A 144,179-nucleotide genomic window follows, 5' to 3' on the forward strand; every position below is an offset into this window, starting at 1 on the left:
AAATCTCACTGTGCTGAAACCAGAAACTCAGATAAAGACCTACCTTGCTGCCCTTCCCTGATGATTTTATCACCCATAAAGCAGAAACTACTGCTGCTCTGGACTCATCCCCATTAGCAAAGGGATGCTTGTGGAGGTGAGGAAGATGATGGGGGACATGACTAAATATTTTAGAGTTGAAAATAGTTGAAATACAGAAGACTGAACAGAGTCGAATATGTTATCTGGGCTTTTAGTATGCATTTTTTCCCCAAATCAAAGCGATGTCTCCCAATAAATGGCATCATTTTATGGACAGAGACTTTAAAAGGGAACATAGCTCAAAGGAGACAGGGGAGTCTGAACACTGTAATTCTGATCATATATTCATGAATAATCTCCCTGGGGATAAAGGTAGGCACATCTGAAGAAGCTTTTGTGGCTGCCAAGGGGGCTCTCTGATAAGCTCATATTCAAAAGGACTCAGAGGAGGACTGGCAGACGCAAGGCAGAACGATAGATGGCACTGGCCAGGCAGTGGCACCATGAGCCCCAGAAGGGAGGAGCAGAGACCCACACGACACTCAGCTGCGTGTGCCATCACGTGAGCGCGCTTTGCTCTCGAGGGCCTTGGAGTGGACGTTCCATACCCCAACTTCTCTCCCTATCCAAAGGGAGGAGCTGAGAAGGAGGGCGTCCCGATGGGACCAGCCCATAATGAGACCAAGACATAAAGCTGATTTCAGGCAAAAGAAATCAGAAAGAAGAGGTGAGGGTGAAAGTGGGTGGCACAGGTAAGCACACTGGACACCCCGTGGCAGGTGTGCGGCGGGAGGTCCTGGCGCTGAGCAGCAGCGGGGGCCCTGGCCTGGGAAGTCTCTAGCTCTAGTGCTATCAATCGTTTCTATTCACTTGTGAACTGTAGAATGAGAATAATTACATTCCGACTAAGAGGGCAGAACAAATGAAACAAATAAAGACTAGCGCCCAGAGAATAGAAGAGAGAGCGCATCAAGTGTTCATAACAAGCACATTTCTGTGTTTAGAGCTGCAACCAACAGCAGGATAAAAGGCCCTGTCTCGCCGCTCTTACGGAAGCAGAGAGTTGCCGGGAGTTCCAGGCTGATGGGTGAACGGTGTCTGAGGCTTCAAAAGAGATAGGACGGAAAAGCATTAATTTAGTCAGTGAGCATAATGCTGGTCTCTAGCGAAAATATAGAGTAGGTTTTTAGACTGAGGAGCCTGTGAATACACTGTGAGGGAAGCCGATAGTAAGGCTCAATGCAAGTTTTTAAAGAACATCCAGATATTTAAAATGCAGCACACATCACAAAATGGGCTTGGCCATGGCTGTGGTCTCAGGGAAGATTTGCCTTGGGATGCTTCTGTTTCCAAACTTCCCCTGGTAGGAACATTCAGTTCCTTGCATGATGCTAGAGGATGGCTTTCAATTTTTTTCTTTCTTTCTTTCTCTCTTTCTTTCTTTGTAGGATGGGGAAGCTATCTTTGGCTACCTAACTGTACCAGGTCAAATTAAAGCCTCCTCAGATATGGGAGAGAATTTAAAAAAAAAAAAGAAGACACAGAGACTTCCTTTCGGTAGGAACCATCTTCCAGTAATTTGCCAAAATGAGGAACACACAGGGAAAGAGGAGGGGACCCCGGTGTGTGTTCTCTAGGCCTTTTAGAAAACATGGAGTTGCCAGGGATTTAGCTCAGGACATAAGCGCCTGCCTGGCAAGCATGAGGTCTTGAGTTCGATCCCAGTACCAAAAGACAGACAGACAGAGAGAGAGAGAGAGAGAGAGAGAGAGAGAGAGAGAGAGATACAGAGAGAACACGGGGTTATTCTTTTGGCACACACATGCACATCTACAAAAAAGGTGATACTGTAGACATCAAGGGAATGGGCACCTTGCGGAAGGAATGCCACACAAATGTTACCATGGCAAAACAGGAAGAGTCTACAATGTTACCCAGCTATGTTGTAAACAAGCAATTTGAGGGCAACATACTTGCCAAGGGGATTAATGTGGGTATTGGACATACCAAACACTCAAAGAGTCAACTTCCTGAGATGTGTCAAGAAAAATGACCCCCCCCAAAAAAAAGGAAGCAGAAGGAAAGGTTCCTGGCTTCAGCTAAAGCGCCAGCCCACCTCGCCCAGAGAAGCGCACTGTGTGAGGACCACTGGGAAGGAGCCTGCGCTGTTTGAACCTGCTCCCTGTGGATTCATGACACACGCTGGGGTGCAGCTTGCTTTTCAGTGCCTAACTGGCGGCTAAGTGTTCTAGGTCCTACCTAAAAATAAAAAATCATCCTGTCTTACAAGCATGGTTTTCTTATTCTCAAAAAAAAAAAAAAAAAAAAAATTTGGAGTAGATTTTCATTCTACCTAGTTAATTGTCAGGTTTTTACTCTTCATTATTTTTCTTGCTGAAAAACATTGCTGAGGTATTGTGCAGATGTATATCCAAATGGCCAAATATTTACAAAACATTTATATTGGTTTGAAGGTCTGCAAATCACCATGGGGAAAAGATGTATCAAAATAAAATGGTCACTTTGGTTAAATAAATGAAAGTCCATTTCAGTTAAATGAAGTATTTAAAGCATCAACAAAGTACAGAATTTCAAAAGAAGATGATAGGAAATTAACAATGGTTGTTTTATTGCATATTGTTGTCTTCAAACTAGTTGCTCAGATTACCAGATATAAGCAAGCAAAATTGATGAAACAATATAAGCACTGTTCCTTTCAATGAACTAATAGAATGAAGAGTACAATGATCCGGCTATATTATATAGATTAGCTGTCTTGTATATATAGTCCCCTTTCTTTGTTTCTCCTTTCCCCCATCCCAGTTGTTCTTTCCTTTTAAGTTGTTTCCTTCCCTTTCAAAATCTGTATTGCACCATTTGGATCTTCTTTATTGTTTCAGTTTGTTATAATAGGCAGACTATACGATACTTACACATGTGGGCCTGATTCATTTCACTTATGAGTATGGTCTCTAGTTGCATCCATTTACATAGCTATAAAAGCCTCCTGTTTATCCTTCTTTATAGCTGAGTAGCACTTCATTGTATAAAAATACCAATCTTTTTCATCTGTTTCACAGTTGATGGGCATTTAGGTTGTTACCAAGATCTGGCTATTACAAATTGTGCTGCTATAAACATAGGTACACATGTATCCGTATGGTATGATGTATTCAATTCTTCTGGAAAAAATACCCAGAAGGGGAACAGCTGGGTTGAATTGGACCTCTAACCCCAGTTTTTTGAGGAATCTCCACACTGATTTCTGTAGTGGTTGCACCTGTCTGCCTTCCCACCAACAGTGGAGAAAGGTTCCTTTTCCCCCACGGCCCCACCAGCATTTGTTATTGCTTGATTTCTCGGTAATAGTCATTCTTTCTGACGTTGGAATCTCAAGGTTGTTTTAATTTGCATCTTTTGAGTAACCAGTGATGTTGAACATTTTTTCATAAATTTATTTGTTGTATCTAATTCTTCATCTAAAAAGTGTCTTTCAGAAGGGGAATAGCTAGGTCAAGTGAGATCTCCAATCCTTGTTTTTAAGGAATCTCTACACTGACTTCCACAGTATTTGCTCCAGGCTGCATTCCCACCAATAGTGAGAAGTGCTCCTTTTGCCCATGGCACCTCCAGCATTTGTTACTGGTGAATTTTTGATGATGGCCATTCCTTCAGGGGTGAGATGGTTTTGGCGCCTGGCCCCCATGTATTCTCAGCTCTTTGCTGCCCAGTGCTCCATATCTAAAAGCTCATACAACAGCAGTCGCTGCTTCAAAAACGGCAAGGGAAAGAGTCATGTACATGTAATCACTCCTAGAAGGCGGTCACAGGTCCTGCCAACACTGAAGAACAGAGAACCACGCGTGGACGTAGGCAGTGGGATCGCAGGGGCCACAGTAGTCTATCCACTGCATTACTCTGTTCTCTCAAGTCACCCTGCTTTGGGATGACCCATCACATGCCCAGCAACTCTTAAACACGATGAGAACTTGATCCAATGGTTTCATTGGAATCGTGGCTGTCAAAGACGCTGAAACACTTCACTAAGAGTTTGTTCCATCAGATCACAAGACCCTCAAGGGCAACAAACTTTTAGTTGATACCAACATTGATGAAACATTAATCACAAATTTCCTGTTGTCATATATAGAATCCACCAAAGCTGAATGCACACTTCAGGAAAAGAAAAACTTGCATAAATATTTCAGTAACATATAAATTACATTATATAGATATATTTAGTATTTTCTGATATACAATTAGGGTTCCCTATATGAGAGTAATACTAGTTACTGAAAAAAACATCAAACTATTTTTCTTTTTCTAAAGTGTGTACATTTTCTTGGCAGACTCTATATATGATGTGAACTCATGACAAGTCAGTTTTAAATACCCTCACTTACACAAGAGTTCATAGTTCTGCTGTTATTTTTCAAGGAAGTGGGATTAGAACAAATTCATCCAATTACACAAATTTACTATTTATTATATACTATCTGTAAATCAGGTAGCAAATAAAGAGACATGGACTCTGAGCAGAAGGGATCCTCATTGCTCTTTTAAGAAAAGAGGATTCATGGACACAGAACCTTTGACGATATATTTTTGAAGAATGTGAGCTGACTCTGATTCTTGCTTTTCCTTCCAGACATGTATAAACTGTCTGCTTATGACTTAAGGCTGCCGGCCTCTCCAGCATCACCTTCTTCAGCTCCCCGTTCTCCTGACCATCCCTTGCAGCCACTCTCCTGGGGCCTCCTCCACCCCCAGCGATCTTCACTGCTTTGGTCTCTCTTCACGGGCAGTGCCTCCCAAGACATCACATGTACCCACAAAAGGAGCTTTCTCGAGTTCAGTTTCCTGACCTCTTCTTGTAGTGCCACAAACCCGTCAACCACAGGATTTCTTAAGCTTTGCTGTGTATCAGAATGCCAGAGAACTTATTAAAAATTACAAGAAGTTACTTTTTTTTTTTGAGTCAGGGTCTCTCTATGCAGTTTAGGCTGGACTTGAGCTCACTTGGTAGCCTAAGCTGGTCTCAAATTTGCAACACTCCTCCTGCCTTAGCCTCCCAAGTGCTGGGAGTACAGGTGTGTGCCACCATGCCTGGCAAGAAGTTGCATCTCTAACAAGATGACAAGCCATGAAGCTGGTTCAAGGACCACATTTTGAGAATCGTCGGTCTGTCACATTATCTTATTTTGTTTTGCTTATTGCTTACATCATTTATTTATTTGTTTATTTATTAGATGTTGTCACATGTTAGTGAAAAGTGCCCAGCAGACTGGCATATAGTTTTATTAGATGGGTGAACATATAACAAATGAGTTGAACTGTGGGAGGAAATTCTGGAATGCATATCTGCTTTTGGAACTAAATTGGAAGATCTATTAATATGTGCATTTTCTCAAATAGATGTTTAATATTTTCTCAGAAAATATATACTTTATGCTTTAAATTTCAGTAATTAAAAATATAACTTTATGACTCTACTCACAAAAAACACCAGGTTTGCATAATGCTTATGTAAGGGCTGAGAACAAGTATTATATTAAATAGTTTAATTTTGTAAATAGCATGAAAGGGTGAACTTGTTTCAGTGAAAATCTTAAGCCTAGTATATTTTTAAACTAAAAAGGACAGATTTTAATTTTACCTAGAAAAACATATTTTTCTCTTATTTTGTCCATTTTCTCTTTCCTTGTCTCACAAGAGTATCAAGAATTAATGTTTTTGTACCAACTGTAGATTAACTACGTATCCATCTTTACATCCCTGGAGTGTTTCTGTGATTTTCTTTCATTATATTATAACTGTGACACTTTTGTTAACATACATTCAAGACCAATTACCAGCGACACCTGTGGATACCACATGCAGAATGGAAATCTTTTCAAATGAGCAGTCTGATTAAATAGATTTGGTGTACGCTAACTATAAGGTACATGGCTTCCACAAAGGAGGAAATTCACAATACCAAACATATATACATATATCCTGAATCTTGAAATTGACTTTCACCAAAGGGTGTAAAGGATGGTTTTGTACATACGTATCATCAAATGAAGTGGAATTTAGGATTTATCCCTGTTCCCCCACCCCTGTTACAACCCTGGCTACCCAGATACAGCTCATGTCAGTGACCCCAGTTGACTTTGGTGATCAGAAGAACCTGCCATCTTACAGGCCTCATCTCCATCTTGGGCTGAGGATGTGTTGCCTTTGGGCAAAATGCAAATATTTGTGCTTCAATCAAGGCAGTTTCAGCATGGAGCCAAAGCTGGTAGCTTTCTCCATTTTGGAATGAGTAGTTTTTGATTGACTAAATTTTAAGTGGAATGGCAAACTCACAAGTCTTATGGTTAGAAATGATCCTACAGGTTATTGTTTTTAAATCCTCTCTTTTATGAGATAAGAATATTGACATATAGATAAGTAAAGTTATTTTTGCAAGGTCACACAAGAAGTCAGCAGCAGAAATAAGCTCATAACTCCTATAGCCAACGTGTTCTTTGTCTCTGACATATTTTTCTCCCATCGTTTCATGCTCCATTTATTCTAAGATGATGTAGAGAAAACCTTCCTTTTGAAATTAGCTGCCATCAAGTGAGATGAGAAACTATATCTAATATTTCCAAGATTTCATATTGCAATTAAAACTACACAAGAGCTTGTTATGGACTGAATTGTGTCCTCCTAAAATTCATAAGCTGTTAAAAACGTAATTAAAGTTAAATGAGATCATACAAGGACTCCTACTTTAATAAGACTGTGCCCTTACTTACAAGAAGATGTAGAGACATAGGGATACACACACAGTGAGAAAAGCAGTCACTCGAAGATCAAGGTGAGTGATCTCAGGAGGACAAAACCAGCCAACAGCTTGATCTTGGACTTCTGACCTCCAGATTATGGGAAAATGAGTTTCTGTGGATTAAAGACACAGAATTAGTGGCAGCCTTAGCAGGTGAATACAGAACTAAGTCAAGATCTGGTATTCTACCTATAGAGAGTTTTAAAAGGAGCTCAAGTTTTTCCTTGTTTTTCTTACTAAATACTAGAAATGAAGCCAGCACATTTTGCTCATAGTAGGATTATGCCCTTAGAGCTCCCAAATACTGTTTTTAAATAAGAAACAGGACTCTGTATGGCTGCAGTCATTAACACGGGTTGCTGCCCCCACGATGGAATGCCAAGACTCAGCAGTTCATTTTTGCATCCATCTCTTCTTCTGTAAGCCTTTTCTTTTTTCTCATCTTCATCCTAAATTTGTTATTAAAGTTCCAGTTTTATTTTGGGGGGAAAAAAAGGCAGAGCCAAGTACATACCGAAAGATAAAGTTTTTCCAAAGAGAAGTTGCAGGAATGGGTAAAAATGGGTGTGTATAATTCTACCCCAAGTCTGGTCTGGAAGACGATCACCAGTTTTAGCAACCTGGTGTGCAGAATATTGGATTTGTAACATTACCCCTTTATACCCACATCACCATGAGCACAGCTCGGACCTTAATTCCATGAGTGATTCACCAGAATGAGTGTGGTGGGAGAAGGTTTGGAGATGGGGCCCCCGCAAGCTGTAACCTTCCTTCTTGGCAGTGAGAAAAAAAGAAACATCTCAAGGCCTGGGGCTGCTTTGAGTTAGAGTCCCGGTGTGATCCTGGCTCCGCGTGTCCCACCCAGCCATGTCTAGCTCTCTGCCTTGGCTTGGATGTTGCTCTGCCTGCCTGTCCCACATGACTCACCCAGCCTTACGCCGCAGGCCTTCTGGGCACCAGTGCCAATCCCTGGGCTCACCCCCGCTGTTCCCCTTCAGAAACACTCTCCCTTCTTATCTTTTTCTTTTTAAGAGTAGGAAAACTTATTGGGGAACAGGAGGGGCTCCCGAAAGACAGGAGGGATCCTGAAAGGGTTACCAACAAGCCCACTTCTCAAAGGGAGTTTTATAAAGCAAAATCATAAGGTGGGTACAACATGTACCAAAAATATGATTACCCAGTAAGGTTGCAAATATTGTCCCTTAGCTAATATTGATCCAATGGTAGCAAGGGCATATGGGTGACATCATTAACCCTGGTCCCTAATCTATAGTCTTAGTCTTATCTTTAGTTTTAGTCTTAGTGGGTAGAAAAGGATGACACGCTCCTAAGGACACAATGGAAAATCTCACAAGGGCAGCACCAATAATCTCAGATTTCTGTTTATCCCTGTCTTCTTATCTAATTTTTTAAAGCCTGCCAACTCTGAGGAACACATGCAGACAAGCATATTGATATGATTTTCCCACTTTAGCAATTTTCCATCATTACATTATTAGCATCTTATTAATTACTCTTTGACCCACAAATGTTCTGCTTTTTACCTCTGCAGTGCTAGAGAGTGTAGAAGCAGTCCTCACAGCTTTTGGATGTAGACAGATACGGGTTGAAACTGTGAGCTAAGTGACCTAGGAAGGTTCCTTAACCTTCCATAATCTTAATGACTTTATCTGTAAACAAGCATCATAGTAATAACTGTCTGAGTCCTCTGATAATTTAATGAAACAATATATAGGATGTGCTTCTTTCATGTCTACTCATTTTTCCTACAGTTTAAGTAGTCTGGACTGTTATATAGAATTTTTTCAATTTAGAAAATACTTTTCTTATGTGTTCTACCATTAATAATCTCTCTTCTTTGTGGGATGATGCTAAGACCCTCTGAGAACAAGATTTTAATGTGTTTCATGCTAGAATAGCTCAAGGCATATAGGAAATACTGTCCTAATCTGGGTAGGTTCATATACCAGGTAAAAGAGGAAAGGTCAGGGCCAGGGGTATAGCTCAGAGGCATAAACACCTGCCTGGTAAGCTCAAGGTCCTGAGTTTGATTCCCGGTACCAAAAGAGAGAGAGAGAGAGAGAGAGAGAGAGAGAGAGAGAGAGAGAGAGAGAGAGAGAGAACAGAATCAGGACAGTTAATTGACTACAAGTCTAGCTTTTTGTGGGGTCTGCATTTCTCCATGCATATTATGTACAAAGTCACCATTAGGTCCAGGGTCAATATTCCAACAGGTCTGATCTAGTGGGCACAAATCAGAAATGAAAGAATGCCATTCAGAGTCATCTGGACCACAACACACTTCCCAGGAACTAACCTCCTTTAAACAAAGTGCTAGAAAGAGGAGAATTAACTATCAGATTCCTCAAAAGGCCCCAGAAAATTTAGGAAGACAGCCATGTGGGCTCCAGGCAGGGGCTCTGTGATGCAGGACAGAATCCTGTTTTCAAGAAAATAGAAGTGGCAGTTTGGGCCAAGGTGATAAAGACCAGAAAAGGCTGGACTTGAGTGGCCAGATGTGTGTCCAGTCTCTGGGAGGCAAACCAGACAGGAGATCCATGGTAACAAGGCTAATTTCAGCTCCCACCAGCTGGTCACGAGGGCCCTGTTCTTTTGCTTCTGTTTATGTCCCTCTGAAAGCAGTTGACCAACTGGTAACCTTGGCGTGAAGCTGACTCAGGAAGGACCAGACTTCCTTCTCCCTTACCTTTTGTTCTATTTCTGCATGTGAGATAGCCCTGGCTCTGCATATCTACTTCTCATCTGTGGATCATTTATTCCGATTGTCATTTGAAGCTTAGCCCTTCGAATGTGAGCCCATTCACACGTGATCCTTGACCCTGCAGATGTGAGCTTCACTCAAAGCAATGCCTACTCCTTTCAGAAAAGGAGCCTGCAGTGTTTGATTCTAACCCTGGCCAAAGTGCCTCTCCCTCTCAGTTAGAGCCAGCCCTCTGAGCAGGCCAAGGCTTGTCCTGCTCTTGGTTGGCCCAGAGACTGGATGGGAGGTAGTTATATTAGTGACTCCAGCTGAGAGAGCCAGGTCACAAGTGACAGACACATAAAGAGCCTTCTTGATTCATTTGCTGGCAAAAATCATGAACTGAGAAACATTCTGCCCTTGAGAATGAGGGGATTTAATTTCTAACTTCAAGCTCTTGCCTTGGCTGGCTTCCTTAGGAACCAAAATAAGCCATCTGCTTGAGTTGCTGTGCCCACCTGCTTGCTGGAGGACACATCTGTCAGCTCTCCCATCTGGCCCAGTCTCACAGAATAGGACTAAAGATGCCCATGGTTCTTCCCAGCATCTCCTGAAAGGATCAAAAGATTCCACTATCTAGAAATATATTTCCTGTCTTATTCCTTAGTCACTTCTGGAATACTTTTCAACATTTTAATAGGCCTAGTTTTCTACTGCTATAAAGTACAGACAATCTCCTTAACATCTCGCTGTAATAAAAAAAAAAAAAAGCTCTTCAAGGGACCTTGAGCCTAAAGTGAGTCGAATACCAGGAGATCCAATACAAATGTGGGATACGCACCCTCAAGAGCAAAAGAATTTAAAAATGATGTCTCCACACTGTAACATTAAAAGTACTGCTCCCCTGTAGCTTTGTACTGTAAATAGCTACTTTTGCACCTCCCAGAATACTGGCTACACTACCGTTTCATAAAGACACTTCTAAATAAAGTCCAGGAATTTAAAACAGTTCAGTTGGAACAGGACAAGAAAAGGGAGATGACTCTTTAGCGCAAAACCTTCACTGATTCCCCATTATACAGAGCATCCCATCAGAATGTCTGCCCCAAGCACACCATATTCTTATCAGTGTCCCCCGAGGGAACTGTGTGGCCTTATCTCTGTCCACTCCCCTCTCAGTGATTCAGCATCTACTGGACTTGGCAAAATATGCCACACCCTCCCCTAGTCCCCTGGGCATAATTGCACATTCAAGTGTAGTTATTTATTTCTTGGTAAGGAGACCTTCACATGGTTATATGAAATAAACTTCTCTTTGAAACCTGGAACTGCTTAAGAAAGAAGCAATTCTTTGGCGCAGGGAACATTCTAAGATGTTCTGCATTGAGAAAATGTCTTGTCCTGGGGCAAACAGGTGATGTGAAACGCTCATGAAATCCTATAAAAATACTTTTAGTTTTCATGGAGGAATCTCTATGAACATCTCTTTTCAGAACTCTCACAAAGCTACTTCTTCTTAGCACCAACTTCCTCATCTTCTGTTTCTACTCCAAGCTCCAGACTTAAATTAAACTAAAACTCTTGAGTTTTGATGATTCATGCAATCTGTGCTTCCAGGAGTCTGATTTCCTTTTTCTTGGGGTGCAGCCATGAGTACATGTGAATGTGTGTGCGTGCATGTGTGTGCATCTGTGTGTGTGCGTGTTTGAGTGACTGATGGCTATGTTTTCAGACATTTGGCCGGACACTTCTGACCTATATTGCCTGCTGTTACTAATCCTAGGACCTACCCTAATTCTTGGAGTTCTTACCCCATTTTTCATTGTAGGATGACAAGTATTTTGACTGTAATCTATTAATTGAATAATTGAAGAAACTTGTTTCCCTCCAGCGTGAGCATATTGTTTGCACACAGTGTCATCCCAGGCCCTCCAGCTAGGGAAGGCCTGCCAGATATGTTTATTAAACCCCCTGTGCTTGGAAAGAACACAGAAAACTGTCATCCAGAGCCATACAAAAGTGCCTATCTCAGTTGGAGATCTCGCTGTTATGAATAAAGGAAGAGTTTGCGGTACAGTTTTGAGATGTAAAGCGAAAAAGCTTCCCCGTGGTGCAAATGTGTTGTAACCCTCAGGCGAGAAAAAAATATTGAATTGTTGCTGGCTGCACAATGTAATTATTGAGTTAGCAGCGGCTACGTTTCTAAGCTTCTTAAGGTAAAAATCACATTCATTTGGCCTTCTCCAAAGTGCATTCCAGGTTGTTAAATGGAACCGGCAAAACCCTTTTCCTTAATGAACCTGGCCAGTGGACAGTCACTTGCCCGTAAATCAAGCCTTGGAGGCGTTGGCCGTGAAGGAGGAGATGCCTACCGTGGAGGCTGCTTTGTTTGCTCATGGCCACGCTGCCTTGGGCCATGTTGCAGGCATTTGCCCGGGTGGTAACCGAGGGGGAGGCTGGATAGAAACCACAGTGCAGTGCTCAGAAACCAAGTGAGTCAGCCTTGGCCTCTTGCTTTAGGACAGAGCCAGTCATGATGTTCACCCTGGGATGAAGGACAGGAGGCTGTGTGTTTTCCAAGATGCTATCTTCTACACAAACAAAACACCGGGCTTCTGGAAAAATGGTGGCTTTTGTCTCTGCCATCTGATTCCTTGGGGCTCAGTTCACTTCTCAGTGTTGCTGCAGGCCCTGCTGCCAGGCAGGGAAGGAAGCCAATGGTTCTGCCAACCAAGCGCAGATTTCGGGTCAGCCTGCAGTGGTCAGATATCATTGTATCTTATGCTAGAAACTTAATTCCATCAGGGAGTCCTTCTTGAAATGTCCATGGTGGGAAGCATCTGTGTTTTGCTGGTGCCACCCCAGCTACCAGAAGCTGGTGGGTTTCTTTGGTGTGGTTTGCCTCTTAGGTACTGAGAGGATGGCTTTCAAAGATCAAAGTCCTTTGCTACTGAGTGGGATGTGCTCAACCAAGAGAGTAGGGGGTAAAAAGGTAAGACTGAGGCCTCCTTGAGCCATCGATGAACCGATACGGAGAGGACTGAGAGGAGGAGGTAGGGTGGTGCAGTAGGAAGAGCAGACACAGGCCACACTACACCAGATGGATGGATGTTCCTTAGACCTGCAGACACAGGCAAGTCACTGCCAGAGAGTCTCAACTTCAACACATCGTAAACTGAGTTTTCAAAAGCCCGCTAGGTAAGAATTATACATAATATCTGTAAAAACGACTAGCATCATGTGGAAAACAGCAGAATGAATACATTTACCTCTTGTTTTTTTTTTAGGTTAATTTTTAAAATCCTATATTACCCCAAAAGACTAAATCTAGTTTGCAAAGATATTTGATTTGTAATGAGGGTTCACAGGCATGTGTTTGTACACAAACATGTGAAACACAGAGGCTCTCCCTCAGTTTGGAGTGATTAGGGTCCTGTTTTTACAGTTCCTCTGGCAGTTTTCTTATATGTAACCTAAGCCTCCATCTGTTGGAGGACTATTCAAGAAAATTCTGAGCCTCAAAGCCAAGTATGAATCTCATGCTATGTTCCAGAGCCTTCTGTGAGCTTTGGTGCAAAGTTGCTCACTTGTTCTCCTGTATAATCTTATAACTGAAAAGAAAAAAAAAAAAAAGAATTTACCAAAAAGTTTTTAAAAGTTCATTCAAGTTACAAACACTGGAGAACTTCTGGGAGAACATGGCGGACAGATACAGATAGCAGCAGCTACGGAGGCTCTCTGAAAGACCCAGCTTAGAATTCAGGAATGGTGCAGAGTAAGGAATCATAAGCAAGTAGAGATTTGCCCTGCTGACCCAAGAATGAACTGGGCTGAGAGAAACCAACTGGGAATGCAATCCTGGTGCTATAACAGGAACAGAAAAGCCTCAGCATGGAAGCTGGAGCCCGCGCCATTGGAAACCACGATTTGGGTTTCCTGCCGCTGCTGCTGCGTCTACATTGGCTTGGCAGGGAGAGAGACACGCGAAAGCTCTGAGAACAGGAATTGGTGAACGGAGTTGAAAGCAGGACGGGTGGGGAGCTGTGCATTGACTTGTGGTGAGTGAGAGAAACTGGGACTCTTCCACGGTTTAGGAGCCTCCAACAGAGGACATTCTGGGACCAGGCAGACTTGCGGGAACAGGGCGCTGCAGTGACTTCAGTCACATATCCCCGTCTCAAGCGGGATTGGTGAGCAGTGCCTAGGCTATGTGATGCTGCTGGCTGAGACCCAGTAAGCTAGCACAGCCAAGGTCCCAGCTCCTGAAGGTGACCTAGAGGGGTAGGCCCTGCATAGGCTGCCTGGTCTGCAACTTCCTGGTGTGCTGCGGTGGGTGGGAACACCCAGCTGGCGCAATTCAATCAGACTATAGCTGACAGGGAAGGAAGCTGGGCCTCCTATATGCTTGCATATATAAGGAACAAAGAATATGGGAAGAGGCAGCAACAAGAAAAGGTCCTCGGCCCCCAATCCTGAGAAAGAGGCAATAGCAGACACAGCACCAATAGATATAAAGCACTATCTCCAGAGCCTCATAGACAAGTTCAGGAATGAAGTTATTAATGACCTGAAGCTAGACATAAGCAAAATAGTTAGAGAAAGGCTAAGCACCACCCAAGAAAAAAACAGATGGTGGAATGGAAGAACAGAAAAACAGGGAAGAATTGTTTGATGGAGAAAATAGAGAAATCATAGAATACATGAAGCAGGTTCAAAGGGATTACCAGGAAACTAAAAACTCTATCAAAAACTAGCATAACAGCTTGAAAGAAACAAAGGACAGATTATCTGAACTGGAGGGCAGATTTGTAATATGGGAGAATGAAATGAAAAACTTCTTAAAAGTAACAAAGAAACAAACAGCAATAATACAAAGACTAGAAGATGATAAGAGGATCTATAACTTAAGAATTAAGAACATAAAAGAAGAAGTAGGGACACAAACAAATGAACTACAAAAGCTACTCACAGAAATAATCCAGGAGAATTTTCCTAATTTAGCAAAAGGTAAAGATACTCAGTTGTATCTCAGTTGTTTCCTGAAGCATACAGGACCCCAACCACCTACAACCCAAACAGAGCAACACCCAGGCATATAATAATTAAAATTCCAGAAATCCAATACAAGAACAGAATATTAAAAGCTGTCAGAGACAAGAAACAGATCACTTACAAGGGAACACCCAACAGAATTACAGCAGATTTCTCGGCACAAACCATTAAATCACGAAGAGCGTGGGGGGAAATAATTCAAGCTTTGAAAGGTAATAATCTCCAGCCAAGATTGATATATCCTACACAACTATCCCTGGAAATTGATGGAAAAACAAGGTGCTTCCAGGATAAAGAGGATCTAGGGGAATATGCAACCATCAATTCAACTCTACAGAGAATACTGCGGGATATTCTAAAAAAGAAAAATACGAAGAATCCAGAAATAGTGGCAGAGAGGCCACAATGAATGGAGCAGAAAACAAAATGAAGAAGACAAACTGACAACCTATGACAGAAAAAGAGCTCAACAGAAATGAGACAGAGAAGATTGGATGATAGGAACAGCTATTTTGGAGAAAATGACATCTTAATAGGTAATACTGATTTAGTATCTTCTTGTTTTGAAGTCTCATCAAGCTTTTGTTCTTCTGTCTCTATTGGTCTAAACAGGTTGTATCTTATTGGATTTTATTATATATGATAGTATAAGCAAAAACTTTCATAGACAAGGAGATTATACAGAAACCATTGTTCATTTTCTGTTAGTTGATTCTAAATACACTGTAATACTGTCATTCTCTTAAATGGTTTTACATTGTTTTGATATATTTGATGCTACAGTATATGAAGCTATACTCAAAGATTTCAAGGAAAGAGACAATATGGTAACTACTTTTATGTTGGGATTATCTTGTGGTGAAACACTATTTTGCTTAAATGGTTACATTTTGATCTGCACTGTTTTGCTGTTATGCCCTCTTTTATCTCAATCTCCATTTTATTATTTACTTTTTTATTTTTATCCTTTTAATGAAGGGAAAAATAAAAAATAGCAGGATATATTATAGTAACCTACTTTGACTTTCCATTATCTTGATTTAAAGCCCTGTATTGCTCTCACCATCTTGTTTTGACTGATGTTCCTCTATTCTGTTTTGCTTGATAGTACCAGGTTCGAAAGTTTAGGCAACAGCTGTGAAGATAGTGCGATTCATTATGACGCCCATTCTGGTTGACTATTATCTACTTTTGAAGACCTATAATGTCTCCAATGTTTTGGTTTTGTTGGTTTTGTTCTTTACTGTTTTGTTCAATTTTATTATAACTGATGATTATAGGCAATTCTATTAGAGATAGTGGGAGGCATTATGGTAACCATTGTTGATCACCTTGTATTTTGTTTTTACATTATCTATTATGTGCACCCTTTTGATTTGACTGACTCTGTTCTGTTATGTCACATTTGGTTCTACTCTCTTCCAAAAAAGTAAAAAGAACTGTGGGAGCAACAAAACCCAAAATGTGTAATTGTCATTGTACAAAAGAGAGGAAAAGAAAGTGCTCTAAACAATATAACTGCATGTATTTTTAAGTGTGTAAGATAGACAATGAAATTACTTGATTTTGTTGGATCATTGAACAGAACTGTTTGCAGTCTCACTGTTGGAATGTCCACTTTATAAGCTTTAATTTTGTAACTTGAACAATTATTTCTAAGATGACAATATGTAATCCATTAACTAGTGATTTACTACTGTTTATTTTTTTCTGTGCATCTGTATAACTTGTACCCTTTCTCTGCTTTTTTTCTTTTTCTCCTTAAATAAAATTTTTTTAAAAAGTTACCAACACTGTTATTGGGCTAGACGTTCAGTGAGTTTATTGGAGAAGTGTCCATATATTCAGGACTTTTTGGGAACAGGAGAAAGGAACTATCTAAAGTTCTAAGAGATCATGGGAAAACGAGCAAGAATGGCAAAGGAACAGGGCTTTCATTTGTGAAGCTAATTTTTCCAGGACTCCAGAAAGTTAAACTTCTTCTTAAAAGGGAGAAAGAAGCTTTCTAGGACTGTTTGTGGTTTCAGAGTTTCAGTACTATTCAATACATTTTTAGAAGGCAGTGCTTTAAGTAACATTAGCTGATTTTTCAGCACGTGGCAGACCATCTGGTGATGCCACCTACTTATTGAACTCACTAGCCCTGCAGGGAGGTAGAGGAGTATCCCCTTCTACATTACAGACAAACAGAGCTTCAGAAAGGTGACAACTTTCATATAGCTCCTCATGCCTGATTCCAAATTATTCTCTAATCCCTATACCATATCGGCTCTGCTAGAGCACAGAGGAGAGTATTTCTTCCCCCATCTCTGGCTCTGAGCTTCCCAACATGCTTTGCAGCACAGACTGTAACAATAGTCCACCTTCAAGGAAACAAAAGCTGGGATAAGCGTGTTATGCACCATGGTATTATTTGCATAGCCAAATAAAGCTATCTTGCTACAGATGTAACCTTCGATAATTTATTGATGTAAAAGTGGCCTCAGGTACCAGGTTTTTGGCAGCTGTTACACTGTCAGAGTACACTGTAGAACATGCTCCATGAATATTTTATGTGGAGAAGAAATGGAAAAACAAACCTTTTAATATATCAGTTCCCAGCCCTGATCTTCATTACTGAAATATGAATCGAACCCCATCTTTGAATTTGATCAACCAAAACTGTGCAAAGCGGGAGCTCCCTAAATTGGATTTCACTGGTGACTCGATTTGAGCCCTAATGTTTGTAGAGCCCATCAGCTGCTTATGTCAGCCCGTACTGTACTGATGGGTTAGTGACCTCGGTGATACAGTGGAAGCTACAGACTTAACTGTCAAAAGGATTGGCTTGGCCCTTTATCCTTCAGTGGCGGAAAATAGAGCCCATTCAGTAGGTTCATTGTATAGGGATTTGTTGGAGTTTTATTTATGCAGATTTAGAAGCAGTTGGAAATCATCAACATCCAATACGCCCTCTGTCCAATATTTCTCTTCTATTGTTAGGTTATTAAAATATCAGTTGGGGGTTGGGTGAGTCTGTCCTTTTCAGCAGCAAATACTTTTTTTTTTTAAAAATCCAAAGGGCATTTTTAAATTTTGTATTTTTTGGTATCCAGCGTACTTCTGAGTAGTGGATTTTTGATCTGGAGTCCATGCTCAACACAGACAACCAGCCCTCTGCTTCTACGGGGCTTACCTTTTCATCACTCGAAGACCAGGGCTTGCATGATTTGGACTCACTGAGGACCATAGAATGATATCAGTTCAAAAGTACCGGAAACCTGTGGAGCACTTTGCAAAATACTGCAGGATTTTGGGGGCTTTCTATAGAACCACAAAGAAGTATTGCTGAGTACTTTGCAATGTGAATTCCTGCAATTTGCAGGAATTTACCACACTTTTCAGGTGATCATACTAGGTAAGTGCTTCGTTTTTATCTCAATTGGTTTGATTTTGTGCTTTACTATATTTTTGCATTGAGGTTTTCAGGTTCACTCGGGCAGTTTACAGTTTCCACCTGTCTTTAATCCCATCTCCTCTGATGGCACCTGACTCAGCCTATCTATACCTTTAATTGATGCTCTCTTCAACTCCGCATGCCAAGTTACCCTTCCTCGATCTGACTGAGGCACAGGCAGTTTAATCAATGTACTAGTTACTTTACTTATTTTAAGTAAATGCCATTCGGGCTTAGTAAACACCATTAAGGGAAACATGGGTGGTTTAAAATAAGGTAAGTGATTCATATTTTTTCAAATGCGCATTCAAACACAGCTAAATAGTGAAATACTCATATGACCCTTTGAAAACTTATTTTTAGGAAAAGCATGTTTTTCATTTTCAGAACCATGCAATTGAACAAGAGTCCTTGAAAACCACCAACTGAAAGATAATATTCTTGTTGGGAGTTGTTAAATCTTCTGGTCATATTCTAAGTTTCTAAATTTAGGATGCTTGTGATAACCTCCATCATACAATATATACTATACTTAAAATGTATTTCTTAAAGGTTTAATTAATAGTGTATTTAACATTTGGGAACTAGAGCTCAATAGTTTTTATTTTTAAAAAACATGTAAGTGTAAAGCATGCCAAGCAAGTGTTGGATTTTATGGATAAACCTAAGAACTTTAGTTAAACCACCAGAGCTACTTCACTTGTAGCCCAACATGAATGTAGATGTTTGTAGATCTCACTTCCATTTTTAAGCTAGGTAAACCTTGGGGATGCCGCTGCTCCATCACAAGGAAAAGTGATAAATTTGTGTCTTACTCTTTTTGTGTCTTATGGCTAGCCAGAACTGGGTCAGAATTAAACTCAAATCTTCTGAATCTTAGTCCAGAGTTCTTTCTATTCCTGTATCTCTTTTGAATGCTGTAACTGAGTCTACCAAACACAAATATCTGCTTTACTCAGTTTTAGAAGAGAACAAAAACACACCTTCTCTCCTCCCATTTGGTGAACTGTTTGTAGCACAGACTTCAGTATCTGGCAGATCGCGAAAAACAAAGCCTCAAGTCATCACAAAAGATCATGAACACGGATATGGAAGCCACATGTACTGGATTTTTTTTTCTAGGGGATCGCAATTTTAAACATTCTTTTATCTTTTTCCCATAAACTTGTTAATACAGGTCCCAATTTTCATAGCCCAGAAATATGATTATTTAGCTTTATGATCTCTTTAACTGCAAGAGTCCTTACTGAATTTAAATGGCTGCTTGATTCCAAAATAATCAATACTCAAATGTGGCAATATCCACCCCCACTGTTATTCAAAATGTGAACGAAGGCCCTGAGAAACTGTCCTTTAAATGTTGATATAATCGTAATATTAATTACCATATACTGAATGCCTAGGCAGGGGCTGACTAGGTGCTTTACATACATTACATTCTAATCCCCTAGTTGGTCATTCAAAATCTACGTTATTATCCTTATTCTAAAGATAAGGATAAGCAACTTGCCCAAGGCCACACAGCTAGTAAGTCCTAGGGCCAAGGAAGGCTTGGATCCAAGCCTGTGTGTTTCTGAAGCCCTTTTCATTTCTGCCTGTAGATAAAGTAATGAAAGCACAAAAATGTACTGAGCAAGACACTGAGTCCACATTATTAGTAAAACACATGATGGCTTTGAAATAACAGCTCCAAGAAAGGTTCCACAAGAAAGGCAGTTGGGATGAAATCTAACAATTTGATTTCCTGCGTGGTTTTGCCTCAAATTCCATGGTTTTGCCTTTCACACTCTATGTCTTACACCCTTTGGCCCGACCAAGACAGAACTGGCTTATTTGGGTTATTCAGTCTGTTCCCCCTTATTCCAGTGTAGATAGAGTTTGATGCAGAGGCAAAGTCTGAGAATTCCGACAGCATCTGATGACAAAGAGAGGACAGCCAATCACCCCCTGTTGGGCAGTCGTTCATAGAAGGACTGCAGCTGGGCCCCTGCTGGCCATGTGTCAGCATATCTCCTGGGGTGCCCTGGACTCCGGGCTCCTATGCGGTGATTCAGTCCAGAGCACAGGGCTTCTCACCAGTGCTGAATCAGATTTCATGCTCCTGACAAGAGTCCTGTGCCTTCACTCCATACCCCAGCAGCGATGAGGTCACCTGCGTTTCCCTGGTCCTTCCTCCACACCTGGGCACACACTTTAGCTTCCTAACTTGCCCTTCCCCTCAGTCTACTCCATTAGCACTCAGCTTAGCTATTGTCTCCTCTGGACTTCATGGCTTCCCATGTGTCCCTTTAGTAACCCAGTGCCAGCTTTCTTGCCATGGTTGTGCTAACTGTTAAATGTCTGAAATGACATTTGAACTTTTCTTCATCTCCAAAAAGACTAAGATCACTGAAGGCAGGAATGAGGAGGTAATGTTGCATCTATTTGAGAACGAGGTCTCTAGAGTCGGACAAAATTCGTTCTCAATTTTGGCTTGGGGATTTACTTAGTTATCTTGGGGAAGGTTAACCTCGGAGCAACTCTGAGCTTCAGGAATTATCAAGACTGGGATAATAAAGAAAACCATCTTGTCTAGTGGTTCTGAAGATTAGCTGCATTAATGAACATATAATATTTAGCACTTGGTAAATAATAAATGGGCAATAAAATTTACAAATATTCTATCCACTGGTTGTAGCACATTTCCTACTGTAGTGCCTGCTTAATAAATACATTTGGAATGCAGATTATCGCAGAGAGCTATAAAGAATAGAGCAATAGACCACATTCAATATGTAGTCCACATCCATGTTTTACAGTGGTCTCAGGTCTCAGGACTTTTTTCTGTGCTACCATGTATACTTAATAATTCTTATATTAGTGTCAAATCCTAACGTAAGTAACTTCAACAGCTCCCCACTTCGTTTTCTGTAAATTAGCAGAAGGGAGAAGAACAAAACATAGAGAAGCCATAACTGGATGTCAGACCCAAAGTCTGTCCAAGGAACTGAGAACATAGCGAGCGCTCCTGCTCACACATATCAGCCAGGATGCAAGCACCAGGACACTGGGAACTGTAATTTTTATTTATGTGTCACGGCTAGTACACTGTAGACGTCTAGTGAATAATCCACACTCAGTAGATATTTGCCAAATGAAGTAGTAGACGCATCTGAAGCTTTTGATAAGCCCAGTTTCACTAGGACAGCCTTCCTAATTTGCCAGTTTGGCCTCGTGTGAGTAACACCAGAAATGACACAGAAAGCCCATCTTCTTGCAAAGTTTACATTTGTTTTTGCTTCACTTCTAAAGGATCCCTCTTGTTATAGTATTTTCAAGATTTAGTAAACACTTTCACATCATCCATGCTGTGCATGACTTACAGACTTTGGTGTATGTCTCTGTTCTCATTCTGGTTACGTTAATTCCCGCCCATACTCACTGGGCTCCTCCTGTGTCCCCCAATGCCAGGAGATGTGTGATGAGCCCGGAGCTGCAGCCATCCTCTGGGTCAGTGAGAATTTTCCTTTGGACCCGAAGCGGAGTCAGATCCACCCTCCAAATACAACAGTGTAGGATTTTGGGTCAGGGTCCGCCTAGTATCTGATACCAATCACTGATTTGGAGTGACTGGGTTAGTACCGGTCCCTTGATGCTTCTCTGTCCCCTTCTTGTCTTCCCCCTTCTCCCCGAAAGCCCTGGCCAAGCCACTGCTCCAAGCTGTAATTGCTGCCCCCAAACCCCTGCCAGGGGAGGTGCTTGATCCTCACAGCCTCTCCACAGCGTGAGGCCAATCTGAATGGTTGCTCAGCCACTGTTTTATGCTTTTCTGACAGACAGGGTTTGAGGTCCTGCTCTATTTCCTCCTGATGCACTAGATTTGGAGTCAAGACTTGGGCTCCAGACCTGATCTTACTGCATTCTTGCTGCAAGGCCTGAAGCACTGCATTCAAACTCAATGTGTTTTTCTTTTTTAACCTGAAAAAATGAGGCTAAAGTCCATATTATATGTTTTCTGTGTGTGTCAAAGAACACTGCATATTAGAACACCTTACAAACACCCATGAACCCAAAACTTAAGTTAGTAACAGTAAAGGACCAAAACTGTAAGGTTAATTAGAGGATTTACATTGAATACACTGACCTGGTACAATCTTTCAGAAATCCAAATGCTTGGGTCATCAGAGTTTAAACTCCTCCATCTCACAGAGGCCTTAGCTTAATGATGAGCATTTGTTTAAAGATGAATACAGCAGTCTATGAAAAAGCAGTGTCACTTTCTTGAAGGCAACAAAGTGTATTTTTTTCCTACGGGCTTAGATTTAGCAATGAAAAAAATATTAAAGAAAGAGACCTTAACCAACAGTTTTATTGGCTTGCTCTGGTTGTGATATAGCTGAATTGGGAAAAATAAGTAGTGTTCTCTTTCAACAATTCATTCTGTAAATGACAATGCACTTCAGCCAACAGACACTTACTGAATGTTTGCTTGATGGGCATTGTACTGTTTATCTAGTTATAGTTTTCCAGTTATCAAATTAAGACTTTTGTATTTATTAATTCAGAAACATTAAATTGTCAGTCTATAAAGCCAAAATACAAAATTAAAACACAACCTCGAACACAGAAATGTAGTAACAACATGATTCCCGTATTCAAGGCACAAATCATTTAGTTGGGGAGATAGACAGGTAAACAGCTCACTATAATAGATGCCAAATAAAACAAAAGATAAATAACTTTAAAGCCACACGTTATGCTGTGTAGTAAGGAGTGATTGTGATTTTAGAGCGTTTGGGAGATGCCAATGAACAACCTGAACAGGGATCCCTGTTTTAATCCTCTGTGCTCTGATCTTATCTCTTAGTGGCTCTGATCTTATCTCTAAGGAAGAACAGGGTTCTGTCTTAGACCAGGTGAGAGGAGAGGCCTTGGCTGATCGGGGTTTGCACAAGGATGTGCACGGTGAAGAACTGGGGGCAACAGGGGTAGCGGCTGGAGATGTGGTGTTGGTTTGAGGTTAATTGGTTCCCATGACACTCCAATGAGGGGTGGACTTTATTCCATGAGTGACGAGGCCACCGAGAGGGTTGCAGGAAGAACTATGACACAATGCAAGCGACGGCAGCTGCAGAGTTAATTCGAAGATCGGGTCTAAGATTACTTTTTTAAAAAGTCAGTGTTGTGAAATCATGAGGAACTCAGGATGTCACATCTGAAGAACCTGATCAGAGAGGCAAAAGGACCACAGTTTGTGGTCCCCAGATGGATGAACCTGATTGGTAGACCAGATTGGTGATCACTGTGTCAGCATTTCATCCAGTGCATGCCTCAACTGTATGGAGCCCTACATTGTGCTTTAATAAATTGTGCATAATAAAAACCCATCCATTTCAATGGCTTCATATTTAAATTAAATAATATTTAGATCAGATAATTGACAGTATAGTCGTAAAAGGTAATGAGCATATAGAAGAATAATGGCAATAATGGTACAGTGTAATTTTATCTATAGGTTTTTACCTACAAAGTCAGGAATGTGTTTTCCTATTTACCAACTGTAGTTTCTATCCTTTGAATTCAAATTCAAGCCCCACTGGCTTCAAGAAGCCTCAAGATTGCCAAAAAGCAGAGTGACCCTGCCTGCCCTCTGGGTTTCTAGAACAAAGCTCTGGGTTTTAAATTTAGTGGGAGCCACAGCTATTCTGAGGCAGAGAGAAGGAGTCCTGTAAGTTACCATTAGTGCATGGCTCCAGCAAAGCTGTGGGCCAATGGCTCATGCTCAGGAGCATCTCGTGTGAGATCGGACCATCCTCAGGAAGGTCAGGGAGCGCACCCACGTTGAGGTCAGCAGCCCCTGGAGGGAACTTGACAGGTACAGCCATACGGGTGAGAAGACACTGCAACACTGTTTTTCTAGGGCAAAGGGGAGGTTGCCAAAGGTGTTGATAACAGTCATTTTCAAATGCTTTGATCGAATTCAGTATGACATAGCAATAGTGGTTATTAGCATAACAGATCAAAGGGACAGAAGAAAGGTGTGCTGGTTCTGCCAGCTGCCAATTTGTGATCTTGAGGAAATCTCCTTAACCTCAGTTATCCCATCTGTGAAATGGAAATGATGATGCGGCCCTCACAAAGTTGTGAGGAGTCCAGTGGAATCGCCCATGTATAGCATTGAGGGTGGGCCCACTACAGAGTAAATTCCAAATCATTTACTAAATACTGGTTATAGAAAAGCATTGAAAGGGCCAGGGGTTTAGCTCAGCGGTATAAGCACCTGCCGTGGCAAGTGCAGGTCATGAGTTCGATTCCTGGTACCGGAAAATAAAAAAGTGTTGAAAAATAGTTCAAAGCTGTGCAAATCAAACCATCACCATTCTTAAATGTGGCAACTATTTAAAGTACACATATGAGTAACTTATATTTGGGAAGTGTAGCTAGAGCTAAAATTACTACAGTCTGTAGTACCTGACAATGGTCTCACTGAATGCATTTCTTTACAATACCGTTGGTCTATTTTCAAATCTTTAATTCCTCTTTTTATATTAAGGATGTCATAGGTCATAACTACTCTAAGAATTAGGGAGTTTGTGCATATGAGGACCCCTGCTGATAGTCCCGGCACTCAGGAGGCTGGAACAGGGGACAGTGAGTCCCAGGCCAGCCTGGGCTACACAGCAAGACCTGACTCAAAACACAAACACACAAACACACAAAACGGTACAATTGAAAGGAAGTTTCTCCCCCTAATGTACAATAGCCGTGTTTTAAAACCCCAGGTGACAAGGTGCTCTCACTCACTGCTTAGTTCTCAGGGACATCAGGGCAGAGACCTGCAGCCCCAAGCCCCAAGCACCTGCAGCTGTCAGCCCTGAGCGCCTCTTCTCCTGTAGCCACGTCACCTACAGTCTCTTCTTGTGGGCCTCACTCTCAGGCAGGCTGGGCTCCCTTTCAGGGTTTGTCTATTGCTTCATATGAGAAATGGAAATGGAGAAGGAAGTGGGTACATTGGGTCTGGGGAGGGTGAGGCGGGAGATAAGAGGCATCAACCAGGGAACTGCGCTAAAGCACGCACTCTCTGCTAAATGGCCATGAGGAAGACTTCAGGGGAAACTGACCTGGCCACAGGGAGATAGAGAAAAGAGACTCACTAGCCCTGTTACCAGCCCATGAAATCGACTTCTCTGACATCCCCAGGGTTCTTTCTCTGACGTGTATGGTTCTGAGTACATTGTGATCTCTGGTGTGTAGAGAAGAATTAATGGGACAGATATTTAAACCCTCTACCTGTTGGGTGTTGAAGAAATATGAATCTTTTACATAGCTGGCCATGCACCTAGAGACAGAAAAATATTTTTTAAATAATCTGAACTCAAAATAAATTCAGTTAAGCATTCTTTCCCTCCCTGCATCTGACCAAATTCAAACATCATGCAGGTAATTTTTTAAATATGAAAACACATCCTACAGTCAATTTAGGAGCACTTCTAACACATAGCTCATGATAGTTTTACTGGCTAGCTCTTAAAGTTGGATTTAGCCCACAATTATTTGGATTTAGATGTTGAAAAGGATACACTTGGTCAAGGTGGGCAATTTGAGAAGCATGGTCCTTTGTTTCACCTCCCCATTTGCAATTCCTGAAGAAAAGGCCCCAGTCAGAAATTTCAAAGCCAGCTCTGATGCTGAAGAATCCTTGCAGAAGGCCTCTGTAGCCTTCATGAAAATATTTCAAGAGTAACTAGAGAATGCATGAGAGTATTCAGGTGTTGTGTGACATACACTTTCAATCCTTCCATCTCCAAATGAGAGCACCATAATATGCAGAAGTTAAGTGCATTAAAAAGATCAGAGTCCTTTAAGGCAGGCATTGGCAGCACTAGGTAAGTATTATTCAAGAAATTCCCCTCCAAGAAGTGAATGAGGGACCCTGAGGCTGAGGCTTCATATTTGCAAATGAGACTGCAAGAAGAAGTTGACCTGCTCAGGTAACTTTACCAAGTTCTAAGTTGTGAGGAGACTACCCAGTACCCCAGGCTCTTGCAAAATGCTTGTGAAAGCACACTCACCTCTTGTGTGGCACTGGCATTGGCAGGGAAGTCAAGGAACTACTTCCTATCTGCCCGAGCTGCAAATGGGGAAATCAGAGCTTACTGCAAGCCTGATGGAGCTTTCTGTAAAAAAAGCCAACAGACACAGCTCGGTCAGCCCACTCCGATAGTAAAATGCCACCAAGACTGCCATGGCATCAGTAGAAGCCATGCTGCTGAGATACAAGTCAAAGAAAGACAATAATGATAACAACAGCACCTTATTCCAGGGTTACAGATCAGTCACACCTGAGCTTGTATTTGCTTTTGTTTTTCGAACCACTCTGGGAAGAAGCATCTACTATTTATTATTTCCTTTTTATAGACATGGAAACCAGGATTTGGTTGCCCAATGTCACTGCTAATCACAGAAGAAGCTACAATTTGAACTCAATATGACAACATAATGACCTGTGTGGACACAGTGTTTCCCCCTGATGCCCATGGGTCTTCATTGCCTTGTAGGATTCACCTGGCCCAGGGGGTGCTCCCCAACACCGGACTTTAAAGGGATCCCTAATATTTTACTGGCAACCCACTCCATTTCTGTGGGACATACTTCAAGGGCAGTATAACCTGTTATCCTTTACCTTTCTCCTTATGTGCTATTTTTAAAAAATATTTTATATTTTTATATCTCCTAAAGCTATTTTTTCTATCATGTCGAGGACCGAACCCAGGGCCTTGCATGAGGTAGGCAAGTGAGTTACACACTCTGCCAGCCTAGAATTTTTTTCTTGTATGTCCAGAACTAAGGATGTCTTGGATTTTAAGTTAAGGTGTGGTACTAACATGTCTGTGATAAATAATGACCTGTGTGAGTCAGGAGTCTACCTCTCTCCAACTCCTGCATCCAGACAACTGTGGTTCATGGCTGGTGGGCAGCTCTGGCATCCCCAAAACCTGCTCCTAAAGTCGCCCCAGGTGTCACCACTTCCCAGGCAGCAGGAAGGAAAGTGCACAGCAAGTCAGTTCATCCTTAAGAACAAGACCCAACAGTGGCACGATGGCTATGGCGGTAGCTATTGTCACTTGGGCTTCCATGCAGCCAGCCTCATGGGCAAGCCTCTCTGCCTGCCTAAAACATAGTCTTTGTTACTAAACAGAAAAGCAGGAGTGGACACCAAGGACAGGGAACAGCTCTGCCGTGGTCTGATTCTGACTGTTAACCAAGACAATGGCAGTATTAAATACCAAGTCACAAATGTGCTACTTCTAAGCAGTGAGCGTGATGCCAAGAATCTTTAAATAACAAGCAAACTAAATTAAAACAATCAACAAATCAATTTTGCCTTGTGGGCTCCTGGGACACTTAGACCCTCTTATTGGCAAAATTTTTGCCTCCAGCTAGTTGGCTAGATTTTGCCAATTAATAAAAATAAAGCTATTAAGGCAAGTTGTTTAGAAAGAGCTGAAAGATATTACAATTGTCTCCCAACTTTGAATAAATATTACATTAATATTAATATTAATATACATGCCATGAAGTTAAAGTTTGTTTGGAACCCCTTCAATCCCATATTTTAACAGACAAGGAAGCTGAAGTTTAGAATAAAGAACAAAAGTAGAGAAAATTAATGGGAAAGTATATTGCAAAAGGGTTATATTTGCCATAGTGCTTGGTCAATATAAACTGAGTGAGTAGATGAAGGTTTGGATACTGAATAAACATGACAGGTGGAATAGGAAGCCATAGAGAACGTTGTAAGTAAAAAACAAATTGTCATTGATGGGTAAGCAGATGAATGTAAGATTTCAGAATCACACGGTAGTCATTACATTTTCAGAGATTTATCTTTTAAATGGGCCATGCTGCAATGGGGCACTTCTGTGTCATTTTCCCTGGGAATTGTTTGGACGTTACCTATAAACACTTCAGGATGAGAGCGTGCAGTTTCCCTCAGCTGAAGCTCTGCTTATTCCAGAATCCAATCAGGTCAGGTCACATACCTTGAAAACCATGAGCAGAGTCTTCAAAAGAAGCCTAGCACAACTCTTTGAAAATGCATTTTTCCTATTATTAAGACAGGGCACTGTCTTGCTGAGCTGTTTTTCCCTCTACCTCGGTAAGTGTTTCATGAGTCACCTGTGCTCAGCCTGACAGCGGAGCAGTGCAGAAGGTCACAGCCTTCTTCCTGGCTCGAAAAACCTGCACATTCCTGGAACAAGGGGTATTGTTTCATTGGAAGAAAGCTAATTAGGCTAATGGGTACATTAATTAGCTCTGTAGTCTTCTATACACAATAAATAAAGCAGATAAGAACGGGTAACAAGGAGAAAGAAGTCAAAACACATAATGAAAGCCTTAGAAAGTTGAGTTTCCACACACAAAACTATCTGAAGGAAACCAGAGAGAAAAATTAATTTGCTTCTTTGGTGCTTAGAGCGCTGATCCCCAACCTTGGTTTTGTGACACTCCAGGCTGTCCCCAATTATCTCAACGAATGTCATGAAATGTTCCAAAGAATTCTCAAGATGAAATTAGTTTCATTTCATTTAAAAATAGATGGCTAGTGGCTCTTCCTGGGGGAAAGGGATCAAATGAGAAGCGACTGGCTGCCACCAGCCCACAAAGGTGGTGAGGCACCAAGTTAGCATGGAGGAGAGCGGCATCGCCATCTTGGAATCAAAATCTTAAATGCTCATCTGGGTATTTTTATCCCCCAATCCCTTGGCATTTCTCTTTAAAGCATAAAATAATGATGGTGACATTTTTGAAATCCTTATTTCACAAACTGACCATGGGGAGGGCAGTGGGATGGATTGGAAAGAATGGAAGGTTGGGAGCCAAGTGGTCTTGCCATGGAAACTGGCTTACAGAAGGATCTTAGTTGCTTCCTGCTCTCAGGAGGAATAACAGTAACTATGAACTCCTGCTGGTGTTGTGCCTGTAAAACCCGTAACACCATGGCCGCCTTGTGGTATCAGCTGCGATGGGCGCCCCTTTCTTAAAGCCTGTTCACCTTTGAAGCAGAAGAGCTGCATGTTGGTGGCCCTGTGTGGCGATGCCAGCCCCAAGCTTGGAGGATGGGCCTGTCAGCCAGCCTGGAAGAGCTGCGGAGATCCCAGCTTGCCTTTTCAACAACAGAGCCTGGTCTGGGGAGGTATGACTTTGGCTGAGCGGTTATCCATTCACTTCCTGTTTGTGCATCTGGGTTGGCAGCCTGTCCATGCCTCATGTATATTATTTCTACCTCACTTTACAGAAAACATAGAAAAGCATCTGAAGTCAGCACGCTCTGGTCATACTCTGAGATTAAGACAGTAGCAGAGGATGGATGAGTTGTGATTTTTTTCTCAAGCAGGAAAGCTTCAGAGCCTGAGTGCTTCAGGAAGGACCTTCAAGGTCAAAGTTATTCTACTCCTTGCCTTAAGAAATGTGGAAACTGAGTCTAGGAGGGATGAGTTGCTTTCGGAACCCTCCTCCTCCCTAAAAGCAGGTCAGGTACCACATTTTTCAAGTCAGCCACCTTGTTCTCCCTTGCCTCGTAGAATATACAAGATTCAACTTTAGGGGAAGAATTGGATTTCACCAACCTTAACAGGTTTCCCTGCTTCACTTTTCACCGAGACAGATCTCAACTCTCATTCCATTTTCAAATGGAGAAATTGGGGTCCTGGGGAGTAATGTCTACTAACAACACAAAACTTTTAAGGAAATGGATTTTGTTTTCAAGTGACCCTTGAAGTCATAGTAGTGGAGAGTTATAATGAAACATGAGCAGGAAGATCAATCATAAAGAAAAGCCCAAAATTAAGAGATGATTGAGCCAGTAAATAGAGGTAGTAAGTTCCACACAGCCTTTTCCTGACCATGCCAAGAAGGGTCCTTGGGAGCCTTTTGGAAGGACATAGAAACCCAAGTTCACAGCAGAGACTGTCTGTGGTACTAATTAACACTGCTAATAAATTGTGTTTAGCACAAATTTCATGATTCTGTCTCATGCTATTTGTTGTTCAATATGTTTTAGAATTATGTTAGTACATAAATATTTGCTCCTCTGCCCCTCTGGTGGAATCATGAACTCTCAGGACTACAAAGAGTCATTTAGGGCAAACCATTTGGTACAAAATTCCCTTCCCTAGCACATTCCAGCCAGAAAGCCTCAGCCTGACCACAGTGAATTCACAGTCACTGTCAGTGAGAAAGGAAGCACAAAAACAGAGCTGGGTAAAACAGCAGGCGTGTGCACCCTAGAAATGTGTTTAGCTAAGTCAAGGTCTCCTGAATAATAATAGCAATAACACTCTCACTTCACGTGTGCACCCTAGGTCACACGCTTGAGTCCTTTCCTCCCAGATGCAGTTTCACGGCAGACAAGAGGCCGCGAGCACAGCGGAGTTTTAGCTGTGTTCAGCACAAATACAGCAGTGTGGGCAAAATAAACAACAGAATAACAACGGAGAGTGCAAACAAGCAGCAGACCTGCAGATTTCTGAGTAAAATGCCCCAGGTATGGGAGTGCCTGAGAGGTTAAAAGGTCACATGTCAGCCACCTTTGTCCCCTCCCCTTAAAAGGGAATTGTGACAGGTGTTAGCATAAACTTTTCAAGGAAGGAGCTGTAGCCTTCAAAATGCAGCCAAGCCTCCCAAAGTGCTAAAATGGAAGATCTGCTTGAATCCAACAGTTTACTAATCGCCAGTCCCAAGTGCGATCCAGTAATATGACTCTCGCCCTGCTGAGGACCTAGGAGTCTGATGCCGTGCCATGTGTGGCTGAAAGGGACACTAACACTAGATGATAGTGGGGTGCTCTGGTCTGTCCTTTGAGTCTCTTGAACCCTGAGAATTAAACAATATTTAATTTATTCCTCAGCATTCTACTTATGTTTGAATTTTTAGCAGCACCTTTGGGAACAGTGTAGCAGTGTTTCTGAATCCTGTTTGCAGCATTCACGACATGGCTGTCATGAGAATCAGTGACTCCAAATTTTTTCTCTTTCTTAGGTACAAGGTGCTCACATATCAATAGAAGTAAAAAATTACTTCTGATTTCAGAGATCGAGTTAAAAAGTCACATACTCAGAATTATATTATTTTTCCTAATGACCCACACTCCTTCAGACCCACTATATAATTTAATGTTACCTTGTTTCCATGTGTATTTAGAAAAGAAAGCAGGTGTGGATTTAAGGGCTGTTTTGCCATGACATTTAATGTCTTTGAATCTGTAAAATGGACTTAAGAACACCCAGCTTGGCAGCTAACGCAGTCTGAATTGTGTGGAGCCCCCAGAGAAACAGGTACAGATGTTCGGTAAGGGGTAACTGCTATGGAGCCTCCCTGAGGCTTCAGTGCTTCTGAGACTTGCCCAGGGTTAACTATCTAGACAACACCACGCATAACTTCTTACTCTAAAAATACACTCACAGAGAACTTTTCTAATGCTCTTGCTATTACCACTTTACGGTTTTAATCATGTGACATGCTTGTCATCCACATGGTAAAACATGGGAAGCAATAACCCACGTTAGAGAATTCAGAACCACCAATAATACCGGCTGTTCTGAGAGGTTTTAATATAAAGAAACTTGTTGGTCCTTCCTTGTGAATCTTCCTTGTTTGATTGCCCACTTCCTGTTACCCACTTAGGAACCCAGACAAAGAGGTTAGGGCAGTGTGTGTTCATCTGCCACAAGGTCAGGAAGGATGGAGGACCCAGACAGGGTGACATCAAAGCCACTGTTTTCCACCACCTACCCATTCCATTGTGCCCGGATGTCCTGTACAGGGGTTGAGGTTGAATCTCATTGTCTCTTTGGGGATCATTTTTGCTCTGTGGTTTAATAAATTTCAATAAAAGTGCATTTTACTAGCACTTTGTAAATTTCAGTACAGCAGGGAAAATTGCCTTATTTAGTGTTACTGAGTTATCTGGAAAACAATGTTAGAAACTAATATTTTACAGAAGACTGACATTAAGAGTCGGTTGTACTTCCCTCAAGAGCTTAATAATTTTGACGAATAAAAAATGGAGAGGACATAAAAAAAAACATTCTAGAAACTAAACAACGTGTGACAGAGAACTCCTTTCCCTGTCTAATAACCTAAAAAGACCATCATAAATCACCAACAAATGTCCATACAAGTATCTGTCAGAGAGGAGCGTTCCAGGTAATAATGTTGATTTGCTGTGTTCAGGGAAAACAGAATTTCCTGGCAACAGAACCCCATGCAAGTTTCTCATATAAAAGCTGGCAAATGCTGAAATAAAAAATATAAAGTTAAAAAAATTGCTAAAGTTAAAAATGCAGAGAAATGGCAATTTTGAGTGTGACACAGTATGTGCATTAAAAACTAACACACACCAATCTTTAATGGCACCACTGGGTTTCTGTGTTTACTTTGTTGTCACATTTTGTGGCTGCGATGAATTTTTTTTAACGATCCCAACACGCTCAGAAATAATCATACTTTACATACTTTATCTTTGGTGATACTTAAACCACAAGCCTTAAGATGATAAAAACTACATAACGGGTAAACAGTGCCATGCCTGAGCAGCGGTAACTTAGGGATTCCAGTTGTGGCTTTGGGAAGGTTGTTAGGAAAAGAAATCCCCCCTGGAAATTACTGAGCTCTGAAAGGCTGAGGGGCCGGGTAGTGGGTGCTATTGGCTTTTTATAAGTAATCATTGTATTGTTGCATAAGTAGATAAACCTATAGCTTGCAATGGTGCTAAATAAAGTCCTCGGCAATGGAGAGGGGAAACTTCATTTTTTATTTTCCTTAGGGAGCATTTTATATGTTGCTCTTCCAGCCCTCATGCATGTGCAAGTACACACACACACACACACACACACACACACACACACACACACACAGAGTGTCTTGTCCTTAGTCCTGTTGGTGCTGCCTGTGAGCTTCAAAGATACTCTGATACCCTACAGGATGTATGAAATAGAAGACAACATTTTTACTAAGAGTTTACATCTGTAACAACGTAAAGGTAGGCACTCCAGGTGTCCTCCACAGCTAGGAACAGAGGGCTGCAGTGAAGCAAAGAGATTCCAGAGTCTGAACCGGAAGAGAAGGAGCAGCCTCTGAGCCCCTATTCTAAGTCCATGGGCGAGGTAAACTTGGCAATCCCTTTCTCTCTCAATCCCTTTCTCTCTCCGCATCTGTTCTGTATACATCAATGGGGCCTCAGGCTGGATAATCTCTCAGAGTCCTTGTCCACATCTAAGAGTCTAAGATCCCAGTATTTGCTTTATCCTTTGTATTTTATTGGCTATCTCCTGTAATTTGCAAAAATGGTATCTTAAATGCCTAGAAACCAAAAATTGGGATTATATCTAACTTATAACCGCTTTGAGTGATTTTTTTTTCTCTCATTTTTATTAATTAAAGGTTCAGAAGGCTTGGAATGTAGCTCAGTGGTAGAGTGCTTAGGTAGCCTGAGTAAAATCCTGGGAAAAAAAATAATAGTTAAAGATTATCTTCAAAAATAAAAGAAGATAAAAAATGCTTTTAGATTTCCCTTTTTTAAGAAATCAGAAATGGGTAGTGTTATTTTGGCTCCACTTCATTTATTTACTTATTATTCTAAAATGTAGGGTTTTTTCCCCAAATTTCGTGAGGAGTCCTCTTGTACCATAGAGACTTTTTTTCACAAGTGATTGTAACTGTAGTTTTTAGTAGCATGCATTGAAGGTTAGAAACTGCTTCTGTGAAGGGTCACACTCCCTCAACTCCTGCTTTGGTGGAGGGAAACATGGGCCTCGTGGTGCCCTCTGACCAGGGCAAACTGAAGCTCAGAGGCTCTGGGAATTGGCTAAGGCTGCTGCAACTGGACCTGAACACATACATTCAGCTAGTGCTGGCTCCTTCGCAATGTTCATGTGACCAAACTAAACTCACATCAAATATCACCCTGCATCAGTGTTAAGCCAAGAAGTTTATTTCATTTTTAAATTAAAGCTTAGAGTCCCAGAACTTTTAAAAAAATGGTTCAAGAACTAGCCACTGTCCAAGTTCAAAGTATGGGATGCTAATTTAGAGGATGGGAATGTCTTTGGATGAATAATGTAGAACATGAAAAATAATTCACAGGAGAAAGGAGAAGCCAGGTGTGGTGGTATGTGACTGCAGTCTCAGCTACTTGGGCAGCTGAGGCAGGAGGGTCACAAGTTTGAGGACAGCCTGGGCAGTGGGTGATTTAGAGAGATCCTATTTCAAAATAAAATTACTAAGGATGGAAGTATCCAAGTGGAATAGCATTTGCCTAGCGTATGTGAGGTCCTGCTTCTAATTTCCAACACGGAGTGTGGGGTGGAGTGAGGGAAAGAGAGAGAGGAACAAAATAATTTTCTTTCAAATTCTGAAACCATCGTCTCTTGATTGAAGAATTTGGGTCCACACCTGAGAAGGAATAGACCAGAGCTCTAACACTATGCAGGCCTGAGTCAGAACCCTGGTTCTGCTTCCTGGCTCTTCCATATGCGTGAGACACCCCCTTAGGGCCTGCTGTGTTATATATAAAGTAGAGTTAATAAAATATTACCTTCCAAGATGCTTGTAAGCATTAGAAATAGTTACATAAGTCACCCCTTACGTAGTGTTAGACAGAGCAAATGATTCATCAACAGTGACTATTGCTCACAGAATTCATTTGTTTCTAATTATTATTAGGCCTATTGTGGAGTGCATTGTACTATTTGATGTATGAAATATAATGTAAAGGTATGCAGAGACTTAGCCATGGGAGGAGGAATTTAGATAATCTATATAATCTCTTGCAACCCTGAGTCCCTATTATTACAATTTATATTTTTAAATTTGTTGCACCTACTAAAGACCCTGTTTATGGCGGTGAAATCTATGTTATCGACTTCCTCCATGTGATTTGTTACCTGCATATGTGTGTGCTGCGATAACTTTTAAAATAGAACTGTATACATACATAAAGGAAAATGCCGGGCTTTGTTACAAATACTGCTTGAGGAGCAGGGCATGCCAGTAGACAAATATAACAATAGCAATAATAGCAGCAATCATTTTTAAAACATCTACTCTATTTCAGGCATCACAGGTAAAGATCTGGAGAGTCGGCTGTACTGTGTCATTCCAGAGATGAGTGAGGCACTATTTAATATGCCTGTACTGCAAAAAGGGCCTCGAGAGACTGCAAAATTTTATAAGCAGCAGGTATAGCATGACAGTTATGGCCTGATTTGCATAAGAGGACTTCATCTGTCATTAGTCTTAAGTGACTATGGGCAAGTTGCTGTCTTTATGACCCTCAAGTTCCTCAACTATAAAAAAAATAAGCCACAAAACTCTCCTTCCATGTTCAGCATTCTGTGCTCCTGATGCGGTATTCAGCTATTTGAACAACTCACCCAAGCCAGTTACATTGTTAGAAATGTATAGAATCCTGTAGGTGCGTACAATTCGTTTAATTCTTTTTTGTTTCCTGGAAATACCATTAATATCTATTGGTTAGCCAAAAATAAGCTAGAGCATCACAAATTCGCATGGATACTGGAATTGAGTTGTAAGGGTTTCCTAATTAAGTTTTAGGGATTAAAACTGAGCTGTTGAATCAACTCCATCCATGTCCTCCTGATGTTTATATAGGTTTATAGAACAGCACAGCTAAAGGATGGTATAGCACCACTCTGCACTAATTTCCTACAACCATATTTTCACAAATTTCAGACTCATAGGAATAAAGTACTGAGCATCAGAGATCAAATTATTACACAGTTAAAATGTCTAGATGAGGTTTTTGAACCCTCCACTCAATCCCTTTCCTCCTTCTGAACCGGTTCCCAGGGAGAATAGCATATCAAGGAAAAATCAAGATATTAGATCGATATAAGAAGTGGGGGGCAGCACCAGGCGACAGGGGTAGAAATGTCTTTCTAAATGTGACAGACATGAAAGAAAGTGAAGAAAAGTTAAAAATTACCATAGGGCAGGCAGGACACCTGCTACAGAACCCTCCGCTGCCACTCACAGCTGGAAAGAAATATGAAAGAGATGCAAACAACTGTCCTAGAAGCATGAAATCATTCTTTTGTCTTTTTTTTTTTATGAACAATTACAGTATGCAAAAATTAGGGGGGATCTCAAAGTATTAGGATGAGAATTTCAGCAGGCTCTGCATATAAATAGCAGAGGCATGGAAGTGTGCCTCTTTGAAAACAAGATGTGTTTGGGAGCCCCCATGCATTGAAGAAAGTGGTAATTAATGCATAGCGAATGACTTTGAATGAAGGCTGAATAGAGGCATAACAATAGGTAGGGTTTTTTCCTTTTCTTTTTCTTTCTCTTTTTTTTCCTTCTCTTTTTCTTTTTCTTTTTTTTTTTTTTTTCCCTCTTCTTTTTTAGGTTAAAGCATTGAAGAAAGAAAGCTGTTAAAAGATGGCCACTGCGAGGCTACCACTTCAATGTCTATCGTGTGTGGCTTTCCTTTCGGGGGCTGTGGCTGGAGTTTGTTTTGTATTGCTCTCCCATCACAATGGTGTTAATTTGCACCAATTTCATTTTTGTGCGTGCTCCTCAATGTTTTCCCTTTCTGCTGGATTTTTAAAAAAATATTATTTTGGCAGGACCTGGTCCTTTGATGATCCTTTTGAGCAAATGGTTTGCCCAAAGTTCAGATGAAGCTACCTCCGTCTTCTTTTTCATTTACAACATCAAGAGGATTACAGAGAATAACTTTGTTGCCCAACATCAATGATATATCTTCAGGCTACTAGAAAGGTAGTTCTCAGAAAGTGTGTCTTCTAATAGTTTAGGACCTCCACAGGCTTCAGATAAAACAAGTATTAAATACAGAAAGCTCACAAGGATACCAAGGAAGGTTAAACTCACGCAACCTCCTTCATCTCAAACACCTGAAATATATCTTTTTTTTTTTTTTAACTGTCGAAGTGTGATGAGGGTGAAGACAGCAGTAAGATCTTATATAACAGAAGACAGAAAGAGACAGAGGGAGGCACGTGGAGAGACATACACATACAAAAACAACCTGACCAAAAGACCAGGACATTTTAATGGGCCCAGAGCTAAATATATGTGTAAATTCAGAGCTAGAGGATAGACAAAATGCTCACAGTATTTTTTTTTTTTTTTCACTGACAGAAATCATCTAACACAACCCCAAATTTTTAGGAATTCTCACAATCCTAACAGCTAGGAATGTGCAGATAAATTCCCACAGGGCCAGGCAGGGCGGTGTGTCTCCTGGGTTCCTTTAAGCATTGTAGATTTGGTTGGACTTTCAAGTGTAAACCACATACCAGCTCCTTCCAAAACTGTCATTCCCTCTGCCTCTTCCCCTTGAACTAATTCCTCCCAGCTTCTGTTCACAGTTTTGTAAACAGTCCCAGGAGTCCTTAAGAATGCCCTGGGATTCCAGTCCCAGTGGATTGGAATAACCAAGTGGATTGGCCATAATCTCAGTGCATGTAATTGTACTTTTTGTTCTGTTTTCTTTTTGAGACAAGGCCTCACTAAGTGTTTAGGCTGGCCTTGAACTCACAACATAGCCCAATCTGGAACGCAATGATGATCCTCCTGCCTCAGCCTCCTGCTAGGATTAGATGTGTGTTATACCACACCCAACTATAATTGTATTCTTTTCCATTGAATCAGTTTTATTAACTATATAACTAAATATAATTCTCATTTTACAGCTTTGTATGGCTTCTCATAAAAATAAACACAAACCCAGAACAATTTCTTGGTGCATTTATGAGCAGAGAAGGATTCTCGGCTGTCTTTAAAAGGAATTACATATTTCAAACACCCCTAAAAATCCTCTATCTAAAGATGTTCTTTTTACCTTGTCAGATCATCTAAAATTCAAGTATGGAAAGTGAATTCCTTTTCTGTTTGGGTCCTTAAAGTCTCCAGGTTAAAGCTGAGATTTGAGCTGGGAATTTCTGATCTCTAGGGATGCAGAAGGGTCCCAGAGAGGGAGAGCAAGTTGCTGGGAATCGAGGTGCACAGGGCCCAAAGGCACCTGGACATCACTGTGCCCCCTTCCCATTGCATCTTTCCTCCCGCAGCTCCTGTGGCCTCTTTAAGGCGGCCACTGTCCCCCCTGCCTGGGCAGGTCCCAGAGTTCTCACTCAGCATGAGGGTGACTTCCCTCTTCCCCTCCCACTGTCACCAAGTAATCAGCAAAGATCTGTGGCTCTCTAACAGGGCATTTGGGAACCTCTGCAATTTGTAACCTGCCTCTTTGACCTGAGGTCTGCTGCTGCTCTCCCTCCACTTCAGTGTCACTGGAGTGAGTTCCCGATTCCCTGTGCAGGCCCACGCATACTCACTGTTTCTGTGATGCGTCCTCCTCCCCTCTCCCCGTTTAGAGACTCAGTATGCCCGAAACCAAATACCCTTCTCATTTGAAAATTATTCAAAAGGACATGGCCCTGTTTTGATGAGGTGCAGTTAAATGAGGTAGCTTCTCAGTCCCAGGGGTAAGTAGAGATGGCCACAGACCCTGCCTGCCCAGAGCCTGGTCATTTCCAGCAAAAGCCTGAAAATGTTATTGACTGTGTGACACAGTTACATTTCTAGTACATTTTCCCTAACGATGTAGAAATGACCCTTGGCAAGAAATATATTCATCGTAGCATTGTATACAAAGGTAACCAGCTCACAGCAACCCAAAGGGAGGCTTAGTTAAGCTAATCATAATCCAAAAATAGAATAATCTGTAGTCATTACAAGTAATTTTATAGACAGGTGTTTGTAATGCAATATTTTTGATGTCATTGAGTAACAGAAAAGGTTTCCAAATAGTATAGGTGGCATGGTAATCTGTAGTAGCTCTCTGTCATCTAGGGAAAAAACCAAAAAGAAATACATCCCATTGTTCTTACAGTCTATCTCAGAAATTTTGGACAACATTTGTTTTCTGTCTATGGAAATGTAAGCATGGCTATCAAAGCATGGAAAGGCAGGGAGGGGACCTTAAAAGGCACATTACTCCCTGAAGGAAACCGGTATGGTTCCAGCCCTATGACGTCCCAGAAAAGACAAACTGATAGAAAAAATAAATCAGTTGTTGCCTAAAGTCCAGGGGAGGGAATGAGGGATGAACAGAGAGCACAGATGATGAAGCTATTGCATGTGGCAGTAGCATGATGATGTTACACGTTTACTAAACGTCGTTGAACTATCCAAGACAAAGGCTCCCATGAAAACCATCGACTTTGGTTACTTACAATGGATCAATCCTGATCATCAGTTGTTACAAAGGCACACACTAACGTGAGATGCTAATCACAGGAGAATCCAGGGTTACAGCAGGAGGGAACTTTAGGAGGACTATGCTTTCTGCTCAATCCTCTGTATAACTGAAAATCTTTTTTAAACATAAGGTGTACAAATTTGGTGAAAAATAAACATGGTATACTTTTATAAGAAGGAACGCATTTGAGAAAGGATTCTCCATGTTCCTTCGGAGCTCAGTTAAAGGACGCAAGCTTCTACCCACTGCTCCTCCTGTGTCTCCCAAACTCCCAAACCACACACCCGCTCTGCAGCAGCTCTGCTGCTGTAGGACATGCACAATCCCCTGCTCAGCGTCAGGGACAGCACCGTTGCAAGGGCAGCGGCTACACCACGTTCTTGTCCCCTGACAGCCAGAACCCCTGTCGTAGTAAACACTAGGGAGAGGCCGAGGCACGGTTATGTGCCCACAAACAAACACAGAACAGGCCTGGGGATTTAGCTCAGCGGCATAAACACCTGCCTTGTAAGCAGGCATTCGTGAGTTCAATCCCCGGTACCGATAAAAAGTGAAAGACAGGAGGAAAAAAAAAAAAAAAAAACAGAGCAAGGTGAAAATGAAAACATACATGTAACAAATGTTATGTCTGCTCACTTAAGTTTTGAAAATATTAGTTGAGCCTCAGAAAGCAACTGTTTCTGCAGGCTTCATGATCATTTGGGCCATTTAAGGAAAAAAATGATACCCTTATATTTGACCTTTCTCATGCTATTTCCATAGTTAGCATCAACTGCAATGTTCGTGCCTGAAGGTGTGAACAATCAACAAGATCTTACCAAATATAAGTTATTTTTATTATTACTATGATCTTGTTATAATTGTCATAAGCAACTTTTTTCTCATTTTCCTCTAGATATAGGATGTAGTACTTTCAATATACATGAATGTGATAAAATAATTTAAACATTGTAGAATTACCTTAACTGAAACACACCAGATGTGGAAGGTTAAATATCTCATGGTTTCTTATATCAGAAATTTCAAAAACAAATAACTTGAAGAGCTATCTAAAAGGGAACTGAGAGGAAACAGAGGTAGATTTTGTGGATACGGAAGGGGACCTGGGCTGGGGAGTCAGAAGTCACTGGGGAGGCGTGGGGCAAGGAGAAACAATTACAAAACAGTACGTGTATGGGCCAGTTCCCCAAGACAATTGTAATTATTACACACAGCACACATACCAATAAAAAAATAAAAAGTTACAAAATGCGAGCAAATACATTTTATTCCCGTGTTTTAAGAAGATTACACCTGTAGTCTTCATTTAGTTTTTGGACTCCAGAGGTGTTGTATAAATACTTTGCAGCCCACTCATCTCACTTGTAGAAGTTGTAAAGTACACGAGCTTTCTCAGAAGGAGTAGCAGTGGAAATTACAACAAAAGAAACAACTTTCTGTGGTGGTTTGTGAAAAGGAATATGTACTATACACCGGAGTTCTTAACTCACTTCCTTTCAAGAAGAAAAGACATTTTATTGAATGCATTCTTTCTTTGGTCCTTTCCATCACAATTAATGTCTACTCTTAAACACAAGGTGGACAGCTTTGGCTGTAAGCATGGGCCAGCATTTGGGGCTCGTTTCATTATTTCGCTTCTAGAAGCACTTGAAGTCTCTGGTGTCTTACCTCTACTGAGACCTGGCATTTCTTTGTGTTGGAGAGGCAATTTAATCCATTTTTACTGTCTGCAAACAGACTTTCAAACAAAACCTCCAACTCTTTGAATGTGCCCCAAGGATTCCACCAAACCTATAATCCTCCACTCTCTTCTGGGGCTGTGGAGGGTGGTAACAGGAACAGAGCTGGCACCAACTAGGGAGCCTCATTAGTGTTTGTGATTTAGAGTTTTGTTACCTATCTGTTCTGTGGCCATTTCAAAGTTGGAGAAATAACTATCCTCGCATCTCAGCGCACCCCTCCCCCTAACTCCACGAATCCATGCCACCTGGGGTGATCTGGAGAACCCTCTCCACACAGGGAGGAAGCCACTACATATACCTTCTCTCAGAGAGGTGGGGGGCCTGATCTCAAACAGGCGAGCGCTCTGCAAGCCTGCCCCACCACGGCTCTCACCTGACGCTGCGCAGGTAAGTTCCTCTCATCTGGATCCAGAACAATGATGCTGTAGTTCTCTGTGCTGACTTCTCCCAATCATTAAGCGGTGGGCAGCAGGAAGCCAGCCTCACCATGGACGTCATAGAAAGTTCCAGATGGCGCAACCACCTTTGGGCGCAGAACGGTGAGGCAAAGCATGTATAGTGGCGAACCGACAGGAGAGATAAAGGAAAAATAATTACCCTAGTGCCCTTTCTGTAAGGGCAATTTCGTCTAATGATTGGGAAGATGGTAGATGCAAAACATCATCTTTTAAAAACGAGATTTGTAGAGCTCAAGAACTCTGAACAGCAGGTAATACATGGAAGCCATGTGCCTGGCAAATGAGCTCAGCCAACCCTCACAACCGCCCATTGTGATTCCACTTTAGAGACAGAACTTCAGAAAGATTAAGTAGCGTCAACAGCTCTGCTCCAAACAGGCCTGTCTGATTCCAAAATATTTGCTCTTAATTTAGTACAGGCCGACTTCTCTTAGGAGCTGGCGAGGGTTTGCTCTGAATGCTGAGATCTCATACACCTTGCTCTTTGCTGCTGAACTTGTGATTACTTGGATTTCCAAATGTAAGCAAAATATCAAAAGTGCCTAAAATGTAAATATTTAATATGTAGGATGGAATTTGGTCCTTTGAGTTCATGGGAACAGTATGTCAAAGGCAAATTTGAATTTCTATAATTTGGGACAAAAATGTCTCCATTTAAAAAAAAAAGTGTAGCAAAAGCATTGCCCAAATAAATCCTTTCAGCCTAAATGCAGTTTTCGGGAAAAATGAATTTTTTGGGAAAAATTTTTTTGGAAAAAACATAGGACTCTAACCCTTATTAATGCTTAGGATTAGTGCTCAGACTCTTATTAGTGCTTAGGATTAGTTGACTGATAGTGATCTTTTTACCATTACCATCTTTAGCATGTGGGTGTTCCCAGAAAACCAGGACAGTGGAAGTCTCCAGAAGAAAAAGACTCATGGGCAGAGCAGGGATTGCTCTAGTGTGTTGATACTGGTGCTCCCACTGTCGAGTATACAGACAGGGACTTCTCTCTCTCAACTCTACTTAGGCATAGCAATGTGAGAATGCAATGCACCGCTTGCCTACATTTTTCGTTTTGTGTATTTATCCACCAATGGGAAGGGCCCTAGGGTAAATCCATGTGTTGACCCAAAAACATGTTTTTCACAATCAAGAGAGGGACACTTGGGACCCTGAATGAGTGTGGTAAGGCTAGTGTGAACTATGCTTTACTTTTTGTCCATCAAATCTATAAAATAATCTATAAAATAAGAGCTAGGTGTGTTGCAAAGATACTGGGAGGGCTGGAGACATAAGTATGGAGACCACTCCACTATCATTCGTGACTCAAAGCCGAGGACCCATCCGTGCGTCCTTGAAGGTTCATGTAAGTAGAAGTAACTCATGCCAAGTTCTAGTCTAGTGAGTCACTTGCCTAAAATATATTTGCAAAACATTCAGATTAGCAAATTCCAATTCCTTTCGTTAGATTTTAAACTTTTTCACATTTCACATCAGCTTTTTCCAGGAAACTTCAGTTCATATAAATTGTCCACACATTTTATAACCATATATTTTTCAAGATTTCTTTGGCATAGATACCTTATTGCTATTTTTAAACTCTTTCTCATATAAGTGAATAATATTTAGTGAATATCCCAAGCATTATCCTAACCCCTTGATGTGAACTATCTTAAGGAATCTTGAATGTCATTTTACAGAGGAGGCAGCTGCAGCACGGAGGCTTAGGGAACACCTTTTGACTTTGTACCCAAGCTCATAAGATGATAAGGCAGCAGAGGTAGATCTGTACCCAAGGAGTTGAAATCCAAATCTTTATAGTAGCCACTTCATTGTGGAGCCTTCCCGGAAAAAGCAGTCAAAAAAAGAAAGAAAGAAAAGAAAAAAAGTCAAGGTAAATAAATCGAGTAATAAATGTCTTAATATATATCCAGGATAAAGATATTCTGTCCCTTAATTCTTCCTCTTTCCTTTTTGCCTTACAACTATTTTAAATGCTTTTTGGTTTTTGTTTTGGTTTTTTTTTTTTTTTTTTTTTGGTACGGGAGACCGAACTCCCAACCTCATGCTTGCCAGGCAGGGGCTTGAACCGCTTAAATACATTTTAAACCTTTGCTTTTTTTTTTTTTTTTTTAAGAGACACTTCCCTTTGTAGGGAGGCAAGAATGTGATAGAGCCACAAGATGTCAAGCCAGGAATCCAGCAGGAGCATCCACTACCTGCCAGGGACTGCCAGCTGCCTGTGTCCCAAATGGAAACTCCAGGCCTGCTCCCCCCTCTGCCTCAGCAGCAGGACGGGTTTCTAGAGAATGAACCAGTGTGGCCTGGACCACTTCCTATCTTCAGTGATACTGCTTGCTTTTTTTGAAGTCCTGAGCAGCATAATTATTTGTACATTAACCAACTTTTTATTTCTTTTGGATAGAGACTATTGTACTAAACATTTCTCAGGAAGTTTCAGTTCCAGGGATCCCCAGAAGAGACTCAACATTTGGAGTCTGTGTTGCTTTGAATCTTCCCAGCCCACCCCTTGTTTCTTTTAATATTCAGATCTTAAATTTTCCATTCTAATTTGTCTATAAGACTAAGGGACAAAAAAATGACATTACGCTTATCTCGTTACTGCAGCAGAACTGAAAATATCGGTGGCCCCTGCCTAGCACACACTCTTAAAAATATAGGTGACAGCGCCTCCTGTTTCTCTTCTAAATTATTTTTGGAATATTTAACTCACTCAAGGAGAAAAGTTAGGCCATTTCAGGGCAGGCTCCAAGGGGCAAGACCATCGGGGTGCCTTTCACTGGCAATATACTTTAATGAGGTGGCACTGAGAGAAGATGGCGCAAGGAACAAAGTCAGGTTTGTTGTGAAGCCTTCAGTAACCCTAGAAGCGGCACTGCTCAGGGGCAGAGGCTGCAGAAAGGGTAATTGCAGGGAGTCCCCACGGCACACACGCTGGACAGAAACAACTGGCCATTGACGGACCACACGATGGCAGGGAGGGCGGGCAGGGAGGAGTCCTTGCCTCTTTCCAGCAGCAATGGATATGTTTTGCCTCTAAGGGGAAAAACTAAAATAAAATAAAATAAAATAAAATAAAATAAAGGAAATGGGGGTAAGAGCAAGAGAAATCCAGGAAGGGTGGTTTCACAATCCAGAGTTGTGAAAAAAAAGGAAAAACAGTGAGTTCTCTTCCAACTCCCATGACTTACTACAAGCCACAAAAAGTTTTGACCTGGTCTAGATGTCTCTGCTGGAATATTGGAAGGTTTGTGAGTTTAGCGAAATGGTTCATTGCACAGAATGATACAGTGAAAAGACGCCCTTGGGTGTGGTGGAGGAATCCCTCGGGTGAAGGGTGGATCACAAATCCACTCAGATGTAGACAGTGCAAATCTGTCACTTAAGCCACTGCCTACAAGGTCACAGCAATCACTGACTCCGCCACCATTCTCTCTACTATGTTCTTCCCAGGGACCCTGGGAAGGGCTGCAGTGAGCCCCAAAAGTCAGATTGCATTACGGACAGATTCAGATGAAACACTGGGAGTCTAGGAGCTAAAAGATGGACAAGCGGTCTGAAGTGACCATCTTTCAGGTAGATGCCATTAGTATGCTTGATTCAAAGGAGAGAGAAGAGAAGCTGGAGGGAAGCTTTCATCAGCCCTAGCCAGGTCATTAACTGGCAACTGCGCCTGAAGAAAGCTTCTTTCTGTGCTGAGCCTTAGAGGAGGAAAAGCTGGAGTTTGTTCCAGTGGCAAGATTACTCCAGAAATAGGACAAAGCTCCAATACTTATTAGGGTTTACACAGAAATAGCCAGCGAGAGTGATTTTGATGAGCACAATCGCACATGGTTGATTTTTTTTAGAAAACAAAACCCTCTGATCTTGATTACACTGTTGGTATATATACCATCTTCCCTGTAGTTCAACCCCCCAGAGTAAATTCAGTTCATGTTTCCGATTAACTTATAAGGCCAGATTGAATTAAAAATAAACATGAAGCAACAAACATGTGATGTTGGTGCTCAGGAACTGTAATGTTTTATCATTATTCTTTAATGTGCTTGGTGCAGTGTACTTTGCCTAATAGGTTATACAAAAATACAGATTCATCCAGTTGAATCAGAGGTTGTGATCTTCCTTTTAATATCCCAGTGTCGAAGCCATGAATTCACAGTTAACCTGGTTTGCTGGTAACATTGTTGTTGGACACAGCTTGTGGGTATTTTACATCTCTCGATTTAATTAATTTCACATCGAATTTTCTGGTATCCCCATCTTCCTTGTTTTCACAGTGACTGTCTCTCATTTCTCTTTGTATCTCACTGCCGGCCTCCTCCTTGTCTCCTTTGAAATCCTTCTTCTTTCTCTTCCAAACCTTTAATTGCTTCTCCTCTTTGGTGGCCCATATTCTCTCATGAATTCCAAGTCTGTATCTTTAGCACAGATTGAGGTTGTTGTTGTTATTGTTCTTGGTTGTTGTTGTTGTGTTCAAGAAGCCTGGGAAGCAGCCTACTAGAAATCTGTGACTGAGGGAAGCAGGATAATTGGAATTCAAGCTTGCCCATCTTTCCCTGCCAAACCTCTTGTATTCCTGTCATGGTGATAAGACCCTTGGTAACTGTCAAGTCAGAGAAGAAGAAACCTCAGTGTCCCCATGATAGAGGGCCCATTAAAGGGTGAATAGGGAAAGAGGTTCCAGCTCAGAAAGTCCAGCAAACCAGTAGCTTTGCAGAGTATTACCATAAAGTAATGTATACCCAAAACTTGCCGCCCAATTTCCCTGAGCAGTTATGATTTCTTGTCATATCCTGCTCCCTCTAAGTCATTCATTATAGTCACTTATTTGACACCTACCAGTACTTTTAATAAAAGGTCATTTCAGAATGCAGCATAAAAACATCTTTTTCATAATAAAATCATGTTCTGTGATTGTCTCCTGGATTCATGTGTGTTAGCTTTCTTATAAGGGAAGGCAGGCATTTGGATTAAGTACTTGCTCAGTTAACCAGATCCTTTGTGTGGATTACTTTCCTTTTCCATTTACCTACTTATCTGTGTCTGAGATGTGGTCTTATCCAATTGTCCAGGTTGGTCTTGAATTCCTGGGCTTAAGTGATCCTCATATCTCAGCCTCCTGTACCACTACAGCAAGCTAAAAGCATCTGCTCTCATCCAGCTTCTCCTGAGGGAAAAGGCAGGCATCATTTAACCACATAAGTTTTGTTTGCTTGCTTGCTTGCTTATTTGTAGTGCTGAGGTTTGAACCCAGGACTTTGTACATGCTAGGCAAGTAAGTATGCTACCACTGAGCTATATTCTCTACGTGTATTACTGAATTTAATCTTAGCAATATTATTACTATAGCTATAGTGGTTTTGGTAGAAAGTTACCTATTGTCTTGACCAGAATGGACCCCAACAGGTCAAATCTTACTGAGGTTTCACAACACAGAGAGGGACAGGAGGGTAGTGGTTAAGAACTTCATCCAAGAGTGGAATGATGGGTTTAACTGGACTCTACCCCTGGCCAGCTGTGGACCAGGGGCAGGTCGCCCAAACACCCTACATCTTGGTTTCATCATCTGTAAGATGAGGGTGTTAATGGTACCCATATGACAGGGCTATCCTGATGATTAACTGAATCAGTATTAGAAACGTGCTCAGAAGAGACCGTGGCACCTGGAAATTGTTACAATATTTGTTAACAAAATAAATAAAATATTTCCCAAGTATCATCTCTCATCTTTGCAATAAAATAGTAAGACAAGTATTTAAGTCCATGATTTCCAGGTCAGTCTCATAAAAATATTGTCAAACTCACTTAAAGCCTCTGAATGTTGCCTCTCTGCAGATTGCACCAGGATAACAGGACAAATCTAGGTCATTAGGCAGAGTCATTAGGAGGTCATTAGGGTCATTTTTGAGGGTTCTTTTATTGTCTAGAAGTGTGAAATTTTGATATTGTGTCACCTACACCACCCAGGATATACACCAGGGATGTTGTACCCAAGATGCCACAGCCACTTCAAGACTCCTAGGAAAGAGTTCGGCATTCCACTAGTGATGTCTTCAAGGGCACCTGAGGGGTAGTGGCAGGGACCATGCGTCTCCCAGCCCTGTACCCTCCTCCTGTAGAGAAGGAAAGAGAGACTTGGAGAGAAGCAGTGCTTACATCAGTCTCACATACCAGAATCAATCAAGGGTGTGAACCAGGGCCAGTGCTGGGATGTGTGCATGCGTGCGTGCGTGCGTGCGTGCGTGTGTGTGTGTGTGTGTGTGTGCATGGTATGTGTGTGTGCCTGTGTGTTAGGTAGTGAATGAGAGTTGACATGACAGTCACATGTCTGTTTGTCAACTATTGTCAGACTTCCATGTAAGTCAGGCTTTATGAAAAGACACCTATAGTTTACATTTTGACCTAAGGTCAATATATCCAGGTATCTGCAAATTTTAAAAAGCCCAACAGCATAATTAAAAGTAGACTCACCCAGTAGGAGTTTCTGGGGTGACAGAAAAGCATAGCCACAGTTTCACCTCAGAAAGCCTTGGTGACAAGCATGGCAATGACTCACCCGAAATGCAAAGGCAAATACACAGAACGACAAGCAAGTAGCACAGGCCCAGTGCTGGCGATGAGCACCGCCAAGCAGAGCTGCACGCTTGTCTTGCAGCCTCAGAAGATGACCCGCCCTGTGGCCCTGGAACCTGGTATTTACAAAGGTCCTCCGTGCACCAAAAAGCTGCATCAAGACATGGACACCAATTCATTTCCCTCAGTGGATTTCAACACACGTCACACGCAAGCACATAGGTTTACGCCAGTATTTAAATATTAACAGTGCCGCTATCTGATAATTATGTGTCATTTTGTCTGGAAGAATTAGAGAAGACTTTCTGCTTCAGTTGCTGAAATGCCACCACTTTTCAGAGGATATCAAGTATAAATAAGTTCTATTACTCACAAGACATAGGCTTTGTTTAGCTACAAAGAAGCACAGTGACATTCTCAGTTAACTCAGAGGTTGTCAAAGAGGACACAACAGATTGTATTATCTGCAGATTACCGCTAACCAGTTTTCTGTCATTTCTTCTTAACGAGTTATCCATAATAATTGAGTGGTTTTGTTTTTTGGAACTCTATGAGGGTGTATAGGTAAAGAAATGTATAGCAGCATTAGGAACACAAAGTATGTGTTTTGTAAAAATTACCGGATATAAAGATGTTCTATTTTTATTTTGAATTCAGGACCTTCAAATAAGTATTTACGTTGTCCTGTCTCTGTGTGCCTTTTGGTTTGTAAGTCACTGCAATCCAACTAATAAGTCAATCTCAGTTGGTGGAAGTATTAATTCTATAATAGTAATAGTCACACCAAAGTTAATTGTATGAGTTTAGATAGTGATATAAATATCAAACAATCTAAAAGAAGATATTTCATTGGTGCACAATTATCTAAAGGGTTAAGATTATTTTATGATTAGAAAATGTTAATAAGAGACAAAATTATTCTGTTACCTGCATATAAAATGTTTCAAATATCTGATCCCAGGTCTCTTAAAACTGAATGCACATTTTTCTTTATTATATTTTTACATAATTATTTTTTGAACAGATAATTTTTTTAAAAAACTAAAATAATGCACCAATACAGTTGACGAACATAAAAAGCTGCTATTTACTCACTGTCCCCAATCTCATTCATTAAAAGCCAACAGGGTGAGATGTGTTCATCACCCCAAAATATTTTTCTGTGTATGCACAAACAAGTGGATTAAGTAGATACCTCATAACACCAAACAAAATTACACTGGGCACACTGTCTTGCAACTTACCTTTTCTTCTATGCAGAGGGCATTTGTATGCATCTCTCTCTTCACAGGGAGTCACTAGAAATGACCAGAAGAGATGCCCACTAGTGTCCAGCTTCCACTACAATGTATGTAATAAGCTCTTAAGGATTTTAAAAATAGAGCCAGCCTTCTAAGGCAGTGGGGAAATGAACATAAAGCTAGTCAGATGAAAAGAGATTGGGCGGACAGCTAGGCCTTCTAGGCTGGGTCTAACTAAGAAAGTGCAGTCTACACCCAGATTATAAGGCACCCTGCTCAACCCATGTGTAAACAAGCAGTGTTTACAAACAAAAGAAGGGGAAACAAAAAGACTTAATTGTTTTTTAGCTAGCTACCATATGCAAATTCTGATCACACAGTATGGTGAATGTTTAATTTTTTAAAAAATATGACCACATTAAAAGACATATTGCTATTAATTTCCTTCAAAATGTCCCTCCCCCACCCCCACTCTGCAAACACTCTTCCACATCATTCGTGCCACTTTCTGAAGTAGTTCCACAAATCCTCCTTTGCAAGTGTCTTTTTGTAGCTACCACAATGTCGTCAATTGATTGAAATGTTTACAGCAGTTTTGGTCAAATTAAAACATTATCGTGTGTACTCATCTACTCAGTCACCAAATTGACACTATGGGATTTCTGATGACCATGAAAGATAAACTTTTTTATTCAGTTCAGGACATCAAGACAGCCACAGCCACACAACTAAAGACACTCACATGAGAGGGCTTCCCAAAGTGCGTCAGAAAGTACCAAACATGACAAGCTAAGTGTGTTCAAAATGAAGTAAAATATTTTTAAGGGGATTAGTGGCAATGTGCCTTTATAACAAATTTTATATATTGTATGATCACACTATGTCCCAGACCCAGCCTGGGTCCAAGTGTGGTCCTCACCCCAATTCTGAAAGGCAGGTATCTTCAATTTGCAAGTAAATTTGGGGACTAAATAGAACACCTAGTAAAAGGCTTATCTGGGATGTGTACCTTTGTGTGGAAACAGTGTGCGATTAAGATGAATAACACACACAAAGCACTTATTCTAATACCTAACATACCTAAGAATGACTCTTCCCAGTATATAAATCTGTTTCGAAGTATTTGTGCATCTGACACACACTGCAGGAAGTAAGTTTTTCCCTCATACTTACCATCAAATATGATACTATGCTATAACCATAGTGCTCCAATCTATCTTTGCAAAATTGGGGGGTCAAATTTGATATCGTGTATACTGTGCAAAATGCTTGAATATTTTTTTTAAAGATTTCTATTGTGATTCTGTTTGTTGGCTGGTTGGGAGAATGTGAGGGTCTTTAACCTTTCAACTCACAGCTATGACAGAAGAATCTTGGATATTTAGGCTTCTTGTCATAACATCGTAATACATAATTAAACTTCCAGTGAGTCAGAAAGATGTGAGTTGAAATTCCCCTGAAATCTACAGCGAGAAAAACACTTCTGTCAGCTCCTGCTAAGCTCCCACTAAGCACTCTGCTGATCCCACAGCCATGGGGAAGTTTGCTCACTGACATGTTGGACAGGTTGGTCAGGTTCTTATGCACTGATCTGAGGAGCTCTTGACCCACAACTGTGACAGACAGTGACACTCATGAGCCAGGTCAGCTTTCTTTATGGCTCTCCCAGCCCAGAAATGCAGAGGGAGCCTGGGATCCAGGAGGCTCTCCAGAAACATCTGGTGAGTGACTGGATGAACAAGGGAGCAAATTCAGAACCAATATGGAGATTTGAGTGCCGGTCCCACTTCTGCCACAAACGGCCTTGTGTCAACAGGCAAGTGCTCACCTGTCTGTCTTTTGTTTTGTCCTCTGGGGTGTAAGCCCTTCGGGCATGGTGCTCCTTTCAGGGTTTAGGCTCCTTGCTTTTCTTTCTCCTAGCCCATGGAAAGAATGCACTCCCCGAGGATCTTCATCCTCACCTCCCGCACCAACCCAACAACATTTCCTCCAGAAGGTTCTCAAATCTGAATTTCTCTCCTTGAACTCTCTCTTTTAAAATCGACTTGTGAAGAGTATGTCAACGGTTATCATGGCTCTCCAAATCTGAATGAAAAACCTTTACCACCGATTAACCAAGCACTGTTAGCTCTAATGCAAGGGTAAACCTTTGGAGGGGATGCTAGCCCTAGCCTAATTCTGCCTGGAATTCTGCTAGTAGGAACAGTGAACCATACTCTGTCAGAATCATTAATAAATACAAATATCTTAGCAAAGACAAATGTTGAAAATTCACTCAAAATTGTAGTTGATAGCAACTTTATTTGGGTAAGTTAGCAGATAAATGTGTCCCCCCCCGCCATCCCTACCGGGAATTCAGGCTTCTTTAAAGAGAATTTTATTTGGACAGGGCTTTAGCTCAAAGCCTCAAGTGCCTAACTGGTAAGTGCGAGGGTGTGAGTTTGATTCCTGGTACAAAAAAAAAAAAAAAAAAAAAAAAAAAAGAAAAGAAAAGAAAAGAAAATTTTATTGATGGGCAGAACTCTTTAGGAAAATAGAAAAAAAATGTTTTTGAAATCTTTTCTTGTTTACTTTTTCCTTATGTCCCTGTTGAATTGTTTCCTTGGCAGTTTTAAATAAATCAGCTATCTACAGTTGCCATTCTGCTTCATAAAAAATATATCTTGAAAGTATAACTCAAATTTTTTCTCATAGCATCTACATATGACTAAGCTGTTATTTGAATCATCCTTACTAGAACAGCCTCATTTTTCTACTAAGCACACATAAATATTTTTTTAATTTAGAGAAAAAAAGCAAAACAGAAAAGGGTAGAAATAATACAGAATTTCAAAGAAAAATAACAGTAAGAAATCACGAGTTGATAAATTACATATTGTTATCTTAGAAGTAGTTGTTCAAGTTACAAAATCAAAGCATAAAAAGTGGACAGATAAACAGTGATAGGACAAACTACTCTGTTTGATGGACAAAACTTAGTAGTATGCTTATCTATCTTGCACACTTATACATACAGTTATATCCTTTAATTGTAAATAGTAAATTCTTGATTCCAATATTATTCTGCTATTATAAAATTCTTTTCTTCATATTTAAATGTCTTAGATCAAAACTGATCTGGAGACCAGATTCCATTGTTTTCCACTTCTAAAATATTGTGACATTAAGGTTTTTTTTTTTTTTTAAGAAAGTATTATGCTTAAGAGGAGAAGTAACCAAAGCTTTTTATGATTCTTATGAACAGATATAACAGAAAGAAATTCAAATAAAACACAGGGAAGTAGTCCATATTTTACGCTTGGGCATGGACCAATCTCTAGTTCTTGGTAAGACAATGGGTAAGAGAAGGTTTTACTGACAAAAACCCAAGTCCATTTATAAGAGATACGAAGAAGTCAGAGATGAACTTAGTATTCCCGCTATGACTCCTGATTTAAGGCTGTCCTAACTACCAGCCTCAACTTGGCTTCTGATTAGATACAAAACCCACCTGGTTCCATTCATGTGTTGGAGAAGATATAATCTAAATCACCCAACACTTAATCCTAGAACATCAAAGTATCTCAAGAAGTGGTTTCACAGCTGGGTGAGCAAACTTATCCAAAATATTTTTATTAATACAAATGTGAATGGCGGTTAAGTATGTATTTATCACAGGTTCAAAAATATATTCAAAAGTATCTTGACAAGGTATATTATCAGCCAAAATTTATTTAATTTCATTTATTAGGAATAATGCTAAGGTTTAATACTAGAATTTTTTAAAGAAAGACCTGTAGCAATATAACTTGAGGCAGGGTTCCAAAACTTGGAGAACCTGGTTGCCTTCAATGAGTTAACAGCGGGTCATTGTTTTCAAGAAACAAATATACACAAATTAACGTAAACTCAGTATACATTATTAGAAGTGTGGTATCCAAAATAAGGGAATTCTTACCCCTGTGAGATAGCCATTATCAAAAAGACAATAGAGAACACATACGGATGATAATGTGGATAAAAGGGAATCCTTTCCTGATGTTGTTAAGAATATAAATTAGCATATCCATTATGGAAAATAGTATGGGGGTTCCGCAAAAAATTAACAATAGGATTACCGTGTGACTTGTCCTTTGCTGTGTATGTACCCAAGAAATCAAAACCTTGCACAATATATACTGCAGCATTGTGCACAGGAGACAAGATAAGCGGACAACTAAAGTTCTGTTGATAAGTGTATAAAACACTGTGGAATTATATATATTCAGCCTTTAAAAATTAGATATTGCCATTTAAGACAGTGCAGCTAAACATTATGCTAGTGAAATAAGCCATCAACAGAAAGAAAACTACTACTCTCACTTACTTGTGAAATCTTTTTTTTGTTATTGTTAAAGCCAAATACATAGAAACAGAGAGCAAAATAGTGGTAACCAGGGAGAGAATAAGTAAGAAATGGGAAATGTCAATCAAAGGGTAAAACTGTTATGTAGAATGCAGAGGTCAAGAGATCTACTGCATAGCCCAAGGATAAGAGGAGATAACAATGTATTCTGTCCTGAAAAGCCATTAAAAGAGTAGAGTTTAGGTCTTCTTACCACCTGCACACAGGTAGACATCACTGTACACGGCGACAGATACGTTAATTTTCTTGAGTATAAAAATTATTTCACTGTATGTACATCAAAACATCATGTTGTACAAAACAAAGAAAAGAAAAAATAAAGAAGACAGTTTAATTCCTTTTCCTATTTTCATATGATTTAGAATATTGTGTTTGGATCCAGCCATTTTTAAAAATATATATATTTGTATAAAGTTAGCTGCAGTGTCCCTGTTAGGTGGGCAGCGATAGTGCTGAATGGCTTTAAATCTTGTTGTTTTGGTGGAATGGAAATAAACTGGAAACATCTAGTGAAGACCGAATTTTGTGCTTCCATTCAGAGAGGAGCCATGCAGCTAGGTCAATGGAAATATTAGCTGTACACCTTATTCTGCAAGTCTTAGACTATCCCTGGATTGTAGTGCCTGCCTCTGGACACAATTTTTTTTTTTTTTTTGTCTTTTTCTTGGTACCAGGGATCGAACTCACGACTGCCTGCTTGCAAGGCAGGCACTTATGCCGCTGAGCTAAATCCCCAGCCCTCTGGACACAATTTTTAAAAATTAAATACTTCTCTTATTATAGGCATAATATATTCTCATAGTAAAAAGGAGTCAAATAGAGTAACAAGTGTCAGATGAAATGTTAAAATATTCCCATCACCATCCCAATGGCTTAATCTAAATGCCATGAGAAAACTGTTAGAAATAATTCAACATGTATACCCCCCATATTTTCTATGCAAATGCAACATACTGGAATATTTTTTAAGCTCACATGAGATCAAGTTTTCATAGCTTGAATTTTTTTACTGAAGATATTCAACTATCTTTCAAACTATTCATACATATTACGACTCACCTTTATTAATCGTTGCATAATATTTATTCTATAATATGAATGTGCCCCAACTGAATTTCATTGAATTCTATTTTGAATATTACACTTTATATTTTATTGATAAAAATTGGTTCCAATTTTTAAATTACAAATAATGCCTCAATAAATATCCTTGACCAGCCACTGTATAATTAAGTTTCTACAAATGGTATTACTGGCTCAGAAATATAATGTGTGTAGTTTTCTTCCTATTAAACATTTGCAAACTGCTCCTTTATAATTGTGTCTTTCAAATTCCCTTTACCAACTAGATTAACATTTTTCACTACCCCATAATGTGAAAATTTATGTCTTATTATTTTAATTTTTACTTCATAGTTGATGAATAGTGTTGAGTATTGTTCTATGCTTTTATTGGCAATTGGCAATCCTTTATCCATTTGGCAGTATTTTACCCATTTTTTTCAGTTATACAACTACATTTTATATTTATCTCACTAAGTCTGAGTCTTTAGATAAGAAATGATTGGGGCTGGGGGTTTAGCTCAGCGGCATAAGCGCCTGCCTTGAAAGCAGGTGGTCGTGAGTTTGATCCCCGGTACTGATAAAAAAGAAAAAGACAAAAAAAAAAAAAAAAAAAAAAAAAAAGAAATGATCTCTTTTTGTAATAGACTTTACAAATATTATTTTTTTATTTTGTAGTTTGTCTTTTGATTTACAAAATATTTTTATATAGCAGCAATTTTACTTAAACTTAATTTCTTATATTTCTGTTTTATTTCATATTTTAATTAAAATTTTATCCAATTGACTTAATTCATGTCTTTCTTTTGTGATTCTGAGTTTCACATGATGCTTCACCATGCCAGAGCTATATTTCTTAATATTCCCCATGAAAAGTAATTTAATCATATTTCCGGCATTTAAATGTTTGGTTCATCTAGAATTTGTGTTGCAGTGGAAGTCAAACTTCACATGCCACCAAATAATTAGAGCTATATCTCAATGTCGCCTATTCATCAATCCATCTTTGTCATGCTGATTTGAAGGACTACCTCTATTATACACTAAATTCTTATGTGTATCTTACTCTATTTCTAGATTTTCTGTTAAGTGCTGGTGCGATTTCTCAAACGGCAGCCTCTCAAATTCCTCCCACACCTTCTCCACTGTTCTCTTCTGTAACATTCTCAGCCAATTAGGCGTGTTCGTGTTTTCAGAAATCAGCTACACCTCAAAAATAATGTGATCGGAGCAAATCGACATCATCCAACCAGGGAAGCTGTCGATCTCCACCAGAGTTGGGTTTTCCTTCCAGTTAAGGAAAGGAAATGTCTCTGTTCCTAGAAAGAGCCTCTCGCCACTTGCAGTCCTGATCTACATCCCCTTCTGCTTTCGCAGTTATCTTTCTTTACCTTTTCTTTATTTTTTGTTTGCCTTTAGCACGTTTTCAGTGCGTAATGGTTGCATTCACTGTGCAGAGTTGGCTCGTGTGCTTAACACATCTTGATTCTTTTTTATTTCTCCTTCCCTGTCCCTTCCATTTTCCCTCTCCTCTCCATCTCGTGGTCCCCTTTCCTATTATCTATGTTTTATTTCGCCCTTTAATTTATGTAAATTTTAGGCTCCTCATTTAAGAGAAGCCATGCAATATTTAATCTGTGTATCTGCTTTATTTCTCTTAAACTTCTGGTCTCATGGTACATTTTCCTACAAATGAATCAAATTTATCTTCTTTATGGCAGAAGAGTATTATCCTGTGCATGAACACACATTTGCTTTCCTTTATTTTGTTCTTTATTTATACTTTGCTTTTCTCATATAAAAGAAACCATTCGGTATTTAAGCATTCGGTATTTTTTCACATACTTATGGGCCCTGATTTATTTTACTTAGCATAATGTTTTCAAGGTACTTCCACTTTTCCACAAATGGTTCAAATCCATCCTTCTTTATAGTAGAACAGTATTCCCCTGTGTATAAACACCCTTTCTTTATCCACTCATTCGTTGATGGATATACAGTATAGGCCTCTTCTAAGATTTGGCTATTATAAATTGTGCTGCTATAAACATATGTAATGAGTATGTCACTGGTGTCTTTAACTCTTTGGGGGAGACATTCAAGGAATAGCTGGGTCAAATGGAATTTCTGTTTCGGTTTTTTTGCAGAATCTCTGCACTGAGTCCCACAAAAGTCGTACTAGTTTACATTTCCACCAACAAAGGAAAAGCCTCCTGTTACACCACAGCCTCGCCAGTATTTGTTATTATCTGATTTCCTGATGTTTACCATTTTTTCTGGGGTGAGATGACATCTCAGTATTGTTTTAATTTGCATTCTCTAATACCCAGTGATGTTGGATATTTTTTCATGTACTTATGGACCATTTGCATTCTTCTTCTGTGAAGTATCCATTGATTCCTAACGCCTTCATCATTAGTAACTTGAACTGTGGTTCATTTCATTAAGCGTCTAAGTTTACCTTAGTATCTCTCACCCCATCTCACTCCCCAAAGCAGCCAGCCTTGGCTATAATTCCCACACTTCTTAGATCCCATTTTACTTTTCCAGCAGAAATCTTGAATGATCCTCCCCTTCCCCATTCCATCCTCTCCTTGGCCTCCCATTAGATCATTCCCTCCACCATTCCCAGAAGAAACTTCTGGAGGGAAGCTTCTTCTATCTATGGAGGTTGCATTAGAAGGAGTCTGAGGACCCTTTGAACCCCAAGGGATTATGATTCGTATCGCTGCTGCAAGTCCCTACCAGTTTGATAATTCCAAGACATTAAACAGCCCAAACTCTCCCCAGCTAAAGACATTTGCGAGTTCTGAAATTGAGTGATCACAGATAAAGTCTAGGCTCCATTCATGCACTTCTGTCTCGTGAACTGTACCTTTTTTCACTAAAGAAATCTTTTAGACTGGCTTCTCCTGGGACCGAAATATTTTATTTTATAGAGTCATCATAAAATAGAGGGTGTTAAAATCCAATACTACTGGGTATTTTCCTTAAGAAATCAGGTGAAAAATGGAGCAGCCAACAGGTTTGCAAGATGTTACTTGTCTCTGCAAGTTACTGATTTCAGACAGGTGAAATCAAATGGGGCGAAGCTCTATTGAAGAAGTTTCTTCCAAAATTATTACTATAGACCTGAAAACCTGGATTTGTTTTTTGTTTTTATTGTTACTGCCCCCAAAACCTTAAACATTCATGGAGTCATGGAGGAAAATGAGAGAAAGAGAAAAAGAAAGAAATAACGATAGTAACCCTTGCTTGCTATTATCTTCATTTGAAAGAAATGATATTGTTTGCCAAAGGTCCAAGGCTGTGGAGCTAAACCACAATTCTAGATAGTTCAGCAAGGCTTAGCAGAAATCAGAGCGTGCTCTTCTTTGTTCCAGGGTTTTATGGAAGGGAATCATTTCACAGCTTGAATGGATTCTGCAAAGGCCTCAAGCTAGGAAGTGTAAGGTGACCTGTGGGAAGTGTATACGGGTCACTCAGATGTCTCTTCAGGCTGGTGGATTACACTTACGAGCTCTTACAGTGTGGCTGCCACTCTGACCTTCTTGTAGCTCAAGTCCTTGAGCTGAGAAAGAGAGGCTGAAGCCCCTCTCCTGTGGCAGGCACTATGTCATGTATTCATCAAGCCCAAATTCAAGGAGGAAAAAAAGACCACCCAATCCTCAAAAAACTTGTTACACATTCGAGGGTATGAAAGCCACATTTTATACAGTATGGTCTTCTCCTGGGAAAAGCACAGTGATTTAGTCACTGTCCAGCAGCCTGGAAAATCCATCAAGCTGGCTTCATAGAATTTCTGGAAGCGCATTCTGAGCTTTGGATGATATTGCCTTCAGCATATAGGCTATGGATTTTAGGCACAGTCGGGATTATTAAAAAAAAAAAAAAAAAAAAAGAAGAAGAAGAAGAATCTTCTTCAACAGTTCTTTAAGCAGAGACCAGATGCCCAACATAGCCAGAGATACAAAGTCACTCAAAACCCGAGAAACTGGCCTTTTAGGGTTGCTCAGTGCTTTTTCATTTCAGGCAAAGCCAGGCTAATGCAGACATCGCCTAAATGTCTCCTCCGGAAGAAACCCAGGTTACTCCTTCTCTGGCTTCAGCACGAGATCTTTCTGGATACTCACCTCCTTTCTTTTTTTAAGTTTTACCTCCCAACTTGAGTTTTGTGGTTCATAACATAGAGACAACGCTACTGACCTTTGAACTTGAATAGGGTAATGAGAAACGTAAATTAAAATAATTTATGTGAAGGTTCTTTAAAGAATTTTAAAGCACCATGCAAATATTATCACTGTGGTTTGAATTTAAATCTAAAACCTTTTTGTTATTAACTTGCACTTGCTGAAGACGACACAAAGGGAGGAGGTATGGTACCAATCGACTCAGTAAATTCCAGCCTTCCTCCCACTAGGACTTGTGTGTGGCGGGGGTACGTGACATACGAAAGGCAAAAAAAAAATTCGAGTATGGTTTTGGAAATTACTCTGACTGCTTAGACTTGCACAGGTGTGAGACCTGCCTGCATAAAGTTAGTAAACTTCTCAGAATCTAATTATAAAGACTGTAAGATGACAGTGTGGCACTAAGTATTTCCTAAGAAATGCTTTCAAGTTTAAAAAAAAACCCCGAATATCATGGCGCGGGGGGGGGGGGGGGGGGGGGACTGAATTCTTGCCACTATCAACATTACCGTGTTTCAAATGTGCTGGTGGAGAAACCTGCAATGGATTATCAGCAGATGACCTCATTTGCTGATTAACCACCTTCACTGGACAGGCAGAGTATTAGGTTTTATTCTGGTTTTTGTGTATAAATTATAGTTACAGAATTTTTAAAAATCGAGCTTAGGAGGACTATCAGATAATCCAGCCTATCTTCTTGTTTTGCAGAAACAAACGTGAAGACTCAGAGAGGTTAAGCAGTCTGATCCCAGACACACAGGGAAGCATGTGGGAGAGAAGTGAAAAGTCACCTCTTCCGGCTGGCAGCCCATGGCTGGGTCCACCCCATGCTACCTTAGCCCAGGGTAAGAAATATTTAATCAAGGGCTAATGACGAAAGACAATGAAGACATATTGTATTTCTTCTTCAGATTTCTTCATATATCACTGCAGCACCTAGGAACTCAGATAATTATACCGTAAGGAGACAAGTGACAGGCGAGCAAAACACCCCCTGTAATTCCTCGCCCTCCATCAAGCGCAGAGGATGTGGCAAATTGGTACCTGCAGGCTTCTGCAGGCGGGCGGGAGAGGTGCTCTGCACCTGCACAGAAGCCCTCTTGGCAGCTACCTTTGTAGGATATAAACCTAAGATTGGAGGTGACGCTGGGGATGGCGGTTTGGAGAGGGAGGGACCTTAGCCTCGGGTCTCAGTCTCAAAATGTTCTTTCCCTGGTTCCTATCCAATTCACTTGAGCCTCAAACAACTCCCCCAGCCGGGAGCAGAGCCGGATGGGGACTAGCGGGGTTGATCCTCTGTTACTTAAACTCTTCAGGTTTTCTATTATCTCATTCAGCTTTTCTCTCCATAATGAAGATCAAATTATATCCAGGATTCTGGTTTGCTGAGAAGAGAGAGTGCGAGGGATCACAGGGCCATATCATTTTACAGAAGACAATACCGGCAATTTCTGAATGAATCTGGCGGTAAGCCAGGTAATTATTTGGATCGGCAATCAGGGGTTCTCTGGGGATGGACCTTGCCACTGGGGCTGCGGAAAGAAAGGGTTGGGCTGTGGTACCACCCATCTCCGGGTAGCAAAGATCAGTGCTTCTTGCTGCTCTCTCTAGAATATTCTATTCAGTCACAATATTTTCCTAAAGTCCCAACATGCTATCAGGAAAAGAAAAAGAAAGAAAACCCCACCATATTAATTTTCACTTACAACCACTAGAAGAAAATCTGCCTTCCCCCGAAGAAGAAACAACTGAAATATTTTCTGTGTTTAAAAGTTAGGAAAGTTTTGTTTAGAAGGTGAAAAGTATGATTTTTTAAAAATCATATAGAAATTTGGCGCCAATTAGCAAAAGATCTGAGAAGTAACTAATTCAAACCAGGTGCTTGGAGAAATTGATTCACTGTTCTTTTCTGAACAGAATTTTAGCAAAGTAAGTATCTGGGTTGCCTTCTGCAGTGTTGCCCATGGACAAAAGATAAAGATGGACTCTGGTTCTATGTTAGGAAAAATTTCTTTTTTTCTTTTCTTTTCCTTTTATTTTGGTTTTCTCTGGAGACAGGGTCTTGCTAATGTAATTCAGGCTGGCCATGAATTTGCTTATGTAGCCCAGGCTGGCCTCAAACTCAGTGAGCCTCCTGCCTCAGCCTCTCAAGTGCTAGGATTATAGGTGTGTACCCCAAACCAGCTAGGAAGAATTTCTTAATTATTCACGCTGTCCAAAGTCATGACAGACTATGTGGAAGATCATCCCTACTTCAAGGTCTGTAGAGAGAAGAAGCAGAAGCTGAGATGGCCCAGTGTGCCACATGACCTGGCAATGTCACCGTAGTATTTTCAGAAATCCTTGCTTTATCACTAGGAAACATTTATCTATCTATAACTGTGGCTTTTATAATTTAAAAATCACGGATTCTTAGAAATGCATATTCAACAGCTATCCAAATACAACAAAGAAAAAAAAAAAAGAGTCCAAAAACAGTGGCTTTAAAAAAGGACATTTGTCTTTCAAAAAGTCTCACATGCATCCATTCTTTCAAGGGAACATTCTAAACCGATTCGAAGTTATGAATAACTACTGATCAGTCAGCTCCGGCCAGTGATGGCCTTGAGGTAGAGGTGCCACCCTCACCTGAAAGCCACCGCAATCACATTTCCCTCAAATGGAAATAGTTGATGAAGGCAACCAGCCCTTTTGCCGTGTTTCCGCGAAGCAGTGTAAATGTTACTAGGTCACCCAGGGACAGACAAAGAGAATTTGACAAGCAATCTGTTTGTTCTTCAGCTTATAAAACTGCTTTCAGGGCCACATTAAAATAATACGCACTCGGTCAAGAGAACGGAGGCAGCACTTGGTAACAGACAGAATAGGGGCTCTCAGACAATGGGGGGAGGCTGGTGAACTGCCCCCCGCCTCCCAGGTGGTGATGGAGAGTAGAAACTCCGCTTCAAAGGCCAAAGATACAAAGCACAAAATTGGAGTAGAGAGAAAAAGAAAGGTTAACACAGGCCACAGATGGGGAAATAGCCTTCAACGTTTTTAAGTCACATAATGCATACCTGGGAGTAAAACCAAGCAACAGAAGACTGATTTCTGCAGTGCCACAGACGGTTGCAAAGATGTACTGTTAAATTCCGTCCACCCAAAGAAACTTCTGATGTACCCAAAATACGCCCTTGTCTTCAGACTTAGAGGTTGAGCTAGGATTTAAACTTTTGTGGTGTATTAACAATGGCTGCCAGTTCAGCTGCACGCTGCCTGTCTGTCTGTCTGCCTGCCTTTGCTCTTTTCCATATGTCTTGCCCAATGTTGGTCCTTCTGCCTGGAAAGCTGTCTTCCTTTGACCTATTAACATGAATGAACTCCACCTTATCCTTCACGTTGGACCTGAATGTCTTTTTCCCTTCTGAGTGGCTTCCTTTCCTTTTCTTATTAGCACCTGTTTGTCATACAGACTAGAGATGCTCCTTTGGGGAAATTGATGCCGGAATCTAATGCATCACAGTTGTTTCCAATTTTTCCAACCTCTCTTTTCCTCTCCCCTCCTCTGATCCCCTCCCTCATCCTCAAGAGGCTACCTTCCAGTTTCCTATTACCTGTCCTGTATTTTATTCATCCTTTTTTTTTTTTTTTTTTTTTTTTTTGTATCGTAGGGTGATTCAGTGACCAATTTGTTCTTTCCTTCAGTCTCAATCTCTTTTCATCACAGGACTTGCCGCATTTTTAAAATGGTATTTCCCCCGCGTGTAAGCTTACGGTCTCGCCCCATAAGCTCCTCAGAACCAGAGACCTCCTTCTTCGTGTTTTGGTCCTGGTCTCTGAGGTTCAGCGCAGTACCTGAAGAAATGTACTTCAATAAATAAACAGGTGTCAGACTGAGATCAGATCAACGGGAAGCACCTTGTTCTTTCAGAAGAACCATCTTGAATGAGGGAACTGTGACGGTCAGAAATGGCTGCCAGGTGACTCTTCCCAGTATTTAGCAAGACTAAAAATTTACAGTTATGGTTAATAGCTACTGAATCTGTTTAACAGTTGCCTTGCCAAATAGATCATAAGCTACCTGAAGACAGGGGCATTATTGCTTCTGTTAGTGCCTTGCCCTAGCACCACACCCAGGAGAGACTCAGTGAACTAATGAATGAATCTTGTTCACCCATTAATTTTATCACCAGCTGGCTGGGTAACTTAGGTAAGTCACTTTACTTGCTAGTATTCATTCTCACATTTGAGGAAATGGGACTGTCATTGTGACCCCTTCTTAGTACAGTTTCAAGGATAAAATGATACCAGTATTCTAAAAAAAAAGTAAAAGTCTACAGCAAAGCATATGACTGTCCAAGCAATATTGTAGTCATCAGGACTGCAGATGCAGGCAATGGGACAAAAAACAGACTTGAGGTCAGGTGTGACAACAAGTTAAAGCCAGGACAGAGGAGGGCTGGAGCCTAATGCTGACTTCAAAAACTCAGATTATCGGAATCATCACCAAAGAGAGAGCTCTGCTTGCGGAGGGACTCCCTGTGTCAACCAGCAAAGACAGGGAAGGAAATTCGACATTTCAGGTAACCCCATGTTCATGTTCCTCATAGAGAGAGGCCATCCTGGCCTTTTTAGAGGGTGTCAGGAAGGCTGTTACTGAGCAAGAGAAGTCTGAGGAGTTGGTTGGATCCTTTCACTTGGCATTAGCAGTATGGTTGGTTGGATCCTTTCACTTGGCATTAGCATGAGACTGTAGTGGAAGATGCCCCAAGTACTAACTAACCTTGGCATTAACAAACTCATTTAAGTTTCTGTAATCTAGTGAATGATCAAATTCAAAGAGGAAGCTTACATTTAGGGGAAGGCATCTCTTAAAGCTATAATTATTCCATAATAATACATTTTTATCATCCAGTATGTGTTAATAGTACGGCATATGTTATCACACACAGCGGCTCTATCTATCTATTTTACATGAAGGAACCGAGATCTAGACAGGCAGGCAACTTGCCCAGGATCACACAAGTAGGGGACAGATCTGGGATTTAAATATGGAACTGCCTGGCTTTAAATATTACGCTCTCCACACAAACCTCCAGCTGTAGACGAAACCATCACCAGCTACACAACTTGCAGGGCCCAGTGTAAAATGAAAATGGACAGTGCCTTGTTCAGAATGCATGAAGAATCTTAAGACAACAACAGAATAGCACTAACCAAGCACAAGGCCTTTCTGGGATCAAGCCACAGCCCTATGCAGCTGGTCCTGCGAGCCTTGGAAGTTTTGCTTCCCTGTATGACATTGTGAAGGAATCGCGCCTCTTGAATGATGCAGCTTTGGCCAATGGTGATGAGACAGGGCACAGGACAGTGGCACGGGAAGACACAGGGGCAAGAGACATAGAAGCAAGTCATCGCAACCACACCTTCCAGGAGCCTGAACCACCGGGGACTGGCATCAGTGGGAGGGAGTCCAACGCCCTGGAAACGGTCCCTGCTCGGTCTGGAATCTCACACCATGCCCATCCACGCCCTCATTTATCCCTAAGACAGGTGTCCTGCAGAAACCCAAGTGGCAACTATGACATAAACATTCAAATATTTAAAGAGAATGAAGGGAGAAAATTCCCATGAGAAACCAAAAAGGAAATGTTCACTGGTAAAAACTCAAGTTACACGTAGGCAGAACCAGTGAAACAGGGCTTTTCCAGTCTGGTTTCAGCCACTCTCATGGCCGAGTGATGTAAAGGAAAGAAGTTGCCTCAGAAATGAATGAAACTAGTCCTGATAGACACTAGTACTGATAGACAAAATCTATGGCCAATTTTGCAATTTGGGGGGAAAATGCAATTTTGGGGGAAAAACCTTGCTGAACAAAGTCACACTGGAAAAAATCACTAATAATTCTATGACTTAGGGATAACCATTGCTAAGTTAACTTTTTGGTACCTGTGCTTTCAGACTATCATTACACGCCAGCACACACATAAATAACTACTTTTAAGTGTGATTTTTTTCAAGTATGATTTGTAACCAGAGCAATATGCCATGATTTTTTTCCTTGGTGAATATTATTCTATGTGACATTTTAATAGTTGCACAATAGCTCATTAAAAGGCTCCTACGAGTTTTTCATTTTTTTGTATTTATAGTAAACACTAACGTGAACATCTTTCGCCAACACATTATGTGTAGTTACTGTTTCTCAGGAAGCATGCCTTTGCTGTGACATATGCTGTTTTGGCTCATAGGAAAAACCAGAGAAAGCTATGAGAGTGACCTGTGCAACCCCTAGGCGGATGAGAGCTTCAGGTTCCTAACACTCCTGCAGTGCTTCACCCGCGCACCTCACATGGAACTTAAATCTTCTGCTTTCCTCTTATTTATTCTGTAACTGGATATTCCTTGAGCGGGAGGGCACGTCGGACTCCTCCCCATACACCTCAGGGCCTGTTTTGCATGAGGCTCTCTATAAATGCTTAGGCAATAGCAGAACAAGTTCCTCCAGTCCTGGAGCCCAGTGCCCCGCCAACTTCCTTCCATAATTGATGTGACATTTCCTTCACAGTTGAGAGGTTGAAGTTTGGGGATGTATCCTGAGGGGGTCAATTAGTTGCTTTGATGTATTCGCCATCAGATGATCAGAGGTGGATGTTTTGAGAAATTTAGCAGGAAAAATGGTTTAGGATTTCCTAGGTAGGCAGAGAAGAATGAAAGAGTTGAGGCTTATAGTAGAATCTGCACTGTGCAGAAGTGACTTAATGCTTTCCATTCAGAATTAATTTGATTTTTATGTTCAGAAAAGCATCACTGTCACAGAAGCATCCCCAGACTTACTTCTCCAACCTGGTTAAGGTCAGGTAAAAGTGGAGAAAACTATCTCAGGTGCGAATGGCAACCTGCCTGTTTGTAATACGGTAAAGCTGTAGTTGTGAGCATTTGCTTGGCTTATTGTACTCTTCTCAAATGGAGCTGGGCATAGCGGTGCACACATGCAATCCTCGCCTTGGGGAGGCCAGCCTGCACCACATAAGTGAGTTCAAGGCCAACCTGCACTATATAGCAAGACCCTGTCTCAAAAAAAAAATTTTTTTTAAGATTCCCTTGGGTTTTTTCCTACTTCAGCCTTGAAATATTCTCATTTGCTTTTGGCTGTTAAAGTGTTAAATCACATTCTATTTTTTAGGAGTAATAATTTCTTTAGGTGACTTTATGAGGATTCTGTCGTGATCAATTCTACAATCTCCTTCCCCCGTATCACCTTCCACTGGATACACAATGTGCGTTGGCAGGAGCCAGAGCACAAATGTGAAAGAACCCAGAAGAACCTTGCTTTGCTCATGAAACTTAGGAAGGGATGGGAGAGACAGCCATCAGGCCAGTTCCCTGCCTGATCACACTAATCCAATTCAGCTCCTTCTGGGTGACTGAGAGGGCTTGTTCACTCGGCCTTTTGTAAATCATGTTTTAAAGCTAGGCAGGTTAGCATCATTTGCCCCCCTCCCCAAAATATATATATACACACACACAACTAATCACTACAATAAAGGCATTTGTTTTAACATGTCAGAGGTCTGCACATCCATACATCTCCATTTAATGGATCTCAGGAAAATGTGGTGCCAACTACAGCTCCTACCCATGCACGGCAAACCCAAACCTGTCGACTCCCAACCCTTCCTTCTCAACAAGGGAAATGATGGCTCAGCACCAGGGCCAAAGGCCCTTAGAGCTCCCAAGTTTCCAAGTGGTGAAAGGTCAAATGATTCACGCTCACATCCCTGGGTCACCAGCACTTTACTTTCCTTAACCCTGAGCTCAAACCTACACAATGATGAGGCGTCAAAGGGCAAAAACAAGAGTGAGGAAAGGCCTAGCTTTGAGTTTGGGCTCAACTAATTTATTAGTCTCCAGTCTCTTCACCTCTGCACGTTCACAAATGGGGGAGAGCCTGACCCCCAGTATGGAGTAATAGGAACAGCATGATTGCAGTGTGAGCACCTCACAGCGAGTGGTCTGCGGCCAGACTGCCTGCGGTCTAATCTCCTGTACCTTTACAGGCTCTGTGACCTTGGGCAGGTCATTTCAGTTCCCTGGGCTTCAATTCCATCAGCTGTAAGAAAGAGAAATAAAAATAGTACCTATCTCACAGAGTCATTAAGATGGACGCCTTTAGGATAGAGAAAGTGTTTTGAATAATGTTAACTCTTACTACCATGATAAATAGTGGCTGCCAGGATAAGTCTTAATAGTGCTGGTGATAGCTGTGAGTCTGTGCCCAGTCACAGCCCCAGATCCTGGCTGCTTCTATTTAATAACTTCTAGCTGATCTAGTAGGATTTGAAGAACAGAAATTCCTTGCATCTGTCCCAAGTTGGTAATGATAGCAACATTTATGGAGAACTCACCACGTGTCAGACACAATTCTAAAAATATGTAAAAGCACTGGCTTTCTTAATTCTCACTGTAATGAGAATAGGACCAGGAGACAGGTCTTATTATTAGCTCCACTGTATAGGGAAGCCAACAGAGTTGCAGGATAGCAAATGGCTTGTTCATGAGTACATAGCTAACAAGACAACTGGCTTCGGGCTCACATATTAACTCTTAGCTGATAATACCAACTCACCCTTCTGCTCCATGCAGAATTCTGCTGGGGCTGACTTCCTTCTTCAAAAACCCAATACCTATTGCATATTATTTGAGCTTGCAAACCAGCTGTACCATGACATTTCAAGGTGCTATTTCCAAAACCACTCACAAAAATGACCAGAGGTTTTGCCAGTGAAGATCATGGTATTCTGAGAATTTAGGCAAGCTTTTCTCTCTGGCCCCTATGTTGGTATAAGAGGGCGTGCTCCTTGTTTGCATTAGTCAAAGACGGATTGTGAACTATTATCTTACCTTGTTATCTGAGCTGCTGGTGCACAAGGAAGTTTCCTTTGCTAATGGCTGAACTGCTCTTCAGATAAAGGCCTCCCCTGGATCTCCACAGCACTAATTAATCAGCTGTTAAAACAGAGGTTGATAAAGACAGGCTTACTTAAAGTTCGAATTGCCTGCAATCAGAGATAACCAGCTAGTCCCTTTTGGCAGTGAGATAGGAAAACAAGAGATTGATCAGTTATCAAAGTGAACATGGCAACTCAAATGAAAAATGTGGTTCAAAAAATGCAGCAACATTCAAATTGGGGAAAAATAAACGTAATTACTTCTCTGAACCTGCACTGGTGAAACACACACAGGTGCACGCTCACGTGCACAGAGACACACAGATAGTAAGACGCGATCCACACTGACTCTGTGGTGTGAGCTGGAGAGCAGAGCTGAGCAGGTTTATGAATGTGGTCGCATGAGAGTGTGTGACAGGTACCACCACTTCCTCTGATGGCTCCTTGCTTGGCCAACACTGAGACAAGTATGTCTATCTTGGAGGGTGACGCTGAGGAGCAAGCCCAGCGTCTCATGCACGGTAGGCAAGTGCTCTACCACTGAGCTACAACCCCAGTCCAACACTATTTTTAAACGTTAAATCGAAAGGTTGATTTTCTCAAAGGTAAAGGATATGATTTTTTTAAAAAATATTTTGAAAGGAAATTCCTTGAAAAACTGAGCATATTATAGGTGAGTGAGACTAGACTTCCTGAAGGAAAATGACATGGAGAAAATAAAGCACGTACGTTGGCTGGGGACTTAATAATAGCTTCCCAGGGACTTAGGAGTGAAGGTGTAATGGGCAGAGGTGTGGAGGTTGGGGTTGCACTCCTGAGTGTGAGGTTTAGGGAGGTACAGACAGGGAGAGTTACGGAGTGCAATGCTGTCTCCCACACCCTGCTCCCACCAAAAGGAAAACAAAACCAAAAACATGGCCTCTGATACTTAGGTTCCAAGATAAGGAATTTTAAGTTTTCATGGGGACCCAAACCTGAGCTACAAGTGAAAAAATATATAGAGCACAGGATGAAAATGAGGGAAGGGACCCAGTGATAGAGGAAAGAGAGAGGGAGAAGATGGGAGGGAAATAAAAGAATTGGGATATGTATGCACCTGTACAACTCTCCACAATGTGAACATTATGTGCAACAAATATATGCTATTAAAATCATAATAATAATAATAAGTTCTCCTGAAAAAGAAAAAATTGTAGATTACCAATTTCCTAAAAATATGAAAGATTTGAATTTTGAAATAGAGAAAAGAAATAATGTGGACATAAACTTTCCTAAGAGAAACTATTACTAATAACATTTCATGCATTAGCATTTGGAATTGTCTTGGTTTCATAAAATCAGGATTTGGAATCTGTGAACCTAGTAATAATTTAATAAAAGCTAATGATTCATGTAAACTTCAGTAAAAATCTCTCTGAGCCTCAGTTTCCTCATTTATAAAATGGCTGAGCAAACTGGGGAGGTTACCAAGCTGTATTACTTTGAACATCTCTTTGAAGACTAACGTTCTGTAATTCAAGATCTTGCCATATATCATTTGTATCCAAATCCTGTACTTTTGTTGTTAATTCTAAGCCACATCTCCAGGAGCACCCCAAAAGTGCATGAATGCTTAGGTTCTAAGAGGCAATATTAGGGGAAATTTAAAAAAAATTACATTACAAACCTGCAAGGATTACACAAACCCTCTTGACAATGTTGATCTTTCAAACCCGGTGGTAATTTATAATAATTAAGAACACTTTGACAAAATTCCACCTACTCACATATTTACATAAAGCTGGTGCAGTGGGAATTAGAGATCACTGAATTTCCATGTCAGTGATCCCATTTTGCATGCTGGAAATTGCCTTCTGCCTTCTGGGTGCTTCTGTCCTCTTCCACTTGATATGTATGTAACGGTGTCACCGCAGCCCCCAAGTGCTCGGCAGAGTAGGATTGGAATCCGTCATCACTGTTGCTGCTTTAGAATGTGACAGCTCAGGAAGTGGGTGCGTGAACGTGTGGGTTTCAAGTGTGGGAGGTTGATGAAGTGGGTTTATGTCCAGGGTCTGAGAATCAGAGCACCCAAGCTGGGAAAGCTTGGACACCCTATTCTGCTGTTCGCTGTGAGTCATACATGAAACGCGGTCCACGCCTGTCGCTGTGCTGCCAGCATGGTTCACACGGGGTTCACCTGAGCTGAAAAGCTAAAGGGGCTCAGAGAACCAGTGCATAAGTTCAGGGGAGCTGTTGTTATTGTACCTGATGATTTCTCTGCAACCTAAGAAAAAGACAATGCCAGCAAGGGAGAATGAAGAAAGCAAAATAACCCTTAATGGGTTTCCAAGAAAGCAGCTTTTGAGAAAATTTTGAGATTAATTCTCCAAGGCTGCTTATGGAGAACCTGTACAGAAGGCTCACTCTGCAAAACAAAAGTTAAGGTGTAGTGAGCTTTACAAGGGCCAGGCGTTGTGCTACAAGTTTATGCAAATGTTCCCTCTATTTTCACAAAAATCTTACCTGGGGGAGAGGTGTCCCTATTTTATAGACGAGGAAAAGGGACAAAGAGGTTAGGTCACCCAAGGTCACCTAACTAAGAAGCTGCAACCTGAATTTAAGCACAGGTGGTTGGTTCCAGAGCCTGGCCTTTGAACAACTACTCTGAAAATTAAATAGGATGCAGTAATTTTCCCCAAGTCCCTTGGCTTGTGAATGGCGGGGTGAGTAGGTGGAAACCATCTTTTTCTTGATCCTCAGGCTCCTGGCATTGCTACCCCAGCATCCTTTCTTGTCCTCAATTTCTGTTACCCAGAAGGGCAGGTGAAGGGGCCATGACACTGTTCCACCCTCTCCAGGAGCCCAGGAAGGACACGGAGATCTCACTCCAGAAGAGGAGCGAGAGAAAGGAGGGAAAAAAGTAAGTCGGGACAGGACAAGTGCAGGTCATGAAACTTGCTTCTGTCCAAAGTTCCCAGGGCCTCTACTTTCTCACCACTTCCCAGCCGGTGCCCTGCATGGCACACGGTAGGTGCTTTGTAAGTGTTATTCCCCCTCCCTTGCTTTGTCCCCTTCCCTCCTGTCTCCTTTTCTCCCTCTCCTTTCCCTTCTCCTTCAGCCTCGGGCATCAAGGATGGAATTCTCACACGAGTAGATGCTTCTAGACTTTTCTCAGATCACCAGTGTGATAGAAGGGTACCTTTTACCAGAGCAAATTTATATAGTGAAGCTAAATGATAGCTGCTCCTTTTATTGCTTTTCTTTTGGTACCTGACCAGGGATTGAACTCACAACCTAGCATTTGCCAGGCAGGTGCTTATGCCACTGAGCTAAATCCCAAGCCCTGCTGCTTTTATTCTTGCTGAACATCTAGTAGATGGCCATTGCCCTGAAGGGCTTGCAATGACCATGTCTTCCCCATCCAAGTTTAATTCCCCCTCGTATTTGCCCACCTGCCACACTCAGTTTTTGGGTGCATCATGATGTGTGGTGTGTTCAAGAAACGCCTCTGAGGCTGTTGTGATGGCTGGGAAGCACCGCCCAGAGCGTTAGCTATCTTCCCTAGACTTGTGGGATGCTCAGACACTAAAAAACAAAATGCTTTCTTCTTAAATTCAATGCATTCAATTCTACCCATTCACTAATTAAATACCAGAGAAATATGCCCTTATAAAACTCCAGACACACAAGCCATGCTTGCTGGGATTAGCTTCTGGGCCCAGATCTCTTGAAGGATTTTCTCCACGTTATTTGTTACATTTTTCTGCCGGTGCTCAACAACTGGCAATGAGCGAAGCCAAATCTTCACATGATGCCCTGAGTCATGCTGATGTCTCCTTGGTCCCAGACACCTGCTTAAACAAAAGACACGGGCGTCCCCTGGCCTTCCACATGGTTGCAGCAATGTGCTTTTCTAATTGATTTGGGGTCCAGTGAGTATGCACACACGGCTGCCCATGTCCAGTAAAATGTTTACTTGTTTTTTGGGGGAGTTTGTTCTTCTATCTAAATGCTTAACTCAGGGAAAGATAAACAAAGTACATGTTTTATGTTAAGGTAGAGAGGCAAAAAGGATTTAGAAAGGTCCTACTGAGAACAAAAGGCTTTTGTTACCAAGGTGTCTTAATATTAGTATAATGACTTCAGAGGAGGAGATAAGTTGGAAAGGTAAGATGGGCCCAGATAAGATAAGGCCAGGTGGCAACACCAATAGCAATCCAGTGTTAAGAGTACAAAAGGTGAACACACTAAACATGTTTGAATCCAAAGGGAAACTGTAAATTTACCCTGGTCTTAAATGGGCCCAATGTTATTCTAGTCTGTGCTACAGAAACTCAATAACTGACTCTCCAATCTCCAGAATGACTTGTTCTTCACAACACTGCTTAAGGCAGCATAGACGTGGAATTTCAAGCGTTGCTTACATTGTCCTCGTTTGGCAAGCAGTGCAGACAACAAGCTCACACTTCCAAAGGCAATGGACCTTGAGTAGGTCCCTTTTCCAAGTTGGGTCTAAAGAATCCATGATACATTGTAAGAGTGAAATCACTCAGGTTCCCAGTTAAGGGACTTCTGTCCCAAAATTCTACTAGTGCTTCCTCCCCTTCCAGGGAAGAAGTGCAAATAACAAGATAAAACATTCTTTGGAAGCATGCGGATACAGAGACTTCTTTACTCACCACAGTGCTCATCTTGGACAGTCATTTAATACTGGACACCTGCCCCACCTCAGAGAGTGTGCTGGACTCCACCTGGGTCCTTAATTCCTGTCCCCTGGCATAGAAACTCTAAAGCTACATAAAATGAGGCCTTAGGGATCCCAATGTGGTTAGGTTGCTATAACAAAATATCACACACTGGGTAATTTATAAGGTACTACTCACAGTGTGGGAGGCTGAGCTGTCCAAGATTTAGAATTCCAGGGGATTTCTGGTACCCATCCCTCCGAGAGGACCCTTTCTTACTGCATCCTCACATGGAGGGTGTGGGGGTGAGAGTGGGGTCTCCACTGATTGTGCGATCCGCCCCACGGATGTGGCAGGGCAGACTTGTAGGAGTTCCGTGTGGGCATGGAGGTGTGGCCTTGGATTTTATGGTCCCTCCTCCCTTCCTCTCCGGCATTCTTCCCCTGCTCTGCATCCCAGCACCCAGAAACTAAGCAGTCTTGTTCCACAGGCTCTTCTGCCATCATGGGTGTGCTCTGGGGCCAGCTGATCGGGGACTGAAACCGTGAGCAACTGGAACATTGTGTGCTTTCAGTTGTGTGAGGGATGGTGTCTCAGCAGTGAAAAAGCTGACAATGAAAGGTGAGTGTGTTTCCTTCTGCCTCCCTTTTCAGAGCGCTGATCTCATGAGCAGATCACCTCCCAGAGGCTCATATTGGAGATGAGCGCTCAGCACGTGGCTTTGAGGGAACACAAGGATTCACAGCACAGCGAGATGTTTTCCATCTCATGGGGATCACTGTCCTTCCTTAGTAATCCAGGATCTCAAAAACTGTTTGTATATATGTTTCCACTTACTGATTTTTTTTGGTTCTTTCAGATAATAGGGTAACTTTGATCCCTGTTCCACCACCTCACCTAGAAGCAGAAGTGCAAAGACACTTTTTAAGAATTGTCCCATCTCTAGGCAGCCTTCTTAACAAATACAAATATGGATAAACCATGACTCCCTTCCTCTTCTCTCCTTTCCTTTCTGTGGACACTAAGGAAATAAAAGAAAGGACTCCATCATCCTAGCAGGCTGGTGTCTGTTGACATTCTTGTTATCTTGTGTCATAACTGTATTAACTCAGTGATGGAATATACTCAATGTTTTGTGTCACTAATCTCCAAAATCTTTGAAACTGACCTTGACAGCAAATACATGTATCATTATACCTACTTTCAAATGATAAGTCAGAAGCATAGGAAGGATAAGTTAGCTTTCCTGAGTTTACACAACTCCAGAGAGGTGACGATTCAAAGGCGGAACCAAGTGCAAACAACATGGACCAAGTTTTATCCCCTAAACACGCATCATGTTACTATCTTGGTCTTAGAGATTTAAATACAAGACTCAGGCTGCTCAAGTGTTTGGGTCCAGGTGGGTCAGCTTCATTGACACCCAGGATTGAGCCACTACACTGGATCTTTTGATTTTGCTCTATGGCCTCAAAGAGCTAAGGATGAAAAGGTGGTCTGTGCTTGGCTTGATATTATTCAGCTTTCAGGTTTTTTTAAGGCGATGTTTAAAGATAGTCTTTGTTGTTGAAGTTGGAAAGTACATTATGAAGAGACGAAAAATCTATACTGATGAATCTAAGAGAGGAATCTACCATTCTTTTCCTTGTTTGATTTAACAGGATTATTAAAATTAGCTTTGATCTTAATTTCACAAATTGAAACATAAAGAAAAAGACTTCCGTCAGGCAAACTAGATGAATAGCTATTTGCCACCTGTTTTAATTATTTCTATAGTTCTCATATTTATGTATGAAATGTACAGTAAAATTATGAGAAAATTTTCTAGCTTTATTCATGAATTTTTTCCTGAAAATAAATATAACAATAAATTCCTATTTCTTTTCGAAATGAATTTTTGCAAAGATTAAAAACTTCATTACTGTGGTGTATTTTGTAAGCTAGCTTTAAAACTACTGTATAGTAATAATGCATAATGGAAAATAAAAATTCATTAGAACAGAAGAATATAAAGTGAAATATCTTTTCTCCTTCAGCCTTATTCTCCAGGTATAACAACTGCTAACAGTTTCTTCTGTGTCCTTCATGAAACTTTTATTGTATAAACATGCTTATAGAAATAAGTATAAATACATTCCCTGGCTATGCAAAATGGAGTTCCTTAAGAATATATGCAAGGATATTGTATCTGTCTACTTTCTACCTGGTGGTTTGACTTTTTTTTATTAACTTCACAGAAGTTGCACATTGACAAACTGTTCACGTCTCCTCAAAATTCACGTTGAAACTTAATTCTCAGTGTGACAGTGTTGGAGGTGATGCACTGGGGAGGTGACTAGATTGTGAAGTTGGGGCCTTCATGAATTTGAGGTCCCATACAAAAGAATCCCAGAAAGGTACTTCCGTCCCTTCTGCCGTGTGAAGCCACAGTTAAGATAGCTGTCTGTGAACCAGGAAATGGCACTCACTCAGCGTTGAATCTCCTCACACCCCGACTTGGGCTTTCAGCCTCCAGAACTGAGAAGTAAATTTCTGTCATTTATAGGCTACTGAGTTTATGATGTTTTGTCACAGCATCCCAAATTGACTAGGACAGCTTATTTGTGCATTTATTACACTGACCCCATTTTCTGGCATATATATTGTACAGACTTTTTAAAAACATGATGATAATATATAACTTTCAATTTTGTTCATATAAGAAATTATTATTATTATGTGTCAGAGTTACCAGTCTTTTTCTCTATAATTTCTAGATGCCTGACGTCATATTTATACTTTTCAGGTGGACTTTTTGTGAAGATAGATTTCTAAAGTGTGTCTTCTTATCATTGCTAAGATCATTAAAATAATATACTGTATTAGTTATTTAGTCAAATTAAGTAAGAATGGCTTTTTAAAATATTTCATGACTGCTTGTTTTCAATAAATGCAGTTTGCACTCACCTTAGGGGTAGGTACCTGCACATAGCACAGCTTGGTTCTCTTTTAATGCCCTTCCTCCTCCCCTTCCCAAACACCTCCCTCCAGCCCTCTCTGAATCCCTTTCCTCATTTTCATTCTTCTTATTTTTAGTCATAAACACCAACTAAAAAGTATGGCTTTTGTTTAATATATTTTCTTTCGTCTGAAAGATGGAGGCCATTTGGGAGAAGTGGCGCTAGCTTCCTCTCTCGGGAAATTTAACGCAGTGAGCTGCAAAATCACTCCATCACGGTGAGAGAAACACAGTGCTGGACGGGGGACCCCCGCCAGACTCACGGGTGGGAGGCAAGAGAGGAAAAGGGAGAGCAGAAAGGGTGAGTGGAGAGAAAAGAAACTAGGGAAATAATGAAGGATGAAAGGGGTTAGTCCAGTGAGGAAGGGGGTATGGGTGTGTGTGTGTGTGTGTGTGTGTGTGTGTGTGTGTGTGTGTATGTGTGTGTGAGTGTGAGTGTGTGTGTGAGTGTGTGATGGGGGTTGAAAACTAAAGGCCTCAAAGACTGAGGAAGGTGTTCTGTGAGGTCTGAAAGGAAGAAGGAAGAGGGACCAGAGACCCAGGCCCACACCTCTTCCATCTTGTTTCCGTCTAAAGAGCTTGGCAAGGAATTACCTGCCGCCATTTCCAGATGAGCAGCCCTTTTATTTATATCTTTATTTTAATTAAATCAAAGTCTTTTTACCCAAAGTTTACCCTTGGTAGCCATCTCCAAAAAGATAATGCTCATGCTTAAGATTTATTCTGCTAAGTATATTTCTGAGTTAGAAAACTTTGAGTATAGAAAAGTAAATGATTTGACAAGGGCTATTTGAAACCAGAAGAAAAATTTCCTCCATGTTCTTCTGGACCCCACTAGGCTCAGTCTTAATTTGTAAGAAGAATCACTGCAAATCAGCATTTTCATGCAAAATGGTTTTATAAAGGATTCTTAGAATAGCCTCTGATATAGAAAAATTAGGGCCAAGAAATCAACCATATGACATGCTCCATTCTTTAGAGGTTATAATTAATTTAATGTTTTATCACTTTGAGGAAGGTTTTACATTTCCCCCAAATTATCCAATTGTATATTTTAAGCAAGGAAATCTCACTACCTTTGCATTTAAAAATGACCTTACATATTTGAGGCTTGACAACACTTGGCATTACTTTTGTCACAGCAGCATAAGCTCTCTCCCTCTCTTTAAAAATGGAAATATATTCTATTCCTCCAAATCTCCCATCCTCTCCCTGTCTTCTGCTTCCCTGAGCATTTTTTGCCTGTGGCTTTTAGACACCATAAGTGTATCAATTTCTGCATTTCTCCGGGGTTCAGGATTGATGCAGCTAAGCCTTTCCACTTTACATGATTCTGAGATTCTGTTCTACTCTTGTCCTCTCTGCCCATCCAAGAATGTCTATTTCTTTGCTACTGTTACTACAAATTATGACTAGTTCCAGAACTATTTCCAACTTCTTTGTTTTGTCCTGTGTTTCCATTGTGGCACTAATTACCAGTGATATGATTAATGCACTACTTACTGGTGGCTTTGTTCCCTTTGTTTTTCAATAATGCTAATTAGTCCAATTTTGAAAAAACTACTTCCATTTCTGTTCACACACATGTCAAGTTGCAGGTTCTTTTTCCCTCCTTTGGTTTAAATTAAAGAGGAAAAATAAGAGTAGGCTAATTAGTGATACGGCTGAGAACCTCTTACCAAAGTTGCTCCTCAGGGAACATCTGGGGCTTGCAGTGTCAGAAATGGGTCTGAAGTAAGAAAGTTTCAATCACCTAAAAAGTTCTTTGGCCTTCTCTTCGTTTCTTAATTACAGTGTGTGTGGCGGGGGAGCTATGCAAGCGTCTTGGGAGACGGCTGCCTCAGATGTGGGCACTGATCACACATAAACCAGAATCCTTTCGGCTCTTTCCTGTCTCACTATCTCAGTCTTCCCACAGCGCCATCCTAGCAGGTGCTCATTAGATTTATCATTGGGAGACTCGGGTTTAAATCTGTGGCTGTTACTCGCTGTGCAGTGGGTTTATGTTCACAGTTCTTATTTTCTTTGACACATCAGTAAAACCCAACAGACCTCCCCCATTCAGTTTCTGTCAGTACTTTTTAAGGGCTTTACTAAGTCATCCTAATATATACTTAGTATACATTAGAATTTAAGTGACATCCAGCTGTCCCAAGTACCAAAGATAGAGTGACATTTTTGCCCTACCACATGGTATTTTTAACAATCCATTTCATTTCTCCACTTAAAAAAATAAACTTCTCAGCTAATTTTGTATTCATTTCTTTTACAGATTAGGATGTTTAAAAAAACTTCCCAGGATTTTAGAGTTAGTGCATAAATATCTACATTGTTATCGATGGCTTCTGATTCGATGTATAGAACTGTCAGTTCAGTAGATAATGTCAAAAATTGTTAGTAGAAGTTTTGTCGGTTCATGGCCAAGCTAGAATATGACAAGTAACAGCTGATTTCCTCTTGGATGAATCATTTTCCGTATAGCACCTCATTCAGATCATGCATGCTCTAACCTGCAATTTGTGCCCTACAGAAAGCCAAGGCAGTTTCTCCCAACAGCTCTGAAGAGGGGAGCAAGGCTGGCTGTCACCTTGTCCGCCACTACTTCACCTGTCTCCTTCTTTCTGCCCTAAGTAAAGTGGCGGCAAAGTCTGTGCATACTTCTCACTCACTCTCAGAGGCGGGTTGGAAACGCACACTACAATACTTAAATGTATCTCTTGAGATTCAAGGTTGTGCCTCCAATTTCAAAATTAACTTGCAAGTCAAATTCATTTCAACAAAAGACAAGAGCCTTGCTGAAGTCCCCACCTCTATCAAAGTGGATTAAAGTGCTAATCATTTTATTTGAAATATCGCTTTGAACTGATTAATTCATTTTGCTTTCGACTGAATTGATGGGAAGCCCCCCGAAGATTTTTAGGGAAAGAAAGAGCTGGGTGCCTTCACCTTCCCTGACCTCCAATCACACTTATTTACGATATTAAAACACAAAGCTCTGCCATAAAACAAAAGGTGAGGAAAATTATGTCAGCTGAGGGAATAGTTTCCCCTGATGAAAAGCAGACTAATAGATTTTCTTTTTCAATAAGAGGAAATTTTTATTTTGGGATGACTCTGAAGACACTGTACTCACTATAATTTTGACTTCATTACCAAGCAGTCGTTCTCTCTTCCCTCATTTTCGAGTCCTCCTTGGCTCACATTTTGGAGAATTGTGTTAACAGAAGCCGTGTCACCAAATAAATCTGGCTGATCATGATACAAGAATTCAGAGTTACACAATGGAAGTTTCATTTTTTAAAGTAAAGTAGAAAGATACTTGGAGTGTCTATGTTCTCAGTAGATTTTCTTTTCTTAATATACCTGTTAGTTACGGTGTAAGACTCTTCTACAATCTGCTCTGCATTCGCCTCAGGCTCTTTTAAATGGTTCAAACAGTTAAATACAACAAATGTTACATTATTTTACTAAAAGAAGTAAGTGAAACGCTGTTGGCCAGTGAAATGCCTTTCAAGGCATATTGAAAACCTCAGATGCTGTGGCATGAGGTGTTTTGTCAGTGTGCAGGCTCTGTTCCCATAACTCCTGTTAGTTTGCATAACTTTTTATCAGGTCTTTGACACTTAATATGTAAGATGTGTTTCATATGATTTCAAATTTTCACAATGTATTTCTTGTAAACGGGGTCCTTCCAGGCACAATTGCTAGCCTTCTTGTTCCTAAAATTTATGCATGATGACCAACACCAATAATGGCAGCCATGAATACAATGACGCTACACTTTCCCTGAGTTTCTTCATGGTGTTTGATCACTTAGTGTAAAGTAACTGAGCCCTTGGGCAATCACTAAAAGCAGCAGAGTTCCTGCTATCTGCACCACATGAACAAGGACAATGTATGTCCAATAACTGCCGTTCATTGAGCACCTACTCAATGCCAGGCACTCTGCCAAGGACTGCACACACGAGTCTCCATTACATGTTGCCTCCTATCTTCCAAGGGAAACGTTATTAGCATCCCTTTTCTCCAAAGAGTGTGCTCAGGCTCAGCAAAGCCCATCCGAGCTCACACATTGTATATGTTTGTCAGACACCGAAGCCCTTGAACGTTTCTCTTCCAATTCTGGCTGCTATCCTTTCTGGGATTTAAAGTAATTTCGATTCAGAAATGATTATTTTATTATCAGTTCAGTGAGGAGTGCTCAAACAGCTGGCCCTGAATATCTGTCAAGTACACTTTCAGAGATTTCCAGAGGACAGAAGGTAAAGATTTGAGAACATGCAAAGTTTCACTACAGGACCTTGGAATACTCTATGCATTTGTGGAACTCAGTTAAGCACAGAAGAAAAGAAAAAGGGAGTAGGAAGTAGAGCAAAGGAAAGACAGGAGAGAAGAAGGAAGGAAACTGATCAGATCAGCACCAGGTTGGACAAGTGTTTCACTTGTCTCAACTGCTTCAAGTGGCAGCCACATGCAATGCTAGATCTATCTTGAAATGTTCTGATGTGGAAAGACAGAGGACTGGTTTTTGGTAAAATCAGAACTTTTTGAAACCTTTTCTTTTCTTGAAAAATTAAAACAAACCCAAGTGGAACTATCTGAATAATTTTATCTAAATGGAACCACATACCCAACTGACTAAATTTTTCTGAGCTTTTAAAAAGATTTCCACTTTTATATAGATAATAAATTGGTTTTGTTCATATATCAAAGATGTAGAAAATAGATATTTTGGTGTATATTTGTACTCACATTCATTCATTTTAAAAATATATATGCATATATATGTAATGCTTAATAATTATTCTCAGGAACTGGTTCATAAGTCTTTTTTCCCATCTCCTACTCAATGATTGATATGTGTAAAATTGTGTGGGAACAGTTCTTAAATTTTGTCTTTTTGTTGGATTCCAAATAGTTATGGCCTCACCCTTATTGAAAGTAGGATGTATGAGCACTCAGCAGGGATCTCCACACTATTCTTTCCGTAGTTGATTTCTGTTCCCATTTTCTTGCATAGTTCTTTTCAACAAAACAACTTGTATTCCATGATAGTTCCATAAAAGCTTTCTGTGCTTCTTCCATTACATGTAGCACTTTTCGTTTTGGGAAATAGAAGATTTCACGTAAAAACTAACCTTTGCTTTTTAAAATTATCTTCGTACGTACAGAAATGTAGTTATAAAATTTTTGCCGAATTTCCATATCAGCAATTAAGACTAACAATCTTATTAGAAGTAATGAGAATCTGCAACTTACCAATGATTTATTAAAATATGGTATACACAATTAACTTTCATTGACCTTTTATTTAATGCCAAATATAGTACAAAGAATAGAAAATATTTATGAATTCACTCTATTTTAAATTAGTTTTCTTGTACCAGTTACCGCACTCTTGGGTCACCTCCTTTTCTCATATAAAGATGGGTGTTTGAAAAGTACAAAATATCTCTCATCCAACCCAGGCTAAGTAAAATTCAGGAGATAAATTACCCACTCAAAGAAAGAAATTTATTCTCAAGGAAAATCCAATGGACTTTTTATTTAGTCTATTCACATTTTCCATTAGAATTGGATCAGGAGCTCATCATATTGAGCATTCAATCCTACTTTTGTTTTTCACATCTCAAAGATTTTGGAATATATAAAAAGCTTGCTACCATTTACCTGATAGATTATCATGCATCCGCAGAAACTGATGCTTAGAAATCATTCAAAACAAGAAGTTATAAACAAGGATGCTTATTGTACTTACCTTAAGACAAAATAGATTGGGTAAAAATTATATAGGCAACATGATCACAACTATGTAAAAGAAAAATTTTAAAAAATTAGAAAGTGATATACTGAATTGTTAACAGTAATCCTTTTGGATGACAAGGTTATGAGTAATTTTTTTCTGTTTATATATTATTCAGATTTTATAATATGTGCATATTTTTTCATAATATTCTTATATCATTTAAAATGAATAGTGTGAGTTTGAGTCATATTTTCAAGTGATGGGTATAGTGTTCCTCCACTTTGCAGGAGTATTTTGAGTTCATACCAATACGAAGAGTTGGTCGATTCTTCGTTGGTAGATGTGCTGATGAGGGGATTTTGATGGGAAGAGACCAAAAGAAGGAAAATGTCTAAAACAAATAATTTGATTGAGGGAATCTTTTTTATTTTAATACAAAGTTATGATCAATTGATTCTAGTTTAGGCATCTGTCTTTGTTATTATTCTCTTGTTGCTGGGACAAAACTCCCAACACTCAAAAGAGGAAAGGTTTATTTAGCCCACTGTTTGTGGAGGTTTCAGTCTGGAATTGGCAGCAGCCAGAGCAAAAAGAAAAGAAACAAGCCTTTTCTTCTCCTGGCTAATATTGTACACGCCCCCTCCTCAGGGTTAGTGTACACACAAAATCTCCTTGCCCTCCTCTGCACAGGATGAGAATATTTACAAAGTAAGAACCTGGCTCCCTGCTGAGTCTCTCAGTTAAACTTCTAAACTTTTCAAGTTGACACAATGTATTCACCATAACAATGTCTCAGATCAGTATGGTAGAGTTTTAATAATCATTTTCAGCCATTGGCTTGTAAGCCCTTTCTCCATACCCTATCACGAGAAAGTATGTTTTCCACCTCCAACAACAGTACAACAGTCTGGAGATAGTCAACTTAAAATTCAACATAATACAGAGTGGGAAGCCCCAAACAGAGGGAGATGAATTCTCTCATCCCAAGAAGAAATTAAGGCGACTTGCCGACCATTGGAGGTCCCAATGCAGTCCGGCTGAAGCTTGCCAAGGTCCCACAGCAGCTTGCTGAGGTCCTGCCGCGACTTGCTGAGCTGTCCAAGGTTCCACTGCTTCGACATTGAATTCAGGAGTCAGCGAGCCAAAGGGAGAGCTGAGTTGGCAGGGTGCCTACATCGACCTGTGGTGAGTGATGGGAGTGGAGCCATTACAGAAATAGGGGGGCTTCAGCAGACAACATTCTGGGACTGGGCAGGACTTCCGTCAATCGCTACCTTCCTGAACGGGATTAGTGTAGGGAGCTAGGCCTGGATCACGTGACCTGGATGAGACCCAATAGGTTATTGAGGTCAAGTCCCTATAGTGGTGGTACACACTAACCACACTAACCCAGTAAAATCTCAGAAGCGTGACTGACAGTGCAGGCCACAGAACCTTGACTGATCTGGAGGGGTGGGGCCAGCATATGCTGTCCCTGTCTGCAACTCACTAGCACACTGCAGCAGGAAGGGTCATCTAGCCAGTGCACTTCAGAAGAAATGTAACCAACAAAGAAAGAAACTGGGGCCTCCTAGAAGAAGCAAAAAAGATGGGAAGAGGAAGCAACAACAAAAAGTCCCCAGGTCCCAACCCTGAGAACATTGACCCAGGACAGAAATATACAAAAGAGAACGAGAACAGCAAATATGCAATATCAGGCACAGCACCAGTGGACATAAAGAGATATATTTGGGACCTCGTAGATGAGTTCAAAAGTGAAATATTTAGCCAAATAAAGCAAGATATAAGAAAATTAATTAAAGAGATATTAAGTACCCCTCAAGCAGATGGAAGAAGGAAGGAACTCAAACAAAGGAGAAAACCATTTGATGAAGAATATAAAAAAAAATAGAATACATGAAGCAGATTCAAAGAGATCACCAGGAAATTAAATACTCTATGGAAAGATGGCAAATCAGCTTGAAAGAAACTAAGGATAGATTATCCAAACTGGAGGACAATTTTGCAAAGCGGGAGTATGAAAGGGAAAACTTTTTTTAAAATAACAAGGAAATGAGCAGTAACAATACAAAGGCTAGAAGATGACAAAAGGATCTATAACTGGAGAATAAAGAATGTGAATGAAGAAGCTGGGGTACAAACAAAGGAACTACAAAGGTTATTCACAGAAATAATTAAGGAAAACTTCACAAACATAGGAAAAGGAAACAATATTCTGATATATGAGGCATATAAAACTCCAGTCACCTACAACCAAAACAGAGCTATACTCAGGCATATAATAATCAAGATCCCAGAAATCCAATATAAGAACAGAATATTAAAAGCTGTTAGAGACAAGAAACAGATAACCTATAAAGGAAGGCCCATCAGAATAACAGCAGACTTCTCGACATAAACCATCAAGTCAAGAAGAGCATGGAGTGAAATAGTCCAAGCCCTGAAAGAAAATAACCCCCATCCCAGATTGATATACCCTACTAAACTGTCTATAGAAATTAATGGAAAAACAAGGTACTTCCAAGGCAAAGAGGAACTTAGGAAATTTGCAACCACCAATCCAAGTCTACAGAGAATACTCCAGGGCATTCGAGAGAGAGAAAAGTACTAGGATTCCAGGGACAGTGGCAGAGAGGCCTCAATGAATGGAGCAGAAAACAGAATGAAGAAGATAAGCAGACAACTGATGGCAAAATAAAGAGCATGACAGAAATGAGGCAGAGAAGATTTTATTCAAAACTGATATGATTGACAGCATCAAGTCTGAGAGTACAGGCAACTACACTGAAGATGACAAGACTCTACGATACACATTCTGGTTTGATAACTGCTGGTTTTGGAAGTTCTATACTATATACAAAGTTGTGTTTTTATTAATACTGTTATGTACTAATATATTCAATTATACTATGTCTGATGATATAGCCAGTTCTATTGGAGATAACAAGAGACAACACAGGAACCATGGTAGAACTCTTTGTACAATGGTCTTGTATGTTTATTTCGTTTCATGTGTTTATAGGAATATGTTTTGTTTTGCCTTGCTTTGTTTTGTTTCTCCCTCTAATATAGAAAGGATAGAAATACATGTTAAGACTCATGCATGTGTAGAATCTGTAAACAGTTTATGAGAACAGATCATATGACACATGATGAAATGAACAGATACAAAGAGACAGAAAAAAAAAGAGACACTAAAACACCCAGTGCTGATCCTGGAGTGTCATAATGTGAAACCCAGCAATAGTATTAGTCTTTGTTCAGAGTGATATTAGCCTGCTTGGGTTTATTCAGTGTCAACATAATTCAAGATATGGATAACTACATGTATGTTTAAGTGTATAGAATTGATAACCATATTTCTAATTTTTTGTTGGATAGTTGAACAGAACTGGTTGCAGTCTCACTGTTTGAATCCCCACTTTATATGCTCTACTTTAGTATCTTAAATAACTATTTGTAAGAAGACAGTCTGTAATCATCAACTAGTGACTTCTTACTGTTTATTTTTTCTTTGAAATTACGTATTATTTCTACCCACTTTCTGTTTTATTTAGTCTTTCTTTAAATTAAATATTTTAAAAAGGCACTACAGTACCCAGTGCTGATCACAGGGTGTCATGATGTGAAATCCAACAATACTATTATTCTTCAGAATGATTTTAACCTGCTTTAGTTTGTTTAACCTCATCATAAATGAAGATATGGATAACTACATATATGTTTAAGTGTATAGGATTGACAACCATGTTACTAAGTTTTTGTTGGACAGTTGAACGGAACTGTTTGCAGTCTCGCTGTTTGAATTCCCACTTTACATGTTCCATTTTTTTTTACCTTGAACAACTATTTGTAAAATGACAATATATAAACATCCACTAGTGATTTCTTACTGTTTATTTTTTTCTCTGAACGTATGTATTATTTCTACCTATTTTCTGATTTGCTTCATCTTTCTTTAAATAAAATTTTTAAAAAAAAAAACAGTACAATGGTCTGACTACACTACTTCACTATGCCTTTATTTTATTTTCCTGACAGTAGTTAGGAGAAAACACAGGCTGAAGAAATGAGCCACTGATTGTGACCCTCAAAAGCTTAGCTTAATTTTCCTCATCATTCAGATGAAGATAACAATATATATTTTCTAAGGCAGCCTTGTAAAGTGGCATCTATAAATCAGGCATGCTCACCCTCATGGTTTAAAGAAGAAAATAAACATACGTATGTGTGTTTGTATTTGTGCCATGCATTATAATTTTGTACGCACATGTATTGATGTGTATACACACATGTATACACATGAGGAAATACTTTGTGAATTCTCCCTGGGGCCACTGCTGGTTGTCAGATGACCACACGTGTCAAACGGCTCTGGAAGATACTGAGGGAGGAGAGAGATCACATCACACTGGGCTGACTGGGCACCTTCGCCAACCAGGCCCCTTGCCATGTTTTGTAGGGCACCATGGTTTTCACACACTCAGCTAACAGGGACTGTGCACTCCACTGTCTAGTTTCAGCTCAGGTAAAACTCAAAATGAGCAAACAGCCTAGGCGGACCCCTGTCACGAAACTTCACGTCTAAATTAATAGCATGATGCCAGTTAACTCGGAAGTGGCAGCAGTAACTCTCCTCTTCCTCTAGGAGTGGCTTTGGCATGGCCACACGGGCCCTAAGGAAAACGACAGTCTGTTTAAGCCTTGGTGCCACCATAACAAGCATGCAAATAAGATGAACTTAGAGCCAGACTTTATCTCAAACCGATGTTTAGGGTTTTCATAAAACATGAAGCAAATTCAATCACATTGTTCTCATTTAAATATCACTACTTATACTGTTCAAGCAAAATATTTGTTATAAGTGATTATAAGTAATTATTTAATACTACTTTATATTCAGAGGATTCTTTTAAAATCCCTATTATGTGAATATTTCACATATTGGGGTGGAAAATACAAATATAATGAATCCATGTGCATATTTTGGGGATATGTGTTTTAGGTCATGATACCATTGGTGTGTGTCATCCAAAAAAAAAAAAAAAAACAAAAAAAAACCAACTAGCAAGCCCTGGATTCAAGGACTGGGTATGCGAGTTTGGATGACATCCTGGAATGGCACTTGTCACCCCTGGTCCTCAACTGAATGCACTAGGGGGATGCTCCTGAGCCCGAGGCGACTGTCAGTGGGCACTAAAATACATGCTAAAATTCACCTTACTGTTTGCTAAGTTTCTTGGACAGCCCTATTCTTGGCAGGACGTTTCTGCTACCTTGGGGGAGTCACTCAGTGATCCATCTGCAGGGAGCCCCGTTTTCTGCCATTGAAGGGCGTGGAGGGACTACAGCAAGTGGAGGGGCTTGAGGCGGCTCAGACCAAACAGGTGTCTAAGATCAAATTTGGATTTTGGAAGTGGAAATAGTTCAGCATGGATGACAATCTGAGCAAGATGTGTTTCCGCGGGATGAAATAAAAACCGTTTTTTTCTGTTTGACTAAGAACATTTTTGGAAGGCAAGCAATAGCAATTTTGTCCTCCAGTGTTAGTGCTTGGTTTCAATATGGCAATAAGTAATTTGCAATCTACACTGAGGAAAGGTCTTCCCTTCCTCTGGCCCAAGGCCCCATCCTCCCAAGTGCTCTTACACTGAAGGGACGTCCATAGATAGCTAAAGGACCCCAAGAGCTATATTTCAAGTCAGGTTCTGAAATGTTATCTCATTTGAATATTTTTGTATTTGATAGGCATTTGAATTTGTGATCTGTTAAGACAATCAGCAAGCCTGCTCTTTCTTATCGCTTCCCTATTTCCCCCAACACTCTGTACACTTAACAGGACATCAATAAGCAAGCAAGCACAAGGGCAAATGCTAACTTGGGAAAGACCTTTGCTCTTAGTCTCCAGGAATCTAGTTATAGATCGGAGTGAGCAGGAAACTGGGTGAATGTTCCCTTCGTCTTTTCTCGTTTTCGGCCTTCCCTGGACTCTGCTGTCTGTCTGCTGGAATGCTAAAGAGAGAAAGTTCTTTGGCCCATACATAGTTGGTTCATTCACATCCCATATGCATTCAGCTGTGAGCCAAAAGAGGCCCTCTGTTTCCTTGGAGTTTGGGGAGGGCAACACCATTTGATCAGCACAATTATTGAACAGAGACCTGAAGGGTTGGGACCAGTGCAACTGAAGCGATGTTTTTCTTGCAGGTTTTTGAAGGGTGTGTGTTCAAAATCATAATCCATCAGCCGCCCCTGCGCCCAGCGTGGTGTCGGCAGCCCATGCAAACGCCATGAGACTGAGCACGGCCCGGCGGCTACTTTTCCACTTCTGCTTTCCTGGCCCTGTGAGAACATCCAGCCATTCACGGGAGTTGTCACTCAAGCTTAGCCTTTTAATAGGAGCCCTTAGAAGAAACGCCAGTTTGTTTTGGGAGACAGTTAATCTGACGGAAGTAAATTCAAGTTTTGGCAAAGATCTGTGGTAAGATAGAGTGAAAAGCTGCCAAATGGTATTATCAGAAGAAGAAGAAAAAAAGGCACGACCTCCCCAAGTCAAACGCCAAGCACACCTACATCAGTTTCAAGCTGTAGAAAAATAAGATATTTTTAGATGTATTCAGCTTTAGTGCTTCTTTGCCCAAGGGCTGTTTTTATTACCGCGAAAAGAGCTTGTAATCACTTTTCCATGAGGTTCTTATAATTTCATATGAAATGAGCTTTTAGAAAAACTATACTTCAAAATAAACTCGAATGGTTATTCTTCCAGCCCACCCCCATCCCAGATGCTACTTTTTCTCACCCTGCTGCTCCTCGAGGCCACGTCGACACAGACATGGCCAGGTTCTGCACCCTCTGATCCCATGTGACCTCTTGGTTGTAGTTCCCTAAATGCGATATTCCCAGTGGTTTACTGTTACACTGCCTATGCCTCAGCAAAGATTCAGAACGAACTTGTGGCATTCTCTTGACAAAGCTGAGGAGCAAGTGACTGTCCTCCATGAGACCTTGGTGGTGCTTTGATGCAGCCCTCTTAGGAAGGAGAAGGCTGAGGTCCAGGAGAGGGCAGTGATCCAAAATGGTACCAGTGGAGCATGGGTTACAGCCCAGACTTAGTCCATTTACAGATCTGGGATTTTTTTTGTTTGTTTGTTTATAGAAGAAACAAAAGTGAAAGTCTGAGGAACATCAGGGCTCCCTCATTTCCTCCTCCTGCCTCTTCCTCCACTGATAGGTCCCACGAGGCTCTATGATTTAGAATCTGTCACTCCCAGACCAAATGCTGCCCTATGCCTTGCTCAAGAATTTACTCTAATTCTGGCTAGGGAGGGAAAGAAACTGTGATAACACTTCTTCCTCAAATGAGAAAGAGCGGGGAGTCTTTAAATCCCATGTTACAGCTGAATCCACCAAATGGAGCCCACGTTCTGAAAACAGTGCTTCCTATTTACCAGGATCTGTAGTTTGAACCACATGAAACTACTCCTACTCAGCCATTTTCGACCTACAAGAACATATAGTTCCACCTACACTTTACTGAGCAGCCACCATGTGCTGGGATCTCTGTCAAGTGCCAGCCAGGAAGCCATCCCTTCAAATAGACTGTGAGCTCAAGGTTTCAGCTCCTGCCATACAGACAAGACATTTGGGGCTCAGCAGGGTGACATGATTCACAGGATAATGGGTTGACGGGAGGAAAGGTCCTGGATGGAGCCCATGACCCTTCTCTGCACAAACCTGCAGCAGCTGTCAGGCTGTCACTGCAAGCTCTCTGCCTCTGCTCCATCCCTCTCAAGTACTCACCTCTCCAGCCCTTTGATCCTAGTTCCAGGACAATAAGCATTTCACTGCTCCCAGAGAGTCATCCTGCTAGGCTCCAAATGCTACTCATCTCCCATCCCTGACCCCTAATCAAGACAGCACTGGGCAAAGGTTAGGGTCAGACCTCAAGGACCTGCCAGTCAGGGCTCTGCCCTCAGAAAACAGTATAATCAGACCCGGGAGTCCTTAACCTGGGGTTACTAACATGAATTTGAGAATTCAGGTGGTTTATGGAGCTGAATAGGAACAGTAACATTCTACTTTTCATTGAAATTTTTTTTATTTTCTTCCACCTTGAATGGAACAAAACAATTTCATTCACAACATCCATGACTTTGTCTCTCTCTTTTTTTTTTTTTTATTTTTTTTTTTATCGGTACCGGGGATCGAACTTACGGCTGCCTGCTTGCAAGGCAGGCGCTTATGCCGCTGAGCTAAATCCCCAGCCCCACATCCATGACTTTGTAACTGATAGAAACTACAGCATTTTCATAGCCTATTACAAGTTGTTGCCAACAGCTCACAATATTGTTTCCATTCATCACAACTTTCTAATCATGGCCTGCAGGGACTTTTACCATTTAATCTAGAAACAAAGAAACAATTGCTATTATGTAAGAATCTTGTTCTTTAAAAAAATATTTTAGTAATTAATTTTGACATAATTGGCGTTTATTTTTGTGTGTGGACCTGTATATTTTATTGTATAAAGTAAGAGAATTTTCCTAAGGAAAGTTTCAGGGACTTTGCTAGATGACCATAGATTTATGGCATATAAGCATAGCAGGTAAGAATTCCTGGCCGGGTGGCTAAGGAGCTAGTGAGTTAAGCCATTGGTTTTGCCTGGCTAATTTCCACAGGGGCCATTGATTGTCCTATGCCAAGAGCGACTTTCTTCCAGGGGACGTGGGGTGAGCTACAGTTCTCCCAACAGCCACATCCTGCTCTAGTTCAGTGACTATTTGGGGTGAGTTCCTTTTCCACACCCCCATAGTCTCTATTCTGTCCTCCATATCTGGATATAGCACAGAGTAAACGAGAGTGTGAGGTCTTTTGAAAAGAGAGAAGTGGGATATTTGATGCCCTCCTCTCTCCTCCATACCTTTGCATATGTTTTCTCCTGTGTTAGTTGTGCTTAGAATTAATAAGCAATGTAAGCAGGATTCAGAAGTCAGCATACAAAAATCAATAGGATTTCTGTACACCAGTAATGAACTCAATGAGAAGAAAATTACGAAAATAATACCATTTGCAGTAGCATCAAGAAAAACTGAGTACCTAGGAAGTATAAACTCTATAGCATTTTAAGTCTTATGTGTCTTGCCAAGTAATACTGTTATGGTTGATACATTGTTTCAACTTGAGAAGTTTAGAAATTTAACTAAGAGACTCAGCAGGGAGCCAGGGTTCTTACTTTGTAAACATCCTGGGCCTGTGCAAGAACAGGGTACAGAGGCGGTATAAATGCAGCAGCCTTGGGGGTGGGTAGTAACCTGCTTACAATATAAGAGAGGAGAAAAGGCTTGTTTCTTCTCTTTTTGCTCTGGTTGCTGTTTTAAAGTATTGCCCCAGTGCCATGCCTCCCTGCCTTGCAGCTAGTTGATTATGGCCTGAAATCTCCAAAAACTGTAAGCTAAATAAACCTTTCTTTCCTAAATTTTGGGTCTGGGTATTTTGTCCTAGCAAGGAGAGAAAAATAACCAAAGTTACAAAATAGCTAAAGTTATTTTGGCCTGGTGTGGTGGTGCACACTTATAATCCCAGCACTCGGAAGGATGAGGCAGAAGGGTTGCCATGAGTTTGAGGCCAGCCTGGGCCACAGAGTGAGTTCAAGGCCAGCCTGAACTACATAATGAGACGCTGTCTCAACAAATAAACAAGTTATTTTGAATAAATAGAGCCTTCTGTATTAAAAGTTCTTACCTAAATTTACTAAAGATACATTTTTGAAAATTCAACTAAGTGTTGAGTACATTTAGGCAGAAACTTTTGATACAACAGGTTTTACTTATACAGAATAACTCTTTCTTTTGTTTGTTTATTGGTCACTAGTGGAGTACTCGTTTTGCATGTTTCAAGTTCTGGGTTTGATCCTCAGCACTGGAAAGAAGAAAGGAAGAAGGAGAGAGAGAGAAAAAAAAAGAGAAGGGAAAAGTAAGAAAGAGAGACAAAGAGAGAAAAAAATTTCAAGGTGTTGACCGAAATTTCTGCCTAGAGGAAACTTAATACATAAAAACGTGGGATAGCTCAAGTGCAAAAGCATTAGCCAAACACTACTGTGAGCTTCAACAAAAGATCCACCTAAGGATGCTTCAGTCTGGAGCAGGGATGGGAGGTGTAAGGCTCCACTGCTGGAGAAGTGGGTACGGTATCACCAAGGGAAGGGGATGCTGGGGCAAGCATCTGAACAGAGCAGGAGGGATCCGTGAAATGCTAAGGTGGAGAGCAGCTCAAAGAGAAAAGCACGAAAGAGAGTCCATCCCTTCACCGCTCCAACTCTTCTGTCTATCTGCAAGCCTTTAGTAAAGGCCCATTCTGTGCTGGGCAGAGTGGAAGGCATAGAAAAACACAGACGCCAGAGATAAGTGAGATGGACCGTGCTAACTCCTAGCAGGACAGTAATGTGGAGCTGAGGCTCTAATACCTTGCAAGGACATCACTGATACAGGACCTCTGGCTTCTCAAAACCTGGTAAATGTCATTCTCAGAGCAACAATCTTCCCGAACTAACAATGCTTCCAGGCCACAGTAGCACTTTACAGCTTCTGTTCCTGGGTGACCTACAGGACAGGGAAGGCTGTGGAGCTTCATGGTTTTGCAGCCAGCTTTGGGCATAGTTTCTATGGCAGGTAGTTTTAGGGTTCTCTAAAAGAAAGGCATTTTTAAAACATCTTTGTTTTTTGTTTATGATTTTCTGTTGTCATAACAATGTTTTCATGATCCAGCTATACACCAAACATATTCTGTTAATCACTTCACTTAAAGTGCTCAGTGATTCCGTGTGAGATGGATCTTCTTCTCCAAATATCATCACGAAAGAGTGAAGAGAGAAAAAGAGAGAGATGTTAAATAGTTTGGTTGTTAAAAAAAAAAAACCTAAATATCAAATTCTGATTTGGAGGTTTTTTTCTTTTCATTTTTTTCAAACCACTTAGCTCTCTATCCCTACTTTTTCAAGTTACATTCTTTTACTGAACTTCCTGAACCTACAGTGTTGGCTGGAGATGCATTTTGCATGTTAGGTCTTTGTCGTCCCTAGGGAATCTTCCATCACTGAAATCGCTGATCAAGTCTGTCCTGAGAAGCCTGATAGGAACTCGTGTTTTACATGGATCCTTCAGAATTCAAAAGGACTAATAATAAATATGATGTGACCATTATTTTTGGCAAGCAATTTAGAGCAGCATTATCTTGACGTAATTGAATTTCCATTCATGGAAATAAGAAGAGGACTTCAGGATTTGGCACATCTTCCCTTTCATGTTTGAAGCAGGTACTGGAAAAAAAATGTTCTAAAAACTACAAAAGCACACTTATTGTTGGGAACTTGTACATGTATAGGAGCTACTGTTGGTACTTTCTTGCAGAAGGCTTTAATATTCAATTTCAGAGGCTTGCTAGCACAATCACGCCAATTGAGCAGCCATTCATCAAAGTTGTGCAAAGAATCATTGAAACCCGTAAGGCTCATGGCTTAGCTCACTGAATTGGGTGCATCCTGAGACTGTTTCACACAAGGCTATTGACCCCAGGTGTGTGTGCAGAAGGGTGTCACAGATACAGGTCTGTGCATGTGCACACATGTATATATACTTTTGTACATGTGCTGTGGGTACACGTGCCATGGAATTGCATGCTAGCAGTTCATTGATTTCTTTACTAAATGAGTATCCCTTGCTCAGAAGTCAAATAATCTTCCAATAAAGCCAGGTAAGAGGAAAGAAGTCAGAGAAATGTGAAATGCTAAGCACTAATGAAGAAGAACTACCAGTGAATATATGGCAAGTGATTAGTCACAGGAATACGGACAATAACCGTCATGTTCTCATATAAGAAGAGGCCACGTCTTTACCTGCCAGTAATGGCCACCTCCCCTAAACTCCTCATGCCCTGGACACTTCATAGACATTATCACTGTGTGTATCCTTGCAGAAATGAGAAAACAGACTTAGAGGAATCCCTTGTGGAAACACAGAAGCCAAGGGCAGAGGAGGAATCTAAACCCAGTTCTGCAGGCTGCAGAGTTCCTCCACTTCCTCCACTTCTGTCCTGCTGCTGCTTTTCACTTGCTTACCTCCTTTTGCTTCTCAAAGAAAAGTAAAACATCTTCCCTGGAATGGAGCAAGTCAATTTTTATAGTTAGTGCTATGCTTTCCCTTTCTGTGGTCTTCACCATCCAGGGTGAGACATGGCCCAAGAACATGGTGCTGAGCGAGGGACAGGGTGGCCAGTTTGGGAGGATGTGATGAACAGGCAGAAAAGGCAATCTGGAATAAGCTGACTTAGAGGAGCCTGGCAGGCCTCGACAGGGCACCCCATCTGTCAGGCCCTTTGCTGTGTCCGGGCAAGTGTGGTGGGTACTAGGCACACCTCACCCTGCGCCCTCTGCATACCTGCTTCCCCAGATCCAGAAGGCATTCAGGTCAGAACAAAGTGAGATGAAAATTTAGGTCCTTCAGAGGACTTCTAGGGCTACGATGGTAGATGGTAGACCAGTTGTCTGCCTGTGCAATACTAACCAAATCTTCTTTGAGTAGTTAGTATAATTAGAGCATTAGAAGATAGATTATTTTTTTGTCATACCTTTTCTCTTTTTCATGTATTTTTTAACTTTTATTAAACAATGGATTTCATTATAGTATTTTCATATATGCAAACTAACTGATTTATAAAATACTATTTTTAACAGTCTGATAATTTTTCAATATTAAAATTAAGAATTGGCTTTGAGGTAGAATTTATTATTTCCATTATTAAAATAAGTTGCAGTGTTATTATTTTTTTCACTGCTACAATATTGTCTTAGGTGTCTTTACTTTTAGCAGGAATATGTTGTTTTATTTTTTTTGCTTTTTTTATTTTTGGTACTGGGGATCGAACTCAGGATCTTGTGCTTGCCAAGCAGGCACTTATGTCACTGAGCCAGATCCCTGGCCCATTTGTTTTTTTTTGCTTTTTAAAAAAAGGAACAGATGATTTTTAGAGGGAGGTGCACTGATGTCCTCCGTAGTACATGATTACTGTTCAGTGCCCCAAGGCCTCAGGAAACTCAAAGCTCAGTAATCCAATGTAACACTACACATCCTAAGGTGAGAAGGCTGTGGTGTTCAGCAGAAATGCAGGACCTTCTGCCCAGCAAAATGCTGTCTGGGGTTAACAGTAGAACAGGAAGAAAGTGTTAGGGTCTCTTCCTCTGCCTCTGCCTTATTCTTCCCCAAAATCAAACCGCTAATCATTTTTTAAATAAAATCTAAATTTTAGATTACTTTAAGCTTTTAGAAAATGTGTATAGCAAGAGCTGCATGTATGCCATGCCCTATTTCCCCCAATATCCCAGTATCGATGCCTTACATTTGTGCAGGGGGGTTGCCACAGTGAATGAGCCAGCATTTTAACTAAAGCTCACACTGTATTCCCATAGTTTTTACCAACTGTCTTGTTGCTTCTCTAGAAACTCATCATGGTCACATTATATTTAATGATCCAGTTTCTTTAGGTTCTTCTTGGCCATGACAGTTTCTTAGGTGTAGGGAGCGGCTTAGAATGGCTGCTGCTGCTCTGCCCCTCCCACCTGAGGGCATTTTGTGTGTCAGCCTACATTTCCCATGATCCTCCCCTTGCCTACAATGTGCATGACGCAAGCAACTTCCCGCTTCAGCCTACATTTCCCATGATCCTGTCTGCCTACATTACCCATAATCCTCTCCTGCTTACGTCATATATCCAGATGTGAGGATGACCTATCAGATAACACTCCATGCCCTCTTCCTGCCCCATTGGCCCGCCTCCACCCTATATAAGTTGTAGCTATTTTAAAAATAAATGAGACTTGAATGGAATTCCGCCAAGTCTTGATCTCTCTTTTCTCTTGCCCTGCCCTTCATCCCAGTCCCTTCTCCAGGCAAAGGCCCACGGACTGATCCGCGTGACGGATCACTTAGAATTCCTTGTTTTTAAAGACTTTAAAAATCTTGAGGGGAGTGGGGATGTAATTCAGCTGCACAGCACCTGCCTGGCGAGTGCAGGGTCCTGAGTTCAATTCCCAGTACCAAAAACAAACAAAGTCTTGCAGTGTACTGCACAGCTCTTTAGTAGAACACTCTTTAAGAGAATCAATTTGCCTAATGTTTTTCTCATAATTAGAATGCAGTTACAGGTTTGGAGAGTGAAACCACAGAGGTAAAGTGACATTCATGTCACATAATCTCTCTCTCTCTCTCTCTCTCTCTCTCTCTCTCTAACCTAAGGAAAATGCCTAGCACGTGGCAACTACCCAGTAAATGCCAAGCGTTTCTGCTCCCGGCCACCTCAGGCTAGTTGGGTAACAGGAAATCATTCATCTCTGCAGTGTCATTGAGATGAGTCAGTTCTCTTCTAGGAAAGGCTCGGACCAAGTGGAAAGTAGGTTTGATAACAAAGTGGAACTTCAGATTTTGCTAGTGATAGCTAGGGGCCGTGGAAATGGTCCTTGGGCTGGACATTTGTCTTTCCAGGACTTTTCTTACCCTACTTTGACCTCTGCAAAAGCAATCACTAAGGCCTGTGATAACAGGCAGTCTCTTTGAGTCCAAGTTCTTGTTGGGTTTGCGCAATGGGGGCAGCAGAGTCCAGGGGCAGCAAGGCAGTGAGGGGGGATTTACTAAGAGCTGGTTCTTCTCTGCTTGCTGCCACTTGGGCTGCCCATCTCCCCGCGGAAGGCCCGTACCGGGCAGCCCTCTCCCTAGCAGTGACCTTCCCTGGGCTGCACTGCTTGCTCCTGTGCTCGTCCTCCCGGGAAAGGGTGAGACGGGGCCCTGCTGGTCACCCAGGGACCCACACTACTGCTGTTGGCTCCTATAAACCTGCACATAACCTAGTAAACCATCCATTTTTGAATGCTCATTTTGAGTCAGTCTTTTTCACCAGGGCCTTGTCTGATCCATCCTCAGTTTAAATTTAGACATAGAGGAGAGTCAAAGGGGCTTCCAGCAGGGCAGGTAGCCAAATGGCACCTGCTGAATTGTGACTGATAGCAAGATCCTTCTGTTGAAAGAATCACTATATTAGAGGCATTTGTCTACTGCGCTGTCTACCTCAGCTCTGCACAATGACCTTGGTAGACTTTTACATTTATTTTAATGACGCTGCCATCACACACAAGTAATTCTGGAAGTTTAGAACCCCAGTTTGAAAATGATCTTTAGAGACAGTTCAATGTATAGCAACTTTTCCAAACTTGATTCCTCCCCTCCCTTCTTCAGTCTGAGTTCTAAATGACATTAGATTATTTAAAAAAAATCACATCTGACTTCAAAGAGTACGGCTGTTATGGGTGATATTTTTAACCTAAGTCTATAAGCCGATGCCTCCAAAGAATAGATTTTTGAAATAAAAGAGTGAATTCTAGAAGTGTTGAGCCACGGCAGCATTTGGTATAAGCACAAAACAGACATAGGCGATAATTTTAGAAGGGGAAAGATTTTTTTTTTGAGATATAGATTGTGCTGTGATTGTTTAAAAATTTGTCAGGGCTGGGGTGTAGCTTAGTGGTAGAATACTTGCTTTCTGTACAAAATCTTGGGTTTGATCACAAGAATAAATAAAAAATCAAATATTTATTATTAGGCCATAAGATAAAGTGTTTTATAATACAGGCTTGGGGGTCTGACCGATTGGGTTTAAATTCTAACTTTATCATTTATGACCCACTTGTTAACTGTGGGTGGCCTTAAGGTTGCTTAACCTTTCTCTGCAAATATTTTCCCATCTGTAAAATGGAGACAACTATAATACCAATGCTATGAAGTACTCTGATAACTAAATAAATTACTATATGCAAGCATTTGAAACTGTTCCGGAAAGTAAGAAGGAGTGAAATGTTAGCTATTACCTTGCATGATATATTGCATCATGGAGTTTGATTAATGACCATCAATTTTTAGCAAATTTGCACTGTGATTTTTTAAACCTTATTTCTTTATATTAGCCAATGGCTCTTTATTAGATACTAACATACAAGCAAGATTTGTTCAAAATTAAAAAAGCTAAGAGATTATTTATATTTACATTGTTGCTATTGTTGTTGTTTTCAACAGCCAAAAATCACAGTGTCCCTAAAAAGTAAAAGTACTCAATACATTAAAGTTTCTAAAGACTTTAAAGAAGTAAGACAAACAGTTGACTAAATTACAAACTATTAGGGACTCAGGTCCCCCTCCAGATACTCAAACAAAGAGAGAAAAAGGAAAAGTCTTTTTCAGTAAATGACATACATAGAAATGGCTTTTCCTTTCCAATGGCTTCAGATTAATACAATGTTTTCTAATTACCCAATGATGGACATGATTTTTCAATTTCTAAGCTGCTGTGTATCCCTGGGCTATAAATAAATCAGTAAAGACATACACACATAGATAATTTTTGAGCTCTTGTCCAGTCAGATTACACTGGCTCCCACTCCTGAGTCACCCCACGAAATGGTGAAGTAAACATCTGGCCCTGCTGGGATGTGGCCGGGGTCCAGGTCTCCTGAGCTTACACCTGCAGGAACGGTGACTCACCTCTGAGTCACTGTGCAAACGTTAGCGGGGAGAAGCCAGCCGGGATCGAGGATGCGCTTGCCTGCTGCGTTTCTCCTGTTCTCCTACGATAATGACAGTAATGACACTTCCAAACAGCTCACCCCATCACAAAGTGGGAGATTACAAAATCCGTGCGGCAGCTGATTTCCTAACAGGGCGCGTTAAACAGGACATTGCATGTTTTATGGGCTGAGGTTGATTAGACTATAAGACTTAAAATATGTAGCTAAAGTGGTTGAAAAATAGGCCTTGGAAGTTCAGATCAAAGCATTACAGGGGCGTAATTAGGTAAATAAAAAGTTTAAGCCTAACTGAGCAAATAATTGCACATCCCCTGAAAAGCTGAGTTCACAGGGATTGATCAAATGTGACTCACCCAGGCACAGATGTCTTTCTAAGAATATTCCTTTTAATTTTTAAATATACATCAAAAGGAGAGAAATCTGTGTACTGACCAGCAAATACTCTTGTCTGTATAAGAAAAACCTCTTTAAGATGCTGAATATATGCACACATACGTATTTATATCCCTCATTGTTGAAAGAGGCCATTTTTCCTTTCTCTTTTCTTTGGTAAAAGGCTTTTGCTTCTTTAACACATACTAACGCAGCTCACCTAGGAAGATGCTAAAATATTTCTGGAGTCTTATCTTGTCCGTTATAATAAAGAAGTCATATGCTGGTTTGTGTTCAAAGCATGCATGTTATTATTCTAAAGAAAACCATTGGGAGAGAAGATTCATTTCTGTCTTTAGTCAAAAGACAAAAATGGATTTGCAAAGCCTGTAAGTGCCATGGTATGTGCCAAACACGCGTTATTTTATTTAATCTTCATGACAATGCTCTCAGGCAGGTTTTCTCGTACTCCTGTTTTGTATTTGAGGAAATCAAATGGCACTGATGGATTCAGTAACATGTCCAAAGTTGCCAGGCTGGGAATGGCAGACGGGCTCAACGGCCAGGTCTAATGCTGGCCTTTGCTATCCCAGAACTGACCCCACTCTTTGGTGCCCTCACTGATTCCACAGCCAATGGTACCTAGATTTTAGTCATCTTTATGAGCTGATCTTGGCTATTTCTTTAGGCGGGACCCCAGTACTATTTCTCATTTTGAAATAAGCAAGTCGAGGCAGAGAATATGGTTTTCCAGAAGCCACATATAACAAGACAGATGGGCAGGTAGACAGATATGCACTCCCGGCCACTAAAGTTTGAGTCTGTGATTTACTCACATTGGCCCGATGGTGACCAGGAAAAATGTTTTGGTGGCTATCATTCTCGGGAGCCCTTATCCACATTTCGGAATCAGCAGTTTCGTTAGGAGCACATTTATCCCCAAATGCACCCAGGAACACAAGGATCGGAATCAGAGCAGGGGAATGGAAAGTTGACGGCATCAATGCAGGCAGCAATGAACACAAGTTTTAGTTTTTCCAAGCTGTCCATGGGCTATGTTTCACAGCATCTTTGATGATATTTTTATACCTTCATTTATGGCCCCACTTTAATACTTTTTGACCTTTGTTTATCAAGCATTTCTGCAACAGAGGGTGGCGTTATATTTCAGTTCCTCTTCAGACAGCAAGCGGTGGACAAACAGGTTAGCTCAGAGGAATAGCCATGCCCCCAGGGAGTCTGAATAACCTAAATGTCAGTTGCGTGACTTTGCAAAATTTCCTGAGCACTCTGTAGCTCAGTTTCCTCGATGATAAATAAAAGTACCAGCACGCAGGGTGCTTAGTCCCTGGGCTGCTGTAACAAAACACCGCAGACTGATTGGCTTCACAACACACATCTAGTTCTCACTGTTCCCGGGCCGGACATCCAAGGCCAAGGTGCTCCCACGGGTCCCAGTGAGGGGCTCTTCTTCCAGACTTCCAGACAGTCATGTTCTTAGTCCACACAGGGAGGACAGAGAGGAACCAAGGTCTCTGGTCTCTTCTTATAGGGGCAATAATTTTATCACGAAGACTCCACCCTCAGAAGCTCATCTGACCCTAATTACCTTGCAAAAATCTCACCTTCTCATTCCATCACAGGGGTTAGGGCTTCGACATGGGAACTGTGGAGAAACACATCTAAATTTGTAACAGGTACTGTCTGTGAAGCAAATGGCAAGAACTCATAAAGGTTGGTTATCACTATTATTAATGAGACCCTAAAATGAAGGAAAAGGTGAAAGTTACATGAAAGAAGTTTTGTGGCAGATGCTGGGCTACTTCCACATAAAAGACACAAACAGAAATAAGACGAAGTTGCTTTCCTCGGGGAGCTCTGTGTCTCCTGCACCCTTTGGACTGTTCTGCAGGAGGCCCCGTCCTCCTGGAGCAGTGCTTGTTTGTCAGGGAAGGGGACAGGCTATAGGGAACCATTCACATCAGGTCTCAATCATATCTGTTGTGCAATATTTGTGCAAGATGCGGTTTAAACCTCTACATCTCAGCTGTTAGAGTTACAAGATAAGACTTTGGACAAGTCACATACCTTCATTCAACACGACTTTTTTCTCTGTGGAAATGAAAAAATACTAATTTATTTATGTACTTATTATGTATGTATTGTTTATTTACTTTTAAAATATCAACTGTACTTTACCATCGCATCAGTGAAATGCTCCTTACCTTGCATCTTTGAGTGGGACCCAATGAGGAAACTGGTGCACCGTGTCTGGGCTGCAGAATCCTTGGAGTGATGGGGTGGCATTATTAGCATCGTATGTCATATAGCATACACCAAATGCCATAGCACATACACCATACATACAATACTCAACAACTATAGCCTCAGTTGGCAGAATCACTGTGAAATTTTGTGCCAGTTCATTTTAATTGTCAACTCAACTGGCCTAAGAGTCTCCCAGAGAGGTGATTAAGTTTTGGGGCACCTTACTGAAGAGTGTATTAACACCCTGACATTCATAGCTGAATATGTCATGAAGAAGTGGGGCCCAGTTGGAGGTGGGTCCCTGGGGGTGTGCCTTTGGAGGGTGCTTACAGCTCTAGCTCTTCCCTGCTTCTCACTCACCATGAAATGAGATTTCATCCTCCGCCACACCCGTCTACCATGACGTCCTTGCCTTGGAGCCAACCTCCCATGGACTGAAGCCTCTGAAACTATAAGCCAAACAAAAACATTTCCTCCTTTAAGTTGTGGACATCAGGCATTTGTCCCCGCATGAGGAAAGCTAATTAATACAGAACCCTTCCTAAATGGAACCTGTAAAATCAGCTAGCTGTAGTTACTGCATGCGAGTGCTCAGTAAATGTTCTTTGAACAAACAAATCTAAAGCAGAGTCTCACCCTGTCAGGAGTGTGTGTGAGAACAAAGGCTCATAATATCAATACGTGTATTTGTAGTGAAGGTCAGAGCACAATAAATACTATAATATACTGGGGATGTAGCTACCATACAGGGCAAATGAGCAGGGCAAATTCTTAGAAATTGTTCTTAGGAATGCACTGGCTGAGAGTCCTTGTACGTTCCAGTGTTAACATTTAATGTGCTCTGGCTCCAAAGACGAAGCAGACAATAATGAGAAGAGTTTTTCCATAGTGCGACTTGGGTTTTCACTGATGACTTTAGAAACTATAAACATATTCAAAACAAAACCAAACACCACAAGTCTAAAGCATGGCTGGTTACTTCTCCCCTAAAGCTGTTTTCCAATTCTCTTTGTCTCCTGGAACTGCAGATTCAAAAGAAAGTTGTAAGAGTGATAGATACTCATTTTTTTTTTCTAAATTTAGAGTTAAACCTCAATGAATATTAATGGAGAAAGCAAGTCGACGTAGAACAGTATTTTTCAAAGACTGGTAGTCAGACTACCCTTCTCAGAATTAATTGAGGTCCTTGTTAAAAATGTGGATTCCAGACCGTTATCTTAACCCTATGGATTCCTGCTTTTAACAGGCTTCCCAGGGGAATGAAGGGAAGCTGCTGACAATGGAGGATATAGTTCTCTGCATTTATTTTGCCTTCAAACAACACCTGCCAATTTGAAAAGCAAACCAAACAATAAAAGCCTCGCTTAAAATGGACAAATGAGAGGGTGGGGTACCTACAAATATTTCTGATCTATGTTGTAGCAAATCCTGACATCAAAATACGGTAAACAGCCAGACGTGGTGGCACATGCCCATAATCCCAGGGTTCAGAAGGCTGAGGCAGGAAGATGACGGTGAGTTCAAAGGCAGCCTGGGCTACACAGTGAGTTCAAGGCCAGCCTGCAACACAGAGTGAGACTCTGTCTCAAAAAAAATGTACATATAGTAAAAAGCCACTTTACCAAGTTTACCAAGTACTCTATGCTTAGCAGAGTATAAGGAACCATCCAATAACTTTAAAAGAGCAAAGTGTGTGTGTGTGTGTGTGTGTGTGTGTGTGTGTGTGATAGCTAGGTAGATCAAAGTGTTACATAACCACAACAAAGAAGGATCTCAGAATCACCAGTGACATCTTTGATACATTAAAAATTTCAAAAACTTTACTTATCTTTCACACTGAGATCAATCCCCTCTGCTGGCTGCCACCCCTTGCTCTGATACACAGAGACCCATCCAACAGCTTCCTCCAAGCTCACTGGCCAGTGGTTCTTGAATGCTACAGGTTCCCAGGGCCCTTTGAATATCTGATGCAGGCCTTCAACTTTCATCCCTGAACAAGACACATGCATGCACATGCACACTGGATTTTGAGTATTGTTTTGTGGACTGGTGGAGATCTCACTCAGGTTTCCCACATCAGGAGCAGAGGCAGCGCGTGAACCAGGGAGACTCCAAACTCTGGAAAGTGGTGGTGTTTCTTTCCCATATGTGATTCAAGATACAAATTAACAGTTTAAAGAAGCTGAAGAATTAAAATTGCTTCTTTCTAGGTCTTTTTAATTGCTCGCTTCTGTCCTCCTGTTTTTTCTTTGTTTATTTTTTTCATGTTGATGTTTTATTAGCTTGGTGTGTTTCACACCTCTGCTTAGCCAGCCCTAAGTGTATATTTAAATTCCATGCAGACAATTCGACACTAATTTAGAAGGAGGCATGGCTCCCACATACTATAATCTAGGTTGCTGTGGGCTCTGAGAAAGATCTAAGACTACAGCATGGTCAGAGTTCCGGGCACAGGCCCTGCGAAGAGAGGAAATGGCCCAGCAAGCAAACAGTGCCCAAAGTGGTGCTTCCAGCTCTGCCCTGGAAGGGGCGTCTGCCAGCATGGCTCGGAGCACAGAGGACGGGCATTTGGGTAACACTGGATGCTCCCATCCTGTTCCCAGCGGAAGACCCTGCTGAACACCTACCCATGGTGAGGGTCGGGAGAGAGAATCATGTGGGAGCCAACAGGAAGCTGGGGCAATCAGAGGAAAGGAAAAGACCATTCAAGTGAGAGAGAATCCCATCCACATGACAGAAGCTCACAAGGGAACTGGATAAGGGAAGACATTGAAAGTAGGCAGGCCAGGTGACCGTGTTGTCCAGCGTACCCTAGTCATTATTATTATTGTCATCATTATTATTTGAAGTTATAGGAACTAAACCCAGGGTCTATTCTTCCTGAATTACATCTCTGGGGTTTTTTTTTGGGGGGGGGGTTGTTGTTTGTTTGCTTTTGAAACATCATCTCCCTGAATCGCCCAGCTGGGTCTAGAACTTGCAATCCTCCTGCCTCAGCCTCCTCCAAACTGTGCAGATGTGCACAGCCCATGTCGATAACAGAACACAGAGGCTCCCTTTCCAAGGAGGTTTCCATTCCCAGTGTTCAAGTTAGTTCCCCTATGAGACATTTGTTTTTAACTCTCTCACACACACTGACCCATGTCTTCTCACTCGCCACCTGCTTTCACCCAAATATCCAGAGAAGAGTTCACTGTTTATTTATTTATGCTCTGCCTGTTTCCAAAATGGATTTAAGGCAGCAGAACACAAGAGGCAAGTCAAATTTCAGTGTTAAAAATTCATCACGGTAAGAATTTTCCATATCTCTAGCCAGAGGGTTAGGCTCCCTCCGCCCATGCTGTTTAGAGTCTGGTGCTGCTTTCTGCCTATGTCATAGAGAAAAAGATCTTCCACTCCCAGCCCTGAGCTGGCTGCTTTTAAATATTTCAAGGCAGGTATCAGGGGCCATGTTTTCAGACAGAGAAGCAGCCCATGGTGACCAACCGCCAGGTCAAGTGTGTGTTACGTGCAACCCCACAGAATCATCACGACGCTTTTATTTACCCCACATTCAACAGAGGAAGGCAGTGAGGACCAAAGAAGGATTTTGTCCTAATTGCTTGAAGTCACATTGCTAGTAGGTGACAGGTGTCAAACGCAGGTCTCTAGAAACAGGGGAGGACCTGGCTGAAGGGAAAACCTCAGTGGGAGCTTCGGCTCCAGGAGAAAACCTGGTACCGATGGTCCTGGTGCTGAGATGGGTGATGCTGGCACAGGACATTTTTCCTCAATTCTGAAGTGTTCCTTCCTATCAACACATCTCAAGGGTTTTAGTCACCTTTCCAGCTAGATGAACAGGCTGTGTCTCTTGTGTAATGGGAACATCATCTTTCCCACGGGGAAGCCCTTCCCTACTTGAGACTCTCTCTGGGCCTGGGTTTGTGCATATTTTGCCTCGCAGATCATTTCCAGGAGCAATTTAACTATCTGTTTAGGAGAAAGGTAAACACGTTGTTTCCAAGCACCAGCAGTTTCCAATACCACTGCAGAAGTCAGATTATGTAATTAACACCCTCGACTCCAATATTTGTCTGCTATACTACTGTATAGTAGTTTGAAGTTTTTAGGCATAGAGGAAAATGCTAGTTGTAATTCAAAGGGAAATGGGGATTTAACCGGATCCAGGGAGGAACTAATTACTCATTTGTGTGTCTGACAGCCTACAGGTATTTCTCTACTAATCCCTGCTTCTGGGACCTGTGTCTAGAGGAATACTGAGGCCAGGGTAAAAGTCAGATACCACAATGATTCTGGGGCAGGTACTGAGAAATTTGTTGAATAATGTTCCTCTGTGTTCGGATGAATTGATACGACTTTATATTTCATCAACAGTTCTTTTGTAAGTTAGTGACTGAGCGATAGTTCTCAAACTGTTTTCAAAAACTAAAAGAGGGATTTCCACCCCACTCCCTGAAGCCTGATATGAATCTTTTGCTCATTATCTCTGCAAGGTCATCTTTATGTCAATAAAAATAGTGGTGTCTGCAACAAAAGATTTATTTTTGTTCCCAACCCTAACCAACACCAACTCAAAGTCCACTCCCTATGGCTGTGGGCCTGGATCAAAGATGATCTTTTCAAAAACAGATCCCCAAAGCCTTTAACACATAGATGGAAAACGTCGCAAACGTGGAGACAGCTGGACGGCACCTGGAGACAGGCACACAGTTACAGCTTTGATGATATTTAAGACTAATTGAGCAGTACTGATTGTGATTTTCTTATGCCACTGTTCATTTATTTGGGGAAGAGCAGAACAAAAATTGATAAATGTTTCCTAAATGGAATTGAAAAAGCACAGGTAAAGAAGAAACATGTACAATTCTTATCTAATCCTACAACTTAAAAATAACCACCATTCATATTTTGGGATATAAGCATCTAGTATTTTGAGAAATGTACAATGTGTATTTTATATAAAAATAAAATCATATCGCAAGTGACTTTTTTGTGGTTCCAGGCTTTTAACTTCACCAAACATGAGTATTTTTATATGTGATTAAAAGTTCTATTACAACTCATTTCTTACTTTATTTTATTCTGCTGTGTATAATTATTTTCAAGCAAAATTATTTCTTTTCAAGCATTTAAAACCCTAATTTTAAAGTTAACACATGCTCATTGTTAAACAGGAAAATCAGTCATACAAAGTTTAAAAGATATGTGTATATATATATATATATATATATATATATATTAGGCTTATTTATGTATCAGTAAACTATCTACAACTATATCAATTTATACTCCTAACAAGAATTTATAAAAGCATGTTTTTATAACCTTAAAGACAGTATTATCATTTAAAAATCATTATTAATTAGACTGAAAAAGAGAGCCATGAATTTATTTTATGTCTTTGATCCTTACTATTTGATTATCTCTATTTGTATTTCTCTCTATAATTCTCACATTTGTATTTTTCTCTATAAATTGCTTATTTTCTGTGTCCATTTTTCAGTGGGTTTGTAAAAGCCCTTTGTATTTAAGCTATCATCATTTTTTTCTGCCAACTGCATTAAACATGTCCCTCAGTTTGGTTCTCTGTCTTGAGTTGTGGTTATTTTGCCTTTTTTCTTTTCTTCTTTTTGAGACAACATCTCACTATGCAGTTCAGGCTGTCCTTGAGCTCACTTTATAGCCCAAGCTAGCTTCAAACTTGCAATGATCCTCCTGCCTCAGCCTCCCGAGTGCTGAGATTACAGGCATGTGCCACCACACCTGGGAATTTTGCTTATTTTAGCCTTTTATTTTCAAATAGCTTTAGATTTATGGGATGGTTACAAAGGCAGTGTAGCAAATCCTTATCCAGTTTTCCATTAACTTTTATCAAAATTAACATGAGTGCGAAACCATGAACTCACAGATTTTATTTAGAGTTCACTAGTTTTTTCACTAATACTATCTTCCTGTTCCAGAGTCCAGTACATTATACCACATTGCATTTAATTATCAAGCTGCTTCAGTTGCCTTCAATTTGTGACAGCTTTAGTCTGTCCTTAATTTTCATGACCTTGACACTTTTGAATCATACTGGTCAAGTATTTTGTAGAATGTTACATTCTACAAAATTTGCATTTGCTGAGAATTTGCATTTCTCAGCTGTAAAGTCACCGTTTGTCTCTTTCTAGGCTCAGCTATTAGACGGGAGTCCCTGTGTCCAACCCACATTTGCAGAAGGGGCGGGCTATCTTCTACCTCCCATGGGGAGGAACATTAAGGAACTGTGGCAATGTTAAAATTATTACAGTAATTAATAAATATTCAGAAGTGAAGACGAGGCTATGTAATTATCTCACATCTCATTAAAATTTCACCCATTCACTTCAGCACTCACCCCTGGGCTTCCTTTACCTACCCTACCTTTTTTTTAACTTCTAGAGGCCTCAGTATTCTCTGGTTTGTGATCTTCTTCCATTTCCAAAGTCAGCAGGGTCTGGCCAAGACCATCTCATGCTGCAATCTATTACTTTTTCCTCTTTTTGGTACCTCTCTTTCCCCCATAAGGATCCTTGTGGCTCAGATGAATAATCCAGAAAACCTACTCCATCACACGATCAGTCAATTGGCAAACTGAATTAATCTGCAAATTAATTAATCTGCAGTTAATTATCTCTTGCCGCCTAATACAAGATATTTTCCAGGAGTTAAGATGCACAGGATGTGGTCATTCCAGAGCTCCTGGCTAAGAGTATGAAGAGAAAGAATATGAAGAGAGGAGAGAGAGAGATGAGTGGAGAGACAGAATGATAGAGAACACAAATCCAGTGGCCTCAGTAGGTACAACGGCGGAATTGGTTTACAGTCAGCCACAGATATGCAGCGCTAGGCTCGCTTTGTTTGAGGAACCAAATGTGTGCAGTCTTGCAAAATCACTAGAATGATTAGGCATTCAGGGCCTCAACACTGGGGTATAAATAACCTTGAATCAAAGTTTAGGTAACTATATGATCTTTACATTTAGGGCCTACACACTTCAATTACTTCAAGAACCAAAGAAACAGTGTCATTCTGAGCTGACCATCAAAAATGGATTTTTGAAGGGAGAGCTTATAAATTTGCATACTGTCTTGTGATTAAGTATAAGCCACTCCCCAGATCTCTTGAGCCTGCGGTGTCAGACACTTGCTTCCTCTTATGGAGAGCCCAATACGCTTGGTGCATGTTCTTACTATGGTGAATACTGTAAATTCGCCTCCTGGAAAGGCTTCACCTCTGAGCACCTCCGCATGGCTTCAAGCAGAATCCAAGGGAAATGTCCAGTTATCCCGTCACAACACAAAACAACTGGGCCCTCCTTCTCTACTCCTTGTAGCGTGACTCCAGTGGCGTGACTCTCAGTGTTTGGAAAGAACAGATCTTTAGAGCTGTCTAGACTTGATTTCAAAGTCCATTTTTGGTTTTCAACAACTATAGATTTTTGAAAAATGCAATACTTTGGAGTTCCAGCTTTTGACCCGCTTGTGGGTTAGAGTGGCCACTGGCTTTGCATAAAGGTTAGTTACACTCCGCAGTTTCTCTTCTGGTTTCTTTCTGATTTCCTCATTAAGAACTTAGTGTGTGCTATGTACTTGTTGTATTTGTTATGAAAAATACAGGGTGAACACAATTATCATGATACTGGCCCTCCTTTTGCTTCCAGACCAGAGGGAAGACATACCAAAAAGCAAAGATTAAGCAATGTACCAGTGAGTTAAGAACAATAGACAGGAGTTTAGGAAAAGCAACCAAATATTTTTGTACCTCTACTAGAATTTCATTGTAGTTATAAACACACGTTTGCCAACCCTGGGTGACAGGCTCCTTGAGAATGAATTTCTCAACCACGTAAAACCCGAGCTTTATACAAACGTGTTAGGTTCAGATCTTTACGGTTGGCATTTGAATTGGTGTTACTAAATGAAACAGAGTCAGTTGATTCCCATAGAAGGACGAGACCATGGACTGTCTTGTGGCAGCCACTGCCTCCTCGGTAATCTTGGTACCTTTAGAATCTTGTCTAGAGTCAGTTAGACAGCAGCTATTCACAGCATTATTTCTTGAATAAATGAATGAACAACCTGGAAATCAAAAGTACCTCTGTCATCACTGAAACTGTTGTCTAATAACAGAAAAGAAACATACTTCATGAATGGTTGTGGCAACTGAACACTTTAAACTCATCATGAGTAAATAAAATCTTCCCCAGTCTGTCTTAAATGTGCTGTGGGTGAATAAGGTGTGAGTTTTACAATCTCATTTGCGCTATCTATGTAAAAGTTTTTTATTTAGCTTCAAAGTCTTCAACTTCACAGCAAAATTTCATTATGTCCCAGTTGAGTTCTGTTTAATGGAATTAAATTTCACCCTTTCTAATTATCTTTTGGAACAGACAATCTTTACAGAATAATTAGTAATAGAAGAACATAATGGATCATTGTCTTTATTACTGCAAAGAAATTCTAGATGCTGCTATAAATCTTAAAAAAAGATCTCATGAAATATAAAATGTATTGAATCCTTCCTCCTAAATTATGTAACATTTAAACATTGTCAACATAGCTTAAAGATGATGGGAGATAATTATTTTCTTGCTTCACTTTAAATTATTTTATGAAACTACTTTAATGATCCTATTTAAATTAATGATACATTTAATTTTCAAGATTTTTATTGGTTGAACATTCTATTATCAGACACAACTTAAAGGCATAATTTTCCTACTCATCCTGAGCTCTAGATTGCTTCCCTGAACATTTTTTTTCTGGACTCTAACCTACATTCATTGAATTACACTTCTAGAATATAATACAGGGCTAAAAATATAGCTACTACAATGTACAAATGAATACAATCTAATACAAATAATTCCACTTACCCACCTGAAAAATCATGACACCATTGGAAAAATCTTACAACAAAACACAGCTTAATGAAAAAAGAAATGTCCAAAATACCAGTGTTTTTTTAAAGCACCAATAGACAAAAAAATAAAATAAAATAATTATTTTTTCTTCCTAACTAAACGTTCAGGCAATTAAAACACCTTTATAAATGAAAGATGGAAAAAGTAGTTGAAAAATGAGTGAGGTCCTCCTTGGACTTCTAGTCTTTATAGTTTAATTTGTTGAGAATTTAAAATTACAGTAATTGCCCTTAAATAACTGACATTATTTGACACTACAACAACAGAGGAATGGAAATGACTGACAAACATACAAAAGACTTTTGTTATCTTTGTTTGTCTGCCTGAATAAATCTCAACAAGTATTTCAAAGATTTAAATTTATAGCATACTTAATGGCCATTAGATGGCCAATCCTACTGGCATTCAGCTACGTTTCACTGACACTCAACATTTTTGGTATCAACTCTTTCAGCACATCTAGTTTGTCTCAACGTCTGTCTTTAAACTAAATTATTACCTCTGCATTAAACATTTTGATCAAATATATAGAATTAAACAGAATTAACTTGAGTTAAGTGGAGCCCCCCGCCCCTTCTTTCTCTGTCTACACTGACAACTGTGTTGCTGGGGTGGGGGCTCCGGGATGGTGATTTTAAACAATATAACCGACTGTCTATGCTCCCTCTATGGAGCAAGTTAGTTGATATTTGATTTAATGATTTCTTTTTTAGCAAAACAAGTTCATCTGAGGAGTTGATACCCAAAACCGTTTATTTTGATATGGATGTCACACAGAGGTCACCCAAAAAAAAAATCTGGTCTGCCATATAATTTAGAAGAATTTAGGGTTCCAAGGGCATCAATGAAAGACAGTTTTGGGTTTTTTTCTCTATTGTTCTTATTTAAGTATTTAGTCCTTATCTTTTTCACTTTAAAATAAAACATGGTTAACTAATGAGCATGAAGTGAGGGTCTCTTTTTGAAGGGCCCATTTTACATCCTAGTGAAAATAAATGAAACAATTGAATTGCAATAATCCCTTAATTGGCAACACATTTTATGTTTTGCAAAACATTTCCTCCTACATTCTCTTAACATTTACCTGGATTGAAAAGAAGCTCAGCTTCTTTTTCTGCTTTAATTTTGATATCAGGTTCCCTGCACTCTGAAACAAGAGACAAAACTCATTCATTACATTACAATATAGGGACTTTCTGATTGGTGGTAAAATAAGGAAACATTACATATGATGTAACTAAGAGTCTTAGGGACTACAAGGAATAGTAAAACGGCAAATACGTTTGGTTTCCAGGGGGCTAGAGGGCTACATTATGAACATTAACAGGGTACAAGAGGCTTTAAATTCAATAGGAGATAGTCCACTAGAGAAGACTCTGGTAGCTTTTTCTTTTTCTTTTTTTTTACAGACCACTGTGTCCTTTAGTATAGTCTGTTATCTTAATAGAATTACAAGAACTAAGTTATTTATCAGAAAACAATGCTATTGTTTTTACTGCTACAGAGACTAAGTTTTCCTTGAGTCATCTTCTGGAACATTCATGGAGTCAATGAAAGCTCCCGCCTCTTATCTAGGTTCTAAGAACTTTCCCCCAGAGCTGTCTGTGCCATACTAGTGGTGTATTGTAATTGCCTAATTAACCAGAAGACACTCGAATTCATTCCTCTAGCCAAGTAAGGGAATTTCCTTTTTTTACTCGCTCTTGGAGCAGGTGAAAGTCCTGTAGTTTAGATCTGCTGTTATCCTGACAGTGCTACCCCTTCCCTTCCTCTCTTTCCAAATGATAAAACCTGGGAATGTATTTTCTGGGTAACTAATGAAGACTTCATCCAATTTCATTCTGAATTCTTTCAACAACTTTTAAGTGTGAAACCAGTGAAATCTTTCAACTGTTACTGATTGAAATTTTGCAACTCTCCGTAAAATGAAAATCTGAGAATCTTCATTACACGTGCTGAATTGGAAATTAGGAGATGGATTTCCTCTCAGAAACAAAAAACTTCACTTTGACCCATAGTTAACTCTAATATTTGAGTCAGCATGTAAGGAGGTGATTGCCCATTGGCACAAGATAGAAAAAAAATTTTTTCCACAATATGAGAATGAAATTCCATTTGACCTATTGGTTCCCCAAATCCAGTTATTTAATCTCAGTTCTACACCAATGACAGTAAGCCTGATGTCCTCTCTCAGCTTTCAGAAGGAAGACATGATCCTAGGCCCTAGGCCTGAATGTAACTACCCCTAAGCTGATAGGATCAACAAACTTCTTAAAACCTATGCGGGGGATTGATGTTTTTCAAAGAGTTGTTTGGGAAAACAAGAGAGACAAATGTTTCCTAGTCTTTGGGGGTATAAGGGAAGGGTAGGGGGAATTAAAATTGATTCTATCCTGACAGGAAAGTAAAACATCCTTACATTTTCTCTTTAAAGATTTATTTGAGGTAAACCTGTGTACAAAATGGGGCTTAACAAAAGGGAAGATACTGTATTGGTTATGTGAGTGGCAAACAGATGTCACTTGTGGAGGTAGAAATTAATCTGCTGCATGCAAAGCTAACCTAACACTTGATTTTGGATTCTCTTGGCTGTAGCAATTCCTTGGCTACTACTTATAACCATCTTAACCTTAATATTAGTGTTTGAAAATGTGCGGCTGTGTGGAGATTTATCCCTTCCATTCAGGTAGTTTCTTGTGACAATGTTAATTTGGAAAGATATGGAAATCTATAGCTTTTTACTTCTAAAATCGCTAATCATTTATAACCTATTCAGTGCCGGATACATGTTTTGGATCCCTTTGTTAGCGACAACTTGACTCTGGATTGAGATTATCTGAGAGATAATTTCTTACCAACCTGTATCAGGTATTTGCGATTTTATTTTGTCCTTCTCAGACTTACAAGAAATAAATTTACTTCTATAGTTACTAGTCAGAAGATGGATTATAACCAATAGTTCTCTTCACTTTGTTATAAATTCTTATGGTAAAAACAAAATCATTTCCTTCCAGTTTGCTTGCCATGAGAGTTTAAGTAGCTTGATTATTCCTTGCTGGTTTAAAACATTTTATAACCATTTAAAGAAGACAAAAAAAGAATTTAGTATTTTTTTTTATTTTGCAATGTAAGGTGAGTTGTTAACACATGAAGGTTTCATTTAAAATATAAAGGAATTCGCTTTTAATAGTTTTAGTTTAAAGCCTGGTTAGCAATAAAATATTTTATTGGGAGGCAATTTTAATTTTCTTTCAATATCTCCTGTCTACAGTTGTCTCCACTGCTACCAAATAAATCACACTGTTGGAGCCACACATTAAGAAACACAACGTATCTTTTGTTCGTGAAAACATTTAAAATATTCAAGTTGAATTTCCTGAAATATTTTATTTTAAAAGTTGGATAAAAAAGCACAAAGAAGCACACACAAATGAAATTTAAATTTAATTAATATTCTGTCGTTGCTTGCAGGAGGAATAAACACTCTCCTCTTTGCTGCTCTTGTCTGGTTACCTTGTGGCTTTCCCTTCCTCACTTCTATCTGGTTTCTTTTAGTAATTAGTTAATGCTTTTACCTGGGTAGAGGACCACACAAACATGTGAGCGTTTTGCAAAGTTGCACTCAGCAATGTTAGAGGGAAATAGTAATTGATCTGCAGCTCCTGGGTATCCGACTGTTGATCTCAGTCATACACAGAGATTCTCAGTCTTGCCCAGGAAACAAAAGGTCCAGAACAGTAGGGCATTCTTTTGAAAGTAGCTGTGTGCTGGCTATTAAATGGTAAGGCTGGTGCTATGCAAGAAAGTAGGTTTATTTGCTTCCCCAAGAAAACCCCTTGTATTTGTAGCACTCCTACACGGAGAAAGGCATTCTGCTGCTTTCTGAGCTAATCATATGATTCTCAAGATTTTATTATGATTTCCTAGTAAGCCAAACTACATATAATATTCATGGGTTGGTTCAGAACTGATCAACTTTGCAAACAATGTCTAAAGCCTTTTTAATGCCCTGTGATAACAAGAATGGGAAATACCACTTACACAAGACCTGCTCTGTGACAGACACTGCATACATGCAGCCACTGCAAATCCATCACAGACATTACCACAGCACAACAATATCATGAGCCGGAAATCATTATTACACTTCCCATTTTGCAGATGAAGAAACCAAGGCTCAGATGTGGCAACTTGCCCAATTTTGTTCAAATGATGACATAACATCAATCTGATTAACTTGTCAATGGATAGCTAGAAATGCAAGCCTAGGTTCCATAGAAGAGCTCTGAGAAGCTTTTTTGCTCAGGACAGATTAGCAAACTATTGCAACCGAAGAATTTTGCAGTTTGAACAAGTCAAACAATGGGTTTAAAACATGGGGTGATTCCTGACCTCGCCCACGGCTAAATCGAGTGGCCACCCTACGTTCCAGCTGCAGCACCAGGTGATTGGAAGCCAGCTCACCGCTTATTGTGTGCGTCCATCTATTTCTCCCCTACTGTGAAGTCTTTATTTGGATGCTTTTCTACACTGTATTTCAGAGTGTAAGCAGGATAAAAATATAAAAATACAAGGATACAATAGTGTTTTAAGAAACGCCCTATTTACTGAAATGTCAAGAGTTTTTTCCCCATGGGTACAAATACATACAGTATGTTTTGCTAAGTCTTAAGGAACATTCAACTGCTAAATTGCATATGCATTCAGATTGGGGTAACACAGGCCTATATTTCTTATTTGATTCACTAACCAGTAAAGAAAAACCTTTCTTTCTCACAGAGAAAAAAACTGAGATATAATTCCAGACGATCATCAGTCTTCTCAGACTTTATTTTTTTTTCCCTCCTGTTAAAGCTAAGTACAAACAGGACTGGAGAGAGGCAATGCTGTTGTTAAAAAAAAATAATGTAATGGGTCCATACAAACAAGCTACTTTTAAAATGTCACTTAAAAAGTAAGAATCCTAGAGGCAGGTAAAATGTCAGACTGGGTTTAAACAGGCCACTCATCTTTTTGTCACAAGTTTAATAATTTTACATTTTTTTTCAGTGCTCGCGAGACTTTCCTGTACCTTAAAGGATCTTTAGTAGTAGTGGTGGTGGTGGTATTTAATCTGTTTGACACAGGTTAGTTCTTGAAACCAAAGAGATGGACAAATTGGTCTGTTTTGGAAAAAAATATTAATAAGTCATTTAAAGCGTGATAGAGTGGAAAATAATCTACAGGACATTTAAGTGACAAATGTCTTTAATGTGAAAACACTGTGAACGGCAGATGTTTGGAAGTTGAGAGTTTACAGGAGACCACTAGTGACCCTGAATCCAAATGCAATGGTAATAATTCCTTAAACACTTCTTGTCATGATAGTAGCTCACATTTACTGATATTTAATGTGTATGAAGCTCTATTCTATGCAGAGCTATCTCATTTAATCTTCACGACGATCCCTATGAGAAGGCACTATTATTGACCCAATTTTACAAACGGTAAAACCGAGGTTTAGAGAGGGCAGCTCACTTGCTCAGTGCTACAGGCTAAGTTATTAAACTGATATTTAAACATAAGTCTGACTCCCCAAATGGTCGATCTAACCTGTAATACAGCCCTGCCTCTTACACTGAGAATCCTAAAAGTTTCAAGCTACAAGCAACATTGGAGATGGAAGTCCAGTTCTTCTCCTTAACAGATGAGGAAACTGAAGTTTATCAAGCAGCCCTGCCTTGCCCATCATCCTAACAACAAAGAGGTGACTGAGCAACCCTAGAACTCAGGTCTCCCGGCTTCATCTCCACAGAACACCATTCTGTCATTTAATGAAATTTGCACGACCTGGGAGACCAGAAGCCTAGCTTTGAGGTTTAACTCACACACCAGATAAAATACCAAAGAGCTAAACTCAGGCAGCTTCTGTGTTTTCTAACGCGCAGCTGCTTCATGGCAGGATCATACAACACATGATGCGACAGGGACTTAAAGCCACACATAAAACATATTAAATGTAGTCAGCCAGTGATGAGATTTGGTATTAAATAAGAAGCTTTAATTAATTTTAAATGGTGCTTTTCATAGTGTCAAAAGCTCAGTCCACTGAAGTGGAAAAGGGGGTTGGAATGGCCAGATCCTAGCAACCCAGCTAATCTGGGCCCTTCTGAGCAAGCTCATTTGGAATTCTTACCTCAGTGCATCGGCACGCCGAGGTGGGGCTCGTGGGGACAAACAAAATAGCAACCCCAGCTCCAGCACTACTCAGGATCCCGCATCCCGGCGAGGCCTGAGGGCTCAGCTGTATTAAGGGGCCGTTGGAGTTTCCCTGTTATTTGTCTACTTTTTGAGGATTAGAACTTCCGCTGGGCTATGTTCATCTGTGCTGAGAATTTAAACTCAGTGCGTGCAACACCAGGAACACTGAGATCTGCTAGAAATGTTCAGAAAGAAGTCTGTTTTGACTCTTAAAAGCTTTTAGATGCACAAAGAGCAGTAAGTTGAGGGGTTTCCAGTTTCTTCTGGCAGTCCACACGGGGTAGTGATTTCTTTTTCTGTTTCTTTCTCCGCCATGCGCCTTTGTTTTAAAAACAGTGATCATACAGATATTCACTGTGCTGATTCATTTGAGTAGCATCGTGTTAGAAAGGCCAAAGTGATTCTTACACACACATACACACACACACACAGGTGCACACACACGCATGCCTGCACACAATTCCCATAATGTACAGATAGGAGCCATTATGTTCTTCTGCAGTTCTCAGTGAGAAAAGAGAGTAAGGAGTGTTTAGGGTTTTCTACAATACCCAATTCCCTGACTTTACAGCTAAGGAAACTGAGGCTCAATGTCCTATGACAAGGATAGAGAGAGTGAAATCCATATTTCTCCCTTTCCCTGTTCTTTTCTTCATTACACAGTTCTTTAGTTTATAGCAATCATTTGTAAGAACAGCACATAAATAAGAGCTTGGTACCACTTGGACCAGTGGCATATTTACTATTTTTAATGCAGAAAATATTTTATGTCTTTATGAATGATAACAATAAATACCATGATTAGCTCTTAAATGATGAAGGATTCTTTGTGGTCAGCCATCATGGGTCAGAGATCTTTTTACTTCTTCCTGCTTCTCTTGCACGATGCACACACTTTGTCACCATAAATAGAACTAACACAAAATAATCCTAAATTTCAGGTGGCTTTCCATTCATGAACGAGATCAATAAGCCTTTAGTTTTCCAAACTCCAACTTCTTCGCTTTTGTTCTCCACAGAAAGGAGTAAACCATTCACTCCTACTCATTGTTTCCTGTCCCACTTGTGACAGACGAGGGGCTGGACTCAGAACTGTCCTGAAGTCTGTATGATTTGCTAGTAGTGAGCGAATGTGTGCCAAACAGGAGGCAAGCTTCCAACCGAACCTATCCACCCAGAGGTCAACCTCCTGGAAGGGACCTACACCTAGATGTGATCAGGTTTCCATCACAAGGTTTTTAGAAACTTGATATGGGCAAGGCCGAAAATATTGTAAGGAAATCTTTCTTCAAGTGGTCTTTTAAAAAAATTTCTAGTCCTGCTCAAGTTAGACTGAGGAAGAAGAGGAAAGGGAAGAAAAACCAAAATAGCAATTATATTTTGCACCAAATTGAAGAAAGATCATTCTGTTGATTTACTAGTATTAACCTTTAAATTTTTGTTAAAGAAAAGTCACAAAAAGATAGATCAACCTTAATGATTTAACTTCCGGAGGAGTTGGTTTAGGATATTTGAGACATCCTAGGTATCTGTTTAAATCATTCTACCTACTCTACATTGAGAACCCATATGCCCAACCAGTGTACGCAAAAAATCGAATTTTCTTTTTCTCTTGCCCCTCTACCCTCTTAGGCATAGCCCAGATATGGAATGTTGGCTTTACTGTGGTTACAGTAGCTTCTTGGTTTTATCTAGTGATCTTTGCATTCAGAGAGCAAAAGGTTCAAGGGGCACTGCCTGGTAGCCCCTATCCATAGAGATATGCCATACGCTGAATATCTACTGGGATATCTGAATTATGTTGATATCCACATATGGAATTTTCAAAACCCAGAATGTCCTTTGCATGCAGTGCAACACTACCAAATATTAGAATCATCAAATCAATAGAATTTATAAATAGGTATCTACTTCGCCCCGCTGAGTGATTATAATGCAAATAATGTATTAAATAAAACTTTAAGCAAAAAAGAAACAATGAAGTTTAAATGCTAGTCTAAAAGCATTCATTGTTTGCATGTAGAATTGTACAGCATGAACCTGACTCCTCAACCACTTACTAACCCAGCGGTAGTGTGGTGAGTCATAGATGCTGTAAGTGGAAAATGAAGGAGTTGAGAGTGTGTCTGGAGAAATCCAAACAGGGTTAGTGGAAAAGCAGTAACTTTGCACACACTTTTAATCATCGCTGAGAAAAGGGTAAAGAACTTTTGTTAGCCTTATATAAGTTCAACAACGAGAGAGTAAAGGTTAAGAATCCTACTTGCAGTTCTAGTGTGGAATTAGAAATCCGTTCTATCAATACACAGAGGATTTGCACATGAGATTGGGAGCTACACGAGCAAATCCTTCAGGGACCTGTGAGAAAATAAACTCTAACAAGGATATTTGAACTACAATTTATAATCAGCTGGTCATCACAGAAGATATGAATAAGGGCATTTTAATATTTCAAGGACAGTTTGCAAATGCATATATTTAGATACATTTCAGCTAGGCAATTATATACCTCAGTAGAACACATATGTATATACTTGAAATCTACATGTGCCAGTGTGAATGCTTCACCTATAGTCTTTAAAATAGCTTGGTAAGTATGTCAGTGTAGATATGTGTTTGCTATTTTGAGGACATGATTATAGCACATAATCTTTAAAGAATTGAAATAATACTATAGAAAAATTCAAATACACTTTCTTGTAAAGCTTTCTTTTGCTTCCTTCTTTTGTGTTTTGTAGTAGCATAAGACACACAAAAATATGCTCATTACATTTTTTCTCAGTTGAGCCTTTTCAACAATAGATAAATCATCTCTATTTTTTAAAAAAAGGACTAAAAGAGGCAAATTTTCCATGCCCTTTTCCCAATAACACTACATTTTTCACATGCAGATTTTAGTATAAAACATTTCCTCGTCGTGGGAATAAAAAACACTGCATTCCAGGAAAAATAAAATAGAGAATTCGTATACTGACATGTTATAATATTAAAAGTCATGAAAATATGAGAGCCAGCCTAGTGTTTATTAGATTATTACAGTGCTTCATAATCTGTTTGCCTACTCCTATAGCAACTTGTTGATAATAGGAAGTCTTTTTGTGAGAAATGGCAGAAAAAAACAATGAAAAGCATCAGATTTAATAAAGTATCTGAGCAAAGTCTTAAAATGACACCCACACTATGAAGGGAAAGCCAAATTTGCTTTTTCTGAGGGGAATTTGTGTTGGTCAGGAAGGGTTCCCGGAGGCTTTGTTTTGAGGCCTTGATGTGTGACCAGCGCGCTATAGGCCGCCCTTCACCCTTGCCCTCCTTCCACCACCGTGCTGCCCACCCATACCGACACCGCAGGGGGAAGGGTTTCAGAGCAGAAAGAATCAAAAGCTGAGGGACGGGGAAAAAAGTGCTTTTCAGGGTCTGATGTGTGGGAATCAAATGAGAGGCCTAGCTCAAATCCGGTCGCCAGGCAACCAAAGTGATATGCTGCGGGAATATCATTAAAGTTGGAAAGTAAGCAGTCTCTCTGAATTAGTAAACCAACCACGAGATCGACACTGCGCCCCAACTCTACCGGGGCGGCAGTGCCATTTCTCCAAGAAGGACAAGTGGGGGGCTTTGCTGAGTTAAAGGAGGAAAGGAGATGGAGAGGAGGAGAGAGAGAGAGAGCAGCTGATTTGTAGAGTTTTTCATTAAGAGAGAGAGAGGGGGAAAGAAAGGACAATGGCTGTCCAGACATGGAGTTGGTGGTGAAATATGGTAACTGCCACGGCTGCAGCTGGCTCTCTGACACAAGATTAATAAGTTGCCGTCTCCTAGCCGACCAGAACCTAGTGGGAACCATCCAGCATTTTATCTTGAATTGTGGGTAACAGCCTTACTGCAAGCTGGCCTAGTTTACTGCTCTGTTTTTTCCACATCTTCCAAAGTGCAGCAAACATCTGTGACTCTAATGAGGTCATCATTGAGGGTGTCCAGAGAGCCGGGCCCTGAGAACTGGCCTCACCTCTGCCTGCACACAGAGGACCAGTGCTCTGGGGGAGCAGGGCAAATGGAATGGGGGAGCTGGCACTTGGCTGCAAGTTAAGCTCTTAGGGAACTTTCTGCTGTGATTAAAAAAGAGGGAGTTGGTGTATGTGAGAGAGAGAGAGGGAGAGGGAGAGGAGACAGGTTCACAAATGACAGTACAACAAAGCAGGAGCAAGCCTACAGAATTAGATTTAGGCCTTCCTGATGAATATTATCGCTGACATGAACAAGCAAAGCTTATCAGGACCTTCCTTCTTGAAAGGCTGAAGAAAATTGAATTGCCAACTTCTGCATTTTAGCACATTTTGGTGGAAATGGCTCAGAGACCCACATGATTTAAAATGAAACCTGCGTGAATTCAACCACAAACTGCCTCTGTGTGTGTGCGTGTATGTGTTTCTGATAACAAAACTTAAAATTTCAAGCATTATGCAACATGTCCCATCACTTATACGTAATCTGATTACACATTACAGAAAACAAAATCAGCTTCTCCAGGTAGGTCTTTCTACGCCCGTTATCCCAGCAGACTCACGGTTTTCATAAATGACACCACTAAACAAACATAAACACAACTCAAAACTGGCATTCAAATCAGAGAACTCTAATAACCCTGTTTAATCATCTAGCTAAATGGCGTGGAAGGGAAGACCCTACTTACTGCTTTCCTAAAACAGCCCATCCCAAGGCAACGAGAAATAGAAACTTTCAAAAGAAGGGAAACTTTAAAGTTTGGAGGAAAAAGAGCATATTTCTGACGACTGTCCCTATTGTTCAGTCTTTAAGTGTTGTTGGTTTTATAACCCACGTGTTGCTTTTGCACTGCCCATTTTGAACACATTTGCCCACAGAATTAAGGCGGTGATATCTTTGAGGCCTAAGAAAATAGAGGGAGAGGGGAAAAAAAGCTAGAAGCCATCCTGAAAATTCATGTAGATACCTTAATTAGTATGTATTAACTTAATCTATATGCAGATACATTTTTCCCCTAGGGAAAATCAATGAAGCCTAGGATGCCATGTGGTGGTACTTATAGAATGAGTTGGATTTTGGAGAAAGAGGCATCTTATGATGGGCAAAATTTGCCAACATTCTATTGTCTTATTCACCTGTCATTACCAGTTTTTAGATCAGGTCTCATGCAAAAGAGGCAGAGAACGAGTGACGAGAAGTGATCACTTTTCAAAAGCCAGTAAGTATCACACGAAACCCCAACTTGATGAAATCTGGGGGTGTATGTGGCATGGGAGTGAGGGGCTGACCAGGAGAAAGTGCTTATAGGAACATCTCTCCTGTGATTTCCACAAGGAACTAGAGGAGCTGTCCTGAGCATAATTAATAACTAACTGACGAGCACGGATTGCGGATGGTTCTGAGCATATGCATAGGACCTGTAAGATTAAAGGCCTAACCTCAACAGTAATGCAGAGCAGTGTCCACGTTGCTTGTGTGTCTCTCGCTAAAGACATGTCCACCCTAGCAGAAAAAAGGATGCAGCTCACCAGTCAAGGCCTTGAGCTACATTTTAATGCAAAGAGAATTTTACAAAAATAAAATACTTGGGTAGAGAGAACCAGCGGAGGAGCAGAGCGCTGTCCCATTGCGTTCTAAGTTTGCAGGAAAGGCTTGCCTGATGACCCTTTCAAGGCTGAGTTTATTTTTTAAATGCAAATGAAGGAAGTGTTGCGTTCAGCTTTGCAAACAGTTTTCAGAAATCCTTTTGGCCTACATTTAGCTGGGAAGCAGCACCCAGGACCAAGTGTAGGGGCTCAGACAATCAAGTGGTTGTTTGCCTCGCTCACATTCCTGAGGCAATCTGGTTCCAGCTGAACTCCTTGGGAACAGTCTGGGCTGTGTACCCCTGGCGAATCTGCTCCAATTAGTACTGACCCTTGGGGGCCTCCTCACTGGCCCTAGGTCATCCACCCTCCCCAACTCTGAGTAAACCGGATTGTTTCAGGTGCCTCTGGGCTTTCTTTAGCCCCAAGATGAGCTTGGCATCCAGTCTGATCCAGGGTAGTTCAGTCCCCTGGAGATTGCAGGCCAGCATGGCCTTCTCCAGGTTCTCTGACCCACCAGGGAGATGCCAGGTAGAAGCTGGGCTGAGACTGAAGAAGGATAGGGAAGGAGCACAGAGAGTGCTAAACTATGGGCCGTGTGCGGGAAAGTTACGGGCTGTAGAGCTTTGTGCAACTGGGTTTGGCTCCCGGTTCTTCTCTAACCAGCTGGCTGAGGTTGGCCAGTCACCAAACACTAGCTAACTTCAGTGTCCTCAGTGCAGAATGGAGACAAGATGTCCAGCCTGCCGTCGTTTCATGAAAATTAAATGAGTTAATCTACAGAACATATTCAGAAATGTTGCTAGCATCTAGTAGGTCCCCAGTAACTGGGTGCATATAATAGAAACCCCAACTCTTATGTTCAAGCAATACGGTAGCACTCCTGAGAAAATCAGGGGTCACAGAGTTCCTCAGGTCTCTGTTTTGCTGGGATTCATAATCAGTTTGTTAGGATCTAAGAAAACAAATAACCTACATCACTTTCCGGTACTGTCTCTCTCCACACTGCACCTCTAGGCACTGTGCCAGTGTAGAAGGGGATGTAGGAGGTGGCTGCAACCTTAGGCTCTAACTGTGAGAACAGCACAACTGAGCCAGGACCCACTGAAGGACAGCATAGCATCAAGCTGCATAGCACTGACTGTGTGCAGGGCGTATTGAAAAGAGGAAGAATCAGCACAGGCCCTCTGGTCAAGTCAAGCTCCAGGGAAGTGTTGGGTTTGGTTAGCATTCACTGAGCCTAACTCTGAGACTGAGCCAAATAAGATGCTGGTTTGCTCTAAGGCCCTTAGGAGCCAATGGAGAACGGCAGGTTAACACTCAGTGGGGCCGTGAGTGCTAGGAATGGGTTTGGAGAAGGAGTATTGTAAAGTGCATGAAAGAAAAAGGGCTTACATTGGTTTCGAAGGATGAATTTGGTCTAAGTAAATCCTAGGCAGGTGGATCAGCATGAACAAAGCCCTCACAGTGGGGTACCGAGAAGACACACTTGGTTTCCTCTGAGAAAGAGAAGGAGGAAGAGGAGAGGAAGAACAGAGAGTGAGAGAGAGAGGAGAACTATGAGCAGGGGACTAGGGTCTATACCTAGAAGAAAAAATAGATCTAAAACCATATGCAAGGTCTAAAGCAAAAGCTATTTTAAATTATCGTCTTTTGTCTTTTTATAGATGTGACAAGTGACTGTGCTAACAATGATGGCCCATGATTGATGGGTCATGAAGGCCGAAGATTCTTAGGTGCAGCTTCAGGGAGTGACCTGACAAGACAGAGGTCACTTACGAGTTTATTCACATTTGAATCCACTCATATTTCCCATAGGAAAATGTCACAGGTTGCTGAGCTCCACAAGAGTGGGGCTAAAACCAGGGGTGGTTGTGGGTGGGTTTTCTGATGAAGGTTTTCTCTTGGAATATGGTCAGGACAGCAGAGATCCAGGCCCAAGGCCTCCCAGGAGAAATCAACCGGCCAGGCGCAGGGCCTGGGTAAGGAGTGAAGGGACTGTGGGAATTAAGATGCAGACAAGATTCCTGGAGTTGGCCGAGAGAGAGAAACTAATGCTAGACGCTGCTTTGAGACGCTCTGGAAATCCTTAAATCCCAGGCCAGTTCTCAGCAAGTCCTCTCTGCTTTGTTGACTGAGTCACACACTGTTTAGGCCAATCCCTCCTATGTGGCCATCCTCCCTATATGCATGGCCCCGAACAAACAGGTGGTGAGGATCTGGGTCATTCTTGACTGGGTCATTTAGAGCTCTCTCTCTCTCGCTCTCTTGTGGAATTATCTGTGATAATTTATTGATCATACTTCCTGAGCCATGAAAACCCAGAAGGTCTTCACTACTAGAACAAATGCTTCTTTGAAGAGAAGAAATGGGAATAATGATGATCTCCTTCCATGAGTGGCAAGGGACCTGGGGACATCTGCTGGCTCCCGCCACGAGCACTGGGTGTATCCAAGCAGTAGTCCTGCCATATGAATATTTAAAGGGTATTGGAAAGAGTAAGCTGTCGGAATATGACCTTTCCATACAGTCTGAAAATGGTTTGGGGTTTTACTTTCACTCTTTTTTTCCACAAACATTTATTAAGTGCTTATTATTAGATAGACACCGTGATAGGCAAGTTTCTGTCCTCAAAATCACACAAGTAAGCAGAGGAGGCTAACAGAGTGTGGCATGCTGGGTAAACTGAGCATAGGACACAGGGGTAGCCCTGGGCTGGGATCATCAAGGGCTTCCTGGCGGAGGAGACGCAAGATGACATGGAATAGTCAATGTGGTCCTATGAGGGGGATACGGACAGAGAGCTGAAGCATATGGGTGTCAGGCCATGAAGGGACTTTCACAGCAAGCTGGTAAAATGGGGTTTTATCTGGAAGGTGACAGGGCAGCACTGTTGGTTTGCGGCAAGGAAATGGCACAATCAGCATTATGCCAGAAAGCAGTCTTTTGGTAGCCAAGAAGCAGAACACCTTAAGAGATACAGATAAAGCAGAAAGCTTCTTCAAGTCTATGAAGCAGGTAATTCAAATTGTGTCAGTTACCGTTTTAGATGAGAGAACAGAGATCCTGGCTGGCTACTTGACTGTGAGTTTCTTGAGGACGGGGACTGTGTTTCTTACTTTGGAGTGTTCTCCTTTGTCAATAGACAGTCACTCTGTTCACAGAAGGCACTTGCAAAATGTCAGCTCAACCTGATCTAGAACGTTTTCTACACCACACAGCGGTGTTCTACAGGAGTTTGGTTTTGCAAGTGATGAAGGCTGAGGTAGCAGTTCTGTGTTGTAGGTCCTGGCACCACCAGAACCCTGGCTGCTAATGTGGGCAGTGGGCAGCTCTGAGAAAATGAAAGCAGTGTCCCTCAGTCTGCAGAGGATCACTAGAGTGCAAAGGATTCTGTCAGGAGATGCAGGTCTAGACTGCTTACAGGCAAGCTCTTGGAATGGGTGAGGCAAGCGGACAAGTTTCCAGGAGGCAGGAGGGGACTCAAGAAGGAGATACGAGGCCCTTCTTTGACATTTTGGTGCTGGTCTGTCCTAACCACTCCACCTTGAAGACAAAGACAAGCTTTTGACTTGTGACTCTGGTGAGTTTGGTCTGCCATTGGGCACCTGTCAGACTGTACCAGCCTCCCCCAGAGAGTAGAAGTAAAGTGAAAATATACGTGCAGGCTGTGCAGCACCTGGCTTCACAGATCTTTGGATCTAAGCTGTTGGATCCTTCAGCCTCAGTTTCCTCATCTGTAAAATAGAAAGAATAGTAGTATTATCTTCACAAATTTGTTCTGAGATTTCACAGATGATATTTGTAAAGAGTTTAGCACTGTTGTCTGACACAAAGCAGCACTGAAAAACAATATTCCTACTGAGAATTTTCAGGAGCTGAGAAGGTGGGATGAACCTGGAAGCACAACTGGTGATCCCCAAGATGCAGCGAATTCTCATCTGACCATTTGGTAATTGGCCACCAATGGCTGCAGAGAAGCCCGTTTGTGCCTTATTAGTCCCCCATGAGTCTAAGGGGTCTGACTGCCTGTGATCAACAGGAGCAGAGGCCCAGGCTCCTCAGGAAACATTGGGGTGACCACCCACAAAACCAGGAACTTCATCTTGAAGGAAGAACTGCTGGACTTTTCTGCATGACCACTTTTCAAAATATACCAGTGCAGCCGAAATTGGGGAGAAAAGGAAATACAGTCATATCTACAAATTCAGCCGATGAGGAGCACCCTCACTAACTCAGGTCAGTCTGGGGAGCTGAAATACAAAAGGGGCTGTATTATTTCTTCTGCATATTCCAAAGTTTTGCCTGGCCACATACAAAACTGTAAATACAAAAAAGAATCAGAAAAGTACCAGAAAAAATGAAAACCTGTAAAAACCTAGAGCATCTCTATTCAAAAGGGAAAAAACTATATTGTTGCATTTGATTTCTCCAGAAAGATTTCTGATTGAAGTATTTACTAGGAGCATTTTCACTGATCCATTTTCCCAATTATTATAACAACCTTGATATTTCTCATAGCTACTAAGTTAGCAGGGAGATCAAAAGAGAACATGCACAGTTAAGCAGGAGAAGGTACTTAAAACCAGACCTAAAAAGAATGAAAATAGCACTAAAAACTTATGCACTCTTCAAAAATTAAAGAAGTCATTTCTATTTTTGGAAATCTAGCTAGCCTATGCCAATGGACTTAAATTAATCCAATTAATCATATACAAAGACATATTACTGGATTATTAAAATGGCAATAATTCAAAATAAACTTCATGTCCAACAACAGGGGACAATAAAATACCATCTGACTCAGTTATTATAAATGACCTGTGCTAGCGATTTTAAAGATATGAGCGAATGCTCAAGAAGTAATAGTAAACAAAAGAAGACATGGAAGTGTGAGTGACGTGTGATAACAAACACAGATAATAAGCCTGCATGGAAGTTACTAGAATGTTTGGCAGTGACTATCTCTGGATAGTAAGGTTCTGAATGATTTCTGTTTTCTTCTGTATTACAGATATCTCCTAACTTTAGAAAATATGTGGTTGCAATACTTTTGCAATTGGTTTAAAAAGCAATAAAAGTATCCCACCCAGTTACAGTTGTCATAGACCTTGTAAAAAGAATTATTTCTACCCATAGCAAATTATTTAATTCTATTATGGGAAGAATTAGAACGTAAGTTTTTAAATGCTTTCCTCTTCCACTCCTAGATCTTCCAGTCCTCAGGTTATTCCTCTCCCCTCTTTCTTTTTTCCTCTTCATCAACTGGTGAATTTCTGTCCCCAAACCCCCTTATTCTTTCTTAAATTAATGAGGAAAGGATGGAAATAATAAATGGTTATCCTGAGTGAGAAGGGATACGTGTGACCTTCTTTGAGCAAAAATAGTATATGAAAGCAAATGCATGATACAAATAGAGGGGTGCTTCTAAGTAATTCGCATTAAGAAGCTCACCTTTGCAGTTTACAATTTTGAGTGTTGAAGACGCGTTTCCCCGACCTCCCCTGATCTATTGGTGTCTCCACACCCTTCTAGTCTCCAGAGTCTCCGACTGACCCTTTCCACCTAAAGCCCTTTCAAGAGGCTAGCCTTCGGGTCAGGATTAGCACTATTTTTTGTTCCAGAAAATGCAATAGCTTTAAAAAACAAAATTAATGCCAAAGAAGTCCAAGCATTCAACTTTAGAATAAAACTGTTACCATTTAAAGCTATAATGAAGTCCAAGGTAAAAAGAAATAATGTATGTTTCTCTAAACAAGTTTTTATGTTTTTTAAGCAATTACATTTTCCTGAATTATTAAAACAGTTTTAAAATGTCAAAGCGCTGAAATCCCCAAAGGAGTGAAATTGTATGAGATTCTCATCAAAGTTGATCATTTCCTTGAATCAGCCATGATGAAAGGGGCCAGAGCTCCTGGCCAAACATTTAACAAATACAGCACCTTAGATTCACTTAGCTGTGAATTAAAATTCCTCTCCCAGGGTAGAAACTAAGGGCTCGGATTCATGGAAATGAATCTATTGAGTTCACAAGCACTCACTGAATCCCCACTACCTGCAACACGGGTGCACGGTGTACAAGGCGAGCAGAAGTCTTGCATTTCCTGAGCCCTCTACCACCTGGTTTGCTTCATTCTCTGCTTGAAATGCATGTTTATTTCTTACCAAACTTTTCTTAATGTTTATTTTTCTTAGTACATAGCGATTGCATTCAGCATGGTGAAGTGGCACATGTATATAACACATCTAAGTTCCACGTCCTCTTCCCCTCCTTCCAGTTCAAACTTTTTTTGAGCTGCTCCTTATTTACTCTCTGCCTTCCTGTGCTGCTCTTTGGCTTCACTGAAGCGTGCTGTGTTACTCTGACTCTTGCATTTCCTGCCATATCTCTGTGCTTCCAGTGATGGGTCTTCTCTGTCACACTCTCCTGCTTTTGTAATTTCTTCTTTGCAGAACTCGGTGCTTCACACACAGTAGGTGTTCACAAATGTTTGAGAATCACTGAACAGACACGTGAATAAATCAGTGAATCAACAAAGGAAGCAACAGCCATTGAATGGACCTCTGCCCTGGGCAGGTGGAGAAAGATAGGGGGGCAGCGTTCATCATTGGTCATCTCGCTGTTTTTTGATGTGCAGGCATGAATATGTGACTGTGTGTGCATCATTTGTGTATGTTTAGTAGCATAGGGGATGGGAACAGCAGGGTAAGCTCTTCCCGGTTGTGCCTAGAAAGGACCTGGGCCTGGGGGACCTGTGGTACACTGAGGAGGTCAGCTCTCCACTGAAAGGGTCTCTGTTTCCTCACCTGTAGAGCAGAGGTAAATGAATGGTAAAGCTAAAAGTACCATCAGCCTTTCCATATTCTGAATTCATTAGAATCTTTTTCCTCTGGGTAAGGATTCCAGAAAATAGTTCTGTGGTTCCAAGATGTTCCTCTGGTCTTCAGTCACTTTTATATTAAAATTAAGAACCCCTAAATGATCACCACAGGCTTCCTATAAGGCATAGTTATCATAATTTACCTGGAGAATTTCTGCATTCATGTATGGGTGAGGATGGGGAACATTATTTTCCTTTTAATGTAACCCTTGGGAGAATCAGCAAATGAAACTCAGCCTTTTAAAACTAGCACAGAAAGTAACATGTGTAGGGTTACAGATTACAAAAAAGTCTTCACATTCAGATTTCTGTTGAGTCCTCGAAGTGGGAATTTCTCACTATATTTGTCTTTTTACATAGGAGGAAAATGAGCTAACCCTGTAATGCCAACCTTCAGACTCCAACCTTTGGTCCTTGTGGATATAGATTTTATGTTTTTCCAAGAGCAAGGAGCTCAAAGAAAACCATCAGGAGAATTTGTGTCATCCTATCTCAGAGGCAAAGGGAGAGCTTCCTGCTTCAGAGGACAGAGTGGAATAAATCAGTAGTCTCCCTAAAATTTCTTTCTCTCCAGACCAATGGAGTAGAGTCTCCTTGGAGTGATTCAAACTTGCCTTGAAAAAACCCTGAGAATTTCAAAACTGTTTCTATTGAAATATTTCTCCCAAGAAAACTTAGTATTTAGTCAATGACCATAACATATTTTTTTTATTTTTCCAGTTCACAAAAGAAAGTGTTACAACATTATATTTCTTTCTACCGAATTTTAGTTGAGTGTGTATGGTTCCCTATGAATCTTTCAAATTGCTTTTTGACCCCCCCTTTTTTTTGTAAAACTAAAAAGTCAAAAAGACGGGGCTGGGGATTTAGCTCAGCGGCATAAGCGCCTGCCTTGCTAGCAGGCAGTCGTGAGTTCGATCCCTGGTACCGATAAAAAGGAAAAAGACAAAAAAAAAAAAAAAAAAAAAAAAAAAAAGACAATGATGTCTGCCCATTATTTTTATCATAGTTTTTTGCCTGTGCAGAAATGTCTAGTAGTCCTTCATTATCACCAGATTAAGCACTTATTCCTAAGTCTAACTTGATTACAAATTGTCTGTTTGATCTCAACTGCTCTGAGTCTTTAATTTTAAGCTGTAAAATGAAGTTGCTTGACTAAATTGTCTCTGAAACAGTTATTAGCTCTTAAACTCCATGGATTTATACGTGTAATAGAGATGAGGGCCATGGCTTTCAAAGATAATACACGGAGCATCCGTGGGAAGGGTTGGCCCGGGGACACGGGGAGACTAGCTTGTGTCACCAGAGGAGCTGAGCATGCATGGCGGTCCAGCCCAGGAGCAGAAGCTCCACACCCTTCTGATGAAGGAGCTTTCTTCTAATTAACTGAATTCGCATGCACATTTATCAAAATATCATGATTAAGTAGAATATAGTGAAACAAAACGTAAAAGCCAAGCATTCATCATGAACCACTCCAATAAGAATTTCATACGAACTTCTCCAGTACTTCACATTTAAGCCTTGCAAGATTTTCATTGCATTTAGTATTTACAGGTCTGTTCCTCTTTTTGTCAGAACTAATTCCTCTTTCGTTTTCTCCTTTCTGCTTTCTTGTCTTCTTTCTTTCTTATTCCACTGGTACCTTGAAAGAAACATAAACATCTCGGTGATTTATTTTAATCTACCCCATCACACTCATGGAAAGGAGTAAGTCAGAACAATGATTGTGTTTTGTGAAAATGGATAACGAAGTGCTGATAGATGACTATTATTGTGGTTGTTACGATATTGTCAAATTAAATTCACATACAATATGTCCATTCAGAAATCCAGCAATACACAAAAACTATTCTCCCTCTCTCTCTCTTTTTCCAAAGCTTTGTTTTAAAAAAGACACCTTCCTGTCACTGGCACTTATAAGTGAATAAAATGAAATTGATGCCTTGCTGGGGGAAAAAGGAAAATAACTTCTTTACTTTGTATTAAGAATACGTGACATCTTTGCTGTCAGCGATAGTAAAGTGAAATACACACCAAATATGTCTTGACATAACTTGACAGAAATGTATGTCTTCTTTTCTCTCACTTATTTTTGTGATAAGAATATGTGATTTTGCTGCCAAGGAAGCTTGTAATGTTGGAGGGAAATGGAAATGAAATTGTGCTAGGTCTGTCCAATTTCCCCTGACAGAGTGGCATGAGCCGCCGAGCAGAGGCAGCTCGGAAGTTAACAACAGGCCTCAGCCAGCAAGACCCAGGCGTTGACATTTGTCAAAACAACTTTCTTCAACACATCAAAATGTTCCTCTCTCTTTTGTGTTATTCAGATGTGTTCAGATAACTACATCTTAGCAAATGGTGACTGTCAGAGAATCATTGCCATCCACGTGGGAAGGCTATCAAGAGGGAAATCTCTTTCCTCCTTGACTAGAAGCCGATGGCACGTTGGGCATTAGCAATCTGGGGGGCCTTTAAAACAAACCCCAAACCTAATGGGACTAAAAGTTTTCTCTTGGTCTTGAGTGTGCTTCTCCCCCAGAGAAAAGTAAATGACCCAGTTCGGTTCCTCATCTTTTCAAAACGTTACACAGAAGGATGGTGTTTCTTGGTATAAATGGTCTATTCTTGGGTTCTTCACTTTCTTTTATCATCGTTGTTTTTCTTTTCTTTTCAGTACCAGGAGTCGAACTCAGGACCTCACGCTTGCCAGGCAGGCACTGCACTACTGAGCTATATCCCCAGTCAATCATTGCTTTTCTTAGAAGAAGAACTCAGATCATTTGGGTCCCATCAGTCCTTAAGAAAGCATTCTGTTCTTAATCTCTTACACTCCTGCTAAGGAGCAATGGATTTTAGGTGAAGTGGATATGGGGCATAACAAAATGGCATTTTATGTGAACCTCAAATTCTGGCTTTTTAGGACTCTTTCAAGGATCCACACACAATTTCTAGAACCCTAACACAATTTCTACAACAAATGGTATTTGAAGCAAGAATCTCTTACCTAGGGCAGACAGAAAGAAAGTCCGTCCAGCAGTGTAATCATCGCGCTGCTGTTTGAAGGAATATTGAGCTCAGATGCCTCCAGAAAGCCCACCAGGCCCAGAGGCACTGGACAATAAAAAGGGAAAATATTAGACACCAAAGCTTTATTAAGTATTTTTTTTTCTCACTTAGGAGCCCTTTCCCTGGCCAGACAATTAGTTGAGGTTCTTTCTGGGGACAGTGTTACCCACCAAGAAAAACTCTTTTAACCTTTCAAAATAACAAATATCTCTAATGACTTTTATCCTTTTCCCATTGACATCACAGATACAATGTGGTCTGTCTTAAAGTCAAGCCCAAACTGAAATCACTGCTGGCAGGGACAGGAAAAATAGAACATTCCACAATAAGAGTGACAGACGAAGCAATGGCAAAGGAGAATAACTGAAACTATGGCCTGGGACAGAAAGACTGCACCTTTGCCGAAGACCTGCTCAGTCCATAGGTAAGCGGCAGGTACGTTCGCCCATGCTGAAGGGCTAGACCCAGCTTGACGGAAGTTGGCATTATTCTCCATGTTCACACTTAAAAGAAATGCCAGACATGCTTTCCAGCAAGAACCTTTTGATTACAAGCCAAGTGTTCATCACGGAGGGGAAAAACATTTTTATTTGGTTGTACATAAGAGACATTTATTAGAAATATTTCTGAAGATGAGACTTCCCACATGGGCCTAATCTTGCTACAAATGATTATTTAACATGCATATGGATAAACATTAATATATATGTATAAGAGTAAAAAGATAAAATCAACCTCCTATAATATTCCTTAATTTGTCGTCAGGAGAGAGAAACATATATTTCAGGGATTCTACAATTCATTAGTTGCATCTCACCTTTTATTTTATTACTACTTTTTAAAAATTGTGCTTCATTTCTAAATGATTGCTTGAATTAGTGGGAAAAATTTAACGGTATCTATCAATTTCTGAAGAATTTTGTTAATGATTCCTTATTGCCTCTGATTGCTTTGTAGCTCAGATTAAACTCTTCTAAAACAGGCTTTAAGGCTGTTCACTCTTGGTTGGTTTGACTTCAAAATTACATTGGTTTATAAAATAAGGGAAGAGGGGCAGGCTAAAATACATACACCCGGCCAAGGGTGAAGAGCCTCAGACGAAGCATTTGCAGTAAGGTTGTTCTGGGATCCTGCACTTGCAGTGAGAATTTTCCCCACATGATGGCCACTCTAGGTCCTTTGCATTAGACAGGTTTTACTTCTAGAGCTGTCAGAGAAGAGCTTAATTCTGAGAATTCATTGTTGGACGTAAGTTGTGAGAGGTATATTCAGTTTAGAATTCTTTAGAGTCTTGCCTTCCATCCAAACAATAGGACCTCTTTTAGGTCACATGAGTAAATTGTGCATAATTGAGAAATTCGCACAGAGCCTGCTTTTCCACTGAAATTTGCAAGTTCCTGGTTAAGGAGCAAATGTATGTCTTCCTCGGTGGATAATAATGTCAGAAAGCAATGTTGTTTATTTTGCCTTTAACACAAATTCAAGTCAAGCAAGGATGGTTCCAGATGACAGAAGGGAAAATCTAGTCTCTTCTCTAGATCCATCAGCAACTTAACCCACTTTTCCAGTGAATGAAGCTTCTAAAACCTAAAATGTATTTTAGCATGTTCCTCTTTCCTTATTTTATAAACCAATGTAATTTTAAAGAAAAACTTCATCCGTATGTTTCTGATTAATCTTTACTAAACTCACCAAAATGGTGTTTTGTAAGAGTGATTTGGTGTCCAAGAACGCTTTTGAGCCTCTCTGTAACCGGCCCTCTTAATGCCATTTCTCTTTGAAGCAGGAACTTGTGTTTTGCCAACAGCAAAGAAATTCAAACCCCCAAAGAGTTGAGATCAGTTTGAAACTTCAGGCCTGAGGGCTCTGTGGGGTTCTAAACTTGGCAAACAGGCTGCTTCCCTTCGACTTTGAAAGACCTTATTTTCCTCCTGCAGAAATGCTCTATTTATTGTCTTCTAAAATAATGTGTTTAAAACTATCTGCAGATTCTTTGGTATATGAAATTTGTGGTATATGTACTAAAATGCAGGGCCCGGCGTGTAATTTATTCTTAAGTAACTTCACTTGTCTGTTTGGACTTTTGTTTCATTACCATTCCCTCAGTCTACACATCTTTGTGATTTGGGTTTACCCAAAGATTTACCAAAAAGCGTGGCCATGGGATTCTCCAAGCTGGAAATAAATGCTAAAGAAGCCACTGGCTTTCCTTTCCATAAAGACACAGTTCTTGTAAAACTAAACAAACAGCTCACTCTTCATTTTATACTCTTTATGTTGACAACTACAGATTCAACGTGGGAGACCTTCCAATAACGAGCTCCATGTCAGGAGGCAAACCATAACCATAATTCACCTTTGTAGATGTTTGCTAGGTTTTCAATGGAGTTCACTTCTCTTCGTGTAGTTAAAGGAAGACCTGTATGATTTCACTTTGTTTCTTTTTATACGATGGGTGAGAAAGAGGAGGAGAAAGAATGAGAAAGAGAAAACAAAACAGTATGTACAGCTAGTTAAGCATCCGGAGCACCGTGGTCCTTTGTCCTGGCCGTCTCCTGGCCATGAAGTGGGAGCGCCCTCTAGTGAAACTTTGCATTCATTGGAAGACTCTTGGGTGTAGTGTGGTGCATGCCTCTTGCTAAATTCCGGCTTCAGAAATCTGTAGTCACTAACTCTTAGTAAGTTCTAAACGAAGCTTAGAGAAAAACCACAAAATATCATCACTGAAACTATTCCTTTAGGAAACAAGTAGAAATCGGGATATTGCCGTCCATACCAAAAAATATGTGCCTTTTGTCATCTCTATGTAGAGGTCCCAAGACACACAAGTAGTATATAATCTCCCCTATGGCTCTGACTATCTAAATGAAGCTCATGTAAAGACAGTTACAGACCTCTCAAGTAGATAAGAAGTAATCAGTCTGTAATGTGAAACTAAAGAAGGCAGCAGCGACACACACAATAAATAATCTTTATTATTCTAAATCTGGCTGTGGAGAGCAGCTCATTGTGACCAATTCTGAAGTGTTTGGGAGAAGCACAGGACCCGGAGCCAGAGTTCTTGGCCTGAATTTCACTTGGAAGCTGTGTGAACTTGGGCAAAACAGTTCATCTCTCTGAGCCTCGGGGCTACATCTGCAAAATGGGCTTTCGGAATCCTTGCCCTGCCTCCTCGCGGGGTGGTGCCGGAGGGCAGGAGCACGCTGAGAGGGGCTTTGGAGTGCTACCTGCATCCCCTACTAAACTGAGAAGGAATTCTTTTTCTGACTTTTCTGTCTTCCTGCTGGGAGATTGGATGAAGCAAGAGAGACAGAGACCTTTTGAAGACCCTCTGGAGCCAGGAATCATGGACAAAACAGCTTTCTTTCCAGTGGCAAAGAGTCACAGGGAAAGAAACAGGTGGCGCCCGAGGAAGGATGCGGGGTGAGCCCTGGCCCCAGCGCAGCCGGCTCTCGGGGCGTGGAGAGGGCCCGCGGCCAGCAGGGCGCCCGGGCGGCCTGGGCTGGAGCCGGCTGCGCTGCAGCTGCTGCCGAGTCGGAACCGCGTCTCCCGCGTCTGCAGCAGCGCGAGGTGAGCCCGGAGGCTAATCTGCACTTAGCACCGAGGAGCCCAGGGGCACGCATGCTCCGCGTTCTGCTGCTAATCCCCCCTCGCCGTTACCGTCCACCCCAACCGTTCCCAGTTCCTGTTGTCTAAAACTGAAAATATTTTAGCTTGATGTCAGCAGTAATAAACCCTTCACAGAAACAAGCATCCTTTCAATAGCGGTTAGTTTTAGGTTGGTGCTGCTAAAATTCTTTGCTTTTTTTCCAGGTAGAGCCTGTTGTAAGTGAAACCTGGTTTTCCAGTAGCTGTGTTTGCTTTGCAGCGTGCTTTATGTATTTATTTTGAAAATCAACTTGCATAGGACACTTAAACCCATGTATTTCAAATTGTAGAATTTTCTAGATTTTTATTTGGGGGGAGACCCTAAAAATGAACAAAAAATCCAGATATCTCCTATGTACGTCTTGCCTGAATTTTTACCATTTATCATTCGGGTATATGTCTTCTTTCTTTTGTCCAGAGTGAGAAACTGTTCCTAGTTTCTTTACTCAGAGGTACTTCACATCATCAGACATGCATAATCAATCTTGTACTTAAACCTTTGTGAGGAAACACAACAGATGGATAATGGGGACCTGGTCGCCATTTGGGCCCTGGTCAATTCACGAGCTGCTTCCACAGCCATGACTCTGCTGGTAAAAGTGGAAAGACTACACAGTTAATCTCGAGGGCTCTGTGACGGGTTCCATGCCTGCTGTTCGTGGCCTCCCTCCCCACTTGATCTAAACAGTTGCAGGGTGGGGGATGAGAGAGGACGAGAGTTCACTTGTTCCTCAGAATAAAATTAAACAAGGCCCTGGAGGGGTCTTCAGCTGCTTAGGATTTATCCAAAATACGTGACCAATTTCAGTCAAACGACTGGGGCTTCCATGTCATAAAACTCCTCTTGGCTCAACCCAGAGTTCACTTTGTGTGAGCTGCGTACGAGGGTGTTAGTGGAACACCATGGCTCCTCATTGAAACTTTGGGTTCCTTCTGTATTAGAACCTTCCCTGACCTTCTCTGAACAACACAAAGAAACCAAATGCTAACCTCTATTTGTCTCAAATTTTCCCCTATTAATGCTTGGTCCAAGTCTACATTTCCAGCCAGTCTTTCATTTAAAAACACAATCTCATTCAAAACCTGCTTGGTAACTTTATCACTGGGGTAACTGTTACCTGTGATGCAGGGCTGACCTGGGTCCTTGTAGCACTTGACATCATCTTTTGGACGGGTTACAGGGCCTTTTGAGGGAGTTGTTAGAAGCAGGCTCACCCTGCAATGCAGAACCGGTCACAGAAGAAAATTAGTGCATTTATCTGTCAGCATTAGACTAGATTTTCAATCCAGTTCACTAGTCACAGGGTCTGGTTTTCTCTTCCTCTGGGAGATGAAACTGATATGCTGGTAGGTAGTAAAGGTGTCAGTTATAAATTGGACCGTTGGAGCACGCACACACGGAAAAATAGACGAGAAGACTTTAAGGCCATAAATTTAGTTCAAGGCAAAGAATTTCCCTAAAAATAGTCCGGCTTGTTAAAACACTATAGGAAGAATGTGTGTCAGGTAACCGTCGGTGCCATCAGAACCAGTTCGTGTTTCTTTTATGAGAACCAGTGTTGGCAAGTCTCTCTCCAATGCACTGTTCATTTTAACTGCTTCGGGGGAAAAAGAGATCTCGCAAACCCAGTGCTAAGTAAATATCTTGATTGGATCCCACTCCCCTGCACTGTACAGGAGAGAGATTGAGCAAATCTGATCTGCAAACAGCAGGGCCGAGTCTGCAGATACCATCAGGCTTCTTCCGTGTGCCTCACTGTTTACCAATGCTTTAACTAAATGGAGCTCCAGTACCAACTTTAAAGAAGATGTGGCCTTTTCTCAACTCAGTGAGTTATCCTGTCCTAAAGTGCTTGTTTCCTATCCTCAAACCTATAAAATGGCCCCAGTGGAAACCCTGGGGACCAGTGTGTTAATGACCCATTACCCCATCACAGAGCGTATTGGAAGTCAAAGTAAAAATGTTCAGTGTCCAGTGCTTCCCACGATTCCTGCCAGGAGGGCCCATGCACCACTTGGTTCCATAAATGTGCAGTGTCTGTTGACTCTGAGACACAGCCACCGAGTTGTAGTAGCATGTGGACCTGATCCCTCGACTCAGAGAGCTAATATTCTAGAGCGAGATGGTACTCAACAGTCCAACATAGAATCAGCGGAATTCAAATAAGAATGTGACGGGAGTGAGCCACAGTAGCCTATTACAGGGAGCACAGAAGAAATGTACTGTAAAGATGGGAGTTTAATTCCTTTGTAATGTAAACCTGTACATATGTCACCTGCTATACTCATATGTCAAGTATATCGGTGATTTTTTTAAAGTCTTGCTTTCCTGGAGCTGTGTTTTCTCTGAGTGACAGAAATAAATAACTGCAATCCATCTTTACAACTGACTTCTGCCAAGATGGTCTCATCTTATTTATCTTCTTGTCCTTAAAAAATCACCTGGCACAGAGCAGGTGCTCACTCTGTGCATTTTAGAGGAAGGACGGATGGTTAAAATGTGATATATTGCTAGCATTTCCAAAGGCTTCAGTTTATCAGGACGATGGGACAGGGGTTTGGAGGATGGAGAGGTGCAAATGACTCCCAAGTCTTTTAATTGGGCACATGGTGAATGGGGACTCTGTGCAGAGACGGAACAGAAGAGAAACTAACATGAAGAAAGAGAAAGGTGAAGGTGTTAATGTGGTGGTGGGACAGGATGCCTGCGAGATTCCAGCTGCAGGACATTCAGCTGGAAATGAAGAACTGGCTGAGAGCTCAAGAGACACCTGCCCGATAATTCACCTATATGCTGAGATCACGGGATTATGAATTTTAAGGACTGATGCACTCTGGATGTTCTCCTCCACTCAAATTCATATGTAGAAATCATATCCCCAGACATGACAATATCAGGCTGTGGGATTTGCGGGTAGGTGACCAGATCATAATGGCAGACCTTATAAGTGGAATTATTACCCTTATAATAGGGACCTTGATGGAGCTTCCACCATGTAAGTCGTTGTGAAACACCCCCTCAGTGAGCCAGGAAATGGCCTGCTTGACCTGCTGACCTGCTGATCTTGGACTTGTTACCTTTCAGAGCTACAAGAAATACATGTTTGATTTTTTAAAAAATAAATCACCTAATTTATTAGCAGCTGGAATAGTCTAAAATTATGACTAAATTCAACTAAATAAAAATGTGTCTAGCCCTAGTTTACTTAAAGTACTACATAGATGATGTGTTTGACTAAGGAAATAATTTTTAGATAGAGGACATTTAGACCCAATAGAAGGCATAGATCCATTAACAGCTAACTTTTTGTTGAAGACACAGAGGTAGTGGCTGGTAGAGAATGAAAGGCCGGTGTGAAGCAGTCACAACACAGAACAGTGAAGCATGGTGAGTCTGGGCTCAGACTGGGATTCATTCCTGAATTGTCATTGTAACCTATATAGTTTTGCATGAATTATTCAAATTCTTTGAATCAGTTGTAAAAGTAAAGTAATAGTGTCTCTTCTTAGGAGTCCTATGAGCATCAAATGAAATAACCTGAAAAGTAGTCACTTAGTAGAGATGAAGCGCCCCAAATTTTAGCTACTGGGAGAAGTAAGACTGGTAGCTGGTGAGTGACTTTTCAACCCCTCAGCCTCACCTCCCCTCGGCTAAGATTAAGAGCTGCCTTCCACATTATTCAGAAAAATATAGGGCTAGTGATGTCATGACTAAAGAAATAAGAAACACTAGATATGCCTGATACATTTATATCACTCTTATTTCTCTCCATTGGTTTTGATTTCTGATTAAAAATTTAAGAAGCAAAAACAACCCATATAACTCAAAAGTTGGCATAGTTGCACAGCACTCTTAAACCATTACCCACTGAAAACACAAGACGAAAAGTAGCACAACTTATGTCTACAGCTATAATATTCACACAGAGAGAGATAGACAGAAAGAGACAGAGACAGAGACAGAGACAGAGAGGGGACACCAAAATACATAGAAAGTCATATATGTGTTAAAAGTGTATCTTATATGGATGGTAGGTGTTCACATGACCCAATAATCTTCGTGTTTTTGCACAAATTTCTGCAATGAACTCTCGTTGTTTACCTCCTCTGAATTCCATTCTCCTACTATGAGTAAATTTGATGCTTATTAAATGAACCAGAATGAGAAATGAAGCCAATGGCCAATTTTGCATGGGGATGGTTTGCCCTTCTTGGAGTAGGCTTGAGAGGCCTTGGCACAGGTGCCCAGGGGCGAGTATGACTGTCAGCGCACACTGATGTGCAAGAGGAGGAACTTGGCCAACTCATCCTTATTTCAGTGGAGGAGAAGGGAAAGTGTGCATGCTTGATGGCAGCCACACTCTCCTTGGTTACAGAAAACTTTTAAGACCTAACAAAAGAATATCTCGTCCGCTCAGTCTCCCTGGGAATTCCAGTTCTGCCCAGCTGATGCTTCATCGACCCTGCCTCTCTCTGGAAGCCACCAAGAGCTCCTTGTTATATCATTTCACTAAATAATAGAAACAGCACTAATCAAAAACAAAATGTGATTGCATCTTAAAGTAATTTTTAAAGAGTCTATATTCCCTTTTACTGCCGGGACAGTCTTCCCTTTCTCCCCATAGTTCCAAGGTTGCAGTGAGAGGCCGGCTTTCCATGGAGCCTCCCTCAGAGTAACCTACTAGTCAAGCTCTTTTGTTTGACATAGTCTCCTCTACCATAAAGCCGTTCAGGATATTTTAGAAATTTTCCTTCCACCAAGATAGCTCCAGCTAATTGTGCACCTATCCTTTAATCTCATCTGCTTATCCAGTATCATTTACCTGCAATCTCCCGGGTGCTTATTCTATGAAAACTCTATGGCAAGAGCTCGCGGTACAACACAGGGGAAGAGTCCAGACAGGCCCTCAAAAAACCGGAAAAAAAAGTAGTCTCTACACTATGCACTTCTTTTCCCTCCCAATGCAGAAAGTCACTTAGACTCAAATTTGACATGAAAAATCAAATGCCTAGCAGAGTCATAGAGGCTCTCAATTAGGTGGTCTAACTTTCCTAGTGTTGACCCTCTTGCCTTACTATTATTTCCTTTTATATGTATTTACTTTTGTGGAATCATATTGCATCATTAGCTTGCAGACACAAAGATGAGTTCTAGGAGGTTTTCAGTATCTTCGAACAGATAGATATCTTTATATACAACCTGTTCTTAATAAATAACTCATGGTGATGAATGCAGGTGGGAGGCTGTCTGCAGAGAGACCATGGTGTGATACTCGTGCTTAAATGTTTTTGGTAGAATGTGGGAGTGAAATTGTTCTGTGAGGAATAAATTCTATTGCAAAACAAGGAATGTGTTTTCAAAATCATTTCCAATTAGATGTCTATGGGTCCAAGATCGCTGGTTTAAAGAGGGCATCGGAAGGGTGCTGTTTGGCTCCTGATAATGAACTGCACCATTTCCTATCTTATTTTTAAGATTTATAAGATTTCCTATCTTATTTTTTCCTACATCTTTTGTTCAGACAAGATCTCATTATTTTTCTTTCCATTTTGCATTTTTTCTGTAATATAAACACATATAATATAAAAGACACTGTATTTAGAGAACGAAAAACTGGGATTAGGTCTTAGTCACATCACATGCTTAGCTGTGTGCTCTTAGGAAACCACTTATCATCTGGGACTCGGTTTCCCTCCCTGAGGAATGAGGCCAGTGTTACATGGTTGCCTGTTCCCCACTGTTTCTGCAAAGTAGCTGTGAGCTGCCTTAGATATAGATATACATACAGATATACATGTAGATACAGATAGGCTTAGACTATGATGGAGCTCATTAGGCTCATTAATATTTTAAGAGCTCATTGTTTTAAAGCTCATTATTAATATATTGAGATCTAAAATTTTAAGATTATTTTTAAAAGAACACATTACAGAAAGGAGCAGAAAATGCGTAGAATGAAAAAATATAGTACATAAAAAGGCTTCTTGATATTATTTTTTGCTTCTCCATTTAAAACATCTGCAACATTGCCTGGAGTAGCAGAAGCCATAAGGGTCCTACCTATCTGGTCTCAGCTCTTTGCACGGGTTATCTCCTTTGAGTGGCAACCCAGCCCTTTTTTCTTAGTGTTATAGTCTCTGTTTTACAGGGTGGAAAGCACAACTTGGAAAGGTTGAATAATTTGTTACCAGGCACACACCGGCTATCCGCACTGACAGACTGGCTCCAGAGTCCATATCCCCAACCACATTTTTAAGTGATGAGGAGGCAGAGAGGCAAGTTCTGTTCTGCATCCAAAGTCAAGTTTCCAGACTCTTGCTTAAATGGATGTCATGGAGAAGCCAAAGAGAAAGCCAGGCTTCCCATTTTCAGGCTCATTTATTTGTCAGCATACAAGAGCCCATGGAAGGCCATACAGACAAGTGGCGCTCAGACAGGCATGCACAGCAGACAGGACATGTGGCTGTGTCTGGGAGTGGAACCAGTCTGTCATCTGAGTCCTGGTGTCCAACCTGACAACCACATGCCAACCTTATGAAGAGAAAAATCCAACAATAAGTGCATAGTGGTACCAAACATGGCCGAGAGCAAATCAAGCCACTCTCAATTAATTTAAACAGCAAATTAAATTAGAGGCTAGAGAAAAATACAGAACTGCTTAGGACCTTCAGCAACAATCTTTATTACTTTGGAAAGTCCACATGCAAAAGATGCTATGAAAAGAGAAATCAGTCCTTCAGATCACTTGTGGGAGCAAGAGGGCTCATTGCTCCCCACAAGAACTGGATCATTGACCGGGACTGGGCTCCCATCCTGGTATCCCAGTGGATGCTCCAAGGTGTCCCCAGTCAGCCTGGGGATTCTGTCCCTTTCTCTCCTTTCTGAATTGAATACAACAAAATTGAGCTTTGGATATGAGCATATTTCCATACTGCGAGCAGCATTCAGGGGAGATTTGGCAGCCTTCGAACCGTACTGCATCCAGCCAGGCCCTCTCTTTGCTTCAGCATTCAGGACTCCTCTGAGCTTCCTCAGTTCTGCATAGGATTAAGACTCAGCCCTGAGTTCAGGCTGCCACTAACGAGCCCACAAACATCCTCGGAGCAGACGGGAGGAAGGCACAGGTGAAACAAATCAAACAGAACAATCAGGGGCGAATTTTCAGTGTGGCCCAGCATGGAGATTTCCTGGCGGGATTTCCATTAACACGAATGGGAGTTGTACCACTAAATCCCTACATACTGTGCAGAAAATGCGGCTCTAAGTGCTTGGCAGCATTATGCCTGATGGGACAAAAACACAAACTACCCAAACCCTGAGAAATGCTCCTGGGGCTGAGGTTCCAAGATTCCCTGCAGAAGGTGTCTCAAGTCATAACTGTCCTGGGTGAGGCAAAATGGGACCCCCACTCGGCCTGACACCTCGTACCGCAAATCCAAATCCGAGGGCTCTCCACACCTGCCCGGGGACGCCTCTCCTCTCCTTGACACAGACTTTGATTGTGGGTTGATCTGGTGTTCCACATAAATGGCCTGTGTTTGCTAAAATGATTTTCCCTCCTGCCCTGATTACCTGAAATCTCAGTAAACCTTAGCATTGCATCAGGCCCACTGGAACCAGAGACTCAGAGGATGATAGTGCATGATTCATTTTGATGTGGTTTTATGGCCTAGGCAAAGTAAATGTCGCAAAGGACTCTTACCCCAGGATCAAAGAAAATAGTCAAGAAATCGCTTCGCCTGCCTGCTTTCACAGAGCAATTTGCCTTCCCTAGCACCTATGGGGCGGTTCTGAGATGCAAGTCTGATCATGCAGCTCAAAAATCTTCCCTGAGTCCTTTCTCTCTCTAAATGAAGTTAAAGGCTCCCCATAAATGATTTTATCTTATCTTCTACTACATCTCTCCGTGTATTCTTTGCATTTTTTTATTCGTCACTCCTCTAAACAAAGTCACCTCCGATTGACTTGCTCATTCTTGCAACCAGAATGGCTTCCTGTCAGTAACCTCCATTCTCTGCCTACTTCTCCTTCAAAGTCAAGGTCAAATGTATCATTTTCTCCATTAAGATTTCTCCGATTGATTCAACCAGCCTCTCCACCATGTGATCTCTGAACCTGCATTATAGTGTTCTTCAGATTCTTCTCTTAGGCACCTCAGTTTCTTTTGTAGTTTATTTTATACCTTTCTGTTTCTTCAACTGCATTTTAAGTCCAATGAGAGTTTTCCAAACCTTCATATTCCTCACAAAGCCTTGCACAGAATCGGCTCTTCCTTTGCTAAGTGAGGTGTTAAGTCTCACCACTCTTTCCTGCTTCTGCTTCAAGTTCTCCATCTCCCCTACGGTGGTGATGAAGGTATCAACTAAAATGAAGTCAGTAGCAGCAGCGGCCATCCTGTAACTGTCATCCAGGCATCCAGCAGACACGCATCATGTCATCAGGACACATGTGGCACACATCTCAGCAGGACACACTCTTGGTCCAGGAGCAACTCAGTCCAGATGGCAACAGAATGGCGGCCAAGTGTTAAGGAACATCACTCTATGGGACAAAGTTTGTTCAACTGTATCTACATAGGAAGCTGTATTCTAGGGAACAGGACACTCATGACCTTTCTTTTGCACAGACAGGTACCTGCGAGGCTGCGCTCTCTCAGGCCGTGGTACACCCACCTAGAAGCAAACCTGGTGCGGGGTAGACAAGATGACAGATGAGGCAAAGTGTTCTCCCCTCTTCTCATCAAACTTAGCTCTCTGCAGCCCACCACCTGCCTCTCTTTCTGTCATTTATTTTATTCATAATTTGAAAGACAAGTTATTGTTGTTCTGCTCATTGCTGAGAAATGGATCAACTAAAAATGCACTGGGTTAAGTTTCATCTGGAAGAGCTACAGGAGAGGAGCCTGCCTCCGAGGAAAGAACACAGTCCAGGGAGAACTGACATCTCTCAGTTTGGGTCTTTAACACTTCTTGTCTGTGTGACCTGGAAATTTTTATTTTAACTTTTTGTGCTACATTTCCTTCCGCAGGCCCTCTCCTTGAACTCTACAGTCCTTAGTTCCAGCTATAAAATTAAGGGATTGACTCTTACCTAGCAGGGCTATTTTAAGGATTAGAAATGTCATATAGGAAGTGTTCAGACCGCACGGTGTAGACAAAGTGTGAAGGTTATTAATAGCGTCTTTAAAGGGGGTTCTTGCAGGGATTCAATAACTTGTTCAAATATTTCTCTTGCTAGTGGTAGAAATTTGA

Source organism: Cavia porcellus, unplaced genomic scaffold (assembly GCF_034190915.1).
Source record: "Cavia porcellus strain 051 isolate PalLab524CR breed Dunkin Hartley unplaced genomic scaffold, mCavPor4.1 scaffold_17, whole genome shotgun sequence".
Taxonomy (NCBI): Eukaryota; Metazoa; Chordata; class Mammalia; order Rodentia; family Caviidae; genus Cavia; species Cavia porcellus.